The sequence below is a fragment of the Ruditapes philippinarum genome, unplaced genomic scaffold, assembly GCF_026571515.1.
Source record: "Ruditapes philippinarum isolate M1 unplaced genomic scaffold, ASM2657151v2 ctg1528_1_1_1_1, whole genome shotgun sequence".
NCBI classification, from domain to species: domain Eukaryota; kingdom Metazoa; phylum Mollusca; class Bivalvia; order Venerida; family Veneridae; genus Ruditapes; species Ruditapes philippinarum.
In genome coordinates, this window is record NW_026860429.1 from 157,771 (window position 1) to 301,949 (window position 144,179).

General features: G+C 32.7%; 9 protein-coding genes and 1 pseudogene across 9 annotated transcripts; 5 read left to right on the forward strand and 5 right to left on the reverse strand.

Moving 5' to 3' along the window:
• The first annotated feature begins 7,165 nt into the window (after positions 1 to 7,165).
• On the forward strand, positions 7,166 to 35,012 carry LOC132760035 (ribonucleoside-diphosphate reductase large subunit-like; annotated as a pseudogene).
• Positions 35,013 to 42,154: 7,142 nt separating this feature from the next.
• On the forward strand, positions 42,155 to 58,262 carry LOC132760036 (uncharacterized). Its single transcript, XM_060751922.1, has 5 exons — positions 42,155 to 42,301; positions 53,135 to 53,195; positions 55,593 to 55,707; positions 56,988 to 57,247; positions 58,116 to 58,262. The coding sequence occupies exons 2-5, from the start codon at positions 53,184 to 53,186 to the stop codon at positions 58,260 to 58,262; spliced, it is 534 nt and encodes a 177-aa protein (XP_060607905.1). The 5' UTR covers positions 42,155 to 42,301; positions 53,135 to 53,183.
• Positions 58,263 to 61,676: 3,414 nt separating this feature from the next.
• On the forward strand, positions 61,677 to 70,948 carry LOC132760037 (zinc finger protein GLI2-like). The gene is made up of 3 exons (XM_060751923.1): positions 61,677 to 61,710; positions 62,213 to 62,350; positions 66,640 to 70,948. The coding sequence occupies exons 1-3, from the start codon at positions 61,677 to 61,679 to the stop codon at positions 67,356 to 67,358; spliced, it is 891 nt and encodes a 296-aa protein (XP_060607906.1). The 3' UTR covers positions 67,359 to 70,948.
• Positions 63,695 to 64,972, reverse strand: LOC132760026 (uncharacterized). Its single transcript, XM_060751914.1, has 2 exons — positions 64,412 to 64,972; positions 63,695 to 64,174 (listed from the first exon to the last, which is right to left on the reverse strand). The coding sequence occupies exons 1-2, from the start codon at positions 64,668 to 64,670 to the stop codon at positions 64,047 to 64,049; spliced, it is 387 nt and encodes a 128-aa protein (XP_060607897.1). The 5' UTR covers positions 64,671 to 64,972; the 3' UTR covers positions 63,695 to 64,046.
• An 11,204-nt stretch (positions 70,949 to 82,152) lies between the features above and the next one.
• Positions 82,153 to 86,100, forward strand: LOC132760039 (zinc finger protein GLI1-like). Its single transcript, XM_060751924.1, has 6 exons — positions 82,153 to 82,227; positions 83,169 to 83,274; positions 83,568 to 84,463; positions 84,773 to 84,981; positions 85,122 to 85,240; positions 85,823 to 86,100. The coding sequence occupies exons 1-6, from the start codon at positions 82,153 to 82,155 to the stop codon at positions 86,098 to 86,100; spliced, it is 1,683 nt and encodes a 560-aa protein (XP_060607907.1).
• A 7,678-nt stretch (positions 86,101 to 93,778) lies between these two features.
• LOC132760040 (transcriptional activator GLI3-like) lies at positions 93,779 to 97,464 on the forward strand. Its single transcript, XM_060751925.1, has 6 exons — positions 93,779 to 93,853; positions 94,457 to 94,562; positions 94,878 to 95,797; positions 96,103 to 96,326; positions 96,465 to 96,583; positions 97,187 to 97,464. Exons 1-6 carry the CDS (start codon positions 93,779 to 93,781, stop codon positions 97,462 to 97,464), a joined length of 1,722 nt encoding a protein of 573 aa, XP_060607908.1.
• A 23,682-nt stretch (positions 97,465 to 121,146) lies between these two features.
• LOC132760041 (uncharacterized) lies at positions 121,147 to 122,421 on the reverse strand. The gene has a single exon (XM_060751926.1). It carries the CDS (start codon positions 122,419 to 122,421, stop codon positions 121,147 to 121,149), a length of 1,275 nt encoding a protein of 424 aa, XP_060607909.1.
• A 4,277-nt stretch (positions 122,422 to 126,698) lies between these two features.
• On the reverse strand, positions 126,699 to 127,958 carry LOC132760042 (uncharacterized). The gene has a single exon (XM_060751928.1). The coding sequence runs from the start codon at positions 127,956 to 127,958 to the stop codon at positions 126,699 to 126,701; it is 1,260 nt and encodes a 419-aa protein (XP_060607911.1).
• An 8,525-nt stretch (positions 127,959 to 136,483) lies between these two features.
• Positions 136,484 to 137,698, reverse strand: LOC132760043 (uncharacterized). Its single transcript, XM_060751929.1, has one exon. The coding sequence runs from the start codon at positions 137,696 to 137,698 to the stop codon at positions 136,484 to 136,486; it is 1,215 nt and encodes a 404-aa protein (XP_060607912.1).
• Positions 137,699 to 142,303: 4,605 nt separating this feature from the next.
• Positions 142,304 to 143,541, reverse strand: LOC132760044 (neuropeptide Y receptor type 1-like). The gene has a single exon (XM_060751930.1). It carries the CDS (start codon positions 143,516 to 143,518, stop codon positions 142,304 to 142,306), a length of 1,215 nt encoding a protein of 404 aa, XP_060607913.1. The 5' UTR covers positions 143,519 to 143,541.
• Between the last annotated feature and the right edge of the window lie 638 nt (positions 143,542 to 144,179).

Genomic DNA, 144,179 nt, shown 5'->3' on the forward strand with positions numbered 1-144,179 from the left:
TTTTGTGTAGCTAAAAAGTGTTTGACCTGGATTCATAATACTAAAAAAGCGGTATAGATGGATACCGAAAATAAGCTATTTTCGCGAAAATAAGATCGCGGCTACAAAAATAAGATTTATTTTTGAAATAGTTTATTTATCTGTTTAAATAATTACGTTAGTTATATATTTATGCATTCTTTTAATGATTTAACAGCAAAATAAAATTTCAGAACCCCAAATATATTTTTTTAAAAAGTGCAGTTTGAGCCAAAAATACATATGTACAAAATACCTAAAATTGCCAATTAGATCGGGTCTACGAAAATAAGATTTATTATTTAATTTTACCCATGAAATATGGTGCTATATCAGTCAAATATATTTCATATTTTTCAAAAATAAATATTTATTTTCAGGGACTTCTTTCGCCATTTTGTTTGAAATATCTGATAAATACAAAACAACTTGTTGTTGAATTTTGCTTTAAAAACTATTTAGAATGATAGAAAATGGTCTTACTAAGAAAATAAATCCGAACACCAATATCTTTAATTCAGTTATTAACGCTGTACAGACGTTTAAACAGTTTTTTACGTGACGTCACAATGTAGCGCCAAATATCGCGTGCAAAGCAAGTAATAATAATACAAGTAAAATGGTTTCCTGCGGTGAACATTTTAATGATGTAAAGATATTTCATTTAACTATTTTCAACATTATTTGGGGGGATAAATAAACGTTTGTATTAGGAATATAGTTGACAATTGAATAAACGATAAATGTAGAAGAAGGTCTTTGGAAACTGGTGACAGTTGAAGACCGGAGAAGGTTGAACCTAAAACAATTATTTCTTTTTAAGAAAATGATTAAATAGGCCTACCATTTTATGAATAATTCCGAGCAAAAAATAAATAAAGTAAACACACAAGTTTACGCAGAAAATATCTCTATTTATTATGGCAGATGCCACTACAAATATTTCAATTTTGTAGATTTTCAGTATAAACAAATAATTGTTTGTAAAATTTGAGATAGATATTAAAGAAACATTGATAATTTTCAATCACATCATTCAAGTTTTTCCACCTTAAACGGTAAAATAATTATAGAATATTAGAAATATCACGTAATAGTTTTTTTGTTCTTAATAAGTAATTCGGACTATCCGTAACGTACCGGCAAACGGTATTTAGCTAGGTTTTCGAAAAGGTCAATTAACCAATCATGTGCGGTTTACAGATCACATGCTCCTCCATGTACCGAAAACAGGTCACGTGCTCCTCCATGTCTCAAAAGTTAAACGCGTACCAATACCCTGCGGTCTGCAGACCGCAGGTGCGCGCTGTACAATTGCAGCTGATAATGAAATTAAATAAAAAGGTTATTTTTTCGTTTTTCGTGAAATATGGTATATATTTTCACTCAACATGATAAAATGCCACATATTTTCACTAGCCGTCCTGGCTCGTGAAAATATGTGGCATTTGATCATGTTTCGTGAAAATAATATTTCACTCAAACGAAAAAATATCCTCTTAATATTTCATTACAAAACATTTCATTCTTTATTATTTCATTCATACAAATCACTTAATAACAACAAAAATACGTTTTTAATACAATTATATAAAAAAATAAATCTTATTTTCGTAGACTCGATTACACGGCAATTTGAGGTATTTTCGTACGATGGTATATATATTTTCGGCTCAAACCTCACTTTTTGAAATACATGTATACCTGAAATTTATCATTTAATTCATATAAATCATTCATAACCAACAAAAAACATTTGTAATACATTATATCAAAAATAAATCTTATTTTCGTAGACCCGATCTTATTTTCGCGAAAATAACTTATTTTCGGTTTCCATCTATACGCCTAAAAAAGTGCTAGTCAGCAACTTTAGTTGTGCATTTAGGGTTTTACTTGTATATTTATTCAGGATTGTAGAAAATTGTCCATTATTTCGAAAAAAATTGGGTTGTGCATACCTCTAAAATTGCTTGATCAAAGTCAACAAACTACAGCAATGTTGATCAGCATATGAAGTTATTTAGTTCGCCTGCGGTTTTGATGTGGATTAATTCAATAACTAGCAATTTTCAACATTGTGTAACTCAAAAAGTATTTGACATAGAGTCGTGAAACTTTACAGGAATGTTGGTGAGCATGTGTAGTTGCGCATCTGGAGTTTTACTCGTTTTTCTTTAGGCTTACTTTAGTATATAACATTGAGATTTGAAATTCTTGCAGCTCATTATTTGGAAAAATCAAGATGAAATTAGATGTCATTATATCCCAACCACTTGGGGGTAGACGGAGTCGTGTAGAATTTCTATTGTCTTTTCATACTGTCCTGTTGTATGTCGGTAGACTGACAAAACAGTGAAATGTGGGAGGCATCTATCTGTGTCCTATGGACACGTTTATTAACCAGGTTTTCAACGAAAACCGGGTTATTGTAATGCCGAAGTCGGCGAGCAGGTATCAACTTTTGGTTTCCAATCAATAACTTGAGTTTGCTTTGGCCTATTGACACCAAACATGGTGTGTAGGTAGCTTATATCAGGAGGCAGCTTGGGATTGCTACCCAGGTGTCGGTGATCAAGGTCACTATTACTAAAAACAAGAGCCATGTCAACATGGCCATCCCCCGCCGAATGTGTTTGCTCATTGGAAGAATGTATATGTAGTAGAGCAGAATAATTCCATTTTAAGAGGTCTTTTGGTAATGAAAACTGATGGCTATAGTGATTAAAGATTTGAAACCTATGTGAATACTGATGGCTGAAAATAACAAAGGGCAATAACTGAAAAAAAATGCAGGGTAGGTTATCATTCTTGTGTGCTGCATCCCTCCTCAGTAAAATCTATCCACCTATGAAGTTTCAAGTTGATACCTCAAATACTTTTTGAGAAAAAAATTGAATTGAAAAATTAAGTATGAAAAATAACAAAGGGCAATAACTCAAAAATTATAAAAGGTAGAGTTATCATTCTTGTGCAGTGCACACCTCCTGAGTGAGATCTATGCACCTATGAAGTTTCATTTTGATATCTCAAAGGCTTTTTGAGTTATGCTCTGGACAAAAAATAATTTTGAAAAATAACAAAGGGCAATAACTCAAAAATAATGCAGGGTAGAGTTATCGTTCTTAAGCACTGCACTCCTCCTCAATGAGATCCATCCATCTTTGAAGTTTCAAGTTGATACCTCAAATACTTTTTGAGATAAGCTCTGAACAAAATAGCATGAAAAAAAACAAAGGGCAATAACTCCAAAATTGTATAGGAAAGAGTTATCATTCTTGCACACAACATTCCTCCTCAATAAGATCTATCCACCTATGACATTTCATGTTGATATCTCAAACACTTTTTGAGTTATGCTCCACTCGGGTGAAAAATTAGGTATGAAAAATAACAAAGGGCAATAACTCAAAAATTATGAAAGGTAGAGTTATCATTCTTGTGCACTGCACACCTCCTGAGTGAGATCTATGCACCTATGAAGTTTCATGTTAATATCTCATAGGCTTTTGGAGTTATGCTCTGGACAAAAATCAATTTTGAAAAATAACAAAGGGCAATAACTCAAAAATCGTGCAAGGTAGAGTTATCATTCGTGTGCACTGCACTCCTCCTCAATGAGGTCTATCCACCTATGAAGTTTCAAGTTGATAACTCAAATACTTTTAGAGATATGCTCCGGACAAAAATGTCGGACGGACGGAGACTATTTCTATATCCTCCGCCGAAAATTTTCGGCGGGGGATAATAAAAATCGTTCCGCTCAAGTTATTGAGTGCTTTGGCCTATTGACACCAAACTTGGTGTATGGATAGCTTATATCAAGAGGCAGCTTGCTATCCAGGTGTCTGTGGTCATGGTCATTGTAACTAAAAATAGAAATCCGCTCAATAACTAGTTTGCTTTGGCCTATTGACGCCTAATTTGATTTGTAGGTAGCTTATATCAAGAGGCAGCTTGGGATTGCTACACAGGTGTCTGTGATCAAGTTCAAGGTCACTGTTACTAAAAATAGAAATTCAGGTTCCGCTCAAGTTATTGAGTTTACTTTGGCCTATTGACACCAAACTTGATGAATGGGTAGCTTATATCAAGAGGCAGCTTTGGATTGCTACCCAGGTGTCTGTGATCAAGGTTAATGTATTCAATTTTCACGAAATAAATTTAGTTTGCTTTGACCTTTTGACGCCAAACTTGCTGTGTGGCAGCTTTGGATGATTGGATCGCCACTTCCGTATCTTGGAGTAAGGTCAAGGTCATTTGCTTATAATAGAATTTTCAGCTTCTACTCAATAACTTCAGTGCACTTTGACCTTTTGATTGCTGTCGGATCAAAACTTGGTCGTTGAAAACCTGGTTTTCGTCGCATTGCGGCGCTTCTTGTAAAATGTATCATTTGATTTATTCTCGGACAAAACAACACTGCATTAAACCATCATGTTTGACAAAAAAATAGAAGTAAAGTATCAGTTCCAAAGAAGAAATTAAGTCTGCCCATCAATAACGATTTGGTCAATTTAAGAACAAGAGGCCCATCATACCGTTCATCAAAGAGTACTGTACACTTAACAAAATATTCCTTTTTCAATAGACAAAATATTAAAGCAAATTTTGACAATGACTACTTTATGATCTTTGCTGCACAGTTTCATCAAGATCTTTACAAAGTGGTTGAGGTTTAATGGTCCTCTTGTTCAGCAGACTGAAACTTTTGAGCAATTTTTGTAAAGTACCACTTAATTAAGGATCATTCCTGTATAGTTTCCTCAGTATTGGCTAAGTGTCAGAGATGTCATTAAAAGATCATTTTTATTGTTAGCTCCAGGGACCATCTTGTTCAACAGACCAGAACCATTTGAGCAACTTTCGTAAGGAACTTTCTAAAATAATTGCTGAACAGTATCATCAAAAACCGAATGTTTGAGGAAGATTTCGTTAAAATGTATGTTGGTTTTTTAGCTCTGGCAGTCATCTTTTTTATTGGACCGGAACCATTTGAGCATTGAGGACCACTCGAAGATCATTCCACATTTTTTATCTCTGGTAAATTTTTTTGGAAATTGTCGTTATTGACAGTATATTGTATTCACAATGGTCATTAATGCTTTCAAGCAAGTCAACTCAACCTGACCTCGTTAAGGTAAAATGAATGATTTTTTTCTTAAATTGACCTTAACTTTCTTATTAAGACTGATGTGATATATACTTGGACAAATAAACAGGTGCCTTAAAATCAATGTGTTGAAGTAATCCAGGTATGATCTTGACATATTAATGATCTTGATAGTCAAGGCCAAATCATTGAGTGCCTACTAGAAATGCAGTACCAGTCCGAAACAAAGTGTTTACAGAGTTTTTGTAAAACATTGATTACAATTTTGTTCTCTTCTGTCAAATGAATTTCACGCACTGGTGTTAAGTTTATTAGACTAACTGTAAAACACTAATGACGTAAATGTGATGCTAATTGATCAATATAAGTTTCAGATTATTTCAAAGGTTCTACAATTCAAAGGGACAGTAAAAGTTAAAACCATCTTTTAGCATGACCAAAAGGTCGATATTCTTTGAAACTAATTGGTACGGAACTTTTTCCAGGAAAAAACAAGTAACGTGGCCCTCCAGGTCTATCATCTTCAATAAAGCTAGAAAAGCAATAACTGTGTGACACACTCCTTTTTGTTAGGGATCGATATGCCTAATCAACGTTACGTCAAGTCAAAGAAGAGGTCCGTTTCCGTTGGTAATAAAACTTTCGGATTATAAACAAGATTAACACTTTATTAACTCTAGTTACACACATCAACACAATAGAATATACATTCAATGAATAATATTTCAACATACATAATACATTTAGTGGCATCGCAACTGCGAACTGAAAAAAACACGTTTTTTATTTTGAACTGCGAGATTAAATCAAAGCACAGAGGGCGCTGAATTTGTTTGGGTCTCAGAATGTCAGAAAGGTGAAGTTTGTGAGATTATAAACCAATTTGTTTTTGTATAGTGCAACCAATGCTTTCCAGTGTTTTAACTGTAGTAAATTTGTTTATAAGACTTATTGCAATACTGATAGTCAATTCAATGTTTATTTGACTTAAAAAAATCATAATAAAAAATAAGTTGACTCAACTGAGATTTGAACTCTAGACCTCTTGATTCATAAGCGAGCGTGCCAACCCCTCTGCCGCGGTAAAGTTATATGTAAATGGCTTGAAGAAAACCATATTATACTAAATTAGGGTTTGTAACTCTTATTATTTCGACGCTAAACCTGTTTAACACAGATGTAAATAACCATGCATGGAGCTGACTGTAAGCATGTATACAAAAACACTTCAAAAAAGTGGACTACTTTTGGCAATTGCAATTAACAGCATTATAGGCTCTTAAATTTCGCTACCATTATTTGTTTGGTCTGACGATCCAAACAAATAAAAATGAATTGTTCCTGGTATCACCCATATATAGCCTTCAAGTTGGTTTACTACTGTTGTCGGTGTAGCCCGCAGTGATGATGTTGCCTTTCTGTAAAGATTCACTATTATGTTTAATTTAAGTTCTAGACGCTGTATACATACTGCACTGGCCATGTTCTCTGGCTGCTGCGATGTTTTCTTAATTTGTGAACTGTGTCAGCTTTTTTATTTCTTCATTATTATTTTTATTATCTATCTTTTATTTTCTGCGATCGAAAAATGAAATCTAGAGACACGACATTACTATTAAGGTCCAGTAAGAGCTCTACGTACAGATCTAATAAAACTTGATACACATGAACATCGCTGATCATTATGACTGGGGTCGTAGTCAGAGTATACATACAATTTTAGCCAAAAATGTCATAACATAAATGTGCTCAGATAAATCAATAGAATGTAAATATTATGAATAAAATATACTCAAAGCCTGCAAGTATTAATACATTAAATGTTGATCATTGCCTGCCGTTTTGAGAAGATATTAAGGATGGACACGAATAGAACCAGCTTTTCATTACTTTTTTCTAGGCTTATTTTTTTTTTTATAAATATCAGCAAAGTTCGCCATCCAAAGTTTTTAGTGCCAAACATCCTTGCATTTTTGCCTAAATTACAATTAATGTGGTTTGTGAAAATGTTTAGTGATGTTCAACCTAAGGCTAATACCACAAATAATACAAATTTCATGGTGTATTTAATAAAATTCACCGTTATTTTTTGCGGGAAGTATCGTCATATCACAAGTTGGCGCCGTTTTTGAGATTGTTTGTCAACAAAGCGGGACAAAGAAAGATAGCAAGATGTTTGTTCTCAAAAGAGGTATAATTTCGTATTATGAACAAATGAAAATATTTTCTATCGAAACATTCTATATCTACTTTTCCATTTAGTACCGCTAGGAATACTTTTGTTTGTTTGTTTTATTTTGCGCCTTTTTCAACAGTATTTCAGTCATACCGTACTGTATAGGCGGGTAGTTTCCTAACCATCGTTCCTGGAGAGTTACACCAGTACTAGACTACCTTCCTCCGCGCTAAACTACCAAAGCATCTCCCGGGGATCGAACCCACGCCAGAGAGCGCTAGGAATACAATTTACAAGTTCCAACATACATGTACATTGTATAGTGAATTTGGTAAGTAAATGAAAAATTATTGATTTTACATACTTCAATCATATGTTATTATGTCACCTATAAATTGGTATATTCTTCTCTATTTACAGATGGCAGGAAAGAGAAGGTCATGTTTGACAAGATTACATCTCGTATTCGGAAGCTGTGTTATGGTCTTCATCCAGAGTTTGTTGATCCAGTATGTTGTATTTTTGATTAAATATATATCCTCGATTGATGTATATTCGCGGTATTAGGTACATTTGTGAGAAATAATGTGGAAAAAAGATATATAATAAATTATACACATAATGTTTGCTTACAATTGGCCTTTTATAATTTCAAGTCAGTTCAAGTTTCACCAACTTACACTCGTATTTGTCAGTGGTAACTTTAAATAATAAGCGTCTGTCATGACCGCCGCCATATTGGAACTGCATGTTAATTCGCGGACGACTACAAATACGTCATTGTAGGTCATATCAGTGCACATGACAAAAATTCCAGTCACTTTAAACTGAGAAAATATCAATTTTTCAGAATGATGTTGATTTTTAGCTCACCTGTCACAAAGTGACAGGGTGAGCTTTTGTGATCACTTTTCGTCCGGCGTCCGTCCGTCCGTAAACTTTTACTTTAAATGACATCTCCTCATAAACCACTTAGCCAATTTCATCCAAACTTCACAGGAATGTTCCTTTGGTGGTCACCTTTAAAAAAATTTCAAAGAATTTAATTCCATTGCAGAACTCTGGTTGCCATAGCAACCGAAAGAAAAAACTTAAAATATCTTCTTTTAAAAAACCCTAAGAGCTAGAGCTTAGATATTTGGCATGAAACATCTTCTAGTGAGTGTCTACCAAGTTTGTTCAAATAAAATCCCTGGGGACAAAATTGGCCCCGCCCCAGGGGGTCATTGATTTTCCCTATATGCATATAGTAAAAACTTAAACATTCTTCTTTTAAAGAACCCAAAGAGCTAGAGCTAAGATATTCAGCATGAAACATCTTCTAATGAGTGTGTACCAAGTTTGTTCAAATAAAAGCCCTGGGGTCAAAATTGGCCCAGCCCCAGGGGGTCATTGATTTTCCCTACATGCATATAGTTAAAACTTACAAAATCTTCTTTGAAAGAACTCAAAGAGCTAGAGCTAAGATATTCAGCATGAAACATCTTCTTATGGGTGTCTACCAAGTTTGTTCAAATAAAAGCCCTGGGGTCAAAATTGGCCCCGCCCCAGGGGGTCATTGATTTTCCTTATATGTGTATAGTAAAAACTTAAAAAATCTTCTTTGAAAAAACCTAAATAACTAGAGTTTAGATATTAAGCATGATGCATCTTCTAGTAAACGTCTACAAAGTTTGTTCAAATAAAAGCCCTGGGGTCAAAACTGGCCCCGCCCCAGGGGTGTCATTGCTTTTAAAAAATTAAAAATCTTCTTTTAAAAAACCCAATGAGCTAGAGCTTAGATGTTTAGCATGAAATATCTTATGGATGTCTACCAAGTTTGTTCAAATAAAAGCCCTTGGGTGAAAATTGGCCATGGGGGGTGGGGGGTAAAGGGGGCGGGTGAGATCATTGTTTTTCATTACATGTGTGTAGTAAAAACTTAACATTGTGAAACATCTTCTAATGAGTGTCTTCCAAGTTTGTTCAAATGAAAGCCCTGGGGTTTCAACTGGCCACGCTCCGGGGGCCTATATACAGGTGAGTCTTTAAAACAGAGAACTGGAAGTGTACTTGCAAATGGCTCATCATATAACAATGTGAGCTTTTTTGTTATAAGAATTTTGGCCTACTTTCACTTTGGACAGACTTTGTGAAAACAAACATGGCTGACAAAGCGGAATCACCTTAAGTGGTGGCATGGCCGAGTGGTTAACGCATGAGACTAGTAATCTAATGATCGCTAGCCACATTATTTCAAACCCCATCAGGGGCAAGTCGTTCCTTGAGCAAGTAGCTACACTCATTGCTCAGTACTGGTTGGTTCCACGAACAGATTTGAAAGTGTGTCTATAAGCTTACACTCATTAACTTATAGCTTCCTACACAATCAAACTGACATAAATTCTGTATAAACCAACTAATAATAGTAATATATTGTTATTTTGGTCGTAATTCTTTTGAATAAAGTAGTGTGATGAGTACGATATGAAGTTAATTTATTTTCTTTATTCTCCCAAATATTCCTTATAAATTTAACTGATTATAAATAGCACAGATGCATTTTTTTCATTTTAAAGGCTCAGATTACACTAAAGGTAATCAGTGGTTTGTATCAAGGCGTTACCACGGTGGAGCTAGATAACCTAGCCGCTGAAACTGCTGCTACCATGACAACCAAACATTCTGACTACGCTCACCTCGCTGCTAGAATTGCAGTGTCCATCTTACACAAGGAGACGAAGAAGGTGTTTAGTGGTAGGATTGGCTTTCTTATACAGATTTTATTATAGCCAGTTTTATGACATACTAGTACTCAATCAATGACTGGTATTAAGAATAAATTATCATGAATTGTAAAAGTAGGGTACAAAGAACTCAGTAAATAATTCTCAGATTCATGCTTACTCCCTTAGTATCTGGAAAGTAATTAAACACATTTTTTTTTTCATGTTTGATTTAAATAAATGATGCATATTATTACTTGATATTGTGAGCAAAAACAATTATATATTTACATAAAATTGATACCTTTTCTGCCAATTTGTAATGCAGAACAGTTTCAGGTATGTCACAATAGTTATGGTTGGAATATAATTTATTATTGATATATGTTTCAAGTTTTGCTACTTTTTGTATGCAAATATGGAAATATGTTGTCTCATAATGTTGTTAAAGAATAAAATTTGGGGTGACTTAAAGGACAATAAATATGGAGGCTTTTTCTCAGACATGGAATTTATTTCTTTCAGATGTTATGGATGATCTCTACAAATGGATTAATCCGAAAACAAAGAAACACTCGCCAATGATCTCGGAAGATATACATAAGATTATAAAGGACAACCATGATGTAGGTTTATTTGAAAATCGGGCCCTGTGTTCTCTAAAAAAAGATCTTAAACAAGCGTTATCTAATTCCACTTGGGGCGTCCGTGGTCATGTGGCTACAAACCACTTGCCCCTTGTAGCTGCAGTGTACGATATTAGCAGTAGTTCGATAGCCCCTGACTACTAAATTTCTCCTTGGGCTACCAACTTTTCACAGTAACAAGCCCGACCAGGCTACTGTATTTTCAGAGGCAATATAAACAACTGTTTTGATCAAATGAATAGTGTGTCTTTTGGGCTAGTGAATTTTCCAATCTAGTAGTCCGACCAGCCTAGTCGATTCAAGTCCTAATTTCTTACACTGTAGCTGTGGGTTGGAATCCACAAATGAACGTTGCATTCTTTCTAACAAGGAAGCTATCCAGCTAGCTTATTGAGCATTGTGGTTCTACTCAGGTGTCTTAAATGATGCACAGAAGAACACCTGAGGTTTTCTTTACCAGTAAATTTTGGAAGTGGTCACAGAACAAACGTAAAGTTAATTTATATAAAGACAATATTTATTAATGTTCTATGAAGAACTACTGCAGTTAACTCTACAATGCAAAGTTTGAAAATGATTTCTTAGAAAAGGAATGTAGATTGCCCATGCATAAAATGATATGAAATCACTCTCATCCAATCACATTCTTACTTAACAAATATACAAGATATTTATTGGACATCACTTAACAACACAGGACATAACAAGAACATAACAAGAGACAGTTCACTGAGCATAGTAACTCACAACAAGAACAAGACATTACCCATAATTCTTATAATGATGAATGAAAATGATGTCATGTAATTATGTCTGAATGAATGAAAATGTACAGTTAGTTATTCACTACAGTGATTACAACTGTGTTTGTAAATATAGGATGAGTATACAGATAAGCAGTAAATTGACCTTATCTGCATCAATTTTTTAAATATTTACTTATATCAAATTTTGCAAACTCCCCACCCCCAAAGTCCTCATTAAACAATTTAGTTCATGATAATTACATAATCTATGTGACCATCATTTTCAACAATTTCCAAATTTGTTATTTAAAAAATGACATGCCATTTCAGAGATTGAATTCTGCCATCATTTATGATCGAGACTATACTTACAATTATATAGGGTACAAGGTAAAGTATTGTCACGGACTAGGCCATGAGGTTTATTCAGGTGGTCTGTCAAGGGAGGTGGTTGGTTCCACACAGTTCACTTTTATAGTGATAACTATTCTATTTCTACATTGCTCATTTAAACAGTTTACTTATAATTTTAACGGAACACTATCTTTACATAGATAAATAAATTCTCTGTAACATTTAAACACTGTTTATTCCAGTAGTAAATTACAAGTATATATTGGTTATAACAAGGTAACAATAACAAAATAATAAATGGTCAACACATGAGCACAATTGTATTTTTATCATTCAGCAACAGATTCAATACAATAATGTAAATAAGTAAAAGTTTATATACTGAAACAAAAAAGAAACTTTCTCCAAGTTTGAATGTAGATATGTTAGTACAGTTTTTCAATCCTTTTGAAACTCGAATTTTACGTTGAATGAACATATGGGGCTTTTATATGGGGATTAGCTGACCGATTTTACAAACAAAACAAGTTTTACAAGCTACTACATGTATATAAGTGTGTACATCTAAGTGGTACCCTTGAACAACTGGCAGTTTCTTTTTTGGTTCAGTATAGTAGAAATCATCAAGAGTTTTCAAGTCCTATTTATGTTAAAACCACTTTCTAAATTGTATCTCCTTCAGGGGTTTTAAGACCTGGGAGCCGAGTGAATCACCCGGCAATTTCAACATTCTTCCCGGCTATTTTTGAGTCGTATAGGTTTGTATCCAAGACAAAATTAAAATATGATAAGTCTTAGAAAAACATAAAATGTGTTGTTGAATTTTCTAACAGTATTCTTGGTAAATAGCTTTGCTGGAAAAAAATGCCGACGCGCTTGGGTGATGGTACGTAAACTACGAAATGTTTGCACTTTCGCGCAAAGAACTTTGTGCTCTCTGTTATTTTCTGCAATTGGGAACTTTTCGCTATTTAATATGCTTGTTTGAGTCTGTCGTTTGTACACGAAACTAAACATTTTTACTACATGTAGTGGTCCTATACCTAGACTCTAAGCGATTATGCAATCTTTAGTTTAATCAAGTAGTTTAATCTTTTATAAATAAGAAAACAAAACATAACTAAGAATTGATTATATATATATATCAATTTATTCATAACTATTATTTGATATTACAGACATATTTTTGCTATTTGTAAAATAAGAGACAGATCGTCCTCAAATTCATTCGAACGAACAATATGCAATTCGCACGAATATTTAAATGGACATATTCTCGGCACATATTGTCCTGAATTCATTTTAAGTTTACCAATCATTTCAATTTTTCTTGTTATCCAATTTATTTTGTGTTTCAATCATTGCTGCAACAGACAAACATTTCAGACTTTCGGACACATAACAAGAACATGGAGAAATCAAAGCACAGAAGGCGCTGAATTTGTTTGGGTCTCAGAATGTCAGAAAGGTGAAGGTTGTGAGATTATAAACCAATTTGATTTAGCGTAGTGCCACCAATGCTTTCCAGTGTTTTAACTGTAGTAAATTGGCTATAAGACTAATTGCAACATTAATATTCAATTCAATGTTTATTTGACATAAACAATTTTAAAAAATGAGTTGCCTTAACTGGGATTTGAACTCCAGACCTCTCGCTTCCTAAATGAGCGTGCAAACCACTTGACCGTGTGAAGTTATGTTAACTGCCTGAAGAAAACCATATTATTCTAAATTAGGGTGTAAATAATCATTGAGATTTACTATAAGCATGTATATCTATAAAGAATAAAACTGTATGACCATTCGGGAACTATTTTGCTTGAAAATTAATGCGCCTGTCATTTGACAATCTTTACGCAGTAATCTTCCCTGAATTTTTTTCGGCGTAAGTATACATATAATGGGCAGTAACCGCTTCAAAAAAGTGGACTACTTTCTACTTTCGGCATTTGCAATTAACAGCATCAGGGTCTGTAATTTTGCTACCATTATTTGTTTGGTTTGACGACCCGAACAAATAAAAATTGATTAATTCGTGCTTCGGATATTCCACTGTTATTGAGAACTATTTTCTATTCTGATTTTGTACATTACCTGTGACTGTTCACATCATTTGGCGGGGTCTTTGAATTGCAGCATCAACATTTAACTTGTGCTCATTATTTTTACATATCTGTCTTGAGCTAATATATAACTCTTTTACAGGAATGTACATCTATATATATATTATCTGTTCTTTGTATTATCTTGCTTGTAATTATTGTAACTTTTAAGCATGCTATGGTGTTATAATATCTTAGATCCATGTATTTACATGTGCTTATGCTTAAAAATTTTAGTTGCTTTAATATCTTAATTCCATGTACTTAAATGTGCTTATGCTTATATTTTTTAGCTGCTTTAATTTTGTTAAGTTCATAATATACTGTTGTCTGTCGGGAAATAGCTCATGAGCTAATGTTTTCTGTTTAAATGTATCAGACGTAAATTATATTTTCTTGTATCTAGATTGAGCTGCACATCGTGAAAATGGAGGATAAACAAGGAAAAACATGTTGGATAAAATAGGATAGATTAAATCTGGCTCATAACCTGTATACATGGAATGGTGTTTTGATTTCTAGTAAAACACAGCTCATTATATGTTTTATGGCTAGTAAACAGGCTTGTGAAAATGCCCGATTGGGCTTTCGCATAAAAAATTATATTTCTAGAAAATAGATAAAGATATTTCTTTTAAACTTTGTTTATTGAGAATAATATTTGACATTAACAGAAAGAAAAATATTTTACTACTGTCACTTTCAGTGTTCAATCTAGAGCGCGCCATTGACCCCCTGAAAAGGCCGCCGGCGCAAAACAAAATCAACTGTGGGCCCGACGGGCTCACTCATAGAAAATGCCTTAAATGACATTAGAATGCTTTCTTAAACCTGATTAAGTACATAAAAGAAGTTTATTGTGAATAATATTAATAAATACTGAATTCAAAACTGAAGTTTGTATTGAAAAACAAGAGCATGTTGGTAAGATAGTTTACCGCACTCGGTAACCCATTTAAAACCTTTATCGCTACGCTCTCTCGGTCCGCGTCTGTAAATACCATGTAGACTTGTTCTTCGTACGTAACTATTACTTACTTTTGAGTCACAGTTTTTATAAGCAAAACAAATCGTCACAGATAATCCAATACGTGCGTGCAGTTATAGTTTTTTCACGGTCAAAACAAATAAATATGTAATAACTTTCCAAAGGAAAAAATATATATATATGTATGTGAAAAGTGCGAGTTAATTATAGAGAAGTGTGCATAAATTATTATGAACACGCCTTCATCCAATTAAAAAAGTCTTAAAGATGGAGCAATCAAACACGATTGGCTAGGGAGTGTCTGACAATTAAGTAAATTAATTTTGATTAGTCTTTGGCTGGTCGGCGCTAAAACATTTTGCATATCATTAATCAATACAGACATCTTAAGCGTGACATAAGAACTGCTGCCCTGACAAATGATCAAAGGTACCGGTATGTCAATATACATTGTCTTAGCACCTGTTGACACTTTGTTTTTCGCTTGGATATATTGAGAAGGGTAAATGTTTTTAGCGACTATTGTAAGTTTATATTCTTCATAAACAAAGCTAATTTCAAAATATGATTTTCCTTTATATATCGGGCGCTGTTTAAAAAACTGAACATCATTATCAAATATCCCTGGTAACATTAAAATAAGATTCATATTTTTCTTTGAACATTTTGTCATCGCGTTTCTTTACCAATCAGTTCTTAAAATTGAGCCTGTATCAACGCTAATGTCATTTTTATACGCCCGTTTGAAAAACGGGACGTATTATGGGAACGCCCCTGGCGGGCGGGCGGGCGGCGTCCAATTTTGTCCGGAGCATATCTCCTACATGTATGGAGGGATTTTAATGAAACTTCATATAAATGTTCACCACTATGAGGAGCAGTGTCGCGCACATGAACCAGGTCTCTAGGTCAAAGGTCAAGGTCACACTTAGAGGTCATTGAAAAATGCTTGTCCGGAGCAAAACTTCCACATGTATAGAGGGATTTCAATATTACTTGGCACAAATGTTCACCATTGTGAGGCGGAGTGTCGCGTGCAAGATTCAGGTCCTTGCGGCCAAGGTCAAGGTCACACATAGAGGTCAAAGTTCAGATAAAAATATGAAGATGTGTATATGGACCATTTAGTCATCATTAATTGAGGGATTGTAACACACAAATGGTCATTATCAAGACTATGGCTGTGATACATATAATTTAGGTCAATATATACAAGGTCAAGGTCACTAAAGATGATGAAATATCCAGATTTTGTAAATAGAATTTAATCAAAGGGAGACAACAAAGTTATTACTTTGTTCATAAATGACTTACACAATTACTCCCCTTGATCTAAAAAATAGAATTTAATCAAAGGGCATGAAATAATCCTCTTTTCTTGGACTTGAGTATGTTGTAAAGAATGTAACATTTATTTACACATGTTTCATTCATTGGTCAAGATTCTTAACTGTGATAACTATGGTGTTCTGTAGACTTGGTATTTGTTTATAAAGATCATACAGTAATTACCTTATCAAATGTAAATACTTTCTCATAGAAATTTAATTATATTTTAATTTTCAAGTAAATATCAGTTCAGCTCATTCAAAGATTAAGAATTGTAATGAAATGTATTTCCCTAGAATAAAATCTTAAATCAGAATTTTTTAGTTATTAAATTACATGTACTTTTTATACGCCCGTTTAAAAAAGATAAAAAATATGAAGATGTGTATAGGGACGATTTAATCATCATTTATTGAGGGATTGTAACACAAATGGTCATTATAATGACTACGGCTGTGACACATGTACTTTAGGTCAATATATGCAAGGTCAAGGTCACTAAAGATGGTGAAATATCCAGATTTTGTCTGGAGCATATCTCATACATGTATGGAAGAATTTTTTATAATACTTTATGGAAATGTTCACCACCATGATATGTATTGCTCCATGCATGATCCAGGTCTCCAGGTCAAAGGTCAAGGTCACACTTAGAGCTCATTGAAAAACGCTTGTCCGGAGCAAAACTTCTACATTCATAGGGGGTTTTCAATATCACTTGGCACAAATGTTCACCATTGTGAGGCTGAGTGTCGCATGCAAAATTCAGATCCCTGCGACCAAAGTCAAGGTTACACTTAGAGGTCAAAGTTCAGATAAAAATTTGAAGATGGTTATAGGGACCATTGAGTCATCATTTATTGATGGATTGTAGCACAAATGGTAACTATCATGACTACAGGTGTTACACATTTAATTTAGGTTAATATTTGCAAGGTCAAGGTCACTGGAGATGATTAAATATCCAGATGTTGTCCGGAGCATATTTTCTACATGCATGGAGGAATTTTTAATGTTACTTTTATAGAATTGTTCACCACCATGAGACGTAGTGCCCTGCACATAAACCAAGTCTCTAGGTCAAAGGTGAAGGTCACAGTTAGAGCTCATAGAAAAACACTTGTCTGGAGCAAAACTTCTACATGCATAGAGGGATTTCAATATAATTTGGCACAAATGTTCATCATTGTGAGGCTGAGTGCCGTGCATAAAATTCAGGTCCCTGCAACCAAGGTCAAGGTCACACATTCTGTGCATATCTTCCCTATTGATTTGTTTTAAGGTTCATTTAACAACACAGTGCCAAGAATAAAAACTTGCTTGCTAGATAACACTTATCCATAATGCCCCCATCTCCATCTAAAGCTTTTTCGTAAACGGGCGTATTTTGTGACTATGGCACCCTTGTTTTTTAGTTGAGTTGTTTTGGAATTTTGCAACCGTTTTTGTCTAAATATGGTACGTGAAAAAGTAACTTAAAAGATACAATACCTTATTTGAATTTGATGTTCATTTTAAGTGTGGGCCCCCTTTTTTCTCAAATGACCCCCTTTTGAAAAGTTTATGGGCCCGAAGGGCCCCCTGGGAATTTGTTCTAGATTGAACACTGCACTTTAGTGAGATTTATTTCCCTTTTTTCATGTTTTTAAAACACAAAATTTTTGAAGTCCTTGAAAAGTATGTTACATATGCAAAATGTAAAACAAAATAGGTTAAATAACTTCTTTATACTCTAATTCATTGTGCCAACACCTGTCAGCAATCATTTTATTTAGTTTTCAGAGAAAACTTCAAAGTAAAATGTTCAGTGTCAAAGAATTGTCAAAATATAAATGCCAGAAACAGAATATTTAATCCAAATATATAGAATAAAGGTATTGACGCAATAATCTAGAGCAAAATGAAGTTGTTGGACACATTTCTATTTAGAATTTTTTACATTACAATATAATTTTTATGAGCTTCAAATATTTTGTTTCCAGAAAATGGGAAAAAGGGAAATAATTCTATGAAAATAAAAGATAACCAAAATATTTTGATTTTGATTTGTATCATATATCAATGCTTAATAAACAAAAAAGTGAGAAAGAAACATTTTAATTATTTTTCTAGAAATATGATATTTTTATGTCAAAGCCCGATCGGGCATTTTCACCAGCCTGGTAAATGTCAACATGTCCTCATTATTAAAGATTAGAAGAAAAGTAATTTCTCAAGTTCAAGTCAATTAAGGTAAGGAGTTGAGTTCATGCAGTTCAGTTATGTCACAGTTATAGTTGCAAATTTCAGATCACTACAGTATTACATAAATTCAGATATTTTTTATGATTCAGTTTAACTGAAGAAACAAAGTAAGGATAAATACAATAATAATTTATTCATTTAAATAAGTTAATAAATGAATTACCTTTTGTTGTTCATAAACATATTGGCAACTTTTTACAATTTTTTTTTAACCTTAGTTAACTGTTTCCTGCAGAATTTATTTCTATTTTATGTCTGGTAATATGCTAACATGCTGCTGGGAAGAAAATGGAATATGTAATTGTGAAATAAAATTTTCTTTGATGTTTAAAATTAATTGTATAATATTTCAGACACTGGAACAGTCATACTTGCTGAAGATAGATAATAAAGGTATTTAGTTTCAGTTCTGATAGTAACAAGAATAGTTTTCCTGTAGAATAGTTCTGGTACTAAAAAAGCTTTTCAATTTTCCTGTTTAATTTTGTCTGACCGTATTTAATCTTAGATGTTTTGAATGTTCATGACTTACTTATTACAATAATCGTTAGTTTTGGCCATTAAGATCAGTGTTCTGCCAAGATTACAAAAAATTAGGGACAAATGTCTCCTTAACATAAAAATATTGGAGACATTTTGAATAAAAATAAGACATCTAAATTTTTAAAAAAAAAATTCCTGATTTAATTTCTTGTAATGAAGTTACAATAAATTTTAACGTGTGTACATCAGCACTGCTTGTGGATAATTGACCAAAACTTAAAAGAGTTTATTTTAATTCAACTGGTCAACAAACTATAACTTGTAATTAACTGGAACTCAATTTATTTCAGTAATGTTTATATGAACAGATTTATAACTTTTCATCTTCTCCCTTCCTCCACACTTCCAATGCCCTTAAATAATCAAAGTCTTTCATTTCACCACCTTCAAGTTTCACATTCATGACATCCTGCATAGATCCCTGACCTGCCCAATTCTTATCAGATTAGTGGGCACAATAAGAACTTTACCACAACCTATTTAACAAAGTAGCACATGTCAATGTTTCTGGGTAAATCTATTGTTATTCAAATGAAAGGTAAGAGTAAGGATCTATTAATTATGATTAGCCGTCTATGGAAGAAGTCTTGTTTCTCAAAGGAGTTTTAGTTCGGTTTTGACAAGTTCACAACTTTTGTGCACAATCAGAAGTATGAATGAGAGCAGTCGTTTGTTAATGTTTTCTGAAGGTGGAATGGTTTAGGGAGGCTTAGATGATGTTGACTGATTAGATACATTGTTCTTTTTGTCTGACATTTAATTGTCACTTTGGAACTTGGCTTTTCTTTTGCCCCATAATAATTTTAATGCTGTAAGAAATTGACTGAGAAGTGCACCATTTTTGCTGATTCGTACCCTGAAATTTCGCATGCGACAATAATAATATTCGCATAAATGAAGTTTTATATGGGACATTTGCTTTTTTAGCGAGAATGTCGCGGATACGCGGCCTTGGCAGAACACTGAAGATTTTAATGAACTCCATACTTTATATGAAGTTATCTGGATTAGCATTCATTTTGGATTTTTTCTGTTTGTTCTATTTAATCAAGTACTATACTGCTGTAGATAGGGATTTCTATTAGAATGCAGTCTGCGCATTTAGCACTGGTCCATTGTTGGTCAGGCCTGTGAAATTATCCCGACATCACTTGCCCAACTGGCCTGTGAAAAACAGCAGTCATTCACTTTAGTTTCTGAAAATGAAATGACTGAAATACAAAAATGAAACAAACAAACAATACTGAATTTCTAATAGAACAACTAATTTATCAATTCTGGGAATAGATTTACAAAATAACCCTTTAACTCATTATTCTTTATTTTACTTGATACTCGAGTTTAACAATTTTTTTGGCTTGTTAAATGATTTGGCTAGTAGATATTGCTAACAACTTGCCCGAATGGCTTGTGGATATCTGATCAGACTAAGATTAAAGGATGCTGTGTCAGTTATACAGTAAGAAGAACGCAATATATTTTATACTACAGTTGTTGAGCGACCCCAGCACATGTTGATGCGAGTGTCAGTTGGAATACATCATGAAGACATAGATGCTGCTATTGAGGTAATCATTTTATATGATCTCATCTGTAAAATGACAAAAACTTAAAAAGAATTATTTAAAAAATATGCCATTTACTAACTAATAGATACCTTTTGTATCTACATTAGAGTTTACAGCCTCTATGTTTTTGATTCAACTTGCGTAATATCAAATGATCAGTAATGGATTTATTACACTGAAATCAAGTGATTACAGAAAGTACAAAACATTTAAATTTTGCAAGGGAAAAAGATTGAAAATCCAATAATTTTATATTTTGTTCTATTTTAGACATACAATTTGTTGTCAGAGAAATGGTTTACACATTCTTCACCTGCATTATTTAATGCTGGCACCACAAGACCTCAGCTGCATAGGTTTGTTACAGAAAATCTTGATGCAATCTTGTATATAACCTTTTATTTACTGAATTTGTAAAATGGGCTCGTCCATTTGTAGAAAATTTCCATTTTGTAGATGCAGGGTACAAGTTTTCAGGCATTTACCTGCTAAGTTCAGGTTTTTGTTCTCCTGAAAGCATAAACCAATTGAAAAAAGGTTTTCAGGTTTTTTTACATTTTGAACTTTCACCCTTGTAGCTGTCAATTATCAAATTTAAAAATAAAATAAAAAGAAGCCAACCGTATACAGCCTGGTCAGTCTAGGGATTTGCCCAGCGGCATGAAGGTAGCAAAGGCAACCATTTCCCAAAGTCTGACTGATGATTCTTCTCGCCTACTGTACCTGTAGGCAGAGGAATGTCGCTTAATACTGATGCTTTAAATTCTCGCAAGTAAAATATGATGAGCCTGTTGATTTTATAAAAGTCAGATAAGTGCATTTGAAATTTTCACATGTCAAATTCTATAAGTTTTAAACAGGAAGTTAAATAAAATATGTTGATTGTTGGCAGAACGTTGGCATTAGAAATGAATTGACGAGGTCGCTTTAGCTCAAATGATATTGGAGCCATACATTTTGCAATAAGTTAGCTTAGTAGGAATGAAATGATTACTTGCCATAATGCCAAACCATGATTTGAGGCTGACAATTTGATTTGTCATGGCCGTATTTCGATTTAGATTATCTTTCGCGTATATATACTCGTTCTAATATTAAACAAACATTTTCTAAACAAGTGTTTCTTTCACCGGTCAAGCATTCTCTCTTATCCAGTCAGAACGCTTGTAATGTAAAAAACAAAAATTGTTGTTTAAAAATAGAAGACAACCCACAAATTGTTGACACTCTTGGATCATTAATGTCTGGTGTCTTACAGTGTAGCTAAATATTGTTATTCCATATAAAAAAAATTAATGCTAGCCTATTGTTAACATAGCCTGAGAAGTCAAATAGAAATTAATGGAATCAAAACAATTGAGCCGTGTCACGACAAAACCAACATACTGGGTTTGCGACCAGCATGGATCCAGATCAGCCTGCGCATCCGCCCAGTCTGATCAGGATCCATGCTGTTCGCTATCAGTTTCTCTACTTGTTAAAGGGTTTGTAAGTGAACAACATGGATCCTGATCAGACTGCATGGATGCCCAGGCTGGTCTGGATCCATGCTGGTTGCAAACCCATTATGTTGGTTTTGTCGTCACGTGGCTCATTATTATTATTGATAATTAAATCAATAGAAAGGTGAATCATAACACGCATAAATTTTTTTTACACTTATCTTTAACAAAAAATTTTATTTCCCACATGTTTTGGAATACTAATGACTCTGCTTCCATTGAAATAATGAAAAATTCTTCTTCATTTTCAGTTGTTTCTTGTTGACGATGCACTCCGACAGTATTGAGGGTATCTATGACACATTAAAACAGTGTGCACTTATATCCAAACATGCAGGAGGCATTGGTCTTAACGTGCATAACATTAGAGCTCAGGGAAGTTACATAGCTGGGGTAAGAATTTGCTGACAAATGAAATTTATGATACTATTTTTATCCTGTCATACAGTAAGTTTTTATCCTGTCATACAGTAAGTTTTTATGCTGTCATACAGTAAGTTTTTATCCTGTCATACAGTAAGTTTTCATCTTGTCATACAGTAAGTTTTCATCTTGTCATACAGTAAGTTTTTATCTTGTCATACAGTAAGTTTTTATCCTGTCATACAGTAAGTGTTAAAAAAGTATCGGGCAGTCTGCTGAATTCATAAGTGAGAGCATTGGATTGAAAATGCAGTTTGCTGGTAGGGCTGTCATTGATGGACAATTCTGTATCGATATATCGAGAGACAAATATCGATGATATTATATAAATAACCCAAGGGTTTGTATATCAGTTAAAATATCCCGAGGAAAGTACTGTTACCCAAGGGGAAAAGCTTTTTGATGATCTGGGAATTTTTTTAAAAATAAATCTAACTGTAACAAAAAAACGAGGGTAGCAAAAAAACTAAACGTCCTTTTCCTTTAAGCTGTAGGCCACTTTTTGAGAAGGGTTTTTTTCTTTTTTTTCTTTAAAAGTTTATGATAAAATTTTTTACCCCGTCATTAAAAAATACAATAAAAATGTGTTTTATTTTTTGAAAAAAAAACCCCCTAAACCCCTTTTTTTAAGGTTATGATCTGTTTTAAATCTTTCCTTCTTTTACCAGAATATTTTTTTTGCATGGGTTTTTCAAAGTGCATTAAAAAAATTAAAAAAATTTATATCCCACAAAAATTTATGTTTTCCCCCAATTTTTCTGTACTTTTTTTAAAAAATTTTTGAATTTTAAAACCTTTTTTTGGATGCTTTAATCGTCTGCATTTCCAAATTTGACAAAAATTATTCAAATTAATAACTTCCGTTCAAAACGCGATGTTTACTTTTTTGAATATTTCAACAAAAAGAATCTTATTATAACCGCGAAAAAAGACTAATTAGAGTCAAAGTACTTAAATTTTTTATAAGAGTCTAGTTTACTTTTGGTTGATGCCCTAGGGCCCTACGTCGAACAATGAAATGAACGAGGAAAATGGCGGCCATTTTATTTAGAAAATAGGACCACGTTTTACCAGATTTTATTACTGTAAAAAATACTGTTTACCTATTGTAACGGTACAAATTTCTTAGTACGGTAGGACACTTGACTTAACTGTTAAGAATAATTCCCAAGGGCCTATGGGAAAATTAACATTATTGAAAAAGTAAGGGTAAAATCGACTATTAATCGACCCTTTAACATTAGATACCCAATGAAAAATTGCAGGGTTTCGAATTTTTTAGCTGGCATACTGGCAAAATGCCAGTTTAAAATCTAATAATGCAGTAAAAATTACTCTAGCTGGCATTTATTTGCAAGTTGACTGTTCATTTTGGACTTTTTACATTTATTGATATCTTTCTGAGCTGAATGATGATGCTTTGGCAAAACTGCCTGCTGCGAAACTGATGATGTTTACTGTACCAGATGCAGTTAAATTTGATTGACGTTTAACCCTTAAAAACTTAAAAATCAATTTTTGGTTGCTCTATCTATTTTTTCTGTGACTATGGTTTTGATGGACTATTATAACAGCCAAACACATGTTGTTTTATCAGGGCGCAATGTAAATGCGTAGCACTCCTCTGTAAAGTGGTTACTACTTATAAGCTGAAATATTTATTTAAAGTAGATCAGTACCTCTGAGTTTTCAGGCTGTTGGTGTAATCAAGTACAAAATATGCTAAAATTAATGAAGGTCCTAAGAATTGTCATACCATAATATGTTCAAAATACATTGTCATTGTGTATTATAATAATAAGATACATGATAATGGAAATGCCAGTTGACTACCTCATATTGCCAGTTAATCATTTGATCACTTGCAAAAATTTGCAAGTAGAAATTATTGCTAAATTCTATCCCTGAAATGTGTGTTATAAATTAGGATCATGGTGTTATGCATGCTTGTATTAGACTACAAATACTACAAACTAACAGAAAGTTTCTTTTTCCTGTTATTTTTGTCACTGACATTTGAAAACAGAGTTTAAAGTTCAAGTTAGCCTAGGAAACTGGCAAAAAGTGACTTCTTATTAGGTAAAATTGAGAGGTATATATTTACTAAAAGAAATAAATAAATTTTAGCTTGTATCAATATTTGAAAATGTGTATTGATATTGTATCGGATGGTGAATATTGATGATATATATCGATATCGCAAAATTCAATGACAGCCCTATTTGCTGGTTGTATACATGGCCAGGCAGAATTTTTCTCTATGATAATCTTGAACATTAAGTCTTGTATATCTCTTGTCTTATTACATCAAGTGGGATAAGTAGTTGGTCACTTGTGGAGAATTTGGTACTTACTGGTAAATTATTTATTCCAGGAAAGCTGGCTAGGTAGTTTTGACCACCAAGATATGACCAAAATTAGTTTGATATAAATGTGAAAATCAAATTTTGTTCTATGGAATTTAAAGATCAGGTTTAAATTAAGGGGAAAAAACCATTTCCATCATTATATATACAAGATATTGGGATTGAAACTTTTATTCATTGTGAAAGATAAATATTTGTTGATCTTATTCTTATTTTCAGACAAATGGCACATCAAATGGTTTGCTGCCAATGTTAAGAGTGTTCAACAACACAGCTAGATATGTGGATCAAGGTGGTAACAAGGTACTATATTTCAACCAAAAATTTTAATTCGTGTCATTCTACCTTCAGCAATAATGAAGATTCAATTAATGTTCGGGGGGCATCTGTGGCCGAGCAGTTAAGGTTGTTGACTTCAAAACCACTTGCCACTGTAGTTTTCAGCCGCACAAGCATCTTTTAATTTTTTCATGTGAGGAAGCTGTCCAGCTAGCTTATGGAACATTGATGTTTCTACTTGGTCGCCCCTTTGTGCCTGACATAATGCACCGAATGGCAACTGAGGTCTTCCACTACCAGTAAAGCTGGAAAGTTGCCATATTGCCTATACGGTGTTGGTGCGACGTAAAATTCAACCAAAAAAATGTGTATTGGATTCTAACATTCACAAGACTGATTTTAATTGTCCCCCGCCTTTTCGAAGAAAAAAGGGGATATAGAAATAGGCTCCGTCAGTCACACTTTCGTGTCCGGTTCATAACTTTGTCATTTATCAAAGGGATTTGAAATAACTTGGCACAAATATTTGTTATAAAAAGATGTTGTGTCATGGTCAACAACCAGACCCCTACCTCCAGGGTCAAGGTCACACTTGCTCATTCAAGGTCAACATTGTCTATTTGAGGGTATATGTCGTGTCCGGTCCATAACTTTCTTATCTTTATAGGGATTTTGTAAATACTTGCCACAATTGTTCACAATAATGAGAATGATGTGTCATGCGCAATAACTGGTCACCTACTTCCAAGGTCAAGGTCACACTTGGAGGTCAAAGATTAACATAGTCTGTTATAGGGTATATATTTTGTGTCCTATCTAGAACTTCTTCATAGTTTTAAGAGATTTTGAAATAACTTGTACAAATACTAAGATGAGCACCACTATGTCAAGTAGCCCTACCTCCAAGGTCAAGGTCACACTTAGAGGTCAAAGGTTAACAGAGTCTGTTATATGGTATATTTTGTGTCCTGTCCCATAACTTCTTCATTAATCAGGGATTTTTGAAAAAATACTTGGCACAAACTTAGTCACAATGATAAGATGATATGTCATGGGTAACATCTGTGTCCCTACCTCCAAGGTCAAGGTCACACTTAGAGATCAAAGATTTATATAGTCGGTTATAGTGTATATTATGTGTCCAGTCCATAACTTTGTCATAGATCAAGGGATTTTAAAAATACTTTGCACAAATAATCACAATACTAAGATGATATATCAGGCGCAAAACATGGGTCCCTACCTCCGAGGTCACACTTAGAGGTCAAAGATTAACATAGTCTGTTATAGGGTATATTTTGTGTCTGATCTATAACTTCTTTATAGTTCAAGGGATTTTGAAAATACTTGGTACAAATAGTTACAATAATAAGATGATATGTCATGCACAACACCTGCACCCCTACCTCCAAGGTCAAGGTCACACTTAGAGGTCAAAGCTTATCATGATAGATTTTTAAATTCCATGTTTCATTTTATTTCTTTAATAGATTTATTGTTGCATTTGCAGATCTAGTATTGATCATAATTTTGGACTGAAAGTCTTGAGATCCATACCTCAATCTTTTGAAAATAGCACAATTTTATGCGTCATATAAAACTTCCCGAGGCAGGGGACATTGGTAACTCTGTAACAAATTCTTGTTTAGGAAAATTTTGGAGAGTTCTGGGATATACTAGTATTTGTAAAATGCCAAGCTTTTCAATAATAACCTTAGGCAGTTCAACTTTTGTCAGGCAATTTCGGGATTTGTTCTGCATCTGCTGTTTGCGGAAACCTGATTCTCCAAAATTATTTATGTATAAAAAAATGAGATTTACAAGATTATCTTTAATTGATAAAATTCAATGAGTCAAACCTATTGTCTCCACATATTGGAGAGGTTTTATAACTAGTTGTCTGGCATGATGTACTTGCCCCTTGCAATGCATTTATGCTATTTAAAAGAGGTTTTGTTAAACATAAAATATACAATCTTTCAGAGGCTCTGGTGTTAGCTATATACCTTGAGCCCTGGCATGCCAGAATATCTTTACATTTGGACTGTTCGCACAAAAATATGGTAAAGGAGGAAAGAAGAGAGCTCGTGACTGTTTCTATGCCTTGTGGATCCGATCTGTTCATGAAGCGAGTTGAAGCCAATGGGATTGGACGTTTAATGTTCCGGTGAATGTGCAAAAACCTACAGACTGTTGGGAGGAATTTTGAAAAATTGGTATGAAAAAGGTAATGTTAGAAAAACATTTTATAAGTAATAATTTTTCTCATTTATAAATATAACTTAATGGCTAGTAATACAGAGCCATTATGGTCTTTCTGTTTAATACTTCATTTGCTGGATTTTTGTACAAACTTTCTGTGCTTTTAGTTTATAACAGTTAAGATCTGTAATGTTAAATTGTGCCAGTAACATTGAAGTTGTCAGACATGCTTGGCTCTGTCAGGGTTTTCATTTTAATCTGAGGCAACAGATGTGCCAACAAAAACAACCAAATTTGACCAATGGTCATAGGGGATATTTTAATCTACAGGCTGAAAATACAACCAATTTTAACAGCATTTCAGCAGATGATAAGGATCGCCAATCTGTTAATAATGAAAACGCTTCAGACTATGCTGATGGCGCAGTCATTGGTAATCATGGAACGAGTATGATTTTTGCTCGGTAGATACGCTTTTATTTTAAGTTAACGGAGATTTACTAAAACATGATTTTAAATTATGTGGGAATTTTTGTTTATAGTTACGAAAAGGAGGGTAAAGGCAGAAAGACAGTTAAAGCTCAGCAGTTATGGTATGCTATAATTGAATCGCAGACCGAAACTGGTACACCATACATGCTTTTTAAGGACCATTGTAACAGAAAATCCAATCAACAGAACCTAGGAACTATTAAATGTGGTAATTTATGTTCAGAGATAGTGGAATACAGCAGTAAAGATGAGGTAAGAGCTGGTTCAATAATTAGTGCAGCATGGAAGATTGTAATGTTCAGTTTTATCAAATACTTGTGCCAAATTGCAGCTCCCTGTGCCAAATTGCAGCTCCCTAATTTATAGACAGTATTGCATGGCCATGTATATATTTTGACGCCTCCTAATTGCATTATATTGTGGAAAGACATGCTAATTGTCGGAGCTTCACTATAAGTGTGATTTAGGAACTCTATTGAGTTACAAATGCCTATAAACATAAAAATTCAAAATCTTTACGAATATGGAGTAAAACACTTAAAATAAACAAATCTGCAAAGGATAACATACTAAGTTATACTCAGATTTGATATGGAAATCGATTTTTGTACCATTCTTAGCTGGTTTTGAGTGAAAAGCATTGCAACGCTTTCATTTTTTGTATCCTTTTGTACTATATAAAAGATCATTCTGGAAAAAACGGAGAGAAAGAATAAGCTGAAAATATGCATACAAATAACTGGTTTAGACCTACATCTATTGGTAGTAAAATCTGGGACAAAATGTTCGTCATATCATGTCAAAATTACTCAGTCGAGTCCCTTTAATGGAAAAGTTCGTCTTTTTTACCGTGAACAGTCTTTATATTTGATTTGTTCTAAATTCAATATTACATTTGTGTTGATTCATTACTGAATTTGTTGAATAAAATAATGATATGCTCTCTAGTATGATTTTATTCAACTTGTAAAATAAATTCTGTAGTAAACCTACACTCATTCAATATCCTCTATAATTGAAGGAATGGAGTCAATTACAGAGCATATAGACATACTACTGTAATTGTGTCAATTAACAAATGTTACAGGTTTATTCATTTGCATATCTACCATCTTATTAAAAAAGTAAGGACTGTTTAAAATTATTTAAATAAATATAAGATTTTAGCTCTTGATACTCTTAAATCACTTAGATGTGATATCTTAAAATGAAATAAAAACATTGTCTTAACTTATTTAATAAATGAATGAATGTAAGTTACATTTTGAAATTCGCAGGTTGCAGTGTGCAATTTAGCTTCAATAGCCCTGAACATGTTTGTCCAACCAAACAAGACATATGACTTTGAAAAGTTAAAAGAAGTTACAAAAGTTATAGTGAGGAATCTCAACAAGATTATAGATATCAACTACTACCCTGTCCCAGAGGTAAGATATCAAATAATATCTTTCACTGCTTTGTTAGTTAAGTGTGAAGAATCCATGTTTTGAGAGGGGGGTTACCAAATACGTATGAAAATAAGCACATGTATGTGTGTTCTATGTCAACAGTATTGGTTGTGTGTAGTTGTGTACATCATCACTTTATATAGTGGTTCACTGGTGTAAACTGCTTGGTCAGAACAGTATTAGATTAATAATATCTGTCATATTTTGCGGTTCGGATCGGAATATCCATCCAGAGGTGACCCGCCCATGGGCGGGTGACCGAGGGACGGATATTCCGATCCGAACTGCAAACATATGTCAGATATTTTTTCTTGCATATTCTACCATATTCCATTATATTTTAAAATCTTTATCTTTATTTTCAATGAAAATTTATATCATTACAACCGTAACTACTTTCATTCAACAGCGTATGGATTACAAAATCATTCATAACTGTAAAATGACGTCATCATTATCGTGCCATTGTACAGCACGCGACTCATCTGGAACCCCCCATGCCAGATTTCCGGCATGTGTAAAACTAACAGAAACGCCAGTCTGATATGCAAGAATGAATTAATGTAGATCCCAATTTCAGTGGCTGTAAGATTATTTTTGGGTTAAAAAAATAGAGCATTATTTTAAAGGCCCACTGTTGGTATTGGGTTATTTATTTTCTACCAGTTTCAGTTCTATCGAATCTTCATCAGGATACATATAAAGAATTTCAACCTAAAGCGTATAAAAAGTGGATGTCTTTTAAATAAGTTAAAGGGTAAAATTATACAATTTACAGGCTGAGAGATCCAACATGAGACATCGTCCAATAGGTATTGGAGTGCAAGGTCTTGCAGATGCTTTCATTTTGATGCGTTTCCCATTTGAGAGCCCAGAAGCTCAACAGTTGAACAAAGACATCTTCGAGACAATTTACTACGCTGCGCTGGATGCTAGCTGTGAATTGGCCGAGAAATTGGGACCATATGAGACATATCCTGGTTCCCCTGTTAGCAAAGGAGTAAGTACATCATAGACATAGCAGACTAGTTTTATAATTATGCAAGGGGTGGTAACACGTATTGGTTTAAACATATTTACTTAAGCTTGATTGCAAAACAAGTTCTTGCAACTTTTATTAATCACTTTTGAGTTCTTGAAACCATCCAGTACTTATGTCATATGAAGAAACATGGTCGTGACCCGATTAGGGCTCTAACCCATGACCTCTGGGTTGAGAGGCAAACAGCTTAACCACTAGGACATTGCTCCCCTTATTAACAAGTTTTCCATGTTGGTATTAAACAGGAAGTAAAGCAGGAGAGGAAACACGTCAAACGTTAGGATTGTTTAATTGATTTATTCAGGAAAACTTCCTGTCTTACTAAGACCATCGGGATAAAAGCAATTTCCTATGTTAAATGTCTTTTTATTAAGATAGTGTCACTTTTATCAGATTGTCACCTCCATTTAATTTGTTCCAAAATTTGATAGCAGTATTTGTTTATATCAGAGTATAAATATTCTATAGCTTATATTCTATATGTGATTTAGGATCCACTGGCTGTATAGCTAACCACTAAATTTGTTCATAATTCTTTTAATCATAGTAAGAGCTTTCAGGTACAGACATGTATAAATTTGCACCTTGCATTGTTCTGGGTTTTAAATATGATTGCAACTTTGTATTCCTTTGAATTAAGCTACATGTATTTAATTAAGGGAATGATTCATAAGGTGTGGTCTATCAAAGTGTTTCTGACATTGGTGTCAATGTATTAGTCATATTAATAAGCTGCTGTAAAAATACAAAATAATTTGTTCCACAGATTTTGCAGCACGATATGTGGGGAGTAAAAGATACAGACAAATTGGATTGGCCCGGTCTAAGATCCAGGATTGCCAAGTAAGTGCAGTGAAATTTCGGTGTATGGTTGGTGGGGGGGGGGTCACACAGTTTTGAGTCTGCAATAGGGCCCCATTCACAAAGAAAAAACAAAAATTAACGTATGTTTGAAAAAAAATTCACAGTTACAAATTGTTGTAGGTAATGACTAAATTGTCTATGACTTAATATCATGAGATTCAGACAGATTATGGGATTTTATTAAAGATGTTTATCATTATTCAAGGCATTTTCCAACACATTTAAACTCTTCTTTTTTTTCTACAGTGTAAGTTAGTATATTTGCCTATAATAGCATAACAGTGCTAATTACCACAATTTAAAGGGCTCAGACCCATTCACAAAAGCTTGGGAGAAAACATTTTAACAAGGCTACATGATAATGTGGAAGTAGCATTTCTGGTTGATGATGCAAGGAATCAAATAATTTTCTCATTAGTTTCAAATGTTGAGGGGTGATAATATAAAATCAATTTCATGAATGAATGACGTCTTGTCTAGCAGTATCATTATAGGAAGGGCAATCTGAGTAGATATGTCGACTTTTCTCTGTATATACAAAGATGGCACAGTCATCCCATGCATATATAAGTAGCAATTAGTTCATTAGCTTATGACTAAAATAATGCTGCAGGGAGATAATATAGGTCTTCCTCCACCAGTCAAACTAGAAAGATGCCATTTCAAAACCCAAACCCACCTTTTGAGAATTAGCCTTTTATATTGCATAATTGGTTATAATTTCAGACATGGTGTAAGAAACAGTTTATTGCTTGCACCTATGCCGACTGCTTCAACAGCTCAGATCCTCGGTAACAATGAATCCATTGAAGCCTACACAAACAATATTTATACAAGAAGAGTTCTTTCTGGAGAATTTCAGGTAAGGTGTAATTTTTTTTTGTGATGTTTGTTTGATATTGCTGAAAATATTTTCAATTGACGTAAAATTCCATTCACAATTTTTGAAATACTGTAATGCATATTTAGTAGTGGGGATTTTCATGTTGATTTCCCTTGTTGGGGGAATTTACAGACAGAGATATGAGGAAGGGGCCAACTCAAAACAATTAATTCACAGGGGTTGATATCGGTAAGGGGAACAGACCTTTGTAAGAGAGATAGAGCATTGATAACTTTAATATTTTATTTTATAACAGATTGTTAATCACCACATGTTGAAAGATTTGACGGAGCTCGGACTGTGGAATGAAGATATGAAGAACTTGATGATTTCTCATGGTGGCTCTATTCAGGTATAAAGTGCTTAATATATAAACTACCTAGGAACAAGTTTCATAATTAAATATACGAGGGTTGTCCCAATATTCTGTGACAAGATTGTTTAAAAACTAAATAAAACAGGTACGAATTTGATATTTTAATATGTTATAAACCCATATAATTTAAACATTTTCACAAATTTTCATAGATAAATATAAACAAACAACAAAAATATGCCATAAACACCATGGCAACTAACTGAATCGCGGCGCACGTCCAACGTTAAAGACGGCGTTAAATCTATATAAGGCGCCTTTCTCAAATACTCTCAATGGCTTTCAACGCAATAATGGTACCCATAAATCGTCAATTTCTGACTTAAATCATGTGGTTGTAAATGTCTGTTGAATGATTGGATGGCATACATTAATTTTTGCTATACGCGAACTTCCGGTCTCGTTACTCCTGTTTTAGCTGTAGGAAATAGGCGACGAAGATCGGTCTTCCTATCTGTGTTTTCCTTATTTTTGCTTTTTTGTAGCGCAAAAACTCTGGTTCCGTTCATGCCTTTTGTACACAAATGCTCAGAATATGTTGCTAAACTGTTATATTTGGTATATTTCTTGAAAATCGTTACATGTGCCATCTCGAAATACTCATGAAACCTGAGTGACATGTTCACTGCGCCGCAAATTCTTCGAACGTCGCCATTTTAACTTTCCTATTTTATATGAGATATATTCATTTATTCGTATCTTTTTCGTTTTTTAAGTTATTTAACTAAAAATTTCAGAGATGATTTAAACATAGCAGCAGAGGAAGTCAACGTGACATTGTGCAGACACATCATCAGATATTTGAAATATACGTAATTAATTTCAGCCTTTTCATATCAAAATGTAAATTATTTGACGTGCGCCGGCAACTCAAACCAATGTCGTTAATACTGAAAATTTCTAAGTAACTAGGGTAAATTATTTGTAAATGATTTGTTGTAATGTTAAATAATAAACTTAACGGTTATATGTGTGAATTATTTTCTATTGGCGTTAAAAATGAACCGGCTATAAAATTTGTCACAGACTTTTGGGACAACCCTCGTAAGTGGCAAAAAAAAATGATTTTAAACAGAGTTGTTTAATACACCTGTCATACTCCCATATAGATTGCCATTGTCAATTTGCAGTAAAGATTATACATCTCTACAGGGATGTTAAATCACATTTAAAAAATTTAAATGTTCTTATGGCCTGTAGATGATCTTGTAAAAATGTCAAACTTTCCTTTTTTTGTAAATGTCAGGAACTCTTTATAGATATTTGCAAATAGTGTCTTTTGCGTTTAAAACCCATTAACATGGCTGACACTTTCACCCAGTTGCTATGGATTTATCAGACGTGATGCATTGCAGTTGTTTTAAGAGTACGTTTTATTTTTCCCTCGTACTGAATTTCAGAATATAGATGGTATACCTGACGAAATTAAGCAGTTGTACAAGACTGTATGGGAGATATCCCAGAAAACTGTGCTGAAAATGGCCGCTGATCGTGGTGCATACATTGACCAGAGTCAATCGTTGAATATCCACATCGCAGAACCAAACTATGGCAAATTAACCAGCATGCACTTCTATGCATGGAAACTTGTAAGTTTAACACTAAAATAGTATTTTTACTATACAAAATATTTACTAATGTGAGATTAAGCCATTATTAATCCTTTATTTTTTGTACAAAAATTTCTATAGTATTTCAAAGGAGCAGATTATCAGACTCAGTTCTTTAAGGAACTCCACATTGGTACAATAGCATTAAAATAAAATTGAATTTCTTACATATGTCAACATAAAATGAAATAATATCTTGGGAAAAAAAATCCCTGTAAAAAATTCTGTCCCATTGTTTCAAAAATGCCAGTGGAGTCGCTGTATAAATAATGACAATGCAATCAGGGAATTGAACATTCATTAAAAAAAATATCCTGATACATTAGCAAGTATTGTTCATACTATAGGCTAAGTCCAATGAAACTGCTGATCAGCCTAGCTGCTTTTGAAATATATTCATAATCATAAATCTGTTTCGATGTTTTTTTATATTTTTAATGTATTACAGGGATTGAAGACTGGTATGTACTATTTGAGAACTAAACCAGCCGCACAGGCCATCCAGTTTACAGTGGATAAGACAAAAATAGCTCAAATGAACAAAGCTAAAACAGAATCCGGAGCCAAGTCTTCCGAGACAAAACAAGAAGAGAACAAGAAGAGAACATGTCAGCCATGGTGTGCTCGTTCAGGAAACAAAGACGATTGTTTGGGATGTGTGGATCCTTTAAAACTGTGGCTTTATATAAAAAAGACAACCTCGGGAATTTTGTGGCTTTATATAAAAAAGACACCTCAGGAATTTTGTGGCTTTATATAAAAAAGACACCTCAGGAATTTTGTGGCTTTATATAAAATAGACACCTCAGGAATTTTGTGGCTTTATATAAAATAGACACCTCAGGAATTTTGTGGCTTTATATAAAAAAGACACCTCAGGAGTAGACTGGTAAATGATCTGTTGCCTTTAAATCTCCGAACTAGTGCTTGTTTGTTTTACATTCATGACCTTTCTTGTTCAAATTACAGCGTATCCAGAATATGTGCGCTAAACTTGTTTTGCAACGCGGAAATTATGATAGTTCCAAAGACTCTTTGTTTGAACTGCATTGGTTACCAATTAAAGCTAGAATCAATTTTAAAATACTATGTTACAATGTATAACTGTTTCATGTGGCAAATGGCCTTTCGGTTTATCTAACAAGAACTGTTACATCAAACCTGTCATAAAAAGACCAAATCTCAGATCTGTTGACAAATATGGATAATTGTCTTGCTGTCCCCTTTAACAAAAGGAAAACATTTACGACAAAGTTTTAGTACTGTTGGTTCGACAAATCTCTGTATATAAGACAGTCTTCGACTTTTGGACATGTTCCAAAGAAAAATGTCAAAAACTACTATTTTAAAGATTTTTACGCATTATTTTAAGATGGTGATTGGGCTTAAACTGATTCGATATGTTGGAAGATGTGTTTAAAATTTTACTTAAATAACCATTAATTTTTATAATTTTTTTTAAAATTATTTTTTTATAACTACTTCTTTTTTTTAAAATTTTGATACTTTATAGTTTTACACGGCTGATTTCTTTTACGCCGGTGCATTTTTTTTTAAAAGTTTACTTTGTCCATGGCAATATGTTGAATTTTTATTCTATAAGTGTACATACTTTTTATTATTCCTTCTTTGTAAAAACGCAAATTGGAATATGTATATAAAAATAGGCGTTTAATTGAATAAAACAGTTTCAAGTTTCAGGAAAGTTGTAAAACGAAAAATATCTGCAAATGAATGTAGATAGTCTTATTGACAAATTTCTTGAACTGTACATGAATAATATTCAAACCGGTGTATTAGTATATAGGTATAGTTTAATATATTATAATAAAAAAATATGTATGAAAATTGACAACTTTGTTTTTAATCAAAATTTGCTTATTATTGATAAAGAATTTTAGAAATAAAAATTTGAGTGTGGAAACGTGATGTATAATAAGCGTATGGAAGGCTGTTTCAAATGACCTTCTGCCTGTTGGAAAGTTGACAAACTTGATGCCAATTCTTGTTGAGGCTGGCCATCTGTTTGTGCTTCTCAAACCACACAACCAGTTTTGTTATTTAAACACTTGACAGAATAATTGTCATCTTTACCGAAGCATATCATAAGAAGAATGACCTTGACTTGTAAGGTTAATTGCTTACATTTTGTTGAAATTGGCCATAACTGTTATTAATGGACAACTCTACAACCTTCAAGTAGGTCAACTCCCAACTTGACCTTTATGATGAAAATCTTGAATATTAGCCATAATTTTAATAGTGTATGTATTTGATTCTTTGCATTAAACTAAGATGTTTGGCCAAAACAAAATAGTGTAGAAATTAAATTGCCCATTAATAAAAAGAAACAAGATTGCATTTGAGAAAAAAAATGCTATGCCACCGCATGGTTCAAATTTCATAGCTGTACATCAAAGGACAAGAAAGTAGGTCACATCATCAAAATCTAGGTCAAAGTTCAATTTTACAACTAAAACTGCACATGGTCAATATGTCATTGCTGTACATCAAAGGACAAGAAAGTAGGTCACTGTCCCCTTGGGCAAGGCATAATTTTGACCAAAGGGTTTAATAAAAATCTTGATACAGGTCCACCAAACATTTCAAGTCAAATATCTAAGCTATAGCTTTATCCCATTCAGAAAACATTTGTTTTCTTTTCTGTTTTTACTACGTGTACATGAGAATCACTGCCCCCGGGCAGGGCCAATTTTTGACATTTGAACAACTTTGGTAGAGGACCTATTGATAATATTATATATCGAAGCTCTATGCCTTGAACCTTCAGACAAAATTCGGGCGGAACCAATTTTGACCCCAGGGCTATAATTTGAATCTTGCTAGAGGTTCACAACACAATGTTTCATGCAAAATATCTTAACTCTATCCTTTGTAAATTTAAAGAAGATGATTTTTTAAGTTTTAACTATATACATATAAGATAAACCTATGGCTCCCAAGGGCGGGGCTAATTTTGACGCAAGAGACCAAAATTTGAACAACTTTGGTAGAGTACCTTAAGATGATTTATTTAACAAATATTAAAGCTCTAAGCCTTGTACCTTCAGACAATAAGATTTTTTTTATTTTTTACTATATGTATATATTGAAATCAATGACCCCCAGGGCAGGGGCAATTTTGACCCCAGGGCTATAATTTGAACAATCTTGCAAGAGGTTTACAACACAATGTTTCATGCAAAATATCTAACCTCTAGCATTTGGTTGTTTTTTTTTTAAGTTTTTACTATATACATATAAGGAAAACCAATGACCCCTGGGGCGGGGCTGATTTTGACCCCAGGGCTATAATTTGAACAATCTGGGTAGAGGTCTACCAGACAATGCCTTATGCAAAATATCTAAGCTCTAGGCCTTTTGGGTCTTTACAAGGTGTTTTAAGTTTTTACTATATGTACATATAGCGAAAATCAATGACCCCCGGGGCGGGGCCAATTTTGACCCCAGGGCTATAATTTGAACAATCTTGTTAGAGGTCTACCAGACAATGCCTTATGCAAAATATCTAAGCTCTAGACCTTTTGGGTCTTTACAAGAAGATTTTTTAAATTTATTCTTATAATTCCTTTTGGTTGCCATGGCAAGCAGAGTTCTGCATGGAATGAAATTCTTTGAACAACTTTGGAAGCCCTTCACCCAAGGAACAATCCTGCCAAGTTTGGTTGAAATTGGACTAGTGGTTTTTCACAAGAAGATGTTTTAAGTTCACTATATAATCTATATAACACAAACACACACACACACACACACACACAGGTGAATCGCTATATATGCCACCGCATCGCAGATGCTGCGGTGGCATAAAAAGTGGTCAATTTTAGACCAAAAGGGCCATCATGTCACTAAAGAATTACCAGTATATTCCTAGTTCAACAGACCGAAACATAGAGCAATTTTGAAAAGGACTATACCTAATATTTGCTGCACACTTCCATCAAAATCTTTACCATTTTGAGCATTTTGTGTAAAGTACCACTTGAAGATCATTCGTGCATCTCCATAACTACTGAAAGAAATGGATTGAAACTTCACACACTTGTGCTATGTGATTATCTAACCTGATTGGCACAAGTCCCATTACTCTTGATTGCTTTTTTGCATATTTACGCCCCTTTTTCGACTTAGAAATTCTTGGTTAAGTTTTTTGTGTAAGCTGGTATCTCCATAAATACTGAAGGGAATGGATTGAAACTTCAAACACTTGTTCTCTGTGATTATCTAACATGATTGGCACACGTCCCTTAACTCTTGTTTGCTTTCTTGCATAATTTTGCCCCTTTTTCGACTTAAATATTCGTGGTTAAGTTTTTGCTGGTATTTCCATAATTACTGAAGGGTTTGTGCCTTTTTGTGACAATTTTATGCATTCATAATAATAAAGCAGTGATTTACTCGATAAAACAGCTTAATAACAAGCCTTTGTACCTTTTCGGACAAGTTTATGTATTCATATAGGTAAGCATTATTATACTCAATGAAACACACTTGTGAATAGTCGAGTGTCTTCCGACAGTTCTTGTTTTATTTCTGTTTTTAGCTCTGACAGCTGTCTAGACACTGAGATCAGTCCTATTTTCATGACTTTATATTTGGTCAAATAAATTTCCAAAAAACTGAAATAATTTTATGCATATACAGAAATTTCCACCTCAGATAATTTTTTCCAGAAACAAGTATTCCAGAGTCATCAGCATATAGCAATAGTCTATTTTTCACTACCGCTGACATGTCATTGACGTAAATTAAAAAGAGGAGGGGCCCAAGGATTGAACACTGGGGAACACCACATGTTATACTTGAAGTGGAAGAAAAACTACCTGGCACATCAACAAGCTGTTGTTAATAATATTAATGTTTAGGCAAGTTACTATGAATTGTGTTTTACAAATTTGTCGGCAAAATAAATTGTGTAATTACTTTTTAGTACGACTTCAGTACGTGGGAAACATTGCGGTTTTTATTGAATACATCTAAAACTACGACAGATGAAAAAAAATGGAAATGGGTTGGGCACGTGTTCTACAATTCTTATGGCAACCAGCAATTGCAGTTGACTAGTACATCATGGAGAGTTGTATAAACTGCAAGATGTATAGATAGCTCTAGATTGCTTTTATATTTCCCTACGGAACGTGCATGTCGAAGAGAAGGCACTGGGCATCGGTTTCAAATTTGAAAAACTTGCGATGGCCAAAAAGAAAGAAAAAAAACAGCAGACAAACAAAGACCTGGGTGTTCACTTCGAAAAGATCACTATCGGGATCAAGTGATCCTGGTTTTATTGTCATTGTTTTATGCTACTAAAATTGATCGTATTTTGTTATTATTAAATGCTTCGTTTTCAAAATGTAAAAAAAAATGCTGACTTCCTATTTTGGGACAAAATCAACAAAATAAAAAAATAATATTGGGCTCAAAATAAGGATTAATTTTAGGATCAACTGTAATTAAAATGCCTATATCTTGCAAAAATAACAACAAGTTTATTCTAAAATTTCACAAACTTGCTATTGCAAGTCCAGTTTTATCAGATTAAAATTAGATATTTAATCTATGAGAATAAACTCATTCTTCTTTTCTGGTGAAAGATTTTCACAGGTCCATCATGCAAGAATACGTAATAAATGTAGTAACCTAAACTCCGACTTATTTTACAACCACTTACGTGATAATCAAAAATGTGACTGTGGATATACGGTAGACAGACGTTTCACTATTGAGACGGTTCACACCAAGACGGTTCACACCAAGATGTTTCACTCCCAAATGGGAGTGAAACGTCTTGAAGACGTTTCACTCCCTTTTTATACAAAAATTATTTTGATACTTATGATATACTTGGGTCTTTTTCAATATTTGTCATGTATAATCATTTTTTGTGACTAAAATTCATTATTATATAAACAAAACTTATGGAGAATTTTCTGTGTTTAAATTGGCTGTTGTCAAAAAATATTTTAATGGTTCAATATACAACTGATTAGTAAACTGTTGATGCTTAGTGCAGTGTTTATACAACTGATTTAATAGTGGTGTCAAACTTTTGTTGATAGTCTCAGTGTTTATACAATTAACTAGGCGATGAGATAACACCACAATTACTTAAGTTTGTTAAATGGCCACTGTTTAATAAATTGATGAAGAAAATAATTTTAAAAAATAATTTATTTTATACACATGTTTCGCATTTTATTGTTTAAGACTTACAAAAAATAATCATTATATAGGCAATATATTTAATAATTATATTGATATTTTTTTTTATTTGAATAATATTAATTACTTTACTGGTAGTGATTTCAATATTTAAACTGATACTTATAATATGTCTTTGTTGTTCTTTCTATGTTATTCTACTTTTTTTTAATTTACTATAAATAGAATTTTCTCATGTTGTTACACTTATAATAAAAGTGATATTTCAGAAATTTGTCTTTCATTTACACCTCTTATCACTCAACCCATAATTAAATGAGTAATCTTCTAATAATTTGTATTAACAATACCATTGAAATCAACAAAATGAAACATTAAAATGAATTTCCTTTTTACGCTGTTTGATATTAATGAAATTAAAATTTTGTTAACTTTCCATGTAAACATCTCTAAAAATTTGGAGTGAAACGTCCATAGAATTGACAAAATGGGAGTGAAACGTCTAGGTGTGAACCGTCTTGGGAGTGAAACGTCTCAATAGTGAAATGTCTTGGGAGTGAAACGTCTGACATTCTGGATATACCATAGAGGATGCAGAACACTATTTTTTCAAATGCCCGTTATTTCATCAACAGCGCCATCAATTATTCATTAATACCCGCCCATATCAGCCTTTAAGTGTAAAGAAACTGCTGTTTGGAATTGATAACTTGTCGCCTGAAGATAATGACATTATTTTTGGGCATGTTCAAAAATATATAAAGAATACGAATCGTTTTAGAACTTAATATATCTTAATGATAATTAAATATAACTCCGTGTTTCTATTTTTAATGCTGGTCCAGAAACGGAAATGGAGGCGAAACCTGTTTTTTTGTTTGTTTGTTTTTTGTTTTTTTTCAGAGGAAAGGTAAACAGAAGTTTGGATGTTTTTAGAATGTGTGGTTTTTTTCTATTTCATGATATTTAAACCTCTTATCAATTTTTGTTGTTGTTGTTGTTTTTTTTGTTTTTGTTTTTTTTTGTCATAAAATTTTCATCTAAATACTTTAATATCAATATAGATATATATAGAAGCAAACTGTAAATATTGCTCTGATGATGCCAAAAAAACATATATTTTCTTGTTTCTTCGCCTAACACATTAATTACGTAAACAAGTTTTGTATCTTTATAATGAACATTTTGTTATTTAAAATTGCCTGGGAAGGGCTTTCATTAATGTTGGTAAAACTTGTGGCCCAACCCATTTGCTTCAAACTGTTAGCATATATATATATACATGTTTCCTTATTCGTATTTATTGTATTCTGTTTTGTATTAATGTAATCTTTATGTTACATATGTACATGTTTCAAGCAATAAAATATGATTAAATCAATATGCGGATAAACAATAAAGAATATTTGAGGCAGAGACGGCGAAGAATGATACTAGGGTTCGTGAGCCCCGAGTACGATAAGACGGCCGTTTGCTGGCATATGTTCAGCCTTTTTCACGGCTTCAACCTCTTTCATTTGTCCTAGGTTACTGTACATACATTTAGGTTCTCATTGGCACAGAGACCTACTTTTGGCTTAAAATTCATATCTCCTTAGCTAATATGCATGCACTTCGTGGAAATTGCATGGAGATTAATGATCAGTCTTTGTGCTTCAAAATTAACACTTTAAGGCCTATTGACATGTCTGGAACCCGTATTTCTTAACAGCAGCGACTTTCACTATATGTAAACGGACAGGCGGGCCCTCGTTAAACATGGACTACAGAGATACATAGCTCATATTTGAATAATACTCGATCCGTGCGTCTTTCACACAGACATTATTCATGTTTATTCAACTAAAATGATTGAATTTTACAGTTAATATCACAAAAATAACCGGGCCGATTATCGGGAAAAGGGTGAGGCGTTTGTGTTCACTGTCAATTCCGTTACAAAAATGTCAATTTCGTGTAATCTCATTTCATTGGCCTGAATGACGTCATGGTTTATTTGGATCGCAGGGGGTACGCGCATGTGTTGACAAACTGTCAAATATTTTAGACACACCTGGAAACAAACGTTTAGATGCTTTCTAGTATTTCATCTACATTAAAGGTATCGTATATTTTGTTAATTATTCTATTACGAATGTAGATATAAATGTTGTTTTGTTCACAACGCCTGAGAACAAGAAAACGTTACCCTGACATTTCGCACCACTGTTTATTCGTACTTTGGGACAACTTATTATGTTTCAGATTTCTGAAAAGTTTATTGTGTTTGTTTGTTATTGTTGAGAGAAAGACTTACTAAATGAAATTTCTTGTTATTTTTGTGACACATAATTTATTATCCACAGAGTCGAAGACACTCAGGTTTCAGACTTGTTCTTTCATTGAATTTGAAAGACTTAGTCTTTGCATTTTCTTTTTGTCCTACATTGGAAAATGCGAATTGGACCAGTGAGGAAATAGCTTCATATCATTGGACCAGTGAGGAAATAGCTTCATATCTGCGGTTTGCATCAAAATATTTTGGACAAAGGTCAGACTTAGTCCAAATAATTAGATTTGGCAAAGAGACATCAAGATAATTTTGGACGGGCAATGTGACAGTATGAATAAAAGTCTTTAAAATGGGTCAAACAGTTCACGCCAAATTAATTAGGCTAAGTCAGACTCGGACAAGTCACAACACCTTGCTGTGTTTTTAGCAAATTATTTGAAGTAACTATTATAACAATTTAAAATTTAACATGAGTGAAACAAGTCACATAGATCTGTCATAAATCTGTTATAACCAGGATGTCTGTCTCAGTTATAAACATGGTTTGATTCAGTTGTAGTGAATTAAAAAAATCCATTGACCAAGAAAAATAAGAACAAAAAAAAAGAAGAATTTTAAATGTTTATAAATTTTGCAATTTATCCATAATTAATACGGGGAAGTAAAATTTGCAGTCACGGGCCTTAGCTTGCCCGGCTATAGGCAGACATGCCATAATTTTTAAGCTTATTTCCAGGACACTTTCATTTAGAGGTGGGGTGGGGCATTAATCAGCAAGCAAACAAATTGTTTTCATAATTTACATACTGGCATACAATCTATATTAATTTGCAAATTAAATGACAACATACACGAGACAAAATATAAATAATTGAAGTTAACAATTTTTCTATTTTATTTTTTTAAAGTATTAAGGCTTCGTAAATTCAATCAGTCACAGAATTGAATAAAGCTATGTTAAGTAAAGTAAGGACAATAAGCTATATCTTTTGGTTAAAAAAGCTGAAACATTCACCAAATAATGTAGACTCCGAGTATCACCTGATATTTAGCAGTAACTTTCATGGTTTTTGAGCACAAAATGGAGTTAATTCCCTGGAGGTGGATTCAATTAATGCTGGCCAGTTGTTAATTACAGTTTATGACACCTTAGCTCAGGTAGCCACTGGGGGTAAACAATTTATTTTTAATTGATACAAATTATAAGTGTTATTTGGAAGGGGCATATAGATTTACCAATCAAAGGGTAACTGTCACCATTTACTGTATATAACTGTTTGGGGATAATCGATCCATACTAGTGTTCTAGAATGGTTATTAATAACTTGACAATAAGATTATATAAAAATGTAAAATTTCTGGCAGCAAAGTAGATTATTTTAGATTTATATTTTTACCAGGAAATAAATCTTATCAAGGACACATCTGGGACAGATACCTTATTTCCAGGACAATCCTGGATGCCCGGGACATTACGGCATGCATGCTATAGACTACTTGCATAATTATATTTAAAAGGAAATCAAATATAAGATATTAGAAAATTTATAAATTTCTTTACCTATCAGTGAAATTTTTAGTGTCGTTACTAGTTGGGCGCTGCCATTTACAATTACAACTGAATAATCAGCAAGAATGGAAGTGGTTCATGAAATACCAATTTTTTTTAATCTGACTTCCCCATTCGTAGGCTTTGTCTGCTTTTATATTATCTTAAATTATTGTTACATCTAAAGTTAGTAGACATTGTCACTGTTACTTTGTGTATTGTCCATGCAATACAAGAAGAGTTCATGAGTTTATCAAACCAGGACACAAACATAATAATTGTGATGGTAACAGGGATTATTTCATTTATCTTGAAATATTTTACTCTTGAGTATTGATTGTGACAGGGATTATTTCATTTGTCTTGAAATATTTTTTTAAAACAAGTTTTACTTTTGCTTCCTTTGTATTACATGTAAAGTGTTTTTTTTTAAAATACTGCGAGTTGACAGGGACATATCCAAGACTGAGTCTGATAGCATTTTTTGACTTGTGTTGCATGTAATGCAAAAAGTATAGCAGTCAGATAATTGTAGTTTTTAAGAATATCTGTAATTATAATATATGTTTTTATGCATCCAGGTAATTGTCACAAATCTGTTGGTGATAAACAGAGTTATGCCCCCTGAGCATGTTTGGACTCTTAAATAAAACTTTAAAGTATAATTGTTGTGTGTACAGATTTTTTTCTCTCTAAACAATGGAATTTGGAAGGGAGTGGGGACATTTGAGCTTTTAATACACAAATATCTAGTTTGAACATTTTTTTTTGTTATTTTAAGTTGTTGAATTAAACTTGCCTCGCTAATTAGTGGATAGGAACCTTTTTGATGTTTTATGTTAGTACTTCAGAACAGTAAAATGAAAATAATCCGGCTGTCTTAACTTTATTAATATCATTTGGACTCAAAATAATAGTTAAATACATGTGTACAAGTGTCAATTGATTTAGTATTCCATAATTGCAAACAAGTTAGTATGATCTTGATGATCTTTCAAAGATTTTCACAAAAAAGGATCTATAAATGTTTTTGCAATTTTTTTTTTGCATGAAAAAAAATCTAAGTGTGGTCCCTGTTTGTGATATTTCTTGTTTTTGGAATTAAAGTTATCAGCAGGGGGGAGTTATCACCTTCAGTGATAATTCCAGTTAAGGCTCTTGTTTTACTACAAAGCATTGAGAATAGTCAAACAAACTGTCAGCATTTTTCCGATTTTATTGCATTTAGGGAACCAATTCAATTATTGTACATTACTCAAAGTGAAGTATATATTATAGTGTGATACAGATATTAAGTTCTATCTGAATTAGAAAAAAACTTTTAAAATTGTTTCGGTTGTTTAAAATGCCTGTGAATTTTAAGTAGCAAAGTTTTTTTTTACATCTAGGCAATTATTCTTAAACTGACTCCGATGTCTCAAGAATATTTGTTAGAGAAGACAATTTGAGCAATAATGTCTATGATAATAGCCTTAATAAAAATCGCAAGTGAAAGTGTTCTTAAGACCCTGTGTTGAAATTCATTAATATACTTAGTCTATTTCATTTGTGATTAATTATTTAGAGGTATTGTATAGCAGTATAAAAACTTATCACCATGCAATGTTTTGTTTGAGTACGGGGAATACCATAGTATGATTTAGTGTAAGGCAATACTGCACGATTTTAATAGGGTGTGGTATGTCATTCTATAAAACAGCGTACATGTAGAAGGTTACATTTTATTGTCCCAATATTTATTTTTTTGCTTTGCCGCACTTCAAAAAGAAAATGTTTAATTAATACCACTTATAATTTAGACTACGAAAAATGGTAATTTTAATTTCTCAATTACCGTTCATGAGAAATACAATAACACAAGCGTATTTTAGTCTAGATGTTTTATTTAACGTATTAAATATCTTTAAAATCTAATACTACTAGATATAGACCATGTCAATATTGGCAAATTCTTTTATTATCTGTGAAATAACAGTGCCATTTATAATGTTTGAAAAAGTAACAAGAGTATTTTCCAATTTATAATCAGAGAGTTTAATTGCTTACCTTCATTTAATGATAATTTTTTGTATAAGTGCTTAAGAACTTTGTAAATGAATGTTTAATCTGAAAAAGTGGAAAGTACGTCACTACAAAATTTTAATAAAAGGTTTATAGTTTATGTTTGGTAGTTTTAGAGATAGTGTTTCGGATAATCAAGTTTTATCTAACTGGTAATCAAAAATTGTTTCAGTGATTAGTCACCAGTTATCTGAATTGAAACAATTGTTTTTTTGGGATTATTTTTTAAATTAATTTAAGATGAATATGTAAATGAATTAACAATATTTGTTGCATGATAAAAGCATATATTGGAAATTGTGATATGATTCCTTTATGATTGGAGAAGATTGGAAAAGTACTGTTTTTACATGTAATTAACAAAGTACAATCAACAATTAAAGTCACAGTCAAGTCAGGTATGAAATTTTGACTTTAAAAATATGACAGTAGCCTGAGAGAGAACCATACAGTGGCCCTCTGACAGGCCAGCCTGCATGCTCATGTAGTCTGACCACTTTCTTATGTTTGTTACTGACATATTTAGCCTGTCTGTTTCAAAGAAAAAGCTTTAAATTGACCTAATGATCTCTGCATTGTCATTTTGCAAACACTTTCATGTAGTCCATTTCTCAAACAATTTGAAAATATCAATACAAAACTTGGTTATCTGTTAAGATGTAGTTTAAGACAAGGGGCAGAATTCTGACAGGAATATTTTAGGAGTTGTGTCCCTTCCCTTTTGAACCCTTTTTATCAAGTTGCCTTTTCAAAACTGTGAATGATATCAACATGAAACTTTATTTATCATGTCACAAGACAGAGTTGTAATACAGGGGTCATTATTCTGAAATATATTTAGAGTTATGCCCATCTTTAAGTAGAAATTTTGTCAGAATTGTTGGCCTTGGGATGATTTCAAAACTATATACATAAAGCTAGCAACATGAAACTTGGACACTTGATATTCATGACAAGGAACAGTTGTTTGATTTAAGGAGCATAATTCTAAATGCAATATATAATGAAGAGGTATGCCCATCTGTAATGTAGAATATTTATGAAAATTTGTTATAAACATACAAGCATTAACACCACATGCATTAACACCACATGCGGTGCTTTTGTTTTGTATTTTGATCTGAATTTCTATGAAAATAAACAACATTCAGTTGAGTGAAAATTTAAATGTTTAAAGAAACAATCTGTTAAATCGCAAAAGGAAATAATAAATAACGTAACAAGAATAAGTTGTAAAATGTTGCAGATAAGTGTGACAATTTTGCCAGTTACAATGTATGAGACCTTTCTTCACCGATATCTGTGAATATACTTTGTTATTTCACGGCATGCATTGTTGTAACTATATTATATCAGTAAAGAAGCATTTCATGATACTTCTCTGCGTTTAACGTGACAGTTTGAAGAGTCTTTACAGTGACAAAGGCTTCATTTAGATTTTTATATTTATGGAATGTCCGTTACTAGGTATATATTTGATGGCATTGAATATTTCTCATTAACAGTTGCTTTAAATATCGAAATTTTATGCAGTGTCATGTTGATAAGATTGTTAAGGAATGGGTATAAAACATGTGAGGAAAGCTTAACCTTTGATTTAGGGGCATCCATTGCGGAGTGGTTAAGGTCGTTGAATTCAAACCACTTGCCCCCGCCTCACTGCTGTGGATTCTTATCACACCTGGGATTTTGGATTCTTTCATGTGAGGATTCGAACCTGCAGTCAGGTGAGGGGCAAGTGGTCTGAATTCAACAACATTAATCACTCTGCCATGGATGCCCCTTGCTGCCGGCAAGTTTGCATTTCTGCGTTGACTCAGATCAAGTTCTATACAGTGGGCTGACTAACTTTACATTTTCAACTTTATATCCCCGAAATTGATAATTAATGGAGATATATGGAGAAAAAAACAGGAAGTTGGATATTAGTCTAGTAAATTTTAAGAAATTTACAGTTAGCACTGTTAATGACTTGCGAAGAAACTTTACACTCATTGCTCAGTACTGGTTGGTTCCAGGAACGGATTCGAAAGTGTGTATATAAGCTTATAGCTTCCTACACATTTGAACTAAAATAAATTCTGTATAAACCAATGACTTGTGAAATGAATAATTTTCAAGACATTGCTTTGATAATGTGCACGCCTTTTTGCAATGCCATCAACACTGTTAACATTGGGAACAAAAGCATCATATACATATTATATATTCATGTAGTTAAAATTGGGAATTTAAAAGTTACTAATAAACTACTGAGCACAGATAAATATCTTCAGATTATGTTACAGCTCTTGTATGCATATTTTCTTGTATAAATAATATCAAGGGATTCCGTGTTTGATACACATAACAAAATATATTTTCAAAGAAATGAATAACAACTTTATTACAGGCTGACAATATTGGGAAATCTTATGCTTTTCAGTCGGGGGAAATTAACAACAGATTTTTGGCATTTAAATGCCTCATGTTTACAGCAACTATAAAGTGATGACGTTGTTGTATGACATTATGTAGTATATTGACGTAGGTTCTAATTAAAGTTTTCATATTTTTTTCAGCTTTTATACATCTTCTATTTTATATATTTGTTTTCAAGAGAAAAGCTTAAACAAAAACGAAAATCGGTTTTTGCAGGGATGTTTTTCATATAGCAATTATTGTCTCCCCCTGGCCACCATTTTGAGGATCATTCCCAATATAAACAATGATTTAACTTCTAAGTTTGGACAAGAACTTAAATTATGATCTGAAATTAGATTTTTGAAAACAATTTCAAATGATTTTTTTCCCACTTAAACTAAATTGAAGTTGGTATAAAACTTGAAATTTGAACAAACAAGTGTTACAGTACTAGCTAGGGGGTCGTTCCCATCATAGTATCATACCCGAAAATATTTACACATACAAGGATAGATATATCCTATGTAGCAAGGAAATGACATAACAATGGAGCTGGGTATCTTGAGTTTATTTTCTTCCCCAGTAAAGCTGAAAGATTGCCATGTTATAATTTAGCCTTAACAACTTGTCAGTGCAACTTAATAACTCACCAAAAAAAAAGATTAAAAAAAATTATCATTTGAATGGATTTTCAGATCCTTGTCATAATAAAAAAACAAATTTATTATTAATTTGCACTTAGATATTTTAAAGTGATATTAAGATTGATTGTCTCATGTCCTGTATTAAATATCCAACAGTTTTTGATAATTCACTACAGGGGGTCTAATGCCTGTCAAAGCCATTTTAGTGCTTGTCTCCAGGTTTTAATGCCCTGATTAGAATAGGTTTAATACAACCTGTAACTATAATAAATCAATACACCTGATGCATTTTAATGTTTATTGTTGAATTTGTGATCTTATCAAATTCATATGACAAAATGCACATTTTGCCCAGGGTGTATATTGTTCTCTATTGTTCCAGATAGTGTTGGCGGGTTATATGCTCCCCAGTGGAGACACACAGACAAGCCTATATTTGTCCCTGCCTCCGTGTTTACATTTGGGTTTGACCCCCTCCGTGGTTGAGGGGTTAGAGTCGATGACTTGTAATCCAGTTACCTCTCTGGCGTGGGTTCGATCCCGGGGAGATGCTTTGGTAGTTTAGCACGGAGGAAGGTAGTCTAGTACTGGTGTAACCCTCCAGGAACGATGGTTAGGAAACTACCCGCCAATATGACTGAAATACTGTCGGGAAAAGGCATAAAATTAAACAAACAAACATTTGGGTTTGAGATTGCTTCATGTGGCTAAAAAAGGAACTTAAGCTTCCTAAAAGTAAAACCCAATTGTAAGAGTTCCATTTCATCTGTCAGTCAATGCTACTTAAAATGAGGGTGGGGAGCATCTAATTGTAAACAGAACACTGAGGAGCCATAAATAAAATTAAAAACTATAAAACCAAAGAAGTAAGTAAAAAATATTGCCCTTTAATCTGTATAAGTAGATGTCAAGTGTTTTTCTGTCCGATTTTTGTTTGAAATATGGGCACAACCTAAATTCACAGGAATCTTCAACACCAAGACCAGGTGTGCCTGCATATCCGAGTTAATTGATTTTCATTCACAAAGTGATGCCCCTATAATGCCTCTACAGCTTGGGCCAGAAGTATGGCCGGCCAATGCTAGCATTGGATCTTAGGTGAGCGATGTAGGGTGACAGTTTTGTTAAATTTGATGACTTTCAATCCCTTATCTGGCTAAATTTGTAATGAGTTTGCTTGGCCAGTCCATTCAATTTTAAAGGGAGTGCTGAGTTTCAAAATACAATACAGAATTAAGCCTCAGGTAATACTGCACGGACTGGATCTATACTGATGGCAAAGTCTTAATGATGCTTTTATTTCCAGCAGTTTGAGGGATAAATCATTGCACCCAAACTTATACTTTTTCTAACATGTAATTGATTAAAACCTTATTATAATTTGTACGAAAAAACACACACACAATTTAATTGTAGCATATTATCCATTATTTTTAAATGATTGAAGAATTAAGTACATGCCGAATATAAAACAAAAAGCATCATGACTTTGAATTTTAAATATATTTTTTTTATTTTCCGGTTTCTAATGCATTGTAAATAATTGATTAGATATTTAGATTAAATTCTCAGCAGGGTGTGAAAATAACAATAACAAATTAATAAAAAATAACAAACAAATTAATTTGCTTAAATACTGTATTGCATGTAGTAATTTCACAGGAATGTAATTAGATAAAGTTTAAAGTTCATTTTTTTTTGGATATTTTTTTGTGTGTCAGGATAAATTTTGCAATTAATTGAACTCCAATTTTAATCAATATTATTGAACCTGTAGGGGGTCCAATAAAATGTTTTACATTGTAAATCTTGTATGTAAACCAGTTCCCCCATAAGGTTTAATAGGCTATTAATTATGATGTAAACTATACAGAAAGTCAGTCGTTAAGTACAGAGAAATTGTTGAAAAAACTCTAAATTTCGGATTAAGACTTCATAAAAAAACAGCTTGTTTCTGACTAACTTTGAGAAATTAGCAAGCAGAATAATTTGATCTATAGGCTGAAGAGGTGATGTTTTGTTTGTTTGTTTTTATTTATATTTTTCTTCTTTTTTTCAGGGATTTTTTTAAGATTTTATTTTTTTTTTTTTTTGGAATGATTTGCTTTTGTATATGAAATTTTTCTTATACTTAAAGTGAAGTAAGTTTGATAGAATTTTTTTTCAGGGATTTTATTCTAATAAATTTGAAAGGTTTGAATTAAAATTTAATGAATTTTAAAGGTTTGAAGAAATTTTTTAAAGTTTAATTTGTTTATGTAATATTTTATTTTTCTATTTTTTGGGTTTGAGTTAAGATGGAGTATATTGACATGTTCACTTGCTTTACCACTCACTTTGTCACATATATTAATACTTACCCAGGGCTCAAATTTAACTTTTTTGGCCACTAGCAATTTTTTGCTAGTGGACAAATTTTTAACTAGCAAAAACTGAATTCAACTAGCACTTTTTACAACAATGATTTTTTAATTCCAAAATTGTTTAAACTTTTGTGTACATTCATTAATTGTTTGAATTATCATGTACCATAATAATTAATTCATTGTTGTTACAATTATGTATCATGATAATGAATTTTATTGAAAATGTTTTTATTAATAAATGTTGTAGTACAACACATAAATTTACAGTAGTTTGTTATAACTTGAGTTCATTCAATTGTTGTATCTCAATTGTCATGTTGGAACAACTCAAAATAAAGAATAAAACTATCTTATATTTTAACTCACTGAAATAAATGATTAAATTAACATGATTGATATGAAAGATTTTTTTTTTATTTCTGCATAAACAGCTGACTTAATCATGAAATTGGGCATGAAAAAAATTATAATACTTCATTTTTAAGTTTAATTATTTGATTTGCTGAAAGACAAAGTTGTTGCTGGATATAGAGAATAACAAAATTAAAATTGTAATTAATTTGGACGAGTTCGAACTGCCCGGGGTACGAATCAGCAACGTAACTTTCTACTCAAAAACTTGATTTAGGGGACAAGGATTCTTATCAAATGTCAATCTACCTGTAAAAAAATAATAATGCAATATTGTCGCCATACCGACAATGTCTAGTCTGGATTATGCGCACAACAATCGGTGCAAAATATTTTGGCAACATTTCCATCGTCATCGAGTTCGTACCTAAGACTGACGTGCAGTTCTTTCTCCCATTTTTTAACCGGTTTAACTGAAGGTCTGATTGTCTTTCTTTTGATAGACTGTGAACCATCTTCTGTACTCAGAGTATTGTTATCAGAAGACACATTTGCTTCAGTAAGTGGGAAGAAGTTCGTTATTTTTCGTTTAGACATTTTATTCCGATCACGCTTGATTTACACGGACAAAATGACATTTGGACTGGTTTAAATTTGTCTACGTTTTTAAGCGAGGTTAAGGTATAGAAAATGTAAACCAGACAGCAAGTGCGCGCATAGTTTATAACTCGGCTACCTGCGAATATTACGCCCGATTTTCCTGACGAGCGTATTCCGTTTTTCCTTCAACTCGCAAAAAATTGCGAGTAGTCATAAATCTAACTCGCAAAATCATTTTTCAACTAGCATTTTGCTAGTTTGCGAGTGTTAAATTCGAGCCCTGCTTACCATATTGGACAGTGACTGGTAAAGCCTGAAGACCCATCCAGTACCTGGCAAGTCAGTTGCATATAATTAAAACAGCTTCCTTTAACATGCTGAGTATCTTAAATGGACTTGTCCAGTTTTCATTTATGGAACTGTCCATTATCAATTTGGAGCATACCACTACCAGTATGAAAATTTGAAGTTGGTTAGCCAGCAGTATGGAGCCTTTGTATATACTGATATCAAAGATAACTCACTTTTGGGTCAAAACTACAAGTAATAAAATCCACTGTAAGACTTCTGCATTTTTTACACAGTGCATGTTTGAATAAATCATTTTACAATATTTGTCCAATAGACACCATTATGTTACTGATGTAATTATAGCTATTTAAATATGGTAATTTTTTTTTATTTATAGAATGAATGTGCCATGTTCACCAGCGGACCAGTGTCAGAAATAGAAAGTCATGAAAGCTGAGGTTTGTATAATTATGTTTTTATTTCAGTTTTAAACATATTTAGAATATGGGTCATTAAGGGTCATGTGTAGAAGAAATGGTGCTTGATCAATGAATGGTTCATATATGTGGAATTTAAGATTTAGAGACAATCTTAGGTTTAATTTAGGTCATATGATGATTATCCAGATTTCTTGGTGAAATAAGTCTTGGGTGGTGGTTACAAAACCCAACCATGTCATTTTGTGAGTTTCACAGAAGTTTGCAGCTCTAAGGTAAGTATGAGCCACAGAGCCTCCATTTATTGTAATGACATATTTTACACATATAAAAATTAGATGACCCTTGCCATAGATAAATTAGATATATACATATAAAGGTGAGTGAAAGAGGAGTAGGTTAGTCTTGCTGGAGATAGACCCTTAGTGGAAAGGGATATTTAACATTTGACAACTATGAACCTTTAGATATATCCTATATTTAGAGCTGAATAGATTTTTAACAAGCTTTTCAATTTTCAAAAATTCGATGATTAGATCGACAAATGGCGGTGGGCATTTCTAGTTGAAAATTATAGCTAAAAATGAAATATTTTGATCAAACTTGCTTAAGAGCAAGCTTATCTTGGGACTTTGCCTGGGATTGCTTCTGGTTCCCCTAGGGTCATGTAAAGGTCACTGTTACTAAAAATAGAAAAATGGTTGCCGAGTTCCGGATAACATCTTTTCCAATATGTTCTTGATTTATAAAAAAATTTACATTCACCTAATAAAGTATTTTGATAGTGAGAAAAGATGGAGCGTGTGCCCCACACTTGCAGTGGCTATTGTTGAAAACCTGGCATTGCCATGTTCTTGACAAAGCTTTTATGTAAGAAAGATCACTTCTGTCTGAAACAACATTAAAAGTGATACCAGTTTATAGCTTGTTTATTTGACCCAGTAAAAGTTTTTTGACATTATTACAAAACTTGATAATAAATACGTCATTTATTCTTTAGTAAGATTAGCAACTCTCCTTAGTCAATGACGTGTGTAAAAATTTCCTACTATATAAGATGGCATTCCTTAAAACGGAGGTACATACACACTAGCGCTTTAATCCCAAAGTTAAGTTTTGCTCTTACTATGGTTTGGTTCCATAAATTTGCATTATCGCGGCTGATTTATTTCAGCGAGAAACAGTTTGAGAGGGATAACAAAGAGGTACCTTTTTAGATTTTTTTATTGCCATTGGTTTATTAATATGTGAAGTATCTTATCCTTTAGATGTATTTATTATCAATTATCAGCAAAATTTAGGCGTGGCATAATAACTTAGCCTATTGGCAGCAACTGTTCTTTTCAATTTAGTCAGTATATATTTGGAAAAGTTCGTTAAAAATGAGCTGTGTCATGACAAAACCAACAGAGTGGGTTTGCGACCAGCATGGATCAAGACCAGCCTGTCCATCCATGCAGTCTGATCAGGATCCATGCTGTTCGCTTACCAACTCTATTACAAGTAGAGAAACTGATAGCGAACAGCATGGATCCTGATCAGACTGGGCGAATGCGCAGGCTGGTCTGGATCCATGCTGGTCGCAAACCCATTATGTTGGTTTTGTCATGACGCGGCTCAAATCTCCTAAATCAGGTATGATGATCCTGGCATAGACATGCCATGCTGGTCCTCTATAAAAATTTCTCAAATAGTTTCTTTCTGCCGAATAAATAGCCACCAGATCTAAAAATTAAAAAAAAACTTTTGACATCATCTCTTCCTCAGTTTGCTCTTGGTAGATTTTGATGAAACCTAAAAGGAATGATTTTTTTAGGTGGTTCATTAGTAAAACTTGTGTGCTGAACAAAGGTGCACACAAAGTAAAAAAATAGGAAAAAAACTTTAAAAACACATTGCATCCTTAATGGCTAGGTAAATTTTGATAAAATTTGACAAAAATTATTGTTATGTGGTCTTTAACAAAAGTTAACATTCCAGTGTGCTAAGCAAGCTGGCCCAGAAGAGCTATAAATAGAAATAAATTTTAAGTCATCTTTTCTCTTTAACGATGCTACAGACTTTGATCAAACTATATGTATATAGGAAGGGGATCATTAGGTTTATCAAAGAAAATGGCCATCAGAGGTAAAAAAAAAGAAAAGAAATAAGCTTTAAACAATATTTCACCCGTCCCTCCACTGAAGTGTTACTTTACAAAAATCGGTTAATATTCTGCTTAACAAGGTGCGTGCATGCTAAATACTAAAATATGATTTAAATGACGTCAAACCCTCTTTGGCTGATTTTGATATAACTTAATGAATAGGTATGACCTGATAATTAAATCTTGTCCATGTGTACCATATCCTCTTGTAATCAGTTAGTTATGATCTCTCAAGACCCTCTTGTTAAAATCCTGATTTTTTTATATTTAAGGTTTTGTTGCGTAGAAGAGGAGAGACTAAGATTGAGGATGGAAGTATGGAATTAAATGTTACCATGGAAACAGAACAATATTCCCCATCAGATTTTATCAATCATCTTGTCACAGGTTTGCACATTCTTTATCTTGAGGCTGTTTAAAGGGACTCCACTAAGGTTTTTTGACATGACAAGACTTGAAACAAGTTTTCGAGATCAATGGTCTATTTAATGTAGGTCTAGACAAATAACTTGTGTGCAAAATACTTATAATAATTAGCTTACTCCGTTTTATCAGAATAAGTATTCTATAGATTCTATTTTTTTTTTCAGATTGTTCTGTTAAAAATAAATTCATAATTTTGTTTTAAGCTTTTGGACCTCAGTGGAGTTTCCTTTAAGTGAATAGTCTCTGCAAATATTCTGTTTTCAACACAAACAAGCAATTTATCCTTACAAAGGAGTGGTTAATCATTTCTTACTTTCATAAGTATAATTCTAGATGTGAAAATACATATGAGCCATGTCATGACAAAACCAACATAATGGGTTTGCGACCAGCATGGATCCAGACCAGCCTGAGCATCCGCGCAGTCTGATCAGGATCCATGCTGTTCGCTTTCAGTTTCTCTACTTGTAATAGGGTTTGTAAGCGAACAGCATGGATCCTGATCAGACTGTGCAGATGCACAGGCTGGTCTGGATCCATGCTGGTCGCAAACCCATTATGTTGGTTTTGTCATGACACGGCTCAATTATTTTTCAGTTCTTCATGAGTGTCCTATTGTCTTACTGCAAGCAAGACAGATAGTATGTGTATATATTCAGTTGGTCTGAATTTTATTTCCTATGTCTTTATGACTCTTGAAACTGGAATTAACATTTCCATTAAAACTGCTCAATAAAGTCTCAAGGTTGTCACTGCTGTGTGTCGATTCCCGACAGGAACTTCGGATTCTTTCATGTGAGGAAGCTTCCAATCTAGCATACAGAACATTGGTGGTTCTACTCTAGTGCCCATTCATGCCGGAAATAATGGCCAGAGGGGAACCTGAGATCCACTTGTTCTCCACCAGTAAAGCTGGAAAGGAGCCATAAGACTTATACTGTGTTGGTGCAACATCAAACTCAACCCAAAAACAATTTATTTTTAAAAAAAGTCTTATTGTCAGCTGTCCAAGAAGATTTGTGGTCCTTGAAATCGTTTATTTTAATAACCAAAAAAGTGTTATTGTCAGCTGTCCAAGAAGATTTGTGGTCCTTGAAATCGTTTATTTTAATAACCAAAGGGGGGGTGGGGTGATGGCTTTAGTTCTGATGCAAAATAGAAATGTGTCACATAAACACTTTTTAGCAAAACCCTATCAATGTCTGAGTTTATTTGCTTACATCAAATTGATTAATTTTCAGATGAAAGACAGACACATTCCAGTTCCCCAGACGACAGATGTTTATTTACCAGACAGCAAGGAACTAAATTGTCACCGCAGACCGTAATCCGCCCCATTCCAATTCTACCTATAGATTCGTCTGTATATACAAGTCCACCAACTTACATAGACAATATACAGGCAGCCATAACTGTACCAGTCATGCAACATGCCCCACTTATAGCCAGTCATTTTGGGAAAAGTTCAAGTCTAAGTTTACCAGCAAACCAGGAATCAGAGGTAGTGATTATAAATCTGGTATTACTTGTAATTTCATGATGGTGACATGTGATTGTTTAGGCTTTTTTAGGATGGATAAATGTCTGCCCTTTCATTTTCTGTTGACCATCATATTACAAAACACTTTTTTTAAATGTGAAACATTAATAAATTACTTCACAGAATGTAATAAGGTTATTTGTTACAATTAAATATTAGTTATAAATATTTCACATTAAAATGCAAATGAAAAGAAAGATTATCTGAACTATGTAGAGTATATAGGTGGGTAATGGTTTGTATGCTGTAATGGGAAACAACTCTGGATTCCTCATGAAAGTCTAAGTGCTTATTGTTAACTGCCTTTTTGAAGAAAAGGGGATATAGAAATGGGCTCTGTCAGTCTGTCTATCCATCCTTCCATCTGTCTGTCCATACTTGGCACAAATGTTCACAATAATGAGACAACATGCATTTGCAACACCCCGACAGCTACCTCCAAGGTCAAGGTCACACTTGCTGATTTCAGTCGTGCATGGTACATAACTTTCTCATCCATCAAGGGATTTTTAGAATATACTTGGCACGAATATTAAAGCTACATGCCTCCACATGAACAAAATATTTCAATAAAATCAAACTTGGGGAAACATTGTACTAAGATTAAAGGGAAAAGGGTAAAAAGTTTTAAAAAGATTAAAAGTAATTATTTTACAATATTTTGGTGCGATTAATGACTGTTTTTTTAAAGAATTAAAAACGAGTGAAAAACGGGAAATGGGTTGTTTTTTAATTGAAAATTATTGTTTTTAGAATATTATAAAGTTGATGAAAGTGAGGCCACTTCACATGTTTTAATGTTAGAAACATACTGTTGAAATATTTCTAGGTTTGCTCCAAATCAGACTCAGTGGTAAAGTCCCAAGTAAGCCCAAAGAGCATACTACATAGCACAAATGATATGCTAGACTGCAAATGGATGAACTGTGAACAACAATTTAGTTGCATGGATGATGTTCATGTTCTTCTCCATTGACCTATTCAATCTTTTGTAAAGATGTTTGGTTTGCCTTTTATCTTGAACTATTTTTTCCCCTTGGGTTAAGAGACAAATTGCAAAGTGATGTAAAGCTGCCTTCGGCTTTTATTTTTTGTTAGCTCACCTGTGACAAAGTGACATGGTGAGCTTTTGTGATCGTCCATCTGTCCGTAAACTTTTACTTTAAATGACATCTCCTCATAAACCTCTAAGTCACTTTCATCCAAACTTCACAGGAATGTTCCTTTGGTAGTCAACTTAAAAAATTGTTCAAAGAATTTAATTCCAAGCAGAACTCTGGTTGCCATGGCAACCGAAAGAAAAAACTTAAAAATATCTTCTTTTTTTTGAAATTAAAACAGCTAGAGTTTAAATATTTTGCATGAAACATCATCTAGTCAGTGTCTACCAAGTTTGTTCAAATAAATGCCCTGGGGTCAAAATTGGCCCCGCCCCAGGGGGTCATTGATTTTCCTTATTTGTATATAGTAAAATCTTAAAAAATCTTCTTTTAAAAACCCCAAAGAGCTAGAGCTAAGATATTTAGCATGAAACATTTTCTAATGGGTGTCTACAAAGTTTGTACAAATAAGGGCCCTTAGGTTAAAATTAGCCCCACCCCGGGGATCATTGATTTTCCTTATATGTGTATAGTTTAAACTTAAAAAATCTCTTATATAAAACCCAAAGAGCTAGAGTTTAGATGCTAAGCATGAAATGTCTTCTAGTGAGTGTCTACCAAGTTTGTTCAAATAAAAGCCCTGGGGTCAAAATTGGCCCCGCCCCAGGGACATTGATTTTCCTTATATATGTATAGCAAAAACTTAAAAATCTTCTTTGAAAAAACCCGAATAGCTAGAGTTTAGATATTAAGCATGAAACATTTTCTAGTTAGTGTCTACAAAGATTGTTCAGATAAAAGCCCTTGGGTCAAAACTGGCCCTGCCCCAGGTGTATCATTGTTTTTAACTATATGTGTAAAGAAAAAACTTGACCAGCTAGACCTTAGATGTTAATCATGAAACATCTTCTAATAGGTGTTTACCAAGTTTGTTCAAATAAAAGCCCTGGGGTTTAAACTGGCCCCGCTCTGTGGGCCTATATACAGGTGAGCGACTTCAGGGCCATCATGGCCCTCTTGTTTTGAATTGCACTTTATAATTGAAATTTTCGAAGTGTCTCAAAAAGTGTAATGTTCTTCTCCATTGACCTATTCAATCTTTTGTAAAGATGTTTGGTTTGCCTTTTATCTTGAACTATTTTTTCCCCTTGGGTTAAGAGACAAATTGCAAAGTGATGTAAAGCTGCCTTCGGCTTTTATTTTTTGTTAGCTCACCTGTGACAAAGTGACATGGTGAGCTTTTGTGATCGTCCATCTGTCTGTAAACTTTTACTTTAAATGACATCTCCTCATAAACCTCTAAGTCACTTTCATCCAAACTTCACAGGAATGTTCCTTTGGTAGTCAACTTAAAAAATTGTTCAAAGAATTTAATTCCAAGCAGAACTCTGGTTGCCATGGCAACCGAAAGAAAAAACTTAAAAATATCTTCTTTTTTTGAAATTAAAACAGCTAGAGTTTAAATATTTTGCATGAAACATCATCTAGTCAGTGTCTACCAAGTTTGTTCAAATAAATGCCCTGGGGTCAAAATTGGCCCCGCCCCAGGGGGTCATTGATTTTCCTTATTTGTATATAGTAAAATCTTAAAAAATCTTCTTTTAAAAACCCCAAAGAGCTAGAGCTAAGATATTTAGCATGAAACATTTTCTAATGGGTGTCTACAAAGTTTGTACAAATAAGGGCCCTTAGGTTAAAATTAGCCCCACCCCGGGGATCATTGATTTTCCTTATATGTGTATAGTTTAAACTTAAAAAATCTCTTATATAAAACCCAAAGAGCTAGAGTTTAGATACTAAGCATGAAATGTCTTCTAGTGAGTGTCTACCAAGTTTGTTCAAATAAAAGCCCTGGGATCAAAATTGGCGTTTCCGAGGGGTGGGGGTCATTGTTTTCCCTATATGCATATAATAAAAACTTTAAAAATCTTCTTATAAAATCCCTAAAGAGCTAGAGCTTAGATATTTGTCATGAAACATCTTCTAATGGGTGTCTACCAAGTTTGTCATTGTTTTTCCCTATATGTATATAATAAAAACTTTAAAAATCTTCTTATAAAATCCCTAAAGAGCTAGAGCTTAGATATTGGGTGTCTACCAAGTTTGTTCAAATGAAAGCCCCGGTTTAAAATTGGCTATGGCCCAGGGGCCTATATACAGGTGAGCCATTTCAGGGCCATCATTGCCCTCTTGTTGAAAAAACAATCGTGTGTTGTTTCAAACTAAATATCTTGGAAAAATGCATCATATCACTGTTAAGCATACTATTTATAAAGCGTCAGTGGCGCGATAGCTTAGTTGGTTAGATCACTGACTGTCACTCCTGAGGTTCCGGGTTCGATCCTGGGTAACACCCTTGGGATTTTTCAAAAACACTTTCAGTGTTTCCGACCTAACTAAAGGTTTACTGGTACGAAACTCAGGTAATCCTCGCATGTATCGGTGTTATACACTGGGCATGTAAAAGAACCAAGGAATCTATTCAATAAGAGTAAGGGACTGGTTCTAGGATTTCCTTGTATCTCATAGCTGTCTCTACAGTCTACTGAGGTAAGGACCCTACTGGAAATAAGTGCTTGCACTTTCGTAGGTTATCCTTGACCGCCCGGTCTAAAGAAAATCAATCAATCAAAAGTGTCTTTCGTAGAAGATTGGGAAACGAATTGTCTGCTTTTCTAATTTACATTTAGAGGGCAGCCCGGTAGATTAGAGGTATGGAGGGGTTTCCTTATTGTTTATCTATTCTATCAATGGCATGTACGATTTTCAACCTTAATTCTTTTGATGCGACAATTATATGAAACGATTTATCTAAAAATAGCATATTTAACCTTTCGAAAAGCTGGAAGCAGCTTTAACCTCTCAGCCAGTAAGGTCCCCCACATGCTTCTATTTCCAAGTTGATAAGGTTGTTGACTGCTGAAATAATGAAGATAACGTTAAGTTGTTTTATTATCTGGCCAGCTCTGTTTGTCAATATTACATATTAAAATCCATATTATAAATATCCTGTTTGTTTTGCACATATTCTACCACATAGAAAGGAGACCGCATAGAAAGCAGGGAAGTGGTCTGGATTCTGTTATAATCAATTAACAAGTATCTGTTTATTCGGAAGAAAGAAGCCAACAAAACAAGTTAGTTTCTATTTAAGGTTGTCTGTTATGACTAGCACAGTGTGTGGTGAAGACACCAAATGGTCTTTATACAGGTGTTTGCCTTGTCTGTTTGTTTTGAACTTTAAATTATCAGTTTTGTTTCTAAATGTGTACACTCTGGTATATTTAGAAATGGAAAATGTTTTTAAGACCCCCAGGACCAATGGTAAATATCCTCTAAAGTACTGTCCTGATTTAAGTCCAATTTGCTGTAACAACCATGTTTCTTCTTACTGAACTGAGCTCATGCTATACCTAATACAACATTAAGAAGCCATCATAGCTATAAACCAGGTATCTAGGTTAAAGGTCAAGGTTTCACTGAAAGGTCAAAGGAAAATGTTTGTGTGGAGCAAAACTTCTACATGCATTTTGGGATTTTATTTAACATGGGGCAAAAGTTCACCATATTTAGGCAGATTGCGGCGCACAACTGGCCAAGGTCAAGTTCACACATGGAGGTCAAACAACCAAACATTTGAGACCGACACATTTTTTTTCAAGAAAAACTCATTCCAGCAGTAATTGAAAAAATTGTTTACTTCTGACTTGTCCATTTTAGCATTGTTATATTGAATTTATTACATCAAACATTAGACAGCTCTCCATCACAAAGCAGGGCTTGTTCAAAATAAATAAAATATTATAAGAGATACATATTATTATAGACATCTTTAACTTCTTCAGGTACAAAATGTTGATACATATACGTACCCATACCAACGAAAAGCCACATAAATGTTTAAGATGTGGGAAATCATTTTCCAGATTAGAAAATCTGAAAATACACATGAGGTCACATACAGGTAAATTTATTTATTTACTGATTGCAAAACAAAGCCCCAATTCATTGAATTGATATGGTTTGCCCCACAATTACAAACTGGAATTAAGTTTTTACCAGGATTGTCTAAAACTACCCAAGCTATAAACTTGAAACTTGTAATACTTGATTTATTAATATCATGACCACGCACAATTGTTAGGCAAGGGAAATTATGGGGGGTTTTGTCCCTTTTAAACAATTATTTATAAAAAAATGGTTTCTGATAAGAGATGAGCATACTGGTCGGGGACCATCAACCGGACACTTTTTGACATTTTTCCGTACAGATTTCATAATTTTTAACCTAGAGATAAAAAAAATTGACGCAGTTCAGCTAGGTTCTTCTCCTAACTAACAAACTAGTTTGTTTCTTTCTGAATGTATTGACTCTTATATCTGAGGCTGAAAGGAGGGTATCAAAATTACCTAAATTGTCAATACTACAGTACCATGTGTCCGGACAGATATGTACATGACGTGATTTAATTCAGATAAAAGCTTGGGTGCTTTGATTTTTGACTTTTAACATGATATACAATATGTCAGCAACAAATGCTGAAGTTTTGGATATTCTATTGTTTACTCTGCAAATGATTATAGCTGGTATATAAGGTCAGGCATTGCTTTCTTGACCCCCAAATTTCAACGTCAACATTCTTGAAATAGACATTAAAATATAACCATTTACGGGGGTTGAAATAAATTTATTTACTTAATTTTAGAAGAAACATGCATTTATTGTTGATATAAAAATGACTGACCACCACTGAACAAAGAAAATTCTAAATTAAGCATTTTTGGGGCCGTCCGGGTTTGGTGGTTGTCCGGTTTTGGTGGTCCCCAACCAGTAAACACCAGTGCTCTTGTTTAATGTCTATATTTAAATAACAAAGGGGATTGGATATGAATCATGTTTCTGCTGACATTAACATTAATGGCAAGCTCTATTGAAACTTTTCAAGATTCAAGACCTTTCAAGATTTAAAATGAAAGGACCTTAATCATGGATTTTAAGGACATTTGATGTGCATCACTTGCATATACATTCATGCCAGGTCACATTTTAATATAACCAACAAGTTGTAAGATGATCTGGATTGAAGAACATACAGTACCATATCATTGTCTGGATTTGTCCCACTTTGACAAATCTCTCCTGATTTCATTTGCGATAGGAATGGATGTGATTATTAATAATTACCTGGAAAACTGTTAAATATGCTGTCACAATATGTTACTTAAAGTCATATATCATATACATTCATATGTTTATACAGAGTTTACAGGGAATTCCCCAGGATTTTTTTAAGGGCTACATTTTTTAATTAGACGGGGGTGGGTGCGGGAGGGGGTCTTGACCCCCATAGCGCGTGTCGAAATTTTTTGCCATTTCAGGTGTCAAGATACTGCTGTGGGCTGTTTTAAAACAAATGATGAAAGCTTTTCACTTGATAAACATTTTCTTAATCTTTATTATTTACTTTTTCCATTTCCAACAATTCAAATAAATAAACAATTATATATAAACACAAGTTCACAACATGTGATCAACATTTATATGTATATATGTGCGTCCCATTTAAATGAGTATATTTCAGTTGTTTTTTCTTCATTAACATCATTAAAAGTGGGCCTGTCTTCTAGGTTTGTTGTCCTTCCATGCCTTGACTGCCTTCTCAAAGTTGAAAGATTCTAATGGGGGTCCTTGAAGGGAGACGGCAAGAAGAGTTCAGAACTTTAACGGAGAGGCAATTCCTGTTTTCAGTCTTAACTCTCTTCAGGCAGCTGAATCCTCGCTCACAATCTGAAATTAATAAATGAAAGTACATGTAATCATTTATGTTAACCTCATGTCTTTTATCTATTTTGTTTGTTTGCTGTGAATTTTTGAAAATTTTAAACTTCCAGCCTGTTTAAACTTAACTAAGTAAAAAAATTTATATTTGAAATGTTAAAAAACTTCTAGCAAAGTGTTACACATCTGCAACTATCATTGGAATTTCATTAATGTTCAAGAATGAATGAATTTAATAATAATTACCTGCAGTAGAGGTTGGGAGGAGGAAACCCACAGCAGCAATTCTGTAAAGAGCTGGATGACTGGTAGAAAGGTTGCCAGTAATCCAGGTCATGGTCTGGTCGGCTGACTGATCAGTCCACTCTAGACTGGCACGTACCTGGTGCCAGTGGCTGCGGCACTGCTCCATATCTACACCAAAGTGCCTGGCCAGCTCCTGTATGTCCTGACAAACCAATGCTAAGGGGTAGGACAGTAGATTGCACTTCACAAAGCTGTCCATGAACAGGCTCGATTAAAGAGGGCCTGCAAAATTAATATATTTTTTTTTCATTTTGGGAGACAGACACAGATTACAAGATATTTTTAATTAAAAAATAAAATGACCAATTGGCTGTCACTAAGTGGGATTGTTGATGTAAAGTTTTTGTTGTTGTTTTCACTCAGTTGCAAGTTGAAAATGAACAGTTGTTAATGTTAGCCATCAACCAAATTTATTTCTGAATATCTATGCAGTTTAATCCAAATAAAATACGATTATCATGTTTATATTAAAAAGCAAAATGATCCCGAGACAGTTTCAACGACATTGCTCACAAAAAAGAACTCTTTTTAGCTCGACTTTTCTATGAAAAGGGGAGCTATCCTACTCGCCCCGGCGTCGGCGTCGGCGTCACACCTTGGTTAAGTTTTTCGTACCACCCCACTTTATTTCAGAAGTATTACAAGTATGGCTTTGAAACTTACCATACTTGTTCACCATCATAACCTCCATCTACAGACAAGAGTACATAACTCTGTCAAGGTTTTTGACAGAATTATGGCCCTTTTTTGACTTAGAAAGTGTATTGAGCTTGGTTAAGTTTTTTGTACCACCTCACTTTATTTCAAAACCATTGGAGGTATTGCTTTGAAACTGACCATACTTGTTTACCATCACGACCTTCATCAACAGACAAGAGGACATAACTCTGTCAAGGTTTTTGACAGAATTATGCCCCTTTTTGACTTAGAAAATACATTGAGTATGGGTAAAATCCACTTATTGCCTTAACCCTTTGAGATATTGCTTTGAAACTTTTAATGCTATTTCACATCATTACCCCCATCTGTACGCAAGAGAAGGTAACTCTGTCAGGGATTTGTTTTAAAAATTAAGGCCTTTTATCGACTTAGAATCTTGGTTAAGTTTTTTGTACCAGTCAACTTTTTGACTGAACTGGTTGAGATATTAAATTGAAAGTTGGAATACTTGTTTACCATCATGGTCCCAAACATGGGCAGGAGAAGGTAATTCTGTTAAGGATTTTATTTGAATTATGGCCCTTTTTGACTTAGAAACTCAGTTAAAATTTTCATTCTTGTCCACTTGTTGACCTAACCATTTGAGATATTACTTTGGAAGTTGGAGTTCTTATGTGCCATCATGAGACCTATCTGTAAGCAAGAGAAGATAACTCTGTGAAAATGTTTCTTGATTTGTACTTAGAAATTCCTAGTTAAAGTCTTGTGTGCCCTTAACTGTCAAAGTTTTGTTTTATAGGCAAGCACTAAAAAAGTCGAGCGCGCTGTCCTTCTGACAGCTCTTGTTTGAAATCTTAATACTACAGTACTGCTTTGACGTAACGATCATAAGAAAGAGAAAGATGAAATTGAACATTACACTTATGCCCATTCATCCCTAAATATCAAACTGTTATATCGCATGTCAATTAATGCCAATTATATTATCAAAACAATACAAGTTATTACACCTACCTGAAACATTTAAATATGACACATGCCGCGGTTAAATTGCACCCATCTCAATACACGATAAATGACAACACCTGAAAGTGCACCAACAGTCGTCTGCAGACATCGATGACAGGTGTCTGTGACGTCACACAGTCTAAAGCCAGTCAGTGTATCGGGTTGTGTATACGCCTCGGGTAATTATCTACACAGGACATGTATATTGGCTTGTTTATTTGGCTAATTGGGGTTAAGTTATAGACACAATAGAAAGGAATATCGGTCATTTTTTAAAGCGCTATGATAATTTTAAGCGCATCGGGATTTCTTGTTCTGATATTTTAGCGCATCGGTGCCGATGCGCTAAAAGCGCCTGGGGAATTCCCTGGTTTATAGATTAAAATGGATAAAACTAAGCTTTTCTTTTTTTCAGAGAAATTTGTTATAAAGTTTCTTTTCATTGTAAGGCCAGACAGATAGCTATATACTCGATTGTTATGTTTCATGTATATTTACAGGGGAGAAACCATACACATGTCCGTTTGAAGGCTGCAATAAAGCATACTCTAATTCTAGTGACAGATTTAAACATGTTAGAACTCACCAGGAAGATAAGCCATATATCTGTAAGATGCCAGGCTGTAACAAACGATATACTGACCCTAGTTCACTAAGAAAGCATGTGAGAACGCATGGACATAACTACAAGGAAGCAATCAGGGAGAACGGTAACTTTACAATATCAGAATCAAATGTAGCGCAAGAAAGCAATATGGAAACAATCAGAACTAGTAATGCTCATTCCTGTGTTGATATGTCAGGTAATATAGCCGTGCCGCATACAAAAATGGGAAATAAACCATCGGGAAAAGTTGCGCGTCAACACGAAGGTTCGGGAATACGTTTGATTAACATCTCTAGTCTCATTTCAAATCCACTACTTTCATCTACTATAGTCCCAGTTGCATCTCATGGAATCATCTCACAGACTGAGGTTCCGTTAGAGTGTTCTATTAAAACACATTCAGTGAACACGTCATCAAATGTACGTCACATAGAAAACGTCAAGATGATATTGCCAAAAAGTCAAGAAATTCCACTAGACCTTTCCACATGTTCCAGTTCATCTGAATCCTGCGCGACAGAGGCAGAAATTTCAGCATCAATGCAGAGCCCAAAAATAGAAAGTGGAAGCCCAGAGATTGGAAGATGGGAGATTATCCATATGTCATCTTGAAAATATGTTCAATAGATTTACTGTAGAATTAAGAATATTTTTTTTGGTTTTTCCCAGCTAATACTGGGGTACAAACAAACTTTTAGTAACAGCTTTGAAAATAAGCAAAACAGGTTGAGTAATGTATTGTGACTGGTAGTGCCACGTGATATGGTGAAGCTACAAAGTTTATTTGTATCATCAGATTAGCTTGGAAAAACCCACATTTGCTGAGTTACTGATAACATCTATTGTCTTTTGAAAATCTCTACAAATCATTTCTTTGTTAATCATATTTTTGTTCATCTAAATTGGCATTGATGAAAATTTACTATAAACACAATGTAGCCTGTTGATAACGCATAATTCTTTACTTGTGTTTGATATAACAAACAGTATTATTTAAGAGTTGTAATGTTGTTGAAATCTTTTAAATGAAAGTATAAAAAAAGTGTGGTTAACATCAAAACATGATAAATATGTTTTATTAGCATTAGCAGAAAGGTGTTTGAACCTCCTCATTTTTTGCTGTACAGTAAAACATGTATACGTTTTCATTACATTTATGCCTGGCAGTTTCGTAAAAATTATTAAATAAAATTTGATAAAACAACAAATTTGAGATTGTGGAAGTATATGATACTGTTAATTGACTTATTATGAGCAATTTGTTTATTTTAACTTTACCACTTAACATGCTGAATTTGTAAAATATCAAAATACCAAACATAATCTACTACCAACGGTATAGCTGTTGTTCAAATTAAAGTGATGTCATATTCTTAATTCAAGAAAATAAGTGTCATACTTATAAATATGTTTACATGCTATCATAACAGAATAAGAAGAAGCATGTTAGAATATCAAACAGCACTAAAGACAAACCCCTCCCATAGTATAGAGCCTAGTTAGACTGCACAAACGGGCAGACTGGCCTGGCTCTATACTGGTGGCAAAGGCAAGTCATTTTACATTCCAGCATGTTTAGGACCTGGTAGCAATTTACTGAAGATAAATCATTTGTTTAAAAAGGATGTTAAAAAGTAATTGTTGATGTGTGGAAAAGAAAATACTAAAAAAAATCCTCATTTGAGCCGAGCCATGACAAAATCAACATAATGGGTTTGCGACCAGCATGGATCCAAACCAGCCTGCGCATCCATGCAGTCTGATCAGGATCCATTCTGTTCTTTATCATTTTCTCTACTTGTAATAGGTCGGTAAGCGAACAGCATGGATCCTGATCAGACTGCGCGGATGCGCAGGCTGGTCTGGATCCATGCTGGTCGCAAACGCACTATGTTGGTTTTGTCGTGACGCGACCCATTTATTGTATATAATTATTAAAATATGACATGTTTACTTTGTACAGTGTTAAATGATCTGAGTGTTTATTTATTGTTGGTGTGATAGTATAGAAGAATAATAGTTAATAAATGATTTATATGACAGGTTTTATTATGATAACAAGAAACCCTTGATCACATAGAAGTAGTTGCTTAAAGTGTGTGAACAATTTCTGTTAAAGTCTATATTAACGCTATATGTTACAAAAAAAATTATGAATTATATTAACAGTAAAATTATGTTGTTTCGATTATCGTACTGTTGATTCTACAAAGAGTTGTGACATAGACTGTAAATGTATCTGTTATTTAACATGCATATTGTATGTAAACAGAATAAAATGTTCCAGAAACATACTATAAGCTGCTATTATAGAGAATGGTTCTAATTGTTAGCAATGATTTTATGCATGTGCCTTTGGCTCCTAAGTAGATATGTAAGCATATTTTTTCTCATACAGGTATTTTGCTTGTACACATTTTCTGAATTAAATTAATAATTTTTGAAGCAAATATAAAGCTTTATACACTTCAAATTTTAATGTCAATCATATTATCATGTTGACTCATACTTAAAGAAGGTAATAATGTTGCAATATTGTATATTGAAAAATTTATGGAGTAAATTTTACAGGGTAATGTCCATTTTTAAGAGGTCTATTCAGTCATCTCTTAGCAACCCAAATTTTCAAATATGTACAATGTACATTAAAAATCATGATATGTCTTATTTTCCCAACTCACTGTTTTTGCATTAAAAAATATGTACTGACAGCAAATGTTTGAATCTTTTTCTTGCATATTACAGGCTCTCCAGTGTTTCTTACTTTTTCAAAAGGGCTCCTAAGTTTTTCTAAAATCCTAAGTTTTTCATTTTTTTTTTCTTCTAAAATGTTTTTCAGTATTTCTAAAATCCTCCTAAGTTTTTCGCAAACGCTCTTTGTATTCCTAGTTTTTTTTTATCAGAAAAAGCTATTTTAACATCAGCATGGCCCCCTTGAATATCAACTTACTTTGCTCACTTAATGTATAATTTCTTGAAAGAATTGTTAATGAATGTTAAGTTCTAAGATAAAATGTTGATAGAATATCAATGAATAATATTGCACTATGTTGAAAATATAACAAGAACTTTTTATGTTTTGTGTCAGGCTTTTCTACTCAGACTATTATATTTCATACACTTCTTAATGTTCCATATCTTGTTTTAAATAAGGCTAATATTCAAAATTAGTTAATTGATATTGATATCTTCTTTTGCTTATTTAGTGCATGCAAACTATAATTATTTTACCCATTGCTGGCCTAGATATCCTTGGGGATGAAAAGTTAGGTACAGGTCACTTGAATCGGGGCCAACTTAATACATGTGTATTCTGTAAATTCAATATGGAGTGTTTGAATAATGTGTGAAACATATTTACTTTAGTATATTTTAACATCATTTTATCTCTATAACCGAGGAAAAGTTATTTCATTAGAATCACAAGTAAAAATAGCCCGATATCTATACATTACATTATTGTGGCAGAACTTACTCTTAGGATCACTAAAACTTGTTCAATTATTTTAACAATGATAATATTTTGTTAATGACTTGTACTATTTAAATGACTATTACAACGTGCAGGGACTTCTATTTTTTCTGCTAAAATCTTTTACTTTTCCCCTAATTTTCTGTAAAATTTAGTTTGAAGGGTTTTTTCTAATATGTTTCTAAATAGCTTGGTATTATACACATGTGTAGTGTGGTCAACTGTAGTTCAAACAAAAAGAGTAGGAAAACTTGGGCGACTGTATCAGTCACCCAGAGAACACATTATATATTTGATTAAGCACTATTTTCTGACTAGTAATTTGAATGAATTTAAGCTGCAGGAATGATGTCTTCGCAGACATGTGACATATCTGACACACAGAGTCTAGAGAAAGACATTTTCTTGCATTGTTGCAAGGGCTAGAATATATCCAGTCTAATATTAGTAAACCTGCATCTGCCGTTATAAATTACTAGAGTTATTCTTGTTTTACAAATTAAAATATGTAGAACTTTTCATCTTAACATGAAACTTGAATTGGCCTTTTGTAAATTTTGCATAAAAAAAGAGTACCCTGGCTTTGATAATTATACATAGTGAAAATCATGGACATTTGCTCTTGTATGTTGTAAAGAATTATGTATTGAAATGTATGACATGTTTACCTTATCTGTGATATCTTTGTTATGTATAAATCTAGGAATAAAATAAAGTGAAATCAGTTCAGTGATGTTGCTAGTTATTTATTTTTTTTTTTTTTTTTGGAAATTGCTTATTCCCATTTTTAGCTCACCTGTCACAAAGTGACAGGGTGAGCTTTTGTGATCGCTTTTCGTCCGGCGTCCGTCTGCCGTCCGTCCGTAAACTTTTGCTTTTAATGACATCTCCTCATAAACCACTAAGCCAATTTAATCCAAACTTCACAGGAATGTTCCTTTGGTGGTCACCTTTAAAAATTGTTCAAAGAATTTAATTCCATGCAGAACTCTGGTTGCCATGGCAACCAAAAGAAAAAAACTTTAAATATCTTCTTTTAAAGAACCCAAAGAGCTAGAGCTTAGATATTTGGCATGAAACATATTCTAATGAGTGTCTACCAAGTTTGTTCAAATAAAAGCCCTGGGGTCAAAATTGGCCCCGCCCCAGGGGGTCATTGATTTTCCCTATATGCATATAGTAAAAACTTAAAAAATCTTCTTTTAAAGAACCCAAAGAGCTAGAGCTAAGTTATTTAGCATGAAACATCTTCTAGTGAGTGTCTACCAAGTTTGTTCAAATAAAAGCCCTGGGGTCAAAATTGGCCCTGCACCAGGGGGGTCATTGATTTTCCCTAAATGCATATAGTAAAAACTTAAAAAATCTTCTTTTAAAGAACCCAAAGAGCTAGAGCTTAGATATTTGGCATGAAACATCTTCTAATGAGTGTCTACCAAGTTTGTTCAAATAAAAGCCCTGGGGTCAAAATTGGCCCCGCCCCAGGGGGTCATTGATTTTCCCTATATGCATATAGTAAAAACTTAAAAAATCTTCTTTTAAAGAACCCAAAGAGCTAGAGCTAAGTTATTTAGCATGAAACATCTTCTAGTGAGTGTCTACCAAGTTTGTTCAAATAAAAGCCCTGGGGTCAAAATTGGCCCCGCACCAGGGGGGGTCATTGATTTTCCCTATATGCATATAGTAAAAACTTAAAAAATCTTCTTTTAAAGAACTCAAAGAGCTAGAGCTAAGATATTTAGCATGAAACATGTTCTAATAGGTGTCTACTAAGTTTGTTCAAATAAAAGCCCTGGGGTCAAAATTGGCCCCGCCCCAGGGGGTCATTGATTTCCTTATACTGTATAGCAAAAACTTAAAAAATCTTCTTTGAAAAAACCCAAATAGCTAGAGTTTAGATATTAAGCATGAAACATCTTCTAATAAGTGTCTACAAAGCTTGTTCAAATAAAAGCCCTGGGGTCAAAACTGGCCCCGCTCCAGGGGTGTCATTGTTTTTAACTATATGTGTATAGTAAAAACTTAAAAAATCTTCTTTTAAAAAACCCAATGAGCTAGAGCTTAGATGTTTAGCATGAAACATCTTCTTATGGTGTCTACCAAGTTTGTTCAAATAAAAGCCCTTGGGTTAAAATTAACTCTGCCGGGGGGGGGGGGGGGAGAGAAGGTCATTGTTTTTCCTTATATGTGTATAGCAAAAACTTAACATCATGAAACATCTTCTAATGGGTGTCTTAATTCCAAGTTTGTTCAAATAAAAGCCCTGGGGTTTAAACTGGCCCTGCTTCGGGGGCCTATATACAGATGAGCGACCTCAGGGCCATCATGGCCCTCTTGTTATTTATTTATTCCCAATCTTATGTATAATCCCCCTCTTACGTCATTACAATATTTTGCTTAGATCCAATAACAATATCCATCCACCTATCAAAATAGTTTGATGCTATATAAGCACTAGTATATTTGAATAAAGAAAATCTTTAGAATACATGTACATCTGTTTAATATACACTAGCTTTCAGTACTTTAATACAAATAACAGTCTGTCCTGATGTGGGTAAAATCTTGCGTGGAACAATGAAAGGCAAGAACAGTTGAGCTTAGATATTTGAGCCGCGTCATGAAAAAAACCAACATAATGGGTTTGCGACCAGCATGGATCCAGACCAGCCTGCGCATCCGCGCAGTCTGATCAGGATCCATGCTGTTCGCTATCAGTTTCTCTACTTGTAATAGGGTTTGTAAGCGAACAGCATGGATCCTGATCAGACTGCGCGGATGCGCCGGCTGGTCTGGATCCATGCTGGTCGCAAACCCATTATGTTGGTTTTGTCATGACGCAGCTCATTTGGTATGAAATGTTGTCTAGTGAAAGCTACAAAGTTTGATCAAATGATAACATTGGGGCTAAAATGCGATGTGTCCTTAGTAAGGGTGGGGGCAGTTGCTTAAACACAACTTCAAAATGTTTGTACATTTAATAACAAAGTAAATCTGAAAAAAAAACTGAAGAGAGGGTAGTAGAGGTCTAGTGTTTGAATCCCTAGTGGTGAGCTTCTCTTTCGACTTCTGTAATCCACGCTAGTGCTTTTACTGGTTAGAAGTCTTCTGACGTGGCTTTAAGTATATTTTTTTTTGTCGTAGAATAAAAGTTCAAGTCTATATGCATTGTATTTGTTTTCCAGTATGTGTAAATCTTCATCTGATAAAATTGTATTCCTGTAATAGTAACTTCCCCTGATCACCACGGCAAAGTGTAGTAGGTGAAACGTTTTTGAATACCATATATCTCTAAAGAAACGTTAAGATTTGAAGAATTCCTGCTATATATTAATCAGCAGCTTTTTAATTGGTCCTATGTCACTGGGTCATAAAACGTTGTTAGAGTATGTAACAGCATCTTGTGACCCCCTTTGGTGCGATATTTGTGTGTTTGTGAAACGTAGAGGTCTGAGAGAGGACACTTTGTTTGATGCGGATCGGACTAACTTTGAATCGGCATAACTTTTTTTAATAATGAGATTTAAAGCACATGAAAGGGAATTCATTTATGGAGGGAACCGTGTCAGGGATTTTTGTTTGCTCTATCAGTGACTTTATTATTTTTAATAACGTAATATATATGGTGAAAAAGTCGCATAAATGTTTGACGTTACGTAATATATTTTTTTTAGAAAAGATAAAAAGCTGAGACACAGTTCCCCCAGATAGTATAAGTATGTTTATATTTTAAAAGTTTGATGACAAAAAAACTAAAAAATGATCTTTGATATGACGATTTAAAATTATGGATTTTTTACGAAGGCATTTTTTTCAAATATGTTATTTCTTATGAAGATCAAAGACATTTAATGTACACAATTTAAATAAATAACAATAATTACTAAGATAAGTTGGTTTAAATGACATTCATGGTAGTAACACGGAAAGTATCTGTTGTCGCCTTAATACTGTTATAAAAGTTCATTAAATGGCCGAGTTTATATTTATTGCTGTTTTATTGTTGTTATATTTAAATAAAACAAACAGCTAATATAATTGACTACGGGTATTTGAGTGTCTGGCAATGTCTTACAATGGTTTTCATCGCCGAGGAAGTAAAACACATTCACTTGCCATTTATAAAGTATTCCTGTGTGGACAAACGTTCCAGCGGAGCAATTTTTTGTTGGTTCTGAAATAGAATATGCAAATATAAACGTTTTAGATATGAGGGGCTTCTACTTTTTTTACTTGGTAAAAAATCATCACATTAGACTTATCTGAAGTAGCATACTGGTATATATTTCTGCATTTAAATATTGAAAAAGAAATGAGCCGCGCCATGACAAAACCAACATTGTGCGTTTGCGACCAGCATGGATCCAGACGGGCCTACGCATCCGCGCAGTCTGATCATGTTTTTTTTTACTTGTAATAGGGTTTGTAAGTGAACAGCATGGATCCTGATCAGACTGCGCGCATGCGTAAGCTGATCTGGATCCATGCTGGTCGCAAACGCACTATGTTGGTTTTGTCATGGCGCGGCTCATATGTAAATACTTATTAACCTATAACTTTCTAGCATTTCTTGTGTAACATGCAATATCACATATATACATGTATAACTTTTATAACTGTAAATTAAACCATGAAGAGATTTTATTTTCAGCTCCTATTTTTCAAAATCTATTTACGGATTTCATTTATTCTTGGACAGAAAAAAAAAAAACAAACAAACAAACACACATAAATTAATATGTCAAAAAGAACATTTAAAAAAAAAACTTTTTACACAATACAAAACATTTATGTATATACATACAATATATTGAGATTTACATTTAAGGAGTAATAATAGATCTACAAAGTTTATAAATATAATAAAGATAATAATCCAATAGTATCTTACCAATGTTGGCAGAATTTAAATGCCAGGCTTATTTTAATATAACATTAGAAAAAGTTTCATTTTCAAAACTTATTACTTTACAATATTATAGAACTTATTTAACATAACGGAAAAAATCCAATTTTACTTTGATACTTGTATTGAAAAAAAATGTCATTAATTCAAGGGAAACAACTCCTACTATTTTAAAATTGATATCCAATTAAGAGTTGTACTTCTTGTCACGAATAATTTATGCATTAACATCATAAGAAAATTTTTAAAAAAGTGTTTAAGAAACAAGGGGCAGTATGTGCGATACAGAGTAGATCAAGCCTAAATAAATGATCTTAAAACATTAGTCTCATTTAGCAGCAAAGAAATATATTTGCCCTTTAAATTGTCAAACTTTGAATCTCTATTTTTTTGCACTATATAATTGTGTTCTAAAAAGAAAAGCGACATTACTTTTCAAAAGTTGAACGCATGGAACTGAGTTCTTTATTTTGCATCGATAAAGAGTAAAATTTCTCAACAGAATTAAATTTAATGTTGCATCATCTAAGTGTTTATTGCCTAGAATAATATCTGTTAAGGTCCACTGTGTGAATTTATCCATGATTTTAATTCTTCCCAAAAAGAATAACTTAATTGACAATCCCAAAATAAATGTTTTATAGTTTCAATATGGTTGTTGCAAAAAGAACATGTATTAACATCTTTTATTCTCATTTTATGTAAAAGATAATTTATTGCCAGTATCTTGTGATTAAATTTATACTAAAACCCACAGACACTTGGGGTGTGGAGCTCAAAACGTCTTTAAAATCCAAATAAAATGCATATTTGTCAATCCCAGCACATGTACTGAACATATATATATATATATATATATATATATATATATATATATATATATATATATATTATATATATATATATATATATATATATATATATATATATATATATATATATATATATATATATATAAAACTTAATATAAGCCGTTTTGAAAAAAAATCATATTTCAACGTTTATAATAATACACAAGATAAAAAATATTCGCCGGAAAAAATCCGCACCCCTACCGTCATAATCACCATGTATTTTATTCCATTTCCAATATTTTCACATAATCCTTTAGTCCATCTACACAGAAGATATAATTCTTCACGATGATGGTCAATTCTAAACTTCAACGGTAATATAAAAAACGCAACAGCCGAAAACAACATCAAGATTATCGCCGTTTTACTCCATCCATAAAATTCAAACGTGGCCCCAGCTTTGACGTTTGCAAAATGCGCTGCGCTTTGATGATGGGAACCAGTCGGCTATGTTCGGAGCCATTCGGTTATATGTTGGTTCCCATTCTTCAAAGCAGGGCGTGTTTGTACACGGTAAAGCTGGGGCCACGTTTGAATTTTATGGAAAGATTTTGTAAATGGAGTAAAACGGCGATAATCTTGATGTTTATTAATTGTAAAAGTAACATCAAGTAGCTTAAAACATTCACATTCCCACTTAAGATTATTATCCGGGCTAACTATTTGAGTGTTCCCTTTTCATAGCACCAATCTATACTGCTTTTGTTTTATCTATGTTAAGACCCGAAATTTTAGCATAGAATTTGTGTCTTAGAGACTTAACCGTTCAATCAAACATTATAGTTGTGTCATCAGCATATTGAGACAATGAAAATTCAGAGTTACATGTATTAAGTCTGCTACCTTTTATATTTGTATTATTTTTCATGAGTAATGCAAGATTTTTTGCACATAATATAAAAGTGTAAGGGGATAGGGGATCGCCCTGACGACAACCACGTTGTACTTGAAACCAGTCTGACAAATGTCCATTTATTGTAACACAAGAATGAATGTTTTTGTAAAAAAAACTTTACCCAACTAAAGAAATTTTATGCATAAAAGTCCATAATAAAGAATCAAAGGCTGTTGCAAAATCAATAAGTAACAACATTCCAGGAATTTGATGATCATTTGTATATTGCATAATATCATAGATAAGTCTTATATTGTCACCTTTGTATCTCCCAGATAAGAAACCAGTTTGATCATCACTTATAAGTTTATTGAAAAAAGTTTTAAGGCGTTGGGCAATACTAGCTGATGCACTTTTGTAAGAAACATTAAATAAAGAAATAGGTCTCCAGTTAATGCTTGTCTTTGTTTCCTTAAGGATGCACGTAAAAACACCTTGTTTAAAGGTATCTGATACTTCTCCTGAAACAAAAGCTTGTTTAACTGCTCTTACTACAAAATGACCTAAATCATTCCAAAACAAATAAAGAAAGCTGATGTAAAACCACTACTACCTGGGGAAGAATCATTTGACATTTTTTTAAACTGGCTAACATTTTTTATAAGTTAAAAGACCATCAAGGCCTTGGCTTTTTTATCATTCAGTTTTGGTATGTTATTATAATACCAAATAAAACAGTAAGGTTGACATTATCTGTTTCCCTTAAAGTATACAATATTTTATAATGACCAGCAACTTCTTGTAGAATTTCCTTTTGATCTGTAAGCAAAGTATCCGATATATCATATAAAGAATTCATTGTTTTTGATATATAATTTTTCCTTAGTTTTGTCTTTTTAATAAGATGAGTACGAAATAGTTTTTACCCTAATTTCCATTAACAGTGTTTCATAAAACTTATAAGATTATTTCTTATGTTTTCTAACTGTACCTCTATTTCGTGGGCCTCAGAAGCATATTGTAATTTGACTTGGGATATAAGGGATTTAATTTCATTAACATACTGTGAATCTTTTAAAAGGGAATTATTAAATTTCCAGTATGAAATACCTTTTTAGATTTGCCAAATTGAATACTTAACAAAATCATGGAATGATCTGTTCTATAACCTGACACAATATCAACACTGCTCACATCTGTAACACGATTATTGGAAATGAAGAAAAAATCAAGCCTAGCTTTTCTTATAGAATTTCTTTTAAACCAAGTATACTGCCTTTTTTCTAAAAATTGTTCCCTCCAGCAATCAATTAAATTACAATCAATTATCATATCTAAAACAACTTCCCGGACCTTAGGGTTATTAATGTTTAAATAATGAAAGCTGTCCAAATTTGGATTTAACACCACATTAAAGTCTCTTACCCTTATACATGGGTTCCCTAACTCTAAGATTTTCTCTTTTATATTGTTGTAGAAAATAGGGTCATCTCCATTTGGTCCATATATACAAATTAAAGTGATATCAATAATTATTTGAAATGCATGCATGTATAAAAAGTAAATTACCATTTTGATCTGTTTCAAGACTTTAAAATTTAAAGTAAAAATTATTATTGATAAATATTGCTACACCTCTAGATTGACTATTATAATTACTGAAATAGCAAAAAGGACATATTGAATTATTCTGATATGATTCACATTGACCGTCAATGTCAAATTATTGAAACTCGCCAAAGTTGTCATAACTTTGTTATTTATTGACAAATTTAATTTATACTTTATTAAAATAACACATATGAAAACATCAATTTGTTGAATTATTCCAATATGCCATTGATCTTTAATTGCCAATGACTCTAATTTGCTTAAATTTTTAACACTTTGTTACTTCTTTATGGACTTAATTAATTCTTGGACAAATGGACACTTATGACAATACTGCCATGATGATTAATTCAAATTTGACCTTGACATTGAATGACATTGACCGTCAATGTCAAGTATGAAATTTGAGTTATATTTTGGGTGAATATTCTGTACAAAAGTCGAGCGTGCGCTATTTTTGCGGGACTTTTGTTTAAATTACATTGAATAATATTCAAAACATTTAATTATTTAAAAGAAAAAAAAGAAAAATTGTTGTACTTTCGATCCCGACGCCACTCCACTAAATAAGTTCTAATGAGTCGAAAAATAGTTTTTGGGTTTTTATGCTTAAAATTACTATCCTACATTACAATGCAATAGTGTCATGACTTCTTAAATTATGTGAGAATTCAGTTTCCTGTAATTATCATTCCACACCATTTTTAGTTTGTAAGCCATATTTAGCTATCGTCGCATGCAGCTTTCCTGTTTACATAGACACAAGGTCTACTACTTTTTAAAAGGAGTTACTTATATGTGTATCTTCTTGTATGTATTATATATCTTGTAATCCTTGTAACTTTTAAACATGTTGTAATTTATAAATCCATTACTTTTGAGGTGCTGGTACTTATAACTTTTAAGTTGCTTTACCTTTATTTGTCAGCTTATTAATTGAGAAATTTAACCCTTGAAAATAATGCTTCCTCTTAAATTTTATTTTCCGTGTGAGTTTCAATTTTGATTTGAGGATTATTTATTATTGATAGATTATATGTGTAGTTATTTGTGTAATATTTTTGAAAACTGTATGTTTTGACCATATTTAGTATGTGTAAATGGTCAAAGGTATTTGAAATGCCGATTTGCCCTCAATTTAGTAATTTTTCTAGTTTAATAATTTTTACAAATACATGTACTACTAAACCAAAGTTTTACTTATATAGTAAATAAAGTAATTTTCATGTTTATCTTCAGATGTCCCTACCTTATAATTTGTCCAAAAAAGTAAATAGATAAAAAAATAGAAACTGATTTTGAAAAACTATTGAATTAACTACGTGGATGTATATACTTTACACCAGTTGCCCTGACAGTGTGAATTTTAAAACACTATCAATTCCTTGCCGTTTTTCCCTTTTTTACATTTACAAAGACATGAAAGAGGGAAATCCTAATTTTGAGAACATATTTTTTTTCTTAAACATTGCATAATAAAATATATAATCATAATTGAAACAAATCTATAAAAAAATGATTTTGGTCACTATTTCCACTTTGTGTTATTTGCCCCTGAATTTTAGTTTTCGCTCGTTTTATGCCAGAACAACTTAAAGCTGCACAAGGAACCTCTATTCGATTCACTGAACCATAGCAAAATGTATATTGAATAGAATTGTTTAAACCTTGAATACTGGCAGAAAATAAAATATCAAGGAATAATTTGAAATAAAATAAGGTATTGTCATATTTTATCCAAAGTAACTGCTCTAAAATCACCTAAAGGGATAAAAAAATAACCAAACCAAAAAGTGGAAGGAAACCCAGAAAGCAGGATGGTGATCTCGATTTGTTAAATCGTTTTAATTATGATTTTCTTATATCATGCAAAGATTAATAAAGTAAAAATTCTGGTTTAAAGAGTGTAAAACATTTCTTAATTTACAAGCTTAACAATTGTCATTTCAAAGGAATTCCTTTTTTACATTGATTAATCTTTCAAAATTCGAAAATCGCCTCCCAACAGAACTGATTTCTTAAAGTATTGTTTGTTTGAACCATCTGAATCATTAGCAAGTTCAATCTTTATACTCGTACGTTACCAAGTTTTCTGGTATGCTGGTATTTACACGGGCCAATAACAGGTTTTATCGTAGGTGTATGATTCATAACACTTTTGAGGTTTACAAAGCAACGCTATGTGCCAAATGTAGAAGCTGTGGGCTTTATTATTTTCCACAAAAAGATATGTTTCCTATACATTAGTATACATAAAACAGGTGACTCCCGGGGCAAAGCCAATTTGAACCTTATGGTCATGATTTATATGACTTTGTAGAAAACTACAAATGGATGCTGCATGCCAAATATCTGAGCTCTGTGCTTTGTAGTTTCACACAATAATTCTTAAATGTGTTCTCCTATATACAATGACATGAGGTTATATAAATCAATTGATCCCGGGGCGGACAATATTGACCCCAGGGGTATGACAAATATTAGTTTTGTAGTGGTTCACAAGGTAAATATCTGAGCTCTAGATAGACCGCTCTGTAGAATCTCTGTAGATTCAAACAAGAAGACTTAAAAGTTAATTTCTCTATATTAATCTATGTTAATTAAGTGACGGGAACGGGCGGAGCATGACTAATACAAGTTCTGCAGAAACCAAACAAAGCAATGTTACATACCAAATATCTCATCTCTAGGCATTGTATTTTCAAAAAATTAAACTTAAATTGTTTTCTTATACAAAATTAATTAAATAAGTGACTACCTGGACGCGACCAATATTGATCTAAGAGGCATGTTAATTAATACCAGTTGTGTCGTGGTTACTATCCTGCGCATCTGTCGAATGTCTGGTGTAGCATGAGTGTATTCAGTGAGCTGCGAAGGGGGCTTATGTCGCGGTCCACAAACGGATGCTGCAAGCCAAATATCTAAGTTATTGACATTGTAGTTTCACGCAAAAAGTCACAAATATCTTTTTCCTTAACATCAAGTGATCCCTTGGGCGAGGTCAATACTGAACCCAGGGGCACGATTCAAATTAATTAGGTAAAGGTAAACAAGGCAATGCTACATTCCGAAAATCTAAACTCTAGACTTTGTAGTTTCGCACAATGAGACTTAAACGCGTTTTCCTATATAAGTATATATAATAAATGTTTCTCCAAGGTGGGGCCTTTTTCGGTCTCAGGAATTGCAAACCTGTGTTCTGCACATCGTCTGATTATAAGTAATATTTCTGCAAAGTAGTTTTAATTTCTTTATATTGGTTCAAAAGATACAGAGCAGATACGAATTTTTTAAATTCAAACAAAATATCTTTGACCTTGATCTGAGGAAGTTAAATGTTCCGCACATCTTAACATTGCTGCCGGGCCGTTTCAATTTCTTTTAGCCGGTTCAAAAGATACAGACCAGATACGAAATTGCTATCAGACGGACGAACGGCCGAACGACCAGTTGCATGAAAATGACATGCATACAATAATATATACTAGGAATAACTTCCAATTTGAGTGCATTGGTCTTTTGTTTTTGTTTTGTCTTCAGAGGGAAAGTTTGATATATAGAAATAGTTCCTATTAGCACAATGTAATAAATGGATGGATGTACGGACGTCATCATTTGTTTATTGTTATTGTTTTTGATTTTGCGAGCATATATAAATACAGGGTTCCAGCCAACATTTTTAAATTTTCATTGCAACTATCACATGTGTGGAATACACAGTTCTGAAAATGGTTTGGTATCATAAATTTGCTTTTGCACGGAATCGCAGTAAATCTTGCGTTGGCAGAGAAAATATTCACGAGGTATGTCTAATGCATTTTATGGAGGCTTTCACATTTTGTAAAAGAAGTTTTTTTTCTGCATTTTGTATGATAAAGATGATAGTCTGATAACTGAAAATATTTCAACTGCAGGTATCGACTTTTAATTTGCAACTGGTAGATGCAGCAATGTAAATGTTGATAAATACACTTATTGTAAATAAAAGCAAAATATTTCTTTTTGCTATTTAATTTTTCTTTTTGCTACAAAAAGCGTTTCTTTAATATCAAGCATTTTTGTACATATTTACTTTTTGTTAACAAAACTTTTTTATGTAAAGTGACATTATGCACTAGTGTTAATGGAGAAGGCATAGGTAAAAGTCAAAATAACTTAACATTATGCCATATCATTGTTCAGTTTTATATTTAAATATGCAAAAATAAAATCAATTATCCATGTTAGCCACTGGAATTTCTATAAATATCTTTAGTAATGATTTGCTAACATTTAAATTTAAAAAAGAGTGAGCAGTCTTTTTTTACAATTTGGTAGTTTTTGTATTTTATTTTTAACATTTCTTAAGATCATTTATGTGTCAGTCACCATTATAATAGTCATTCTTTTTAAATAAATTACTACATGTATTACAAGCTCAACTTGCAAGTAATACATGAGCGTAATGTCACTGTAATGAAAAAATTGCCAACAATTGAATTATCACAACATTTATGCACACTTATGCAATTGATATAGAAAACTGATTAATTTGACAAACAACAAGCAAACATAATGATTTATGGCAGACGATTGATTTTTAAACCTGAAGTTTTGTAGAAAATGATATATTTAATGAATGCATCCTACCTTTTTTTAAAAATTCATTTAATAGTTTTATTGCAGCGCATTTCAATTGAAAACATACATGTTTTTTATGTATCATGTACAATCAGGAATTATTTAATTAAATGTTAAATTATAGGGTGCATACGAAACAGATGGAGTAAATGATCATGGTAATACAGCCGAGGAGGATATTGAAAATGATCAGGAAGATTCTTTAGATATCATCAAAGATCAACAACAAGGTAACATCAGGCATTTAATTCATACTGAACATATTTATCATATTAAGATTGAATAAGAAAAAAAATCATTGCGTATTGAGTATTTAGTGTTTAAAAGATTAAATAATCATTTGAATTGAGCACCAAACGGATCTTTAAGTGTCTATAAAAATTTATAAAAATGCTTAAACGTACAATAAGCGAATTTGACGATAAATACATGCAATATAAAATGCTGAAAAGTTATCTTATTATTTAAAATATATTCATTTTGCAAGTATATTCGAAGTTGTTAACAATTGATTATTTTACAGACAAAGTTGAGGAACGACGTGAAAGCAGGTTAAGGAACTCACCAAATGGACGATTTCAAAGAAGAAAATCGCTCTGCATTCGGCCAATTCCGATTATTTCTATAGATAGACCAAAGTCATCTTTTACTGATAATTCGCCCGGAGAGACGATATCGGAAGAAGGAATGGAATCGCAACTTTTACATTCCCGGTCGACGTCAGAATCATCAGTACACTCTCCGCGTCTGCCACAGTCAGTGACTTCAGCACTCTTGTTGAATCCATTCTTTAAAACAATACAAAATTCTGCACCTTCGTTCATAGAGTCATCATTACTAGAACCTCCTACATCCTATAAAAGATCGAAACCTTCTCCGCTTATATCGCCAGTGTCTACACCATCAAACTCATTACTATTCTCTACTCTAAAAGCATTGTCGGCGTCGGAGTCACAATATATGGACTTTCCAGCTTTAGCATCGCCTACACCGTCGAGTCAATTGCCAGATCTGAAAACATCAAACGCTTATGAACAATTCTGGGATTGTTCAACTAATTCATCATCGCCTTTGACGTTTGTGCAGTCCCCACATATAGAAGCACCAGCATCCATTCAACAGTGGAGGCATTCTCCGTTTCTAGAAACTTTGAAATCACCTTCACCTTCAAGCCATTTTCCACTTCTTGAAGGCTCACCATTAGTGGAACGATTCAGACAGTCACCGTTTTTTGAATCATCAGTATCGTCGACTGAATCAATGCTTTCTCCAACTTCAGTGTTATCAGCATCGCGTTCGCCAATATTGCATTCTCCATGCTCCACAAAATCATCGTCGCCTATGAATGTGTTATCACATATAAACTTGAGATCTAGGGCAGATGCTAACTACTTTTCCCCAGATTGTATTGATGAAGTAGTAAGTATGAGCTTTGATTCTTTTGTATTTTTTAAAACCTTGAATAAGCGAACATTACAAGGGACATAAATCATTAATAATTCATTAACCTGAGACAAAACATAAATAATGAATTAAAAACATATCGACAAGTTTTCCGACTTCTCAAATCTTTCCTTTCAAAATAAATAATTCTCCGATATGAAAAGAGACTTAGCAAACAAGATTATCTACTTCATTATTTGTGACATGGTTTAAGCTATGAGGGCCACTAGGTTCCTGTGTCCATAATGAGATATTAATTTATTGATTGTTTTGTATTTATTACAGGAGGTTACAAGTGAATTTGACAAGCTACCTATGTCTGACTACAATGACGTGTTACAATGCAGATGGACTCATTGCGACAATACGTTTACCTGTTTGAACGATTTTTTTAGTCATGCCAATAGTCATGTTCAACATCTCGAGAAACAAAAAGATGAATATCATTGCAAATGGGCTGGGTGTAAAAGAAAAGGCAAAGGATTTAATGCGAGGTAAATCTAATCTTCTCAACATTCTTAACTTTTGTTCCATCGACATTATGTTATGAAAACACAATTCGTTATTGTCTTAACGTTTCAATATGTTGAATGTAATTTTGGTAAACTGTTAACTTTATTGGTTTTGTTTTCAGGTATAAACTGTTAATTCATATCAGGACTCATACGAACGAAAAGCCGCATAAGTGCTCTCGATGTGGAAAACAGTTCTCAAGGAATGAAAACCTAAAGATTCACATACGATCTCACACAGGTAAATCATTTTAAACTGCCTTTCATTGTCTCCTTTTTACTTTTACACGCCAGATTAACAACAGAGCCACTATTCTCTGGGAAAGTCAAACATAAATTCATTACTTTTACTTTTCCTGAAAACTTAAATCAAATCTACACGATATAGCATTTTTGAATATCCGAATCAGAGTTTCGAAAAATATGATTTAAGTTAATACGCTACCGCCTAAATTCGGCGACATGTACCAGCTTGGAAGAAGCGAATACACCTCCGGAAGAGGTAGCTCTGATCTGAATTAAAGATATATGAAATTTACCATTTTTGCAGATTTGTTCTTGTTATTTAATACATAAGCAGGGTCTTTCAAATATATATCAATATGAGCTTAAATTTGTACAATATTCTGCAGTATGTGTTTGTGTCTTGTGCACTTTGATCAATAAAATATGTAAATAGTTATATAATAACAATATGTTTTAGATCCCTGTTTTATCAAAATATTTCAAGTAATTTTTCAATGTTTTCATGAATTTCGAAAAGGTTTTGTATTTCCAGTTTTATTTTCTGCTATGATTCAAAATATGATATTTGTTTTTTTAGGAGAAAAGCCATGCATCTGTCCGTATGAAGGCTGCAGCAAATCGTATTCTAATGCAAGCGACAGATTCAAACATGTTCAAACACATAAAATGGCTCGACCATATGCTTGTAAAATACCGGGCTGTCAAAAGAGCTATACCGATCCAAGTTCGTTGAGGAAGCATATGAAGGCACAATCTCATTATTACAAAAGACCACGCAATGTTGATACACCATCTGCTTCTACAAGCTTCCAAAACACTGACACTGCATACATGGACACATCGGATGACATTTAAAGAATCCTTGTGTCAGAAAGTACATCAACTTGTCGACCTTTAGACTTGAAGGAGCTTCTGATATCAAGATATGCCGGTTCAGTGATTGCATTGACATTTAAAATACAAGACACGTGGCAACGCAATATCTAGTATTTTTCTTGCAGAACTGAAAGTTATTTGTCTGCATTGAATTTATTAAAAAAAATAATCTTGATAGAGATTGGAAAAGTCCATTAACAAATCAGAAGGTTGACGTTAGCTTTAGAAGCTATAGAAAAAAAAAACAATTTCAAGTCACACTTTAGATCCGATGAACTACAACCAATACTGACGTAGTGTGATCCATAACGTTTTCTGAAAGAATTCATACAAACGTGAAAAATATGTTTATATTAAACATTCATTTGTGCTATGCACATGATGTTGTGTCGTCTAGTTATTTGTAATGTATGACCACAGCTACCGAAAAACAACTTCTTACGTTCCGTTGACCGAGGCAGTATTAATATACCGTACTACTAGTACTTGCTAAAATAGCTTTATAAATGTCAACAAGATGCCAGGTTTAAATGTCAAATTGAAAAATGTAATAATGTTTTGATTCCATTTAGTCGTTCATTACAAATAAATATATTTACAACTGTATAACGTTAATTACCAAGTCTTTGTTTTGTTTCCGACTTTATGTAATCTTTGGCAGTACTTTTACTTTTTTACTGCTATTTTAAGTATTGAAAAGCAGACTAGATCGAACTTGTTTGCCATGAAAATAATAAAAACAAGCACTTGTGTTGTATGATAAAGGGCATTTATTGAAAATGCCATAATGACGTTTATTAAAACTACTGGTATTACATATAAAACATGTAATATATATGACCAATGATTTAAACTAAAAGGTTACAAAACCGCCAAATTGGAACCGTCGCCCAGAAATACTAGACTCTAAGAGAACCACTTTGATGTACGAGTAATAAGATCTTTTTTATAACCAATTGATACCGTGACATCCTAATGGTCTTACAGAATATTGCCAACTCGGTTTAATCTGGCTTGTATATTAAATGCAGCGGTAGTTGCAAGTTTCCGTCAACAAACTCTAGACAAGGCTTAAGCACAGAAAATCGACTAATTCATATCTCCTATAATTGTATTTAATTATGTAAAACATATCTCCAGTTGGTCTTCAAAAACAGAATTACTATTTATCACCCGTTTATTATATCCAAAGTGTATAACTTACTTTGGTCTGAAAGCATATTTAATTCTATGCTTCGAATAATAGCACAACAGATATATCTATCAATTATCGTTGAGAATATAAAGTTACTTACTTACATATACGATAAAAAATAAAATACCTCGGCAATAGATAGTTAGCTTAATTGATAATAACATGTACAGTCAATCGCTTATCCATATGTTTGATTCTTTTTAAAGTCGGAGAGCCTACATTTTTGTCAGACCATTGGGCAGGTTTGTTCAGTTTGAAAGCGTTGAAAGTAGGACAGGAAAACAAATTTGAATACTGATGAATACGAAAATAAAAACATTTTTAACTAGTAAATCGCAAGCAGAATTGGCGATTTTTAGATAAAACTACAAAAATGTAAAATCACAAATTCATTAGCAAAGGGAAGCTTTGAAGCATAACATCGAGTTTCAATTATAACAATTTCAAATATCAATGCATAAAGTTTATGCACAATTGTCCAAAGCTATGATTACTTTGCACACTATAAGCAAAGAGAAGACAATCTTTGGTCTGATTACGAATTTTAAATGACAAGAAAACAATTTTATGCTCGTCTTAACACATTTAGATATGGCTCTGTGATATACAGAAAAGAAGACACTAAAAAGTGTCCGAGGCTAGATTCTATAATACATTCTATATACTGGAAATTATTGAAAGATATTAGTTATTAAGGTAAACGGGTACTGTGCAGATGCTGTTAATTTTACGAAATATTTCATCCATTAGGCAGACACATAATTTTTTTACTTTCATCAGTTGTTTGATAAATGTTTAATTACAGGCCATTTTCATGATGCTTTGTCGGAAAGGTAATTGCATGAAGGTGGAGAAAGCTTGGATCTCTCAAATCAAAGAGGCATAACTTTAATAAGTTCTTTAGTGAAGATCTTTACTCGAACTGTTAACAGAAGATTAAACAGCTGGGCTGAAGGTACTTTATATATATATATATTTAAGCTCAAAGTAATAAGCACTGTTGACATTTTGTTTTTACTGCACAAGTGGTTTTGACAATTAACTGGTCATCATCATACCAAGTTTGAAGTTCCTAGGCCTAAGCATTCTTTAGTTATTGATCGGAAACTGTTTTTACTTACAAAGTCAATGTGACCTTGACCTTTGACCCCTTGACCCAAAAATCAATAGGGGTCATCATGCACATTTATGTTTTTTGCAAAGGATTACTTGGAGTAGAAATTTCAACAAAATAGTTTTGTTTACGCTGAAACGGGAAGATACACCTTAGATATATATAAATATATAAAATTCTGGTTGGACATTTGTAACTCTAATTCTGTTTAATATATAAATGTCTGAAAATCATACAGATAAGAATCTTCGAAGGATAAATTAGATATTCCGGGTGAAACATTTATCATCGATCATATTTGGCCTTCGCAGGGAGAAGAAGATAAAAAGTGCGTTTCTTAGTATTGTTAAATTATACCTACATTATTAAACTACATTATGACTACTATTATAAAGGATTTAAGTACGTATATAAATGATTATAGTCGGGCAATATTTCAAAAACATATATTTGATTTCAGATTCACTAGCTACGTAAAATCACTAAACATTGAAAAATTAGAGTAGCATTAACACGTTAAGATAATCATCGCATAGCTTATCTGAATGCACCGGTACATGAGGTCGTCAAAATAAAATTCCATATGAAGATAGATGCCCTAACTGTCACAAACAAGAAAATGAATTTCACTTTGTAATTGAATGTCTAGATTTTATTTTTTTGAATTAAAGAAACAATATGTCAGAAAACATTTTTGGAGGCGCCCGAGCTATGATAACTTTTTGCAATTATTGAATAAAGAGAAAAAATCTGTATCTTATAACTTATACATATAAAGTTTTTGAAAAAAAGAGAAAAATCAAAACACATAAAAGTAGATAAACTAGTTATTTTGTCAGCATCAAACACTTTTCCATCTGTAAATACTAGCTAGTAAATACATAATGGTTGGACATCTATATTGCCTCTTATTATTATTATAATGTTTAAGTATTATTATAATGCATATTTATTGAAAGAAATAATATATTTGTGCTTACATGTATATTCAATATTTGCCATCGTACCATGTATGATTTCTAGTTCATTTTAGATGTTGAATTCAGCTTAAGTCGGTCCTAGTGGGCGCGGGTGGTAACTTGCATTTTCCAGTATAGTACCGTCCATGAACATTCTCAATCAAACTGAGCCTGTAACATTTTCAATTTTGTCGTTTTGTGCGTTCTTTAGGGATTCTGTTTTTCTCAATTTAATTGATTATACATGTATGTTTTATTGATGTTACAGTAATGCCCATTGACCATATGTTATTTATTGCTTAATAGACCTCTTCAAAGACTAAAACAACGACAACGTCGACAACGCAGCGTTCACAACCTTTCCAAAAAACTAAATGCAGCAATGACGTCATGCACTGGGTGGTTGACCACCCAGACATTTGAACATACCCTAGCTAGAAGACGCAACGTTTTAATTATGTTTTAATTTATTGTGAAAGGATAAATGGTTTAAAAAAACAAACATTTTTCTCGGAGTTGGTCTTCAAAATGGTTTCATGCCGAGTTAGCTATTGTTTTTGTTTACATTGTTGCATGATGAAAAAAGTTATTTTCGGTAGATAATATCTAAGACTAACCTCAAACGGACATGATAAACAAGGCTGCTAATTGAGCGAAGTGTTTTATAGATTTTTAAGGTCTCACACGCCGTTTTTTCCAAAGATGAAGTGTGAACGAACGTGAATCAGAAAACAATCTATCGGGTATCCGGTTGAAAAATTCCGATTCCAATTAACTGATGCATCTGAATTAACTTTTAATAATTTACTATGTGTAGTTGGTCTTAGAATCGCTTTCAATTAAAAGTATGTTAAACATGTGTCTTATTTAACGCTTTAATCTAAGCCTGCACGTGAGAAAAGTTATTAAAAAATATAGCCACTTAAATCTGAAGATTTAAGAAGGGAAGATTTTAGACAGATTTGAAAGCTGACGAGCCAAAATATTTCAAGAAAATCAAACTTGTTTTCAAACAAGATTTTAAGGTAGGTAAAAATATTCGAGATTCAAGTAATAATAAGCATGTTATTTGCAATAAAAGTGGCATTATGCTTATGTTTTCGCTGTCAAGTTGAGGAATAGGTAATATATTTCAAGAGTTTGAGTATTGTTATGGTGATTGGTCAATAACTGATAATAAAAAACGTTTCGGGTAAGATTTAGAATTTACCTAAATTAGAAAATGACTGTCCCAACGGATGATATTTTATTGAAATTTCCGTGGATCACTTAAATTATTGATTATTTTTGCATAGAAATATATATAACTGAACACAAGTGTGGCAAAAAGAATATTTTTTCTTTTACTTGCGCACTAACCATTCACATTTGGATGGACATAATATCACTTTAAGGACTGGCTTTCTGTAATCACCATATTTGTACTGCGTGACTAAAGTAGTAAAGGGCTGTTTTTGGATAGTTTGACCTCTTTGTTTGGTAATTTACGAGGATTGAAAATGTCGTTTGCAATTAATTTCATTGTTAACTACACAATATTTTACTTTTAAATACCTTTTCAAAATTTTCATAAAAAATAGGTATGAATTTGGAGGCATGCTGATTTAAGAAGTGACGATATCATCGCTAGAAAGAATTAAAGAACCTCTGTTGGTCAGTAAAAACGAAATCGATTGTGGTTAAAAGAGCGTTTTGCTTTTAAAATGATTGATACTTATTGTATTTGTATAGAACTGATTTCATGTGATTTGTTACAAAATACATGTATTACAAAGTTATTTGCTAGTTTTTAATGATAATTTTCCCGTTCAATAAATTCACAGTGATCTTCCAAGTGCTATTTACATATAACGCATATTTGTATAGTATAATGTACATCGGTGTTTATTATTTATTGTAAGAAAGAGTGTCCGTGGCCACTTGCCCCTCATCGCTGTTGGTTCGAATCTCACCAAGGACTTTGGATTCTTACATATGACGAAGCTATCCTGCTAGCTTACGGAACGTTAGCGGTTCTACCAAGATGCCTCGTCTGGTATAATGCACGGCGGATCACCCGAGGTTTTCATCCACCAGTAAAGCTTAAAAAGGCCTTGTATGACATTTACCGTGTTGACACAACGTTGCAGAAATATCATTTTTATCGGTTGAACGAACTTAATAAATAGGATAATTATTAACCATCGATCGAATAAAGTATCAAATTGCATTTATGTATTTTTTTGCATGAAGATTTCGTTCTTACGTTATCGAGATTATTTGGCATCCAGCTTTTGACGATTAACAAGATAATTATTGATGTGTAAAAATGTATAATAATATATTGGAAATTGTTTAGTTACATGCTGTCGTTAATTACACACTTTAAAATTTTGATCGCCGAAATGTTCCTTACACAAAATACCATACAATAATGTATAGTTGTTATTTTCTGTAAGAATAGAACATAAGTTTAGAGGAAATAGGACGACATCTGTGTACGTGACTTTATCTTTCGATAATTATCCGTGCTTACAGACAAACACTTATACCTTTTCAAATTTGATATTTACCAGTTAAGGTGAAAATAACTAATATTATATTGTCACGTTTTATTCTTTATTTCAGTCTCATTGATACATGCAAAGTATACCCTGATACATTTAAACAAATATGTGAAACATAGAATGTCGCCATGTAATCTTTACAGTGTTAGTGCGACATAAAACCCAACTAAAAGAAGGGCAACGCAAAGACGAGACAATATACAGCGAATACAAATTTGTTTGAGTAATAAAAAACAAAAAAAAAAAAAAAAACCTTTCAATTTGAGAAGAGACACAGTCAAGAAATTTGTCTGGAAGAAAGTTTTATCATAATCATCCTTGAGATAGTAAATGATTCCAGGATGAGGCCAGTTTTTACCCTAGGTGCATGAGTCATAACACTTTTGAGGTTTTCAAAGCAATGCTATGTGCCAAATGTAGTCCTAAGCTCTGGGCATTACTATTTTCGACAAAAAGATATGTTTCCTAAACATTAGCCTTCATAAAACAAGTGACTCCCGGGGCAGAGCCAATTTGAACCTTAGGGTTATATGACTTTGTTGAAAACTTCAAATGGATGCTGCATGCCAAATATCTGAGCTCTGGGCTTTGTAGTTTCACACAATAATTCTTAAATGTGTTTATATAAATCAATTGATCCCGGGGCGGCCAATATGGACCCCAGGGGCATGACTAATATCAGTTTTGTAGTGGTCCACAAGGTAAACATCTCAGCTCTAGATGAAGCTCTGTATATTCAAACAAGAAGACTTAAAAGTTAATTTCTCTATATAAATCTATGTTAATTAAGTGACCACGGGGGCGGGCCAAATATTGACCCAATGAACATCACTAATACCAGTTTTGTAGAAGCCAAACAAAGCAATGCTACATACCAAATATCTCATCTCTAGACATTGTACTTTCAAAAAATTTAACTTAAATTCTTGTCCTATACAAACTTTTAATTAAATAAGTGACCACCAGGACAAAATAAGAGGCATGTTAATTAATACCAGTTGTGTCGTGGTTACTATCCTGCGCATCTGTCGAATGTCTGAAGTAGCGCGAGTGTATTCAGTGAGCTGCGAAGGGAGAGTATGTCGTGGTCCACAAACGGATGCTGCAAGTCAAATATCTAAGTTCAATACTGAACCCAGGGGCACGATTCAAATTAGTTAGGTAAAGGTTAATAAGGCAATGCTACATTCCAAAACTCTAAGCTCTAGACTATGTAGTTTCGCTCAAAGAGACTTAAACGTGTTTCCTATATAAGTTTATATACATAAAGGTATCTCTAAGGTGGGACCAATTTCGGTATCAGGAATTGCAATCCATTGTCCTGCACATTGTCTGATTATTAGTATAAGATATAGTTCTGAAAAAAAGTTTTAGTTTTTTTCTATTGGTTCAAAAGATACAGAGCAGACACGAATTTTTTAAATTCAAACAAAATATCTTTGACCTTGATCTGAGGAAGTTAACTGTTCCGCACATCTAAACATTGCTGCCGAGCAGTTTCAATTTCTTTTAGCCGGTTCAAAAGATACAGACCAGATACGAAATTGCTATCAGACGGACGAACGGCCGAACGACCAGTTGCACGAAAATGGCATGCATACAATCATATATACTAAGAATAACTTCCAATTTGAGTGCATTGGTCTTTTGTTTTTGTTGTGTCCTCTGTGGGATATATAGAAATAGTTTCTATTAGCACATTGTAATTAATGGATGTACGGACGTCATCTTTTGTTTATTGTTATTTTTTTTTATTTTGCGAGCATATATAAATACAATGTTCCAGCCAACATTTTATATTTTCATTGCAACTATCATATATGTGGAATACATAGTTCTGAAAATGGTTTGGTATCATAAATTTGCTTTTGCACGGAATCGCAGTAAATCTTACGTTGGCAGAGAAAATATTCACGAGGTATGTCTAATGCATTTTATGGAGGCTTTGACATTTTGTAAAAGAAGTGCTTTTTTCTGCATTTTGTATGATAAAGATGAAAGTCTGATAACTGAAAATATTTCAACTGCAGGCATCAACTTTTAATTTGCACCTGATAGATGCAGCAATGTAAAATGTTGATAAATACACTTATTGTAAATAAAAGCAAAATATTTCTTTTCGCTATTTAATTTTTCTTTTTGCTACACGAAGCGCTTCTTTAATATCAAGCATTTTTGTAAATACTTACTTTTTGTTAACAAAACTTTTTTTTATCTAAAGTGACATTATGCACTAGTGTAAATGGTGAAGGCATAGGTAAAAGTCAAAATATCTTAACATTATGCCATATCTTTGTTCAGTTTTATATTTTAATATGCAAAAATAAAATCAATAATCCATGTTAGCCACTGGAGTTTCTATAAATATCTTTAGTAATGATTTGCTAACATTTAAATTTAAAAAAGAGTGAGCAGTCTTTTTACAATTTGGGTAGTTTTTGTATTTTCAATTTGAAAACACGAACGTTTTAATGTATTATGTAAAATCAGTAATTATTTAATAAAATATGTAAAACTATAGGATACGTATGAAACAGATGGAGTAAATGATCATGGCAATACAGCCGAGGAAGATATGGAAAATGATCAGGAAGATTCTTTAGATATCATCAAAGATCAACAACAAGGTAAAGTCAGGCATTTAATTCATACTGAACATATGATGAAATTATTTATGAATATTAAGATTGAATAAGAAAAATTATTCATATGCGTATTGAGTATTTAGTGTTAGAAAAATTAAATAATCATTCGAATTGAACACCAAAGGGACCTTTAAGTGTCTATAAAAATTTATAAAAATGCTTAAACGTACAATAAGTGAATTTGCCGATAAATACATGCAATATAAAATGCTGAAAAGTTATCTTGTTATCTAAAATATATTCATTTTGCAAGTATCTTCAATGATAATAAGTTGTGAACAATTGATTATTTTACAGACAAAGTTGAGGAACGACGTCAATGCAGGTTAAGGACCTCACCAAATGGACGATTTCAAAGAAGAAAATCGCTCTGCATTCGGCCTATTCCGATTATTTCTATAGATAGACCAAAGTCATCTTTTACTGAAAATTCATCCGCAGAGACGATATCGAAAGAAGGAATGGAATCGCAGCTTTTACATTCCCGGTCGACGTCAGAATCATCAGTACACTCTCCGCGTATACCACAGTCAGTGACTGCAGCACTTTTGTCGAACCCATCCTTTAAAACATCAGATAATTCGGCACCTTCGTTCATAGAGTCATCATTACTAGAGCCTCCTACATCATATAAAAGATCGAAACCTTCTCCGCTTATGAACGTTTCGACATCGCCAGTGTCTTCAAAGTTTCTAACACCATCAAACTCACCACTATTCTCTCCTCTAAAAGCATCGTCGGCGTCGGAGTCACAATATATGGACTTTCCAGGTTTAGCATCGCCTACACTGTCGAATCACTTGCCAGAACTGAAAACATCAAACGCTTATGAACAATTCTGGGATTGTTCACCTAATTCATCATCGCCTTTGACCTTTTTGCAGTCCTCACATATAGAAGCACCAGCATCCATCGAAGAGTGGAGGCATTCTCCGTTTCTAGAAATTTTAAAATCACCTTCACATTCAAGCCATTTCCAACCTCTTGAAGGTTCACCATTAGTGGGACGATTCAGGCAGTCACCGTTTTTTGAATCATCAGTATCATCGACTAAATCAATGCTTTCTCCAATTTCAGTGTTATCAGCATCGCGCTCGCCAATATTGCATTCTCCATGCTCCACAAAATCATCGTCGCCAATGAATGTGTTATCACATACAAACTTGAGATCAAGGGCAGATGCTAACTACTTTTCCCCAGATTGTGTTGATGAAGTAGTAAGTATGACCTTTGATTCTTTTGAATTTTTTTTTTTAAATCTTCAAAAAAGCGATCATTACAAGGGACATAAATAAATAATAATTCATTAACCTCAGACTAAACATTAATAATGAATTAAAAACATATCGACAAGTTTCCGACTTCTCAAATCTTTACAAAATGAATAAATCTCCGAAATGACAAGAAGCTTAGCAAACAGATTATTTACTGCATTATTTGTTAAATGGTTTAAGCTATTAGAGTCACTAGGTTCCTGTGTTCATGAGATATTAATTTATGGAATGTTTTGCATTTATAACAGAAGTTTACAATCCAAAATATGGCACGTGAAGTTGACAAGCTACCTATGTCTGACTCAAATGGCGTGTTACAATGCAGGTGGACTAATTGCGGCAGCACGTTTACTTGTTTGAACGAATTTTTTGGTCATGCCAATAGTCATGTTCAACATCTCGAGAAACAAAAAGCTGAATATCATTGCAAATGGGCTGACTGTACAAGAAAAGGCAAAGGATTTAATGCGAGGTAAATCTAAATCTCAACATTCTTCATTTTTGTTCCATCGACATGTAAAGAAAACACATTTCGTTATTGTCTTATCGTTTCAATCTGTTGAATGTAATTTTGGTAAACTGTTTACTTTATTGGTTGTGTTTTTTCCAGGTATAAACTGTTGATTCATATCAGGACTCATACGAACGAAAAACCGCACAAGTGCTCTCGATGTGGAAAACAATTCTCAAGGCCTGAAAACCTAAAGATTCACATACGATCACACACAGGTAAACACTTTTAACTGCCTTTCTTTATCTCCTGGTAAAAAACAGAGCTACCTCTTTCTGGGAAACGCTCTGTTAAAACATAAATTCATCACTTTTACTTTTCCTGAAAACTTTAATCAAATCTACACGGTATAGCATTCTTCGTGTTTTGAATATTCGAAGCAGAGTTTCGAAAAATATAATTTATTATAATAAGTCAACACGAGATTGTTGTTTTTTTCCTGCGACATGGCACTAGCTTGGAAGTAGTGATTGAGTAGTTTACCGTATACCTCCGGAAGTGGTAGCTCTGTTGTTAACCAGGCGTGATTATTGATAGACATTTTCCTCTCTGAATTTAAAACCATGTTGGCAGATTCTTTCTTGCTATTTAATACATAATTAATGTTAGATTAAATTTTAATAATATTCCACAGTATGTGTTTGTGTCTTTTGCATTATAATCAATAATTTATGTAAATTATAATATAATAACAATATGTATAAGATCCCTGTTTTATCAAAATATTTCAATTAATTGTTCGATGTTTTCATGAATTTCAAAATGGTTTTGTATTTCCAGTTTGATTTTCTGCCGTGATTAAAAATATATTTGTCTTTTAGGAGAAAAGCCATGCGTCTGTCCGTATGAAGGTTGCAACAAATCGTATTCTAACTCAAGCGACAGATTCAAACACGTTCGAACTCATAAAGAGGCTCGGCCATATGCTTGTAAAACACCGGGCTGTCATAAGAGCTATACAGACCCAAGTTCGTTGAGGAAGCATATGAAGTCACAGTCTCATTATTACAAAAAACAAAGTAGAGATAATACACCACCTGCTTCTACAAGTTTCCAAAACACAGACACTGCAAACATGGACACATCGGATGACAATTAAAGAATCCTTGTGCCAGAAAGTACATCAACTTGTCGACCTTTGGACTTGATATCAATATATACTGCTTCAGTGATGGCATTGACATTTAAAATACAAGACACTTGCAACGCAATATTTATTTTATATTTTGCCGAACGGAAAAATATTCGTCTGCATTGAATTAATTTTTGAAGAAAAAAAAAACCAGGATAGAGAATGGGCCAGTCCATTAACAAATCAGAAGGAAAAAGGTTAGCTTTGAACGCTAAAGAACACAAAACTTAAAGACATACTTTAGATCCGATGACGAAGTGTGTTCAGTTCAAATACGAGCATAACGTTTGCTAAATGAATATGCATGCAAACGTAAAAAAATATGTTTATATTAAACATTCATTTGTGTTATACACATGATGTTGTGTCGTCAAGTTAATTGTAATGTATGACCACAGCTACCGAAGAACAACTTCTTACGTTCCGGTGACCGAAACAGTCTTAAGTACTTGCTAAAAATAGCTTTATATATGTCAACAAGATGCCAGGTTTAGATGTCAGACTGAAGAATGTAATAATGTTTTGATTCCATTTAGTCGTTCATAACAAATAAATATATTTTCAACTGTATAACGTTAATTAGCAAGTCTTTGTTTTGTTTCCGACTTTATGTAATCTTTAGCAGTACTTTTCATTAGCGCAAATAACTGCCATTTTAAGTATTGTCAAGATCAGGGAAAAGTACTCTAGATCGAATTTGTTTGGCATGAGGAAAATATAAAGAAACATTTGTGTTGAATGATAAAGTTCATTTATTGAAAATGCCATAACTAACATAAATTAAAACTCATACACATAAAACATGTTATATAAATTTGACGAATGATAAAACTAAGAGGTTACACAAAACTGCCAAATGGGAACCGTCGCCCAGAAATACTAAACTGTAAGAGAGCCACTTTGATGTACGAGTAATAAGATCTTTTTAACCGATTGATACTGTGACATCCTTATGGTCCTAGAATATTGCCAACTCGGTTTAATCGGGCTTGTGTATTAAAGGCAGCGGTAGTTGCAAGTTTCCGTCAACAAACACTAGACAAGGCTTTAGCACATAAAATCAGCTCATTTATTTTTTCTATAATTACATTTAGTTATCTAAAACTTATCTCCAGTTGGTCTTCAAGATCAAAATTACTATCAATATCCAAAGTGTATAACTTATTTTGGTCTGAAGACATATTTGATTATATGCTTAGAATAATAGCATAACAGATATATCTATCAATTACCGTTGAGAATAACTTTCATATACGATTATTATCAAATACCTCAATATCATGCCGCCGGCAATAGATAGTTAGCTTAATTGATAACACTATTTACAGTCAATCACTTATCCATATGTTTGATTCTTTTTAAAGTCGAAGAGCCTAAAATTTTGTCAGACCACTGCGCAGGGTTGTTCAATTTGAAAGCGGTGAAAGTAGGACAAGAAAACAAAATTTGAATACTGATGAAGACGAAAACAACTACATTTTTTAACTAGTAGAACGCAAGCAGAATTGGCGATTTTTAGATTAAACTACGAAATGTAAAATCGTTAATTCATTAGTAAGGGGAAGCTTTGAGGCATAACATCGGATTGAAAAAATTATTAGAATTTCAAAAATCAATGAATAAAGTTTATGCGCAATTGTCCAAAGCTATGATTACTTTGCACACAATAGGCAAAGACAAGAAAATCTTAGGTCCGATTACGAATGTTAAATGACAAGAAAACAATCTTATGCTGGTCTTAATGCATTTAGATATGGCTATGTGATATACAGAAAAGAAGACACTAAAAAGTGTCCGAGGCTAGATTCCATAATACTAAATTATACTGGAAATTATTGAAAGATATTAGTTATAAAGGTGGAGAAAGCGATGATCCTGCAAATCATAGAGGCATAACTTTAATTAGTTCTTTAGTGACGATTTTTACTCGAACTTTTGACAAAAGATTAAACAGCTGGGCTGAAGATACTTTATATATATTAAAGCTCAAGTTAATGAGCACTGTTGACATTTTGTTCTTACTGCACCAGTGGTTTTGACAAAGGAGGTAAACTCTTTTTGCGCATTTGTGGATTTCAAGAAAAGCTTTTGATGTTGTAGCTAGTTATGTTGTGTTGTTTAAACTTATTAAATATGATATGGTGTTTAGGATTGCATTCTAAAAAGGTATTTAATCTCTGTAAAATGAATTTTAAATGCTTGAATTTTAAGTGAAAGCTTGCTTGATTGGAGTTAGACAAGGAGAATGTTTATCTCCTTTCCTATTTAGTATTTATCTTACTGATGTTGAGATATTTTACTTAAGGGTATTGACGGTATAGATGTTGGCAGCATTAAGATATGTCTGTTATTATACGCAGACGATATTATTTCATTCTCGCAAACAGCACATGGTTTACAAAAATACATTTTATGTTAAGCTGATTATTGTGATAGATTGAAACTTGCTGTAAATATCAAAATGATATTTAGATAATAAATGTTATTTGTACCGTAGGAAAGGAGTAAGATAACTCACTTTTAGGCAAAAATGTAGTAGAGATTATAAACAAATACCTTAGGTTTTTTTATTTTCTTCAGGTAGTTCTTTTAATGAGACGGAAAAAGGACTTTTCGTTCAAGCCCTAAAGGCAATGTTTAAAAATGAACAAACGTCTTTACAACTTTACAGATATCAAGCCAAAACATACATGGGATCGTTTTGATTAACTTATTAATCTGATACTAAATTACTCACGACATGTTTGGGGTTTAATAAAGGCGTACATGTAGAACGTGCACATTTATGTTTTTTGCAAAGGATTAATTGGAGTAAAAATTTCAACAAAGTAGTTTTGTTTACGCTGAAACAGGAAGATTCACCTTAGAAATAGATATATATTATAATATCATAAAATTCTGCCTGAAAATTTGAAACTCTCTGTTGAATATAATTATAAATGTCTGAAAATCATACAGATAAGAATCTTCGTAGGATAAATTGGGTATTGAGTGTGAAACTTTTAACATCGATCATATTTGGCCTTCGCAGGGAGTAGAAGATAAAAAGAGCGTTTCTTAGTATTGTTAAATTATACCAACATTATTACACTTCATTATGGCTACTATTATGAAAGATTTAAGTACATATATAAATGATTCTAGTCGGGCTATATTTCAAAAAATATATATTTGATTTCAGATTCACTAGCTACGTTACTGTCACTAAACATTAAAAAATCAGAGTAGCATTAACATGTTAAGATAATCATCGCATAGCTCATTTGAATACACCGGAACATGAGGTCGTCAAAATATAATTCCATATGAAGATAAATGCCCTAGCTGTCACAAACAAGAAGATAAATTTCACTTTGTAATTAAATGTCTAGATTCTTTGGAATTTATGAAACAATATGTCAGAAAACTTTTTTGGAGGCGCCCGAGCTATGATAACGTTTCGCAATTATTGAATAGAGAAAAAAATCTGTATCTTATAACTTACATACAAAGTTTTTGAAAAAAGAGAAAAATCAAAACACATAAAAGTAGATAAACTAGTTATTTTGTCAGCATCAAACACTTTTCCATCTGTAAATACATAATGGTTGGACATCTATATTGTCTCTTATTATTAAAATGTCTCTTATTATTGTTATGCATATTTATTGAAAGAAATAATATATTTGTGCATACATGTATATTCAATATTTGCCATCGTACCGTGTATGATATTTCTTGTTCATTTTAGATGTTGAATTCAGCTTAAGTCGGTCCTAGTAGCTTGCATTTACAAGTACAGTACCGTCAATGAACATTCTCAATCGAACTGAGCTTGTAACATTTTCAATTTTGTCGTTTTGTGCGTACTTTAGAGATTCTCAATTTAATTGATTATATGCTTTATTGATGTAATGCTCATTGATCATATGTTGTTTATTGCATAATAAACCTTCTTTTCTTTTCTTCTTCTCCTTCTTAAGTTCCAACAGGACATCAAATACTAAAACAACGACAACGTCGACAACGCAGCGTTCACAACCTTTCGAAAAAAAAAACTAAATGCAGCAATGACGTAAAGCACTGGGTGGTTTGACCACCCAGACATTTGAACATACCCTAGCTAGAAGACGCAACGTTTTATTTATGTTATAATTTATTGTGAAAGGATAAATGTTTAAAAAAAAAACAAATTTCTCGGAGTTGGTCTTCAAAATGGTTTCATGCCGAGTTAGCTATTGTTTTTGTTTACATTGTTGTATAATGAAAAAAGTTATTTTCGGTAGATAATACTTAAGAATAACCTCAATCGGACATGATAAACAAGGCTGCTAATTGAGCGAAGTGTTTTATAGATTTTTAAGGTCTCACACGCCGTTTTTTTTCAAAGATGAAGTGTGAACGAACGTGAATAAAAAAAAATCTATCGGGTATCCGGTTGAAAAATTACAATTCCAATTAACTGATGCATCTTAATTAATTTTTTATAATTTACTATGTGTAGTTGGTCTTAGAATCGCTTTCAATTAAAAGTATGTTAAACATGTGTCTTATTTAACGCTTTAATCATAAGCCTGCACGTGAGAAAAATTATGAAAAAATATAGCCAGTTAAATCTAAAGATGTAAGAAGGGAAGATTTTAGTCAGATTTGAAAGCTGACGAGCCAAAATATTTCAAGAAAATCAAACTTGTAATAAGATTTTAAGGTAGGTAAAAATATTCGAGATTCAAGTAATAATAAGCATGTTATTTGCAATACAAGTGGCATTATGCTTATGTTTTCGCTGTCAAGTTGAGGAATAGGGAATATATTTCAAGAGTTTGAGTATTGTTATGGTGATTGGTCGATAACTGATAATAAAAAACGTTTCGGGTAAGATTTTGAATTTACCTAAATTAGAAAATGACTGTTCCAACGAATGATATTTTATTGAAATTTGCGTGGATCACTTAGATTATTGATTATTTTTGCATAGAAATATATATAACTGAACACAATTATGGCAAAATATTTTTTTCTTTTACCTGAGCACTCACCATTCACATTTGGATGGCTATTATATCTCTTTAATGACTGGTTTTTCTGTTTATATCACCATATTGTACTGCGTGACTAACGTAGTGAAGGGCTGTTTTTTTGTTGTTGATAGTTTGACCTCTTTGTTCGGTAATTAACGAGGATTGAAATGTCGTTTGTAATTTCTTTCATTGTTACCTACACAATATTTTACTTTTAAATACCTTTTCAATTTTTTTTTAAAAAGACAGGCATGAATTGGGAGGCGTGCTGATTTAAGAAGTGACTGGTATCACCGCTAGAAAGAATTAAAAACCTCTGTTGGTCAGTAAAAACGAAATCGATTGTGGTTAAAATATCGTTTTGCTCTTTAATTGATTGTTACTTATTGTATATGTATAGAACTGATTTCATGTGATTTGTTACAAAATACATGTATTACAAAGTTATTTGCTAGTTTTTAATGATAATTTTCCCATTCAATAAATTCACAGTGATCTTCCAAGTGCTACTTACATATAACACATATTTTGATATAGTATAATGTACATCTGTGTTTGTTTTTTATTGTTAGAAATGTTGTCCATGACCACTTGCCCCTCATCGCTGTGGGTTCGAATTCCCGCCAAAGACTTTGGATTCTTACATATGAAGAAGCTATCCTGCTAGCTTACGGAACGTTAGCGGTTCTACACAGATGCCCCTGCTGGTATAATGAACGGCGGATCATCCGAGGTTTTCATCAACCAGTAAAGCTTAAAAGTCCTTGTTAATGCAACGTTGCAGAAATATCATTTGTATCGGTTGAACGAACTTAATAAACATGATAATTATTACCCATCGATCAAGTAAAGTATGCAATTGCGTTTGTGTATTTTTGCTTGAAGATCTTGCTTACGTAACTGAGAATATCTGGCATTCAAGTTTGGATTTTTAACAAGGTAATATCAGCTTGAAATGATGTGTTAGAATGTATAACAATATAAATGTTGTTGTTAAGAATATGAATAAGCTACACAATACATAATTTCAAACTGTTCCTTACATATAATACATATTATACATGTATAGTTATTATTTATTGTAAGAACACAATATAAGTTGGAAATAGGATCGACGTGATGTTGACATCTGTGTACGTGACTTTATCTTTCGATAATTATTCCAGCTTAGAGACAAACACCTTTTTAGTTTTTACCAGTCAAAGGTGAAAATAACTAATATTATATTGTCTCGTTTTATTCTTAATTACAGTCTCATTGATACATGCAAAGTATTCCCTGATACATTTAAACAAATATGTGAAACATAGATGAGGAACATATAAAATGCATGTGTGGCCACTCTGAAGACAATTACAAGAAAGTGATTTAGTTGATTCACGAATTTGAAAACCTAGCTAAACACCGTTTTTTGCCGGTACTTTCTGTACATAGCTCTGGGTAATTCACAATGGTGTGTTACAGTGATAAGTATGTTTATGACCTTTTTTGATTAAAATGAAATGAAACAATTATTCTAAAAATAATCACTGTACAAGTAAATCTATGCCAAACATATATGTGAATACACAATTTATAATGGCAAGTGCCACTACGACTGTTTTTAAATGTATAGATTTTCATTTTAAACAATTTAGATTTTGTAAAATTTGAGATAGATAGTAAAAGGAAAATTGATAATTTTCAAACACATCAAGTAATTCCACTTTAAACTGTATAATGATAAAAGAAATATCATATGATAACGCTGTGTACTTCATTAAAGCTAAATTATTTACGTACCGGAAAACGGTGTTTAGCTAGATTTTCGAAATGGTCAACGAGAAAAGAGTTTTGAATTCATAAATGCACATGAAATAAAGGGTACATAATCATTTCCTAATAAAATGTTCGTTAGCTATGCTTTGATTTCGTGCATGCAGGCTTTATTGGCATAATTCAAATGTATACAAGTACAATATTGCAGCACGGATATTGCAAAGTAGAAAGTATGGCCGCCAAGAATTAGCAAATAAACGAAATCAGAAGTTGTAAGGAACAATACAATAGTAATAAAGAGTTTGAAAATATTGATTTATAACATAGCTCACAGAGTACATTTACATAAACAAAATTTCTATTAGCACCTGAACGATCTTAAAATCATGCAAACTATATAACCACAATGGTAGCAATTTTACTCCTTTTTTGTGATGAAGCATATGGAATTTTTAATATACTACTTAAAGTTTGCTAAGCACCAAGAGTATTTTTTGTACCTATCTTATGTTGTATATAAAATATTAGATTTATTTCTATTCTTAAATGTGACATAGTGATTAACGTCATTAAGGAATTTGTTACCAATTGTAATGTATTTTCATGTTGATTTGTTTTGACTGTAATAAAATTGTGTTTTAGACGGGTATGGTGGAATTTGTCCCCTAAAAATCTTTGCAAATAACTGATTTTGCTTTTAATAGCGAGTATTTGACCCGGAGTTGTCAATAACAGCTTGGCACCATCGTTGCATACTCCCTATCAGGTTTTTTAGGGCGACTTGTGGGATGGTATTCCACTCATCGACAAAGGCGGCACCAAGCTCCTGTGTGCTCCTTGGCTGGGCCTGACATGCTGAAATACGGACCTGTAGTTCATTTCATAATGCTCGTGAAATTTAGATTCGGGGATCTGACCGGCTAGTCCAAATGAGTAATACCCTGTCTTTCCAAGTATTCTTGGGCGACATTGGCTGTATGGGGGCGGGCAATATCATTCATCAAAATGAACCCATTACCAATTGCACCAGCATACAACCATACCTAGGTGTTTAGGATCTCATCTCGATACCGCTAGGCAGTCAGTGTGCCTCTGTCGAGAACAATGAGGTCAGTAATTCTATCCCGGCTGATTCCACCCAAGACTATTATTGTTCCGCCGCCAAAGAGGTCGTGTTCCGCAATGTTTGCTTATGGAACCGTTCCTCTGACCTTCGCCATACTCTAGCACGCCTATCTGTGTAGTTCAGACTCATCGGTGAAGAGGACTGGCCGCCAGTCCATCCTGCTCCAACCAACATGGTCCATGGCTCAATCATATCTGAGCCGGCAGTGGTCTCTAGACAGTGGTCTGTAGACAGCGATATCCGTATACATGGTTTTCTCGATCGCAGACCACTTTCATACAAACGTGTACGTATGGCTTGTGTAGACACATGTACCCTTTAAACATTTTGAAGGTCAGAACGAAGTTGGGTTGCAGTTGCAAAACGGTTTCTTCGTGCCTGGATGATCAGAAAACGATCTTCAGTCTCAGAAGTCACCCTTGTTCTGCCACCACTTGTTCTTACAGGTGTAACCTCGCCCATGCTCGGGTGATAACCGTATGGTCCACACCAACACCTAACTTACCTCATGATGTCGAGCCCCCTGCTCCACCATACCAACTGCCCGCCACAACTCTGCTTCTGATAAATGCCTTTTAACATTTGCATTTGCCATTATTCAATGTTAAATGTTCAATATTTCAGTGGAAAATGAAGAAGGAACACCCGGCACGTGCACGTGTCGGTACGTGTATGCTGTGTTTAATAAAGACTATCAAAATACAGGATTACCTTGTTTGCACTACTTGCACGTGGAAATGGCCTGCCATCCAAGGCTATCTGTGCACAGGGTACACTCTCGATACATTACTACACGATTTACAATGTAAATATAATAACATTATATTTAAGATGAAGAATGCACGATGTTATGTGGAAAATTTGATGCTCAGAAAACTTTGAGTGGTATACGTATACAATATGTCAGTGTCATGTCTGCTGCAGAGAGTGTTACAGCAACAACGGCATTTCTTACAAGAAAGCTGAATTTGGAGCATTTTGTTTATAAATATAATATCTTTTTATTATGGATATAACAACCTTTCTTATTTGTGGTTGTTTAGGTTAGGCCACATGTAAAGTTTGTATTTATACAACAATTTTTATGATTTGTGGGTTTATGCACCCTTTATTTTATAGTTGTTTGTCAGACACGTTCAGAGATAGTTAAGAATTTTTAGTTGTTTTATAAAAGTGTTGACTGTACTTGAGTTTGTTTTAAATTTACCTGTCTACATTTATTTTCAATAAAGATGATAAAGTCGTTGGAATTATTTACATGTATAATCAACTGCTGAAAGTCATTTTTGACGGACTATGTGCCTGGTGAAGACCTCTTTTGAAAATATACCACTGAATAAGTTATAAGCCAATGAGTTCAGAGGACAAACACGTTTTTACCTTTACATTTTCCTTAAAATGTTGACATGCCTTGCGCATTGCGCGTCGTCTGTATGTCGTCTGCATGTGATTAAGACCTTTGTCATATTATTCAAAATTCGTCAAGTAATGACAAAGTTAGAATATGTTCAACGAAAAATCAATTACTTTACCATCTATAAGCAATCACTACAGGGACATCTTATTTCTTGGTATTTTTCTAAAACGTATATAACTTATTTTTCCTGAAGGTAATGTTAACGAAAAATATTATCTAAGTTATACTGTTATATTTGGTTAGCGGTAGTTAGCACATTAATTCATTTGTCTGTTGTTTGTTTTTTCTTACGAAATATGTGTCTAAATCCATCATGATGTACGCTTATATATTGATTGACTTAACTCTTAGCGGAATTTAGTGCTAATATTTAAGAAACAGTCTACATTGGCATTCAATAACAAGTCGATGAACTTGTTTGTTTCATTTATTTTACTATGAAAATACCATTAAGGTTAAGGTACAAATTTATATCTTTTTGATACATTAATAAAACTATGCATTGGTAACAAAATATGTAAAAAAATAACAATGTATTATCAAGTTGTATAAATAATTTTTGAGTTTGCGTCATATATTGTTTATTGTTATCTTAAATATATAAACACAGTTTTACATTATGAAAACAAGGATTTTTCAAAACACTTTGGCATGTCTATTTTTTCTTCATTGAATGACAAGAACCAACAACAGATCAGCCACTTAATTGTTATAATAAGCGTTTTAATTCGTTGCGCATGCGTGAAATATGAAAATGAAAATTTTCTACTTTTTAAACAAGTGCATAAATTGTTTTTCAGTTCTTGAATTAAACGGATTTTACAGTATAAATAACTAATTAAAAGTCATATCCCAATGTGTTTCTAAAAATATTTTAAAAAAGAAGTTATATGGCCAATTATATAAACAGTTATATGGCAAACAACAGTTTCAATGCAGGCATATAACCTTTCATATCTTTATAACAAATTATGTAGACAATTTTATAAACATGAACTTTTCATCAAATATTATCTAATCTTGCATTACATCAATTTTTGACGAAACTTTAACTGGCAAATCACTTAATAACGGGTATTTTCAATAAATATGAAAAAGGCAAAGCCTCAAAGCGAGCTCGATTTACTTTTACCGTGAAATAGTACAAAATAATCGTTCATTTTTATTTAAAATTTTTCGTTTTAAAATTGTCATTCGGTATTTTATACACAGCTTCCGTTTATTTTGGTTCCCTGTAATATTATGGTTCCCATATTAGTGCGCAGGACACCAGTCTAAGATTCTGTTTCCAATCAGAATACCTCGTCTTTTATCGTTATCTTGTAATTCGAAAAGTTGCGATGTGTCAATTCGGTACTTCGATCGAAAGTTTTCAAAACCATCACTATCTAGCAGGTACCAGCGTTACCTATATCTATTTAACCAATTCTCTGATATTCAGATGGAAAATATTTTACTAACAGTATAGCAGTAAAGGTTCGACTGAAAACCATATCTATAACTTTGTTTCCATTGTTTACCATTGATTGTAATGTTTCAGAAATAAAATCTTTAGTCCAAGAGATGGCGGGCTTTATTGCAACTTACTGTATCACCAAAACAAACATTGCCATTGTAAAACACATTGTTTGTTGTTTCTAAAAAACGATTTTTTTTAAGTTACCCAGCCCGGGCAATAGTACAAAAATTCAAGATGGCCACCAAAATGACCGCCATAAATTACAAAATACCATATAATTTTTGTTTCTTGAATTTTTACTTTAAGATTTTGTACAAAATAGTTTTAATTGCACAATATCAGATAAAATATGGTAAAATTATGTTTCAATCAAGGAAAAAAGACAATTATATGTCAAACTTTAAAATTATCACCATTAATTTACCAAAAATGTGGTAAAAATAGCATTTTTTGACAATTTGATGACATTCGTTTTTCTAAATTAACACAAAATAAATGAAAATGCATTTAAATTGTGTTTACTTTATCAATTTAACACAGCTTTACAAGTTAAGCATAAAAAATCATTATCTGCACATTTATTCCGTAAAAGTAGATTTTCAAAATGGGTGGGGTAAAATTACCGAAAATAATATTAAAAATTACAATGTTTAAAACCTTGTCTTTACTTTGTTATTTCAGTTTAATGTAAAGGAAATTGTGTTTAAATTGTATGTTCTTTATCATTTGAACATTTTTTTATAAGTTAACATTAAAAATATTACCTGCGCATTTAACGCAGTAGAGTAGATCTTAAAAAAAGTGGGTGGGGTAAAATAACCGAGAAAGAAAGTGAAAAAAAAGAAGAAAAAAAACGTTCAAAATTATTAAGCTTTTAAAAGTTGACCTTACTTTACTATTTTAGTTCATTGATCACGTAATTTTGTGATAAGAAATGTAAAATTTGTATAACATTTAAGAAGAAAGAAACATCATGTATTCGCAATCTATAAAATTATCACAATCAATTTGCAAACAAATAAACGGTACCAAAGCATTTTTTTTTTAGATTTTGTTGCCATTCGATATATCTATTTGACACAAAGTAGAATGAAATTATGTCACAGTTCTCTGTCTTTTATCAGTGGATTATAGTTTGACAAGTTATTAAAAGTTATCATATATCTTAGAAGAGTAGAGTTTTAAAACTTGGTGGGAAAAAGTAACACCCAAAACATTAATTATAATGTTCATCAACTTGCTTTTTTTGTTCTATAATATCTGTTAAACAATTATGTGATGATAGCATGTAATATGTTTTCAAAACATAAGTATTGTATAGAGAAATACTTCTTTGAAAAGATTTTTTTATAATGTTCTTCCAGTAAATATTGTAAAATGGATATTCGATTTTACTTCATTTTGATAGAAATATTAGTTTTGGTTGACACATCATTATAAATTTGACTACAGTACTATCTAACATGAAAGAAAAGAGAAGTGATTATTGATGTAAGGAGTATTCATTTATGAATTGTTGGGCTAATATCATACGCAATACAATCACAGTCATAGAAAATTGCAATAGTTGAAAGCAAGAGGTGTTTAAGCCTTAATGAACATATCAATTAAACTTAAAATACGATTTCAATACAGATATAGATATAAAATATAGATGTATTAATGCATGCTGCACAAAAGAAAACAGTCAATTTTAATACTTAAAATAAAGACAGCATTTTATGCCGCTCCCCTACAAAAATTTGTGAGGAATAGTAATTTATACAGTGCCGTCCTTCTTCCATAATCCATACTTTGGGTGGGGTCCATACCTTTGTCATTTATGGACAAATTACATTTTGCATGAATTATGCGCTGATGGTCACGTCAAGTCAATAATTCTATCATTCCTGGACAAATTTTTGAAATAACTTAATTCAAATGTTTTTAGACATTATATCGATGTGTCACATTCAAAAATCAAATATCTAGCTTTAAAACGCAAGGTCCCACTTGTACTGCCATATTCATAATATGATTTATAGATGACTGTGTCCTTCCCACGACATTGTCATTCATGGATGAATTTTAACAGCTATGCATACATTTTTTTAGTTGATCTGATGTGCCTCACGCTTAAAGCATTGCTCAAAGTCACCTCTAATTTTTCATTTTCATGTATTGATACTCTTGTCTGGTGTACTTTTCTGATTTGAATAGATGTGTTGCCGACATGTTCCGCAAGAATTTGTTTGTTTGTCTGTTTGTTTGATTGGGTTTTACGTCTCACCGACACAGTATAGGTCATATGGCTACGTTCCAGCTTTACTAATGGAGAAAGACATCAGTTGCCCTTTCGTGCATTATTTTAGGCGAGTTGAACCATCGACCTTCCGTAGGCTAGCTGGATAGCTTCCTCTCATGAAAGAATCCAAAGTCCCTGTTGGGATTCGAACCCACACCGCAAGTGGTTTGAAGTCAACAACCTTTACCACTTGGCCACAGATTCTCAAGAAATAATCAAGTCTCAGGCTCGAAGGTTAAGGTAAAATTTGTCATATTATTATCCATTCCTCCAGTAAAGCTGGAATGTCGCGATATGACCTATACTGTGCCGATGTGACGTTAAACCCAAAAAAACAAACAAACAAAGTAGTTTCGTTTAACTATGAAGAACATTAAAACATTTTATTATTGTGAAAAAGTTTGATCATAAAGGTCGAGGTAAAACTTGATATCTTAAGTTGCCATAAAATTATGCCTTGTTAGTTCAGTCTGTTTGTTCGATTGGGTTTTACGTCACATCGACACAGTATAGGTAATTTGGCGACGTTCCAGCGTTACTGGTGGAAGAAGACCTCAGGTGCCCTACCGTGCATTACTAGTATTTTTGGCACAAATCTGAGTAGAACCACCGACGTTCCATAATCTAGCTGGATAACTTCCTCACATGAAAGAATCCAAAGTCCCTGTCAGGGTTCTAACCCACAGTGGTGAGGGGCAAGTGGTTTGAAGTCAACGACGTTAACCACTCGGCCACGAACGCCCCATGTCAGTCAGTCCAAAAATATGATTGATGAATAAACACTACCACAACATAATTTTGTGGCAAATTAAGAAGACCAGTTTGACAGCAAGAATAGTAAAAGTAACGCTTGTATATCAAAAAAGTACTGTCACAGTTTTGCCTGGTTAGATAAGTGTCATACATTCATAGATGCATTTTATATAACTTTACGCACGCGTATAGGAAAGTTTGTGTTGGGTGAGCATCAGAAGAGTAATCAAGGTGTCGCTTGCTTGATAATTTCTCTTTGAAAAATCATGTAAAATAAGCAGGGGTCACTTGCTGCGAAATTTGCTAATTAATTATCAAGGAAGTCCATTGAGGTGGATCGAAAGCCGAAATAAGACCCAAACATTTGTTATAGAACGCCCAGTTTCTGTTTTATCCATTGTTTTCTCATTAGGACACACATAGTCTGTTACTTGTAGGATCATACGCCACTTTTCATGTACTGGCTGAAAAGTGTCACATTGAAAATCTCACGAGGACCTCCATATTTACACATTTGCGGTTGTTTCAAAATTGAAATTTTACAATTTTATGTTAAATTTTGAATTATCCTTGAGCCGGCGCTAGGGGTTGTGGACGGTAGTTTGCACTTTCCAATACCATCCATGAACAGGCTCAATCAAACCAAGTCTGCTACATTTTCAATTTTACCGTTTATTGGAGATTCTTAAGGGATTGTATTTCTCCTTATTAACATGCCAGACTAGCATTGTCTAAAAAATTTAGCAAATTTAGCAAATAGAATGAAAAACGGAAAGCTTTAAGAAAAAACAATATGGCTCATTACACTCAGTTCGATAGTGCCTATTTATGGACAGCAGTGGTATATGCAAGCTTCCGTCAACTTCCTCTAGTACAAGCTTAAGAAAAATTTAATTTTTAAACAAAAAAGTTGTGAATTTATAATAGTTAAATTTCAATTTTTAAACATCCATAGATAAGTTCCTAAGACGGTAATCAAGGGATCTACAATGTTACAATAATAGTGCGCCACTCCATGAATCTCCAGTAAAAGAATGTGTGTAACCTAAATATCAAAATTGTGTTGTACTAAATAATCAAATTTTTTGAATTAGGGTTAAGAAGTCTTTATATCAGAGAAAAGTCACCAAAGGGCAGATCCTTTATCAGGCAACATATTCTTGGGGTGATATTTAGTATTACGAAGGAATACTAAAATCACCATACAGTAATAAAGTCAAATTTCATAATTTCAATATGTTTGTATTTCTATGACAAGTTTTCTAAATGTTAATTGATAGTTCAAACATGTTTTCACTATTTGGATGTTTTGTGTGCAGTACTATTCACTACTTTTTCTTAAGTTATTCATTAATGATTGCTTATTTTATAAATGACAACACCTCTTCGTGTTTATATCAAATTTCTCAACTACACTCTCACAAAATGCTGACACATTCATTATGGTTCCTGATTGATATATTAGATAGTTTTGATAGTTCAGGTGATTGGCCAATGACTAGCGTTTTGGATACTATCAAACGACATAAAACATTTAGGGTCGAGGGGTTAGAGTCGAGGACTTCTAATCCAGTAACCTCTCTGGCGATCCTCGGGAAATGCTTTCGTAGTTGAGCGCAAAGGTAGTCTAGTACTGGTGTAACTCTCCAGGAATGACGGTTAGGAAACTACCCGCCTATATGACTGAAATACGGTTGGGAAAAGGCGTAAAATGAAACAAACAAACACCAAAATTTAAAATCATTTGAGAAAAAAAGGAAGATAAAAGCTTTTCTGGGGCACAATGTGCCTTTAAGGAAAACAGAATGAATTAAAGGTGTTATAAACATGTATCAAGAATATTGAAAATAACATTTTTTGTTCAAAGAACACAATAAAACTGTTTCTTCCCGTAAGAGTATGTTGACTTAGTATCGTGATGTCTTCAGGTTCAAGTTCAATTTTATCCCACACACTTTTAGTGCTATTCTTCCGAGAAACATGCCTAGCGACAATTTCAATTACTAGTAAATCTCACTTACTATCTATTTCTTGTTACAAAGATAAAACGAAAGTAACCAATGTGTGTTGTTTTTATACATTTTTGTGTTAATAAATTATGATACCATGAAACGATGTTGTTGTTTTTTATTAATTGATAAAATAATTAATATACTGAAATTTAAAAATACTTCTGTTTCGTATACAGCCTCTTTTTAAATGTAAAATAAACAGCTTTTGAGTACACACATACAAGATTTAATAAGTTATTACTTCAACACTATAGATAAACACAGTACAAGTACAAAGCGTCATTAAAACTGGCAGTTTTATAAGGACCAAATTAACTTGACCAACAATAGGGAGTGCAGCTTTCCAAAAAAAAAAAAAGAATTCTGTGATTCAAAATCTGCAATAAAAGGGTTATGCGAAAAGACGACTATGCTAGGTACATTGTTAACACAATGTATTGATAATAATTGTAAAAATATGGCAAAACATAACTATTAAACATTAAAAGTAAAAGCATATTCCATTAGCATTTTAATTTTGAAAGTGTTATGTCGGTCATTTAGCCCTACCCATTTTTCTTTCTGGGATATATTCTCTTGTAATGATTTCTATGCAAAACTAATACAGATTATAATCAGCTAAAACAACTGTAGCATTTATGTCAAAAAGATATACCAAAAGGCTACAAAATGTCAAAACTGTGGGGTTTTTTTTACCTTCTTAATTTTTGGTGAATTGTGATAATCTTAAAGATGCTATGACATGATGTTTCTTTTCTTCTTAAATGTAATACATATTTATAAATTTCAACACAGAATTTAAATAATATATGGTTAGTGCACTAAAATCATGAAATAAGAGCAAGTTTTAGGAGCTTCTTAATTTTGAAGGGTTTTTTTTTGGGGGGGGGGGATTATCTTACATCACCCACTTTTTAAACTCTACTCTTCTGTGATAAATGCTCTGGTAAAAAAATCATGCTTTTGTTATCAAGAAAGGTTCAAATGATAAAGAACACACAATTAAAATACAATTTTCTTTACATTAAACTGAAATTATAGAGTAAAGACCTGTTTTGGGAACATTGTAAATTTAAAAAAATGGTAATTTTACCCTTCCCACTTTTGAAACTCTACTCTTACACCATAAATGCACAGATACTAATTTTTTATGCTTAACTTGTCTAGCTATGTTAAATTGATAAAGTACACACACTGATTTGGTAAATTGATAGTCATAATTTTAAAATTTGCCATATAATTGTCAGTTTTCCTTTATTGAATCATTATTTTACCATATTTTATCTGATATTGTGTAATTAAAACTATTGTGTACAAAATCTTAAAGTAAAACTTCAAGAAACAAAAATTATATGGTATTTTGTAATTATTTATGACGGCCATTTTGGCGGCCATCTTGAATTTTTGTACTTTTGCCCGGGCTGGGTAACTTAAAAATGTTTTTTTAGAAACTACAAACAATATGTTTTACAATGGCAATGTTTGTTTTGATAATACAGTAAGTTGCAATAAAACTCCGACATCTCTTGGACAACTTGGATCATTGTTAGTTGTGTATCATCCAAAACATGACATGTTTCAAAACCAAATTTACCACTGCGGCTAATTTGGATGATTTATGTCAAAAGGGACATCATTTGTAAGTTTATCAGGCGTAAATAACGGAAACTATTTTATTTAATGAAGCGAAAATCCCTTATTAACGAAAAGTGAACAAAGTGTTTACCTTAGACTTTCTTTTAACATTTCCGCAATATGATGATGCAAATTATACTGAAATCCAATTTAATTAAGAAGTTAATATTTCAGTAGACTTTGTTAATATTATCAATTTACGTAAAACAAGCTTTAAACGAAAAAGTAAACGACATTTCATCCGATGTTTATCAAATTCCACAATGTTATCAAAGCATTTATACTCCAAATAAACTACCCATTTAACCTGATTAAACAAGCGGCAATAATTACTGTAAACAGCAATTAAACTGGGGCCATGGGTTCAGTTCCAAGTAGGATCAACTATTTCTTTATTTGTTTCGTAAAATTTTATATACATCTTTTTTAAATATTTCACTTATTTTGACCAGAAATACTTATTTTGCGTGGTCATTTGTCCAAGCCTATACAGTAAAACTTTTCAAAATTTTGACTACAGGTGTCCTTAAAATTGCAAAACTACTATGGTTTTGTTATGTTTTTTTTTCACTTTCTAACGATGGCATATAGAGATATATTACCTTTGTTTATTTGAAGTCGGAAAAAGAACAAGATATGTTTTTCGGTTTGCAGAAACATTGGTTTTACATAAAATACGTACAAATGCTTGTTTTCAAATAAGCCTATGATACCTTTATTGTCGAGATACTTCTCATATATCGCAATGAAACATTGATATGTATATTTACAAAGCATAAGCATTTTGTTATATTCAAAATGGCTCGTCTTAATTTCGTAGAATATTCGAAAACACGTGTCTGACATTCAGAAATTAGCTTCTTTACAACTATGTATCGTCTTTCCTTGTTCAATTGAATAGAAAGGTCTTGCGACAGCTCCACGCAGAAGTAATCATTTCCTTGCGAAAGTGAAGGCAACTAGTACTGGTAAACTGCTTGACAGCTTCCCCAGGAGCGATGCGGTGGCTCAATTGGCTCTGGTAAATTCAATATGACTTACTACCGTGATCCAGATTGAAAACATTACCACTAAATCTCTTGCTTGTATTGCATATTTGTGTTGTCATGGAATGATAAGAATTTCTATGTTATTAGCCTTTCCGAACGTAACAAACATATCAGCATTGCAAAAGAGCTGAATTGCATAAACATTTTCAAATATTAGTTTAACATATGATTTTATATTGAAGCAATAAATTGCAATCTACTACTTTAAAATAAAGAACAGAAAGGCACATTATGCCACAGAAAGGGGTAAAAGGGGTAACTTTTCCCTTTATTTAAAATACGAAAAATGAGTTTTATAATGTTCAAATGATTTTATATCATGGTAGATGCTTTTCACATAAGATAGTAGCGTAAAATATGAAAAAGTAGCGAAATGAAAACATAGTAGTATTTAACTTCTATACAATTTTAATGTGCTAATTTCAAAAAGTAACAGTGGCAAATATGGTTAACCGATGAGTAAAATTTTGTAAACTAAAACATAACATAAACAATTTAAGAAACAAAAATAAAAATATTTTTTTGGTGTAATGGGCTTTAGATTACAATTTTAAAATACGGAAAGTGTTCAATGGCTTAATTTAATTTCAATAGAAAATACCGTGTCTTCATTCCTGAAATTTTATGTCTCTCTCTCTCTCTCTCTCTCTCTCTCTCTCTCTCTCTCTCTCTCTCTCTCTCTCTCTGTCATAGCATATTAATGTATTGTATATAAGGCTGTAATTACTAAGTAAAGTATCTTGTATGAAAAACTACCAATATTTTTGATTTAAGTACGTTAATGTAATGAAACGCTAAAGCACTAAGACAAAAAGATAACAAGACGTCGTTAAGTCAACGTTCAAGCACGAAGCACCAAGATTACAGCACGGCTGTAAAGCTGAGGAACTGGATGTAAAGGATAGTTCGTTTACTCTTTTAGTTAAATTGTTTAGATATTCAAGCTTTGTTTATTTGATATCCATACTTCTTTCAACAAAACATTTTACTCTGCGTTTAGATATCATTGCATTTTCTAGTGAACAATTTATTTTACTGAGTTTACTTTACACAAGAACTTACTGAGATATAAATTTTGTCCAAAATAATGAGATAAATTGACAAATAATTTTTCAAAGTGTCATTTCAAATATCATTCATGATTATTAATCATAAAAAAGCAACGCTGGACACTTAGAAAAACGTTAAAGTTTCCCTAAATTTAATGTCTTATCCATAGGGATACATTATTAATTCAATTTATAAAAATTATATTTAAGGTGTCAATATTTGTATATTTCATTTCATTGAGCAAGTTACTATATATTTGAATTTATAGATAAATGAAAAATGCTTGTGAACCTTAATTTTTCAATAATTGATTTCCTTTAATTTTCAGATATCAAGGCCTTCTATCATAGATTTTATATCAAACTGTTTTATTTGCATAATTATGTACATATATATAATTTCACATAGTGTGGTTTACCACTGTAATAAGAATTGATTTTTCTATAAAGTTTAAGTTAAATTTTACAATAAGTAATGAATGCATATATTTTAAGGACATTTTAATGATTACATATAGATCTAATATGCACAAATATTTGCATTACATATTTTACATATTCTTAGATGTTTGAAAATAGTTTTATTTGCATAATTATGTACATATATATAATTTCGCATAGTGTGGTTTACCACTTTGATCACAACATACAGGATCCTTAATAATGTACAAAATGTATTAAAAATGTTATTTGCTCTTTTTGTTTTTGTTTTTGTAGTTTTTTTCTTAGCTACAAGATATTATTATGTCATTGTTATGTGAGATTTGCTAAAATTTCAATATTTTTCGAAAACTTAGAGATAATATTATAATAATGATATTATGCCAGTAAACTAGTTTTACTTCGGTCAAGTATCTTTGCTAAAGGTACTTCTTGTTATTTAATGAGTGGGTCAGACGCAAAAAGCTAATTATTAATAATTGATATATTTATACCTAAAATTCTTAAGTTACTGATATCAATTATACTGGTATCAAATATTACGATACATAATAACTTTTTAATTAAGCGATGATGCTATACGAACAGTATACAAAGTAAGCCACAAAGTAATTAATATTTTTGGGTTGATTAATTTTCAAAATTAACGATCATAATGCAAATGGCCTCTAAGGTCTTACCTTAATTGTTTATTGGATACCTAAAGCAAAATGTGAAAGTTCAGTAAATAACAGCAATGCTTACGTTTTAAATTGTTGTTAGATCATAAAAATCGTAAACAAGTTGTCATTGACATAAACAAGGCATCATTCCAATAAAGTAACAAATATATTTTGTCAGGTATTTCTTATTTTCCAACATCATATGTAGAATCAAAATCATAATTGTCTATATCTATAAAATATTTTTTTGTGTTTTAAGAACTATTAACGAGAAATATGTTTTAAATAGATGCTTGAACTTGGATTAATTTAATTTTACCTAACCATGTTGAAACGCAAGAACCTTTTGTTAAATAAATATTATTCATGTGGATGTCTATTTTTTATATTATTTCTTATTTCTATTAATGATATAATTTTTAAAAATCTCGTCCAAAGACCTGAATTTCCGGCCCAAACTGTCCCTCTTTAATAATCAAAGCACAGCTGGCGCTGAATTTATTTGGGTCTCAGACTGTCAGAAAGGTGAAGGTTGTGAGATTATAAACCAATTTGTATAGTGCCATCAATGCTGTTTCCAGTGTTGTAACTGTAGTAAATTGACTATAAGGCTAATTACAATGTTTATTTGGCTTAAACAATTAAAATAAAAAGTTGCCTTAACTTGGATTTGAATTCCAGACCCCTCCCTTTCAAAGCAGCGTGTAACCACTCAACCTCAGAGAAATTATAAGATAACAGCCTGGAGAAAACCACATTGTTTGAAATTAGGGTTTGTAACCCTTATTAATTTCGAGATATTTTGTTCACGGTAAACCTGTTGTTAACACTGATGTAAATAATCACGGAGCTTAATATATTATCATGTATATCTGTAAAGAATTACACAATATTAGAAATCTTCGACCAATCGGAAACTATTTTTTCTTTCCCATTGAAGGCTTAAAAATTAATGCGCCTGTCATTTGACAATCTTTACGCATTGATCTCCCCTAAATTTCGGTTTTTGCAAATATCAGGGTCTGAAATTTCGCTACCATTATTTGTTTGGTCTGGTACTTAAGATGACTTGACCTTGACCTGTCGTGTGCCTTCTCCGCGACGTGCACGCCTCTGGAGGGATTTGGAGTGGGGATGACAACCGCACAAGTACATACACTTATATACTTAAAACAATAAGTGACGGGCATATTGGACGTAGATGGATTTCGTTAGCATGAGGTCCACCAGAAAGTATATTTTAACGTATGTTTTAAAGATCATGTATGTTTTGTGATTTATATTGTTACTGTGTGTATACCACACTTGCAAAAAATTAAATATGTATAAAATTATGCAAATAAATTTTTTTTCAAACATCGAAGAATATGTAAAATGTGTACTGCAAATATTTGTGCACATTATATTTAATCAATAAATTACATGAATTCATTTCTTATTGGAAAATTTGACTTAGAATTTATAGAAAATAAATTTCTAATTATCTCCCTTTATTTACATGAAATGTTAAATTAAGTTATATCTTTATAAATAATGCTTATACAATATTGACAAATCTTAATTTGAGCATCATATTTATGAAATAAAACCATGAAAAAATTGTGTTACAGGATCTTTAAATGAACAATATGTTTTACTCTTTACTAGTTGCTTTAGCACAAAAGCCCTAAAAAATATTTTGTTGAACGGTTTTCAGCGTTATTCATTCTTGCTGATGAGTGGATGTCGATGTTATAATTAGACTGAGGCGAACGGTTTATGACGTTACTCAAATTTTGTAGACATTCAAAGGTATGCTTTGGAATATTTGATGACCAAATGTTGACGTTAACGAATCGTTTCTTAAAATGATTTATTATTATGAGAAAACGTAAGTGGTTTTTTTTTTCGGAAAGTGTGGTTATTTTCAATCAAAATTCACGTAAAATAAAGCTTGCACAGGGTCATACATTTGTTTGCAGGCTCCTTTGGATGTTGACTATGAATCCATAACATTGATTTACTAGAGCACAGTTGGGTTATGTTAAAATAGATAAATACTTACCGTCCGTCAATTATGGTTTTATACCGTCATGTATATACTGGAACGGCTGTCGTCGCGTTGACTTCGAATTTGATTGTACAGTGTGTATTGACCAATAAACATGCAACGGCAGTATTTTTATCAATTATGTTTCATCTGTCTGTAATATCGTTTCATTGTTCTGTCCTGTTTTAAATGAAAACCATCTTTCAACAAATTTATGTTTATTTACATCATGTAGGAATTATAACTACATGTTTGTATATTTTGCTGAACACTGTTAATAAAACAGTTTTGTATACAAAACATCTGTTAGCACGACAAACTTAGATTTAGGATTTTTGTTACTGCCAATTTTCAAAAAATAATTTGATTATATTTTGCTTTAAGCTGAGGTTTGGATGAAAGAAGGATAATTAGACTCTAAAAAATCATGGTAAGTTAAAGGAAGTCATTATAGACAACTGTTCTGTAACTTCAATGTTCTTTTCTTCGTGTGACATAGAGCAATCAAAATTCTCTGGAGTAACAGAAACGATTACCTGCACAAAAAATAAGGACAAAAACTCTTGTTTTTGGATTTTTTTAATGAACGCACAACATTTCAACAGAAATAAACTACATACACTTTAAAAATAAAACAATATAAATGTTTATTCCCTTGTTCTGTCGGAATAAAATTATCTTATTATTATGATTGTTTAACGGAAAATACACAATATCATACAACAGAAAATGATTATACGCAGAAATACAACAGTTGCACAACATTTTACAATGTACTAATTAGTGATACTATTTACAGTCAATTTCGTGTAAAATTAGCGTTGCAAGAAAGTAAAGAAAATTACAATATAAATGTGAGCATGCAATCGAAGTTATCAAGCAAATTGTTTATTCCGCTTTTATATTCTTTTGGCTTCAAAAAGTGACAAAAAGTACAATCATAGCATGAGTGTCCAGTAGGGCTTCTGAACCTACTCATTCAGTTAAAGGCTTTTTTTTCAAACTTAGATCATAACTGCTGGCGACGGAAACAAGCCGATTAACAGGCATGCTTTTACTACGTTCGGCACTCGGATTTTTGAAGCATCCGAATGTTTCCTTCACTTGACTACGAAATCGTTGTCCACTGAGGAAATACAAGATGAAATTAATTGCGTGTTTGGCGTAGGCCAACATATTTACAACCGCCCACATTATTTCCTGTATCTCAGTCATGCCAGTGTCCTCGTCAATCCAGGCCGATATTCCATTCAGGTAAATAAGCGCAGGTATTCCCATAAGAACAAATAGTGCGTTAACAAAAAGTATTGACACAGTTATTTGTCTAGCTTGGTCATCAAATGCTGGTTTATTGCCAGATGTTTGTCTGTTTGTGTTCGTCATACTCTTCCGCAGCTTTCTGCTTTTTTGTAGACCTTTTATTATAATCAAACCACCAACAAAGAAGATTGTCAGTATGGTCGTGAAGATGATAGCTAAAAGAATTTGATGCATTCCCGAAAAATATTGTCCATATCCTGGATCGTCATACCAGCATACTTTGATTGTTTTCGTGGCAGTTAACTTTTCATTTGTTTCAATCTTGACAAACAAATCGTCTATACATTCTTCAGTGGTAGAATTTAAAGCGCTTGCATAATCTTTGAACCTAAATTCACCGGCAGGATCGATTTTGGTATCAAAATACTGGTCTAGAATAAATTCACATGTATTGGTCGATTTTTCATTTGAATCCAAGGGAAACGAAATAGTTTCAGATGTCTCCTTGTATGTTACTTCGTACAACTTCATACCAAAAAACATATGTCCATGAATTACACACGCTGTGAGCGCAAGAGCAATTGAAATGATTACCGCAATGTTTACAGTACATATATTCTTTACAAGGTAAGGTTTAGCGGTACATATGGCGCGCTCAATTGTAACAGCTGCCAGCAGGAAGCTGCCGATACTTCCACTGAAGTAGTTGACGAAGAATTGAAATTTGCACACAAAGTTATTAATATGACGGATATCTATACCAGTGAGATAGATTATCCACCATCGAGGCAACATTATGACCATCACAACTATGTCAAAGAGTGCTTTAGCTGACAGGAAAACAGAAGTTGACGACGGCTTGTTTCGTTTGCGTGATAGTACAATCATTGTCATGATGTTACCAAAAGTTCCAACGGCGAAAATAACCGGGGCTCCAACAATCCAAATCATTCGAGCTATATCTGAACCCTTGCTCTGACTGCTATCCATCTCTGAAGTGATGCTAGTATATAAATAATCGTCAGTGCTAGATAGTCACTGTCTTTAATAAGTTAATTCAAGTGACACCGATTCTCAACATTCAACGTTTTAAATATCAATGTGCACTGCCTTATATGGATAAAACGCGAAAGTACGTAATTTAAGCTGATAGGGGTGTGGTTCTCATTACTCCTTTTACGTTATTGGTAGCTTAACTTTAATACGAATTTTCTTTCTTTCAATCAAGAAATGCATGTTATCTACTCAGGTTTTTAAAATAAAGCAAACTATGAAGCGATCTCAATATATAATTATCAGGCAGTAGGTTCCAGATACTTACAGTTTGGACTGTACGCTTTTTTACTTAATTGGAATACTTTTCTAATGAATTCACATCTGTAATAGATCAAAGTTATAATAATACAGTAGTATACGATGAGCATTTGCTTTGTAAAATTAGGATAAACGATTTTTAGTTTTGTTTTTAAGATTTATTTAAGATAAAAGTGTGGTTACAAATACAATGATTCTTCGAATATCCGGTCTGAATATTTGTGAGAAGAAAAAAATCCTACCTTATTCAACTGAACTTTTTTTTATGTAATATGAATAAGACAAAGTCTAAAAGCGAGCTTTTTGATAGAATACATTTCACTATTATGACCATATTTATTAAACCCATCGGCGGCTGCACATTTTTTATTACACATTACTACACACTAAGAACTGCAAACTAACGGCGGCACAAAACCCTTAACACTACTATACGCCTTTTAAAATTTCGGCAATTTCATGTATAATATATCCATATTGAATTTATTCATCGGCGGACATTAATTTACTTGAAATCAAATTTCGGGATTACATGTAACAATTCAGTTTTAAGAAAAGGATATGGCGAAACAGGAACCTACCAGAAGCTGACATTGACTCCGTCCACTACTATATAACTTGTTGATTTTGCAACGTGGAAATATTTGCGATTATTTGCGAATTGAAACTATTCGCAAATATTTGATCACGCAAAAATTATTACATTTTAGGCAAACTTTATCTTATCATTTGAAATCATATATTTTAAAGCATCTTACATGAATAAGTTTGACTGTTCAGGTACTGAGATAAATTTTTCTCATTGTTTGTTTAAGTTTGGTCTTAACAAATCACAAATGTTTTAATAAAAAATATATGAATTGATGAAAAAGAGTTTACCAGGGATGACATTTTGTAGTAACATTTATTCAAATTTAGGTAACATAAAGTAAGTTAAACAATAAACCGAAATATATTAACTACATGCATTCATCTTTGGCTGATAAAGTTTTCAATACATAATAAGAAATTTTTCAGATGTATCCTATGAGAAAAAAAGGCTCAATGTCTCTTAGAATGTCTAAATCACACTGAAAAACAATTTTCACTTTTGAATTTATACGAAATAGGAATTTATATATTGCTTTCGTAACATTTTGTAAATAGTTTTCTTTGTACAGGTCTAAATACATCTACGTGGAAACTAATAATACTTGTTGTATTTGTATTACTTTCCTTTCTTTAAAACATACAATAAAGTTTTAGCAGTTGAGAAAGCTACTAACATTGGCATACCTTTTAAGAAAGAAAATGTGGTGACAACACCAAAAAAATGTTCTAAAGATTCCGATTCACTTTTACAAATTCATGAGTCCACTAACATTTCATTTATTTTATTCAAAAGCTTTTGTATTTGTTGCTTTTACTCTATATAAATTATGTCCTGAACGCATTGAAAGTTTTTTTTTATCACAAATGTACTTTTAAAATTAAAGCCAGCATCATCAAAACACGTATGTTATGTTTAACCCTTACAATTTGAAATACAATTAGGTTTTGTCTCAGTTTTGAAATCAGGTACACATACATCGCGTTTGTTCCTTTTGTTTTAAACCCCGGGAAATGCTTTAATTTTTTTCTTTTTTAGAATAAGGTGTCCTGTTATACTGTTAAAGGGTACTAATTTGCCATCCTATTGTACAACCTGTTTGCATCATTTTATGCGTTTTGGCAATATATTCAGAAAAATTGATTAAGAATTAATATGGAAGTCAAAATATTTTGTTTACAATGTGCTTATTTTATGACAAAAATTCAGTGGAAGTATCGTCCGGTCATAAGCATCTAGCATGCTCTAAATCCATTTTTGATATATTGCAAATTTATAACTTGAAAATTTTCGTTAAGAAGAAAAAAATAATTTCGTCCAAAGACCAGAATCTCTAGTCCAAACTGTCCTTCTTTAATAGGAAAAAAAACACAAGAATCAAATGAAATGACATTAAACATAAAGCGTGTTGATTTTTAAATACAGTATGTGAAACTAAAGAAACGATATGGTTAAAAATCTCTCTTTGATTTAATTCAACCTATGCTGGAAATAGAAGTTCAATATTGAAAACAAATTAAATGTATGTAAATTAATAAACGACCGTTATTTGCCTCTGTTTAGTTAATTATATTCTATGGGGATGACTTGAAATTAAACCAGGCGGATAAATTTAATATATATATTAACATATAATATATATGCCTCTGTTTTTTGTTAATTATCTTCTATACGGATGAATAAAACTTAAATCAGGCGGATAAATTTCAATTTATACATCAATATAAATATGCCTCTGTTTTTGTTAATTTTCTTCTATGTGGATGACTGAAAAAATAATTCAGGCGGATAAGCTCCGTATAAAGTAGTCATTTTTGATCATTTAACCTCTTTACTTTGGCCATGTATAATCTGGAAATAATAATGATAGCACGATAATGACTAGTAACATAAATTGCATCAAAGGTAATTTGATAAACGAAACCAACAACACAGCGTGAAAAGGTAAACTTATCATTATATCTAACCTCGCGACCTGATGAGTGTTTAAAGAGTAAGAGCCTGAATGCGTTTGCACGCAGTAATTGTTAAAGATTTCTAAGGTCGCCTGTGTGGTAAAAATGACTCTTAAAAATCCTATATTTATTCCATTCTTTCTTGTATATTTCCAAGGAAGTCCATTCCGTATCAAACAGCTTCCGACTGAAAAACCAACAATATAAAAAAAACCTAAATGTGTTACAGACAATCGACAAAAGGACAATGTTAATGCGTAAAGTTCTGCTGAAAATATTCAACGATGACAATAGCGCTGTTCTTATTGACCAATAAACATGCAAAGACAGTATTTTTTATCAATTATCTTTTTTATTGTCTATAATATCGTTTCATTGTTCTGTGCCTGTTTTAAATGAAAACCATCTTTCAACTAACTTATGTTTATTTTCATCATGTATGTAAGAACTAAATACTATACATTTGAGATTTTGCATATTGAAGGCCGCGTGTGTTTCTCTTAAGTGTACATGTATTACACAGGAATTATAGCTTCATGTATGTTTATTTTGCTAACCACTGTCAATAAAACAGTTTTGTATACAAAACATCTGTTAGCACGACAAACTTAGATTTAGAATTTTTGTTACTGCCAATGTTCAAAAATAATTTTATTATATTTTGCTTTAAGTTGAGGTTTGGATGCAAGAAGGATAATTAGACTCTAAAGATCATGGTAAGTTAAGGAAGTCATTGTAGACAACTACTCTTAAACTGCAATGTGAATTCCTTCAAGATTTTGATTGTCTGTGACATAAAACAATCAAAATTCTCTGGAGTAACAGAAACGCCTGCAAACAAGGATTTTCTTTCACAAAAATTTAGGACAAAAACTCTTGTTTTTGGATTTTTTTTTAATGAACGCACAACATTTCAACAGACATTAAATACATACACTTTAGAAATAACACAATTTAATGTTAATTCTCTTTTTGTTGTCTCAATCTCAATTGTTAAAATGATTATACGCCATAATACAACAATTGCACAACATGTTACAATGTACTAATTAGTGATACTATTTACTGATCAGTTTCGTGTAAAACAAGCATTGCAAGAAAGTTAAAAAAATTACAACATAATTATTATCGACCATGCAATACTATTTATTAAGTAAATTGTTTACGCCATAATACTACAGTTGCACGACATGTTACACCGTTCTTATTAGTGATACTATTTACAGTCAGTTTCGTATAAAATTAGTATTGCAAGAAAGTCAAGAAATTTAAAACAAAGTATGCAATCGTAGTTATTAAGCAAATTGTTTATTTCGCTTTTATATTCTTTTTGCTTCAATAGTGACAAAAAATACAATCTTTGCGTGAGTTGCCGGTAGCGCTCCTAAACCTGGTCATTCAGTTCAAGTCTATTTTTTCAAACTTAGATCATAAGTGCTGGCGACGGAAACAAGCCGATTTACAGGCATGCTTTTACTACGTTCGGCACTCGGATTTTTGAAGCATCCGAATGTTTCCTTCACTTGACTACGGAATCGTTGTCCACTGAGGAAATACAAGATGAAATTAATTGCGTGTTTGGCGTAGGCCAACAGATTTACAACCGCCCACATTATTTCCTGTATTTCTGTCATGCCAGTCTCCTCGTCAATCCAGGCCGATATTCCATTCAGGTAAATAAGTGCAGGTATTCCCATAAGAACAAATAGTGCGTTAACAAAAAGTATTGACACGGTTATTTGTCTAGCTTGGTCATCAAATGCTGGTTTATTTCCAGATGTTTGTCTGTTTGTGTTCGTCATGCTCTTCCGCAGCTTTCTGCTTTTTTGTAGACCTTTTATTATAATCATACCACCAACAAAGAAAATTGTCAGTATGAGCGTGAAGATAATAGCTAAAAGAATTTGATGCATTCCCGAAAAATATTGTCCATATCCTGGATCGTCATACCAGCATACTTTGATTGTTTTCGTGGCAGTTAACTTTTCATTTGTTTCAATCTTGACAAACAAATCATCTATACATTCTTCAGTGGTAGAATTTAAAGCGCTTGCATAATCTTTGAACCTAAATTCACCGACAGGATCATTTTTGGTATCAAAATACTGGTCAAGAATAAATTCACATGTATTGGTCGACCTCTCATTTGAATCCAGGGGAAACGAAATAGTTTCTGATGTCTCCTTGTAAGTAACTTCGTACAGCTTCATACCAAAAAACATATGTCCATGAATTACACACGCAGTGAGAGCAAGAGCAATTGAAATGATAACCGCTATGTTTACAGTACAGATATTCTTTACAAGGTACGGTTTAGCGGTACATATAGCGCGTTCAATTGTAACAGCTGCCAGCAGGAAGCTGCCGATACTTCCACTGAAGTAGTTGACGAAGAATTGAAATTTGCACACAAAGTTATTAATATGACGAACATCTATACCAGTGAGATAGATTATCCACCAACGAGGCAACATTATGACCATCACAACTATGTCAAAGAGTGCTTTAGCTGACAGGAAAACAGAAGTTGACGACGGCTTGTTTCGTTTGCGTGATAGTACAATCATTGTCATGATGTTACCAAAAGCTCCAACGGTGAAAATAACCGGGGCTCCAACAATCCAAATCATTCGAGCTATATCTGAACCCTTGCTCTGACTGCTATCCATCTCTAAAGTAATGCCAGTATATTAATGGTAGTCGAAACTTGTTTCTCACTATCTTAACTTAGTTAATGTAAATGACATCGATGCTCAACATTCAACAGTTTAAATAGAAATGCAACATGCCTTATATGGCTAGAACGCACACGCATGCAATTTAAGCATAGATGGGAGGGGCATTCACTACAGCTTACACTAATTGGCAAATACTACTGAGTATCATAACTTATCCATGACTTCTTCCTTTTGATTAAATAATGCATATGCTACTTACTGGTGAAGTTTTTTGAAATTAAGAAAATTAAGAAGCGATATTGTTTTGCGTTTCTCGATGTAATTACCAGGTAACAGGTTACACATATTTACAGTTTGGCTTATAAAAGTTTTTTTTTTTCAAGCTGCTTAATTTGTGTAGTTTATTACACTCACTTCCTTTATTAATTAAATATCAAACAATACAGTAGGAAAAATGAGAGGACATTTTGTAAAATCATAATGCAACATAACATCCAGATTTCATGTAGAGTAAAATGTGGTACAAATTCTTAGAATTTTAGGTCTGAATATTTGTTAAAAGAAGATTAATCTACTGATTGTTTTTTCAATGTAATTTGAATAAGGCAAAGTCTCAAAGCTAGCTCTTATACATTACTTGCTTTTCGGTGGTTTATAGAAATATATCAGTGATATAAAACTGGTAATTTCACAACGTAGGTGGCTTAAAATCAAAACAGTGAAATTACCATTTTGATAATTTCACTGTTTTGATTTTAAGCCACCTACGTTGTTTCAGTGGAATACCAGCGTGCACAGTACTGGGTACCAACTTAATGACGTGACGTCGTAAATGACGTCATGTTGTATTATTATTTGGCGAGCTTTTCATCCAGTATTAGGTTTTATGTCTTTTTAAAACGTTTCTTTGAATGTAATAAAAAGGAAGTTTGTTTTGTTTAAGATTAAAACATGAAACAAATGTGAATACGCTAAGAGTCCCACTTCGTGAAAAGTATTTCGCGAAACTTCGTATTTGGATTAATGGTAATTGGCAAGGGATTCCAAATGTCTGTTTGATTAGGAACCAAAATGAGAAAGAAATCAGGAAAATCTGATTCCCGGCTTTGGTAAATAGAATTGCATGTAATCTGCTGGTACTGATTCCTGGCGTTCTCCAAAAAATAACGGGATAAGGAACAGAAATAACCTCCAAAGAAAAGCATGCAAACGTCATACCTGTAATATTGATGTACTTCCGTCAAAATTTTTCAAAAATATCACCTTTGAAGACACTGACGTTACCGTAAGCATGCCTGTCTTCGAGCTTCATTCAAATTCTTTACCCCGCTAAAAGGCAATGGCGTAATTGAAATTATCTATTTTGACTTACATAAATCATTTTTACAGTGTAACATGTCATTTATACATATTCTAGTATATTTCATTTCTTTTTTTAGTATGTGAATAATCTTGTATTTGTTTACACCTATAAAGACAAATACTCACTTATGGACGTTAATAAGGTTAGGAAAAGCAGGTACGTATATTGACATTAATTACATGAAGAAAGTTAAACCAAAAGTAAACCGAACAATATTAAAGCGGTCGTGTCAGCCTTTATTTTCTGTTGAAAAGGTATTTCAGTAATTTTATTTCGGAAAAATTGCAACATATTACTAGTAAGACTTCTTCAAAACAGTGTTCCGAGAGCTATTTTGACGTGTCAGTGACGTTCGTTTCTAAAGATAGAAAATTGGGAAATGAATCGTCCGCTTCTTTAATTCCAGTAGAGATATTAAAGATTAGTGCAATCGAGGGCTTTCCTTATTTTTTGTATAATTAATTGTCAAAATTTTTTATTTCCCACCATAATTCTTTCGATTTGACAATTATTTGAAACAATTAATCTAAGAATAACATATTTTAAGTCTAGAAAAGCTGAAGCTGCATTGACTATATTACGCTCCAATTGCAGCTCAATGAATACACTCACGTTACTTCAGAGAGCGATAGTGGAACATTCGACCGATGCGCAGGAGAGTACCTATCGGTTTCCGGCCCCTAGCAGTTTTCCGTCCCTATATCACTTTTATCCAGTACAGTCTTTTTTATCAGTAATGCATGTAAGTTTCTTCATCAAATCAGAGTATCAGAGAGACATTCGTTTCAATGCAACACGGCAGTTGATATAGTACAGCGTTTTTAAGTAATGCCTGTTGTTTGAAGTTACGTAAGAGAACTTACTACATTTAAAAAATAAGTATTACCTGGGGAATTCTAGTTAGATGCCCTTTCGCAATAACTGAGACCCCATTCTATGTAAATTAATTCTTTTGAACAATATATTGAAGACGACATGGGAAAAGGTCTGTAAGCTCTATTTCTTTGATAAAATCATCTTTACATTGCTTACTGGTACTGGATTATAATCACAATAAAAGGTACGAACAACTGATATGAAAATTTGCATAAAAGTAAGAAAACATTTCAAGCCTATATTACAATTAAAAAGTAAAGTAAAATAGCAACACTTAAAACATGGTAATGCTTGAAAGTTACCTAATTTTGTTCTATCAAAGTTTTGTACTTGCCTGTAGGCAGATTTTTATTTTATTTGTTAAAAAGTGAGATTTTGAGCCGGAAACTGCTAGGAAACCAGTAAACAAAATTTCCCAGAAAAAGTGCACACTTTTTGTATTTTCTGATCGTAAGATCAGTAAATACATAGCTAACATCCACGGTCTAACACAAAATTTCCTAACAGTCCTAACAACGCAAAGTAGTTCTCACTCAAAACTGCTTAAAAATTTAAAAGAAAGAATAATTTTTAATGTAGGCATTTAACGAATTACAGAGCATTAAAAGTTTAGATTAGTCAACAGAAATATGAGGTTACAATCACAAATTTCGCGGATGAATATCTTTTTTACCCAATGAAAAATGTTCGGCTATTTCCGTAAAGCTTCGGATTATCATGAATATCATTTTAATCAATGAAAATGCTATTTTTAGCTATGTCGATTACCGAATACTCCAGAGCGTAGTACACAAATAAATCTGACTGTCGAGTAGTGGAATATATACATGTCGGACTGTTTTTGCGAGAAGATTTTCACTAAATTATTTTCATCAGTGTTAAACAACAGGTTAATCGTGAACAAAATACCTCGAAATTAATAAGGATTACAAACACGAAATGGAAATTCTCACTTTAGAATTACATAATGTATTCGTTTTTATTCAAGGTACATATGTATAACTTCGCCGTGGTGCAGAGGTAAGCGGTCTCGTTGAGGGTGTGAGAGGCCTATGGTTCAAATCCTAGTCGAGGCAATTCTATTTTTTTTTCATGCAAAATTCCATATGTATCAATCTCAATCTGTTATAGAAGAAAATCAAAACGCTGTCGCTGCGTAAGATGAATTATAGTATATAAAAATAAACTTATACAGGAAAGTACATACAGATAGTCAGTATGATTTAGATTGCAAAAATCAGAAAATACCATAGAGCTGCAGCCCTTTGATTAAATCTCAGTATTAACAACAAGCCCAAGCCGATTTAATTGATGTCATATTTATATGTTCAGGTATTCCAATGTCGTAGAAGGAACTAATGAGATTAGTGTGATATATGCTAATCTTTGATGTATTTTCACTTTTTGTTAATTTATTTTTATATATACACTGTATATATTTAATCATTAACCGATTAATTTAAAAATCCTGATTATGACACTTCAGTAAAGATAAGATGTTAAAGACCGAAAAGCACGTATCAAAACTGATTAATTTGTGAATGATAATTAAATTAACAATGCATCCACAAGGTGACTTCATGGTAGTTAAAACAGTTGAGAAACCTACTTAAATTGCCATACTTTTTAAAAAGAAAATGTAAAATGTTTATTTGTGGATAATACGAAAACAAATGCTCTTAAGATACAAAAACAAGATTCATTCAACACATTATTGTATCAGTTGCTTTTATTCGATGCTCAATTATGTTTTTAGATTCGGAAGTAATGTAAATAAATTTGTGTATATAAATAACAAGAGAGATTTGACAATCACGATTCTTCCAAAGACGAGATAATATCCTTTGCATCTTGTTTATTTTTCTTCATAACTTATTGAGACTTTTCTTTTAAAATCTACATAAATTTTTTTCCTTCGATATTAAATGGAGACAATGTTCCAAGATTATTTCTATTTTGTTTGAATGTTAGAAGTGTATGGACGTAGGGAACCACAGGCAAAATTTTCATTTTCTCGATTTATTTTTTATATATATATATTTTTTCAATATTCTATAAATGCTCTCGAAATACACTAAGCAGTCACAGGAACAAAACTTGTCTTCTTATGAAGAATAAAATCGTGGTTTACCAACTTGACCCGCGTGAGTCAGGTTAGAGATATTACAGATTAGGCGTATCGAGAGTTTTACCTATTGTTTATGTATTTTTGTGTCGCCTCTACGGAGTAGTGGCGACAAATAGGGATCACTTCTCCGTCGTCTGTCTGTCCGTCTGTCCGTCCGTCACAAAACTTGTCCGGACTACTCCTCATAAACTACTGGTGCAATTTCATCCAAAATTTACAGGAATGATCAGTAACAAGTCTGGTGTGCATGTTTTCAGCCTTTTCCGGTTCAATGATTTTTGTCAGAGTAAGTGCCGTTTAATAATCTTTATTTTTAAAGTTTGTCCGGACTACTTCTCTTATACCACTAATGGAATTTCAATGAAACTTTACAGGATTGATTTTTAGCTCAAGTCCTTGCGCATATTGCAAGGGTTTTTCGGTTGAATGATTTTTGGTCTAGTTATGGCCCTTTGATAAAAAGTGCTTTTTGATACACAAAAGCTTGTCCGGAATACTCCTCAATAACTACTGGTGCAATTTTATCCAAACTTTACAGGAATGATCAGTACCAAGTCTAGTTGTGCACTGTCCGTCTGTCTGTCCGTCAGTAACAAAACTTGTCTCAACATGAAATGGGCCATCATGAGGCGACACATGTGATCACTGATCGCTCTTGTATCGTTTTCGATTTGACAATTATTTGAAACGGTTTAGAAAAGCTGAAATATCTGGAATAAAGTGATCCATTGGAAGCATTAAAACAGCAGAATAACATAAAAATATTGCAGACTCTGTTTGATTGAGTATGTACATGTGAAATAATGAAAGCCGTGAACTGCATGTGGATTTATAATTCAGAAAACGGTATTTAAAATAAATGTCATGACCATAGCTGCGCAAGATATTTAACTTAGAAATTAATTTTGTTGTTGGAAGAGAAGTCTACAGAATGTCCTAGGAAACAAGTGCGAACTTTCTTTAACTCAGTATAAACAGCCCAAGCTCATGTTCTGATTGATGTCATATTTCCATGTTTAGATATTCCAATGCCTTAATGATTAGATCGGTGTGAGGAATTCTGATTGGATTCTTTGTCATTTTAGTGTTAAAATTTATATGTATTTAATCATACATTAACTAAGTAATCAATCATGATTATAAAACAGTACAATAACTTCCAAGATAAGATTCTAAAGAAAGAAAATAAAAACTAGTTCCACACATTAAAACTAAAACAAAAATCAGACAAATAATTAAATTAACGATGCATCTATAAGATGACTTCTTTGTACTTCACATACTAGACAAAACATACTTCATATGATACAATATATATTATATATATTTAGATATAGAGAATTCTTTGGGAAAAGTCCGGTTTAAATCATCTAATCATAACTCAGTTCCATTGAAGCGCAATTTGGTACGTGTGCATTCATTATAGCAAACATATAGGGAATTGAGACTTGTAAGACGTCTTTTATTCAAATGTTTAGAATATGAATATTTTCTTCTTTTGACAAAATAAAATGAACCTGATTTATATAGGTTTAACTGATAAGGAAAGAAGTCTTAAATAAAAAATTTTGAATACACACTGTTTTTGATTACTATAATTCATCTTTGGCTTATAAAGTTTTACGTACATAATACGACATTTGCATAGATGTATCCTATGAGAAAATGCAACGTCTTTATAAATCATCTAATTCATCCTGAAAAACAATTTATAAGTTGATAAGTTTATTTCGATATTCCATTGGACCAAAATGGCCTATGAGGACATGATGATAACCATACACGTGATAAATGACAATACAAAAGGAATTTATATATTGTTTTGATTTCGTAACATTTGGTTATTTCACGGCGTCTCAACGCCGTGATATGCAGTTGTACTTCTTTCATTAAAACCTAAGATTAAGTTAAAATAGTTGAGAAACCTACTTAAATTGCCATACTTTTTAAAATGAAAATGTAAAATGTTTATTTGTGGATAATACGAAAACAAATGTTCTTAAGATACAAATTCAAGATTCATTCAACACATTTTAGTATCAGTTTCTTTTATTCTATGCTCAATTATGTATTTTGATTCGGAAGTTTGGTGAAGTGTTTAGCATACTTGACCGGCAATCCACAGACCCGTGGTTCGAGTCCCGGCTGCGGCGTGCCGATTTTTCGTGCGATTTTTCTATATATATATATATATATATATATATATATATATATATATATATATATATATATATATATATATATATATATATATATACATGTATATATTTATATCAAGAAAGATTAGACAAAGACTAGATAATATTCTTTGCATCCTGTTTATTTTTCTTCATAATTTTTTGCGACTTTTCTCATACAGTCTACATAAATGTTTTCCTCCGATGTTAAATGGAGCCAGGAAATTTTTTATTTTGTTTGAATGATTGAAGTGAATGAACAGAGGGAAACACAGGCAACATTTTCATTTTCTCGATTTATTTAAAAAATATATTTTTTTCAAAACATGTATTCTTTAAATGTTCTCGAAATACACTAAGCAGTCACATTAACAAAACTTTTCTCCTTATAAAGAATAAAATGGTGGTTTACCAACTTGACCAGCGTGAGTCAGGTAAGAGCATTTACATTTTACAATAGCTGTTATGAATTGTTATGAACTATGGAAACGTTGAAGTACCTGTCAAGTAAATGACTAAGACTTATTTCAGTCTAACAGTATCCGCAATATATTCTATTGTAATTTCCAGAGTTTTTCTAGTTATATGACTTGTTTTAAAACTACACGTCAGATCTGTCTGCGTCATAATCTCGTTCAAAAAAATAAAGATATCATTAAAGTGGCATTATGTTCATCAGTGGATAGATATAGAGTGAATAGGTGAAAAATCAGTTAATATTTTCTCATTAATCCTTTTAATTTCATAATTTACTTCACATTAACGATAAATAACTAACTAGGCCCTGTGAAATGTGTGTTATTATCCGTCGGAATTTATCTGTAACTTTCAACTTATAAAAAGATTGGACAGTCTTTTTATAAATTTAGGTAGATTTATTTTTTACCCTAAACATTTTCAAATATCATTTGTTGGTCAATCACCATTATAACGACCAGTTTATTGAAATATATAGTCAATTAAAGTAAATTTGACATTGAAAAAATGAGCATAATGCCACTTTTAAGTTTTACTTTAGTACGCCGATGATAAGGCGGTTTTTCCATTTTATTGTTATTGTTGTTGTTGTAACTGTTTAAGTTTCTGTATCATAAAGTTTTTGAGTCAATATTGTAGAAAGTTATGTCTGGGGATTCCGAATTCACGTGTCTTTGCAGCATTATGCCGTATATCAGATAACATGCCGGTCAATAACCAGTCACCACAAAAATACTTTGTTTGACAAAATATAAAGACAAAATTCTTATTTTTGGAATTTAATACAAAAAAGTTACATTACAACATCAATGCAGAAAATACCTACACTACATACAATTTCATGATAACACAATATGATTGTTCATTCTCTTGTTGTATCCGAATAAAATTATCTATATACATAAAATTATCTATACATATAACTTAGATAAGTCAAATTATAATTTTATACAAAATGATTATTTATCGGACAATTCACAATATCATACAACATAAAATAATTATACTCAAAAATACTTAAGCTGCCCAAGTTGTTACAATGCACTTATTAGTGATATTATTTATATTAATCTTCGTGTAAAATTGGCATTGCAGGAAAGTCAAAAAATTTACAACAGGATTTTGAGCATATACTTGTAGTTACCAAAAAAAATGAAATTTATTTGCTTCCCGTCTATCTCATTTTGGCTTCAAACGATACAAAGACAAAGCGTAGGGTCATAGCCTAGGTTACCGGTATATTTGAAACTTTACCCATTTTCCCACGTGAATAAACAACTTGATTTTGTGCAAAATATCACTGTTTCAGTTCTTTCAGTTTCGTTAAACAATATTGAATTACTTTACGTTTTGCAATGCAAGAAATAAATGAAGCAAAGATAGTTAGACAGATATACATTAACAAAAACTATTTCTTATACATAAATTACCGTACGCCAAATAACAAAACAGTTTAAACTTGTAGGGCTTGTTAACCTGCACATGCAGTTATAGGCTACTTCTGCAAACTTAGGTCATAATTGCTCGAAACGGAAATGAGTTGATTTGCATGCGCGCCTTTACTTCTTTCGACGCTCGAATTTTTCTTGTATCCAAATAGTTCCAACACTTGACGACGGAACCGGTTTCCACTGAGGAAATACAAGATGAAATTAATTGCATGTTTCAAGTAAATCAACATATTTACGAGCGCCCAGACTATTTCTTGTGTTTCTGTCATGCCAGTCTCCTCGTCAACCCAAGCTGATCTTCCTATCAAGAAAATAAGTGCGGGAAGTGCCATTACAACAAAGAGTCCGTTCACCAAAAGTAATGTGAATGTTATTTGTGAAGCTCGATCGTCAAATGCTGATTGCTTGCTCGATATTTGCGTATATTTGTTCCTCATACTCTTCTGCAACTTGCTGCTTTTTCGTAGACCTTTTATTATAACTATACCACAAACAAGGAAGATAATCAGTGGTATAAACATGAAGGTGGTAACTGATAAGGTTTGATGAATTTCCGAAAAATATTGTCCATATTCTGGATCATCATACCAGCATACTTTTATTTTATTTATGCTAGTAAACTCTTCATTTGATTCGATCTTGGCAAACAAATCGTCTGTCCACTCTTCAGTGGTAGAATTTGCAGTATCAAAATACTGGTCAAAAATAAATGCACTTGTATTGGTCGACCTCTCATTTGAATCAAGCGGAAACGAAATAGTTCCAGCTGTCTCGTTGTATGTTACTTCGTACAGCTTCATACCAATCAACATGTGTCCATGAATTACACACGATGTAAGGGCAAGAGCAATTGAAATGATTACCGCAATATTTGCAGTACATATATTCTTTACCATGTACGGTTTAGCGGTACATAAGGCGCGCTCGATTGTTACTGCTGCCAGCAGGAAGCTGCCGTAACTTCCATTGAAATAGTTGCCAAAAAATTGAAGTTTGCAAACTATGTTATGAATGTGACGGACATCGAAACCAACCAGATAGACCAACCACCATCGAGGCAACATAAATAAAATCACAAATAAATCAGCGAATGCTTTAGCTGACAGGAAAACTGTAGTAGACGATGGTTTGTTCCGTTTGCGTGAAAGTATAATCATCGTCACAATGTTTCCAAAAACTCCAACGGCGAAAATAAGTGGTGATCCAACAATCCAAATCATTCGAGCTATATCTGAACCTTTGCTCTGATTGCTATCCATCTCGGAAAAAATGTTTGTAAATAATTGTAAATAATAACTGTCGCAATAGCTATTCGCTATTTTTATTAGATAATGCAAATGAAACTGATGTACAACATCTACTATTTAAATATAAGTGAACCATGCCTAATATGGAAAAAATGCGAAGTCGAAGTGATTGGTTTAGGCCGAAATGGGAGGAAATGAATATCTGCTTATAGATTATTGGTAGATTCTTGTGTCTAGCATCAATTATATAATATCTTTCTTTCTGCCAATCAATTAATGCATGTGCTTCCTGCTAGAATATGTTTTTTGAATAAAGCAGAATAATAAGCGACAGTGATTTTCCTTTCCAAATATATAATTTTTCATGTAACAGATCGCTCACATTTACTGAAGGACTAGACGGTTACATTGAAGTTATTATTTTTCAGAAATCGCTGTTATTATCACTATGATATATATTGTATATCGAAGTTATAAACAGTACACTACTTTACACTACTTCTGCTACTACTGCTACTGCTGCTGCTGCTGCTGCTACTGCTACTGCTACTGCTACTGCTACTGCTACTGCTACTGCTACTGCTACTACTACTACTACTACTACTACTACTACTACTACTACTACTACTACTACTACTACTACTACTACTACTACTACTACTACTACTACTATAACTACTACTACTACTACTACTACTATTACTACTACTACTACTACTTCTAGTAATAATAAAAATAATAACTTTGTTTATCGAAGGTAACACATTAAGACATATACAGATTGTAACACCTTATTTACAATGCGGCCTTCTAGCACAAAAAAAACAGCTGTGATTAATAACAATCTTGTATAAGCCTGTGTTTTATTAAATCATGATGTATGATTATAATAATATGAGCCGCGTCACGACAAAACCAACATAATAGGCTTGCGAACAACATTGATCCAGACCAGCCTGCGCATCCGCGCAGTCTGATAAGGATCCATGCTGTTCGCTATCAGTTTCTGTACTTGTAATAGGGTTGGTAAGCGAACAGCATGGATCCTGATCAGACTGCGCGGATGCGCAGGCTGGTCTGGATCCTTGCTGGTCGCAAACCCATTATGTTAGTTTTGTCGTGACGCGGCTCATATGGTATCAAATTCAATGCTTCATCGTATGCCCAGTCAGTATAAATTTGAAGAACACAAAGCGATAGCTTCGTTATATTTAAAAAAACTGTGTATCATTCAGATATTTTTTTTTTCTTTGCAGATGCTGAACGGCTAATGACTTACAATAGTTTATGCACAACTCTTCCATATTTTCAAAATGAAAACGCCCAGTCAAGCAGATAGCGGGCAACCTCTTCTGATGTGACATATGACTCTGCGAAATTACCAAACTTGGTATGAAGACTGAACAAATCCAAAAAGAATGTGCCTTCACCAATGAATTAGAATAATAATGACTTAACCTTTCCTACTTAAAAAAGATGTACCGTACAAACATAAAACATTCCTTGTAGAAGAATAGTTTTACATTTCACACCAAAATAAAGATACTTACAGAACATATTGACAGGTAGAAAAAGTATTTATCAGGCATTTCATATTGAAAACCATTAAGAATGCTTTAGTATCAACATCTTACTGTCATAGGTCATATAGCTTGTATGGGGCAATAAAGTTATGTATATTTACACCTAAAATACTAAGAGGACATTTTTTCGTTTTTCGTGAAATATGGAAAATATTTTCACGAAACATGAAAAAATGCCAAATAGTTTCACGAGCCGGGACGTGGTGTGACCTGTGGGTGCCCAATCTTAGCTAACTTGGTATGAAGACTGAAGATGCTATGCATTTGGCTAAATCCGGTTGTTATTCTTCAGCACTCTCGTTAAATTTCATCCCGTCTTTCTTATACTGTAGTACTAAACTTGGCATATTCTTGTAAGGACTCAACAATGGCACAGTCATCATCGAGGTCAATTAACGCCAACACAGTCAATTCACACGTCACGCGTCAAATATGAATTTCGGTGCAATGATTACCAGTAAAGTTTCTACAGTGTTAAACATGTAGTGCAGAATGTGGTCATATCTATGTTTTGAAGTGAACTTAAAGGCCCCACTTATGTTATATTGTGACCTTTATTAATTTTCAAAGAACCACTTAGATAATGAAAATTACTATGAAAAATGACGCGATTAGATTATTTTGATGTATCTCAACTTTTATATGATGTCCTTAATTTTTATTGAAAGATTTAATGTCGGGACTTTTGACTATTTGATAATTGCATTCGATGAACATTATCTTGTTAAAAATTTGTTTCTAGATTTTCATGACAGGCGAATCATTGACATTTTTTCTTCTTAAATTTTTGTTTTCTTTTAATGTTTTCTTATTCTGCACGTACACATATATTTTTTACGTGTTTTACATGACCGGGTCTATCTGAAAACACCAGTCCTCTGCATGTGCAAAGATAGAACTCATTACGGATGTTTTAATTGATGTCATATTTCCATGTTCAGGTATTCCAATGCCTTAGGATAACTGTGATGAATTCTAATCTTTTTTTCACTTTTGTTAAAATTTATATATATTTAATCATTATCCGATTAACTTGTAAATCCTGATTAAGACACTACAATAATTTCAAAGATTAAATATTAAAGATAGAAAATTAAAACCAGTTCCACGCATTTAAATTAATTAAATTCAGAATAATGATAGAATTAACGATGTATACATAAGGTGACTTCATGGTTCTTCACATAATAGACAAAACATTCTTCATATGAGACAATAATTCTACATATGTTTAAATATATAGCATATTTTGGGAAAAGTCCGGTTTAAATCATGTGATCATAACTGAATTCCATTTAAACACAATTTGGTACGTGCGCATTCATTATAAGAGTGTCTTCTCACAGATTGCAAATAGATTCAGGTAGATGGACGTGGCCATTAAGAACAAAAATCGATGAAAGAAAATATGCTATATGTAATATATTGGAAGACGAATTTCATTTTATTCTTGAATGTTCATTGAACACTGATTTAAGGAAAATATATATACATAAAAGATATTGGAAGCATCCAAACATGATTAAATATGTTGAATTGTTAACAATAGAAAATGTAAAAATTGTTAGGAAACTTGGAATTTATGTATTGAAAGCTTTTGAAAAGCAAAATTATGTGTTGTATGGACCTTGTTCTAAACCTACTGGTTGGCTCTATCTGCGTTGTTATTTCGTTCAACAAAATAAAGATATAATTAAGCTTCAAGTCCATAATATACTTGAATAGTATCTATACAGGAGTTCATGCTAGGACTTTTAAAAAAGTCATTTAAGCACGACTTGAGTAAATAACATCAATTTAGTATTTTGTCATTCATTTGCCTACACATTTTTTTAAAACATGAAAGAGATGTTAAATATACCAGTGTTTAGATTAAGTTTAAAGTGATATTATGCTCATCCATGGGTAGATATAGAGTGAACAAGTGAAAGTCAAAATCAGTTAACATTTTTCTCATAAATCCTTTAAATTTTATAATATATTTGACAAAAACGACAAATAACTCAATAGGTCCTGTGAAATGTGCGTAATTATCCGTCGGAATTTAGGCTAAGAACACTAAGTTTTACGTTTTGTTGTTGGTGTTGTTGTTGTTGTTGTTGTTGTCGTCGTCGTCGTCGTCATTGTTGTTGTAACTATTTAAGTTTCTATATCATAAAGTTTTTGAGTCAATATTGTAGAAAGTTTTGTATGGGGATTTCGAATTCACATGTCTTTGCAGCATTATGCCGTATATCAGATAACATGCCTGTCGATAACCAATCACCACAAGAATAATTTGGTTGACAAAAAATAAAGACAAAAATCTTATCTTTGGAATTTAATATAAAAAAAGTTACATTACAACAGAAATGCTGAAATTACCTATACTTAATACAATTTCGTGAAAACACAATATAATCGTTTACGCCCTTGGTGTAATTGAATAAAATCATTAAGAAGCATAAGATTATCTATATCTTATACATACAACGCAGATAAGTCAAATTTTAATTTTATACAAAATCATTGTTTATCGGACAATTCACAACATCATACAACATAAAATGATTATACTCAAAAATACTAAAGCTTTGCAAGTTGTTACAATGCACTTATTAGTGATATTATTTTCAGATTATCTTCGTATAAAATTGGCATTGCAAGAAAGTAAATAAATTACAAACAAGATTTTGAGCATAATACACTGGTAATAAAATTTATTTTTTCCCCTTCTATCTTATTTTGGCTTCAAAAAGTAATACAAAGACAAAACGTAGGGTCGTAGTCTAGGTTACCGGTAATATCATCAATATGACTTTGACACATTACCCATTTTTCCACGTGGATGAACAAATTGATTTTGTGCATAATATCACTGTTTCAGTTCTTTATTCGTAAAACAATATTGAGTTACTATACGTTTTTCTGTGCCAGTAAAAATGGAGCAAAGATAGAGTGGTAGAAACTATTTCTTATACATATATTACCGTTAGTCAAATAAAAAAACAGTTTAAACGTGTAGGGCTTGTTAACCTGCACATGCAGTTATAGACTAATTCTGCAAACTTAGATCATAACTGCTCGAAACGGAAATGAGTTGGTTTGCATGCGCAGATTTACTTCTTTCGACGCTCGAATTTGTCTTGTATCCAAATATTTCCAACACTTGACGACGGAACCTGTTTCCACTGAGGAAATACAAGATGAAATTAATTGCATGTTTCATGTAAACCAACATATTTACAAGCGCCCAGACTATTTCCTGTGTTTCTGTCATGCCTGTCTCCTCGTCAACCCAAGCTGATCTTCCTATCAGGTAAATAAGTGCGGGTGTTGCCATAACAACAAAGAGTGCGTTCACCAAAAGCAATGTGAATGTTATTTGTGAAGCTCGATCGTCGAATGCTGGTTGCTTGCTCGATATTCGCGTATATTTGTTCCTCATACTCTTCCGCAACTTTTTGCTTTTTCGTAGACCTTTTATTATAACTATACCACTAACAAGGAAGATAATCAGTGGTATTAACATGAAGGTAATAAATGATACAATTTGATGCATTCCTGAAAAATATTGTCCATATTCTGGATCATCATACCAGCATACTTTGATTTTATTTATGCCAGCAAACTCTTCATTTGATTCGATCTTGGCAAACAAATCGTCTATCCACTCTTCAGTGGTAGAATTTGCAGTATCGAAATACTGGTCAAAAATAAATGCACTTGTATTGGTCGACCTCTCATATGAATCCAGGGGAAACGAAATAGTTTCAGATGTCTCGTTGTATGTTACTTCGTACAGCTTCATACCAATCAACATGTGTCCATGAATTACACACGATGTAAGGGCAAGAGCAATTGAAATGATTACCGCAATATTTGCAGTACATATATTCTTTACCATGTAGGGTTTAGCGGTACATAAGGCGCGCTCGATTGTAACAGCTGCCAGCAGAAAGCTGCCGTAACTTCCATTGAAATAGTTGCCAAAAAATTGGAGTTTGCACACTATGTTATGAATATGACGGACATCGTAACCAACCAGATAGACCAACCACCATCGAGGCAACATAAATACAATCACAAATAAATCAGCGAATGCTTTAGCTGTCAGGAAAACAGTAGTAGACGATGGTTTGTTCCGTTTGCGTGATAGTACAATCATCGTCACAATGTTTCCAAAAACTCCAATGGCGAAAATAAGTGGTGATCCAACAATCCAAATCATTCGAGCTATATCTGAACCTTTGCTCTGATTGCTATCCATCTCTGAAAAAAAAATGTTTGTAAATAATTGTAAATAATTGCCTGTCGCACTAGCTATTCACTATATCTATTAGATAATTGAAATGAAACTGATGCACAACATCCACTATTTAAATATAAGTGAACCATGCCTAATATGGAAAGAATGCGAAGTCGAAGTGATTGATTTAAGCCGAAAGGGGAGGACATGACTATCTGCTTATAGATTATTGGTAGATTCTTGTGTCTAGCATCAATTAATGCATGTGCTTCCTGCTAGAATATGATTTTTGAATAAAGCAGAATAATAAGCGACAGTGACTGTCCTTTCCAAATATATAATTTTTCATCAACAGATCGCACACATTTACCGAAGGACTAGACGTTCAAATGGAAGTAATTATTTTACAGAAATCGCTTTTATTATCAATAAGATATACATTGTATATCAAAGTTATAATAATAATAATAATAATAATAATAATAATAATAATAATAATAATAATAATAATTATAATAATAATTAAAATAATAAAAATAATAATAAAAATAGTAATAATAGTAATAATAATGATAATAATATAGAGGATATTTGTTTGGTTGTTGTGTAAGATGAAATTTTATTTCATCGAGTGGGCTTTAAAAACAGTATTCTCACGAGTGGCGAAGCTACGGATGAGAAT

Excerpts from the sequence above, each read along its gene's own strand:
- LOC132760036 (XM_060751922.1), top strand. Across the intron at positions 55,708-56,987 it reads TATCAATCATCTTGTCACAG|ATGAAAGACAGACACATTCC; the intron begins GTTTGCACATTC and ends ATTAATTTTCAG. Across the intron at positions 57,248-58,115 it reads CAGCAAACCAGGAATCAGAG|GTTTGCTCCAAATCAGACTC; the intron begins GTAGTGATTATA and ends AAATATTTCTAG.
- LOC132760039 (XM_060751924.1), top strand. The coding sequence starts at position 82,153 with ATGGTTTGGTATCATAAATTTGCTTTTGCACGGAATCGCAGTAAATCT. Across the intron at positions 84,464-84,772 it reads CAGATTGTATTGATGAAGTA|GAGGTTACAAGTGAATTTGA; the intron begins GTAAGTATGAGC and ends TATTTATTACAG. Across the intron at positions 84,982-85,121 it reads GGCAAAGGATTTAATGCGAG|GTATAAACTGTTAATTCATA; the intron begins GTAAATCTAATC and ends TTTTGTTTTCAG.
- LOC132760042 (XM_060751928.1), bottom strand. The coding sequence starts at position 127,958 with ATGGATAGCAGTCAGAGCAAGGGTTCAGATATAGCTCGAATGATTTGG.
- LOC132760037 (XM_060751923.1), top strand. The coding sequence starts at position 61,677 with ATGGAAAATGTTTTTAAGACCCCCAGGACCAATG. Across the intron at positions 61,711-62,212 it reads TAAGACCCCCAGGACCAATG|ACATCTTTAACTTCTTCAGG; the intron begins GTAAATATCCTC and ends ATATTATTATAG. Across the intron at positions 62,351-66,639 it reads ACACATGAGGTCACATACAG|GGGAGAAACCATACACATGT; the intron begins GTAAATTTATTT and ends GTATATTTACAG.
- LOC132760044 (XM_060751930.1), bottom strand. The coding sequence starts at position 143,518 with ATGGATAGCAATCAGAGCAAAGGTTCAGATATAGCTCGAATGATTTGG.
- LOC132760043 (XM_060751929.1), bottom strand. The coding sequence starts at position 137,698 with ATGGATAGCAATCAGAGCAAAGGTTCAGATATAGCTCGAATGATTTGG.
- LOC132760026 (XM_060751914.1), bottom strand. The coding sequence starts at position 64,670 with ATGGACAGCTTTGTGAAGTGCAATCTACTGTCCTACCCCTTAGCATTG. Across the intron at positions 64,175-64,411 it reads CCTCCCAACCTCTACTGCAG|ATTGTGAGCGAGGATTCAGC; the intron begins GTAATTATTATT and ends TATTAATTTCAG.
- LOC132760041 (XM_060751926.1), bottom strand. The coding sequence starts at position 122,421 with ATGGATAGCAGTCAGAGCAAGGGTTCAGATATAGCTCGAATGATTTGG.
- LOC132760040 (XM_060751925.1), top strand. The coding sequence starts at position 93,779 with ATGGTTTGGTATCATAAATTTGCTTTTGCACGGAATCGCAGTAAATCT. Across the intron at positions 93,854-94,456 it reads GCAGAGAAAATATTCACGAG|GATACGTATGAAACAGATGG; the intron begins GTATGTCTAATG and ends GTAAAACTATAG. Across the intron at positions 94,563-94,877 it reads CATCAAAGATCAACAACAAG|ACAAAGTTGAGGAACGACGT; the intron begins GTAAAGTCAGGC and ends ATTATTTTACAG.